We start from the raw sequence: 144,179 nt of genomic DNA on the forward strand, positions 1-144,179 counted from the left end.
TATCAGACCCTAAAAATATCTCCACCTCAGGTATACTTCCAGATAGTATCAGTGACCAGCATTTATGGTATGCAAGCCCACCAATATACCAAAATTACATCAATACAAGTATACCAGAGATCTATCCAATTTCTCCCCCACAGTTCTCAACGAGGTATTGCACAAAATCAATTGGAATCCCTTAAAATATCTCCCCTAACTGAAGCAGTAGAGTCCTTTAACTCCACATTTCTCAGTATCCTTAATACTCTAGCCCCGCAAAGACAAAAAAAGAGTAAAAGCTAACCATGGAAACTGGCTTACCTTGGCCACAAAAAAAAAAATCATGACCTCTAGAAACAAAGCCTGGAAATCCTGGCAAAAAAACAAAACAGATTCCAACCTGACTCTATACAAACAACTTTGCAATCAAGCCAAACGATCAGTTACTAAAAATAAAAAAGATTACTTCCAAAGAATCCAAAATCAACACTACCATAACCCCAAAAAATTTTGGGGAGCAGTCAATGCCCTTCTACACCCTGGAACACACCACAATCCATCCCCAAACCCTGACAAATCACCCTCCGAGCTAGCTTCACTCTTTAACTCATACTTCATAGAATCCATCAATAAACTCACTACCACCTTCCCTCCCATTGACACCAATCCACCAATGTATCTCATCCGCCTTCCACTTCCATTCCTACTTTTTCTCTCTCTCCCATACCCACCTTAACCACAATAAACTCCTTCTCAAACTAAAACCATGCACTATCGCCCCTGACAACCTTCCTGCTGAATTCTTACAACAATCAGCCTCTTCAATAGCTTATCCCATCAGCATCCTCATCAATAGATCTATCCAAGAATCATGCATACCCGATGCCTGGAAAAAAGCATGTGTTCTTCCAGTTCATAAAGGTGGCAACAACTCTGACATTTCTAACTTCAGACCCATTGCCATACTCTCCCCCATTTCAAAAATACTCAAAAAAATGTATCCAAACCCAGCTACTCAATCACCTAGTCACACAACAACTGCTTTCCCCCATCCAGCACGGCTTTAGACCAGGACATAGTACCAACACCGCCCTTATCTCATTCCCAGACACTGTTAACAGGGCCCGTGACTCTGGATCCATAGTATCTGCACTCTTTCTTGATCTCTCAAAAGCATTTGACACAGTCTCACACCCCCTCTTACTACTCAAACTATACAACCTTAACCTATCTCCCTCTACTCTCCAGTGGTTCTCTAACTATCTTACCAACAGGCAACAGTCTACCATCTGGCAAAACTGCTTCTCTCCATTTATAAATACCAAAACAGATGTACCCCAAGGCTCCATATTAGGACCCCTCCTCTTCAATGTATTTATCAATGACTACCATACTACTCTTTCAAACTCTACTCTAATACAATATGCAGATGACTCCACTATCATCTGCTCCTCCAAATCTTCCTCCCTACTACAACAGCTTACCCAAGAAGCTTTTTCCTCCACTGAATCATTGATGTCCCAGAACCGTCTAGCCCTAAACCCCAACAAAACAAAACTCCTTATCTTTACTCCAACCAAAAACTTCCCAGTAAATAAGTCAGAAGTCACTGTTCAGTCCCAAAACAAAATTATCATAGACGTAGTCCCCAACACTAAGCTTCTTGGTGTCACCATTGATGACAACCTAACCTTTGACCTTCATATCCATAATAACATCAAAAAACCCATCAGAAACTAGGATCTCTTTATAGACATAACCACTACCTTACTCCTCTAGCAAAACATGCTCTCACCTCAGCATACTTGCTTCCAATCCTCCTATATGGCTCACCCATCCTTACAAACATACAATCCTCTCTAAAAAACAAACTAAATTCATGCTACAACAAAATTGCCACCAATGCTAAACTCTCCACCCATCATTGTACTACACTACAAGAACTCAACTGGCTTGAACTCCCCCAACATCTAGCATATCTACAACTTACTATTGCCCACAAACTTATTTATTCCCCTGATGCCTGTCCATCCCTCACTAGTTTACTGACCATCTACCACCCAAACCGGCAACTTAGATCTGAAAATAAACTACTACTAAATGTTGATAAACCTAAGCTTTCCACTGGACATATGTTATACTCCTTTTCTGTCTCCAAGCTATGGAACAATCTCCCCCCTGGACTTAGAGCAATCAATAATCCCATTACTTTAAAAAAAAAATCACTTAAATCTCATCTCACTACACAATGGATTTGTTCCTGTAGCTATACCAATAACCTTAAAACCTGACCCTCCCAACTCACTATCTCTTTTTCCCCTATACCACTCTGCCATACACTTCTTCTCTCCCTAGCTCTCCTCTCTCTATCCTAACTATTACTATTTCAGATTGTCAGCCTTTCTCTCTCCCTGTCACCTCTGGAGATCTCTTACAAAATCAAATAGTTGCTATGTCTCTAAATATCTATTATTCCCTGTATTGTGTATAGTGTTGACTACATATGATTACTGTATTGTCTTAAAATTTGTCTTGAAAATTTTGCAAATTCTGCAAACAACTGTACAACTGTACAGCTAAGTCTGCAAATAACTGTACAGCTTTTCTTCAATTATAATTGTACTGTACCGTTTCAAAATTTTCTGTATATATAATCGTGGAGCTTTTCTCCCCGGGCCTCCACTGAAAATGGGTTTGTCAGACCCAGTGGACTTTCCTGGTAATCAAGTGCAATAAATAAATGTTTACATAGGTATTTTTATACCCTAAGTAGACTCCAAGAATCTTTCCTCAGGTGGATAGCAAAGGTGTGATGGGCAGGAAAGAGGTGTCTGAGAACATATTTTTTGGGAATATACTGAGCTGGCAGACTTTAGGGATTCAAAACTTGTAACAAAACCAGATCAGTTGGCAGAAAAGAATATCAGCTTTATTAGAACAACCAAACTGACTAAGCGCTTTCACCCACATTTGGGCTTCATCAGAGTCCATGTAAAACAACCCTACTAGCATTTATATATCAATTAGTACAAATTAATTAAATTAAACTAAATTGTTAAAAACATTTAACCCCCTAGCATCCAGTTCCCTTCAACACCTAGTGTACAAAAACTTGTCTATACTAAAGCTACAGCAATATTAAAAGTTAACAAGCTCACTATTTCTGTACAAGAAAAAGATAAAATAAACCTAGTTATAAATATAATGCTGAATAAAGATTTAAAATGTACACACATTATAAAACCTGAGATATTTTAATACACACTCTGTTAAAATATTATCATTAATGCCCGGTGCTTTAGATGCATCCAGGCATAGCTGCCATAAATATTGCTTAACTTCCAATAAAGTTTTGGCAGTCTATCAATGACAAAAAATAAAAATCTTTTAAAATTACTACAGTTCTTACAATGATTAAATAGGGCATTAGTAGATTTTTTGTTTTTAATGTCCCTGTTATGTTCAAGTATTCGTAATCTCAATTTTCTTGTGGTCATACCCACATAGAATGCAGTACAGGATGGACATGTAGCCACATACCATGCTTGTGTTACAGTTACAGTACCCAGGACATTTCAGTGTCTTGTAACTGCATATCTGTACATATGGTCCATCGTTAATAAATTTACAAGTACTACATGTACCGCATTTCCAGATCCTAGCAGGAAGTCTGTGACTATTTGTCCCAGAAGTTTTTTCAAAAAGATCTTTCAAATTCAAACCTCTACTGTTAATAAACCTTGGAACACACCCAATTATATCTTTTAATTCCTGAGTAAACACACTGTCCCATACACAGTGTATAATATTCTTAACATTTATTTCCATCAGGTTATACTCAATAGCCATACCAGAATGGTAGTTCTGACCAGTGTTGTTATCATTTAATGTGCCAAGATTTCTATTGGTGTCCAACAAAGTAGGCCTAAAGTCATCACTTCTTTTCTCAATTTCTTTACTAACATTAGTTAGTAGATCAGAAGGGTACCCTCTCTTTTTAAACATATATCTATCAACTTGTCAAGTTCTACTCTAAAATAAATATCTTGATTTACTATTCTGGAAAAATGTATCATCTGCCCCTTGACCACATTTTTCTTTTGATAGGGTGACAGCTGTCGTAATGTAGGAATGAATTACTATATGTCTTTTTATGAAAAATATTAGGATGTATTTGACCATTTTCTTTATATAACTGTATGTCCAGAAAATTAATTTTAACCTTGTCAAAGTGACTTGTAAAATTTAAGAATGTTGTTGTTTTGTTCAGATAGCCAATAAATACATCAAGTTCATACCTGGAGCCCTTCCATAAAATAAGTATATCATCCAAATATCTTAAGTACGTCAACATTTTGGACATATAATCAGACTTAAATAGAAATTGGTCCTCCCATTCAGCCAACACAAGGTTGGCATAAATGGGTGCACATCTGGCTCCCATCGTAACCCCGGTCATCTGTTTACAATATTCACCATCAAACAGTATGTAATTATTGAGTAATACCATCTCCATTAATTCCACTAAAAGGCTTCTCTTTACTTGATGCAGTTCACTATGTTTTGCCAAACTACTACTACTAAACCAATCTAACCCAATTTGGTGGAGGATCACAGAAAACAAATTAATGACATCCACTGCTACAAACCAACATTCTTCAGTATTTTCCATCTGGATCTTTCTAATACAGTCTAGACAATACCAAGAATATTTTAGAATATGTGGTAGATTGTCTAGTATATTTTTATTTGTAATATCTATAAATGATGCAAGGGGTTCAGTGTTTGAGCCCCTAGCTGCCCCAATGGGCCTAAAAGGTGGATTGTTGATGTTCTTATGAATTTTGGGACTTCCAGAAATGGAGGGGATAATGGGATGTTCCACTGAGATATTTAAACTAATCATGAGTAATAATCCCCTCACACAAGAATTCATAAAGCTGCCAGTCAATTTTAGTATAGGCCCTTTGTACCTCAAATTTAGATACCAAGTCATAGGTTTCTGTGTCTTATAATAATAATTGCATTTTGCATGTATATTCAGTGTTTGACATAATACCTACCCCCCACCCTTATCAGGTTTCATCACTCTATATTGGTTATTTTGTGTTAATTCTTTCAAACAGAACTGCTCAGGTATAGATACAATTTTATTGGGTAGTGTGCCATGATCTAAAAACCTATGTATCTGTGTTGCACAAAGATGCTCAAACACCATAACAGAAGGATTATATGGTGGTGTAAACACACTACTTCTTTTAAGGCTCAATCGCCATCTGTCAACATCCAAAGTAGAATTGTTCCCAAAAAATAACCTTAAATTCAAAAGTCTGGTGTATAGTCTCAGGTTAATAAGCAATCTCCCAATCTCATATCTGAAATTAGGAATAAAATGAAAACCCTCTTTTAAAAAGGCTAAAATGCTGTTCAGAAATCAAGAAATCAGAATAATTATAAATCTTAAAATCATTGTCACTGTGTTGTTGGAAATTCTTAGTAATACCCGTGATATCAGTATCAATAAATTCAACATCATCATTAGTAGAAAACATGTCAATTAAAGACTCATCACTGTGCATATCATCATTACATCTTGGACCTAAATCTAATGGTTGTAGTTCTCCTGCCAGTTGTGCCAGCTGTTGTACCTCTGTCGATGTGGACTCCCCCCATCTCCCCCTTTGTTGAAAATTTTGTCCTCTGGGGGGGTCTCATGTCTGCAAAGATCTGGTACTGCGCACGGTTCCTTAACTGATCCGAGCGCCTTAATGGTGGTTGATTGTCTAAAAAATTGTCTGTATTGTCACAAGTATCTGTCAGCACAACCTGTAGTTCCTCATTTAGAGCCCAATTTATCTCATTATTCACAGTGTCTCTACTCATATTGTCATCCCTTCGTGAAGAATGGTAAGCTCTTTTTTCTTTATATTCAAGAGTGTCTCTGACAATTTTCTTTTGTTTCCTTCCCAGCCCTGTTTTGACAAATTTAGCAATATTAACCAGAATTTTGTCAAAACATGCCTTGTTAATTTCAAGCAAGTCATTAAAAATGCTGTGCTTTAAGGTCAACAATTCATTTTTTAACTTGGATAATTTGACAGTATTATCAGGGATAATTATCCGCATTAAATCTATACCTTTTCGATCAAATAACACCAACAAGTCCTGGTATGCTTCTGTGTTCTCCTGTATGCCCATGGGTAACTTAAACACTCTTAAGTCCCCTCGGTACCTGATTCAATTCAATAGAATGCTCCAGGAAGGCATTGTCCATTTGCAGTGATTTAAACTTCCTGGTAAGCTTATTGAACAGTTGTAGCTGTGAATTAAAGTTGCCAAAGTTCGTGTTTTGCTCCAAGGAAGGGCCATTACATAAAACTGGGGATGCAAGAAGTGTTTCCCAATCTGGTAACACAGGTTCCTGACTAACACCTCTTTCAGACATAACTGGCCTTGTCTCTTCATTAATCCCTCTAGCATCAGCCCTTGTTACACCAAAGCCACTGGTACCTGGTGGTGTATGTAGTGCCAATAATTCGTCTTGGGAGCTGGTAATAGTAACATTACTAGTGTCACAAAAGTTACTGGAGCCATTGGCTTGCAGCAATGAAACAATTTGTCTGGATAGCTCTGTATATTGAGCTATTAACCGCTCCATAGTGTTCGCAAAATTTGTGCACCAAAAACAAGCAAAAAATAAGAGCTGTTCAGCTCAAAAGGATAAATCAAGAAAACGATCAGCTTTTCAGCTCGAACCAAATGCCAGAATAGCTATCCAGTACCAAAAACCCACAATGAACACTGGTGTAGCAGGAAGGTGCATATAAAAGGTGGTTACCATTTAACCAAGGTAAAAATAAAAACGAACAGCTTTTCAGCTCAAAGTAAAAACCAGTGTAGCTTAGCTTAGCAAAAATGTCATAAACAAAGCTATTACAGCTTAAACAAATTTACAATGAGAACGAGCAGCTTTTCAGCTCAAAATTAAAGCCGGTGCAGCTTACCAAGCGAACGAACCTGAAAAGAACTACTGACAAAAAGAAAAACTCAAAACTTGTAACAAAACCAGATCCTTTGGCAGGAAAGAATATCAGCTTTATTGGAACAACCAGACTAAGTGCTTAGTTTAGTAAAGAAATTGAGAAAAGGAGAAATGATGACTTTAGGCCTATTTTGTTGGACACCAATAGAAATTCTGTCACATTAAATAACAACAACACCGGTCAGAATAAGAAGTTATGTTCTTACCATAATGTTCCATGTTAGTTGTCTTCTTCTCGCCTTCTTTCTTGCTGGATGGGTTCGGAGCCGATCCTCGGCTCCGACTCGGCCTATACTATAGCTCAAGAGCTATTTTTACTGGCTCAAGGCAGCCCTATAACCCATAATACCATGCGCTAACTGCCCAGATCTCGTTTGGAAGCTAAGACATAGTAGAAATATAATATCATAATCCTCATTTGCAAGTACGGGCTCCCTGCTAGTAACACTAAGGATACGGGGAAACCGTAACATGTTGTATCTCCAGAAATGGAAGGACTCAGAGACCTGAAGTCTATCCAGGCTAGGGGGCAGGAGGGAGGGACGCAAGAAAGAAGGCGAGAAGAAGACAACTAACATGGAACGTTATGGTAAGAACATAACTTCTTAATGTTAAGTTGTCATTCTCGCCTTCATTCTTGCTGGATGGGACAGTGTCCCTAGCATCTTAGTCCTGGGTGGCTCAGTGGAACAGACTCCTGAGTACAGTGGAACCAAAGTCAGCTCTATTTCTGGAGGCTATATCAAGTTTGTAATGGGCAATAACGGTATGTTTGTAAGCCCATGTAGCTGCTGCACCTATGGCATCTAGTGGTAACCTTGCTTGAAATGCTGTTGATGTTGATAGTGCCCTGGTTGAATGAGCCTTAGGCCTAGACGGAAGTTGCCTGTGTCTCAACTCATAGACAAAGGTAATAATAGATGTCAACCATTTGGAAAGAGTAACCTTCGATACCGGAAGCCCTTTCTTTCCTGCAGCATGAGAGAGAAAGAGCTGGTCTGACTTTCTGAGTTGTTTTGTCCTGTCTAGATAATACCATAATTGGCGATGAACATCTAATGAATGTAATTTCTGTTCAGCCCTGTTGGCATAGTCTGGGAAGAAGACAGGCAAGTCAATGGAGTGGTTTAGATTTGCTTCCGAGGACACTTTCGGTAGGAAGGAAGGGTTTGTTCTGAGAGTTACCCTGTCTTTGTGAAAGACCAAATAAGGGGGACGGACAGACAAGGCTTGAAGTCCCGATACCCTTCTGGCAGATGTTATGGCTACTAAAAACAGAGTTTTCCAAGAAAGAAGCTTGAGGGGGCAAGAAGCTGCAGGTTCAAAAGGAGGCAGAATCAATGAGGTTAGAACTAAATTCAAATCCCATTGCGGAGGTGGATCTTTAACTGGAGGTCTAAGCAAAAAGATGCCCTTGAGGAGGGCTTTACAGAGTTTGTGGGACATAATATTTGCTTCTGAGAGCCCACCATGAAAATTAGCAATGGCCGCTAATTGTACCCTGATAGTGGCCGACGATGACCCTGAATGAAAAAGCTCCGCCAGAAAGTCTAGAACCTTATGAATGGGTGCATGGAAAGGATCTAAGGACCTAGTTTGTGCCCAGTGCGAAAAACGCTTCCATTTACTCGCATACGTCTTCCTAGTATTGGACTTATGGGAAGCCAGAATGATATCACGAACAGGAGGAGAAGTAAGGGGAAGCCTGGCTATGGCTGGAAGTGGAGCAACCAAGCTGTGAGGTTGATGGAATTTAGAGACTGATGCAGCTTGCCCGTGAGATGGGTCAACAGATCCGGAAGGGGTTCCAGATGCCAAGGCTGTTCCAGTAGGTAACTGTGCAGGAACGGAAACCATACTTGTCGAGGCCAAAATGGGGCAATGAGGATCATTTTGGATCTCAAAGCGGTTTCTTTCTGAATTAATTGCGGGATCAATGGTAAGGGAGGAAAGGCATATAGAAGACCCCGGAGCCAATCGTGAACAAGAGCGTCTCTGGGGGGATGGCCTGGTAGAGGAAAGAGTGTGAAGAAGTCAAGGCACTTGCTGTTTTGAGGAGTTGCGAAAAGATCGCAGGAAGGCTGGCCCCACTTCTGAAATATTCTGTCTGCTACCGCTTGATTTAGAGACCACTCATGAGGCATGAGGATAGTTCTGCTCAATCTGTCCGCTATGACATTGGACTTCCCGGGGATGTGCGTTGCTATCAGAAACCGTTGAGAGGAAGTCGCCCTTTGCCAAAGTCTGAGTGCTTCTCGACATAGGGGGTAGGACTTTGTTCCGCCCTGCTTGTTTATGTACCACACCACAGACATATTGTCCGTTTGAATTGCTATAGTCCCTGTGGAAAGAGAGCTCTGAAAGGCTTGCAACGTCAAAAGCACCGCCCTCATCTCCAGGACATTTATGTGCAGGTGGCGTTCTGATTGTTGCCATGTGCCCTGGACCGTCCTGCCCTGATAATGCCCCCCCACCCGATCAGGGAGGCATCCGTTGCCACCGTGGCAACTGGGGGGGGGCAAAGGGTCTGCCCTGAAAAAGCTGAGGGGAAACCATCCACCAGGAGAGATGATTCTTGCAAGATGGGGTTATCAAAATGTTGTGAGTCATTGGTAGCTGTTGAAAGGACCACTGAGAAAACAGCATCCACTGAAGGAGCCTCATGTGGAAGTGGGCTAATGGGAGTAGAAGAATCGCCGCTGCCATGAGGCCTAACGCTTTCAGTACTAGCTTGACTTGAACTCTGTTGGACTGAAACAGGGACTGAACATTCCGCCTTGTCTGTCACTCTCTGAGGTGGTAATGTTGCAGACATTTCTGTGGTGTTTAATACGGCGCCTATTAAGTTTATACACTGACAAGGCGACAAGGAGGACTTTGCAAAATTTATAGAAATACCTAGACTGTTGCAAAGTTGAATAGTGTAATCCCTGGCCATTATAAGATGCTGCTTGGTGGTAGCGGAAATGAGCCAGTCGTCTAGATATGGAAACACCTGGAATCCTTTTTGTCTCAAGTGAGCCATGACTACTGCCAAGCATTTGGTGAACACCCGGGGGGGGGGGGGCTGTGGTGAGACCAAAGGGCAGGGTTCTGAATTGATGACTGGCTCCCAGCCGGAAGCGGAGAAACCTCCTGGAGCGCCTGTGTATCTTTATATGATAGTACACATCCTGGAGGTCTAAGGAGCACATCCAGTTGTCTCTGCCCAAAAAGGGTAGAATGGACTGCAGTGTTACCATCCGAAATTTTGTGTTTTCTACAGAGTTGTTCAATCTGCTGAGGTCCGAAATGGGTCTCCAGTCTTTTTTGGTACCAAAAAGAATCTGGAGTAGATTCCGGATCCTAGCTGATCTGCTGGGACTGCCTGGATGACTCTTTTTTTCTAACAGCTTTTTTATTTCTAGCTGAGCCTGACCCCTTTGTGCGGGTGGTACATCTGGTAGGGGTCTTGGCGGTTGTACCGGAGGGGAAGTGAAGGGAATTTTGTAACCCTCGGATATGATCTTCTGTACCCATGTGTCTTGGGAGAGGGATTGCCAGGCTTCCGGGTACACAGATAATCTTCCCCTGACTGCCTCTGAAGGTGGACAGTCGGGCAGCTTCTCAGGGATGCTGAAAGGGTTGGTCAGGGAAAGATTCCCTGGAACCCTGGTTCTGTGGACCCCCTCTGCCCCTGGGGCAGCGTCTGTTATTATTCCCCCCTCTGCCTCTAGGGGGAAATTCACCACGTCTGGCAGGCGCAACTCCCTGTGGTTTGCGGAACCACATCTTTCCACCCTTCTGTCCCTTAGGATAAAGTCTAGAAGGTGTGGAAAAATGGACTCCTACGGCAGAGAGAGTCTTATCATCTTGCTCGCATCTGGTGAGGGTATTCTTCACCTGAGGTCCAAACAATTGTGAACCATCAAAGGGGGTGTTGGTGAAGGACGCCTTGAAGGGATCGGCAAAGTTACAGAGTCGCATCCAAGCGTGACGTCTCAACGCAACACCTGTGCCAGCGGCCCTACTCGCTCCATCGGCTGCGTAAGAGATAAGCCGCATGGAGGAGTTAACATTGGAGTTCAGGGTGGCCAGCTGGGAGTTTATCTTGTCCTGATACCCTGCAGCAGAAGGATCCTGTACCGTTTCACCCAGTTCTTTGAGCAAGTCTCTCTGAAGGCGGGTGAAATGACATAAATAGTTCAGCGATCGCATAGTAAAGGTTGCTGAAGCAAATGTCCGCTTGCCGTACCTGTCCATGGTCCTGGACTCTTTGTTAGGACAATGAACAGGTACAGAAGGATCAGCCAATTCCTTCTTAGTGGCTGCTGCTACCACCATAGCATCAACTGAAACGCCTTTGGTGAGAAAGGATTTGTCCTCTGGTGCAGAAATAAATTTAGAAGGCCTCCTAGGGGTAGGTTCCATTGAATCAGGAGCTGCACACGCCTTTCTAGCCACTACCTTCATTAGTGGGTCGAAAGGGGGAGACACCCAGGAGGTGGAAGGGCGAGATCCAAAAGCGTTAAGGTAAACCGACTCGTCCTCGGAAGGTTTGAGAGTGGACCAATTTCCCCTCTGTTTTAGGATCTCTAGGATGTCTGAAAAAGAGACATCCTCAGAAGGGGATCTGGGGGAACCCTCCGACTCATCCAAGTTGGTGTCCGATGTGACAGACTCGGGGGAGTCTATGTGCTTCCTCTTGCACTTTCTTTTCCTAGGGGGTTCCCCTGAAACTTCAGGGGAATCCTCGGAAGGGGAATCCTCGGAAGAGGAGGAGACACCCAAGGTGGGTACCCTACGCTTTGGATCTCTGCTGTCAGATGTAGGAGGATGGCCAGAGACCGTAACAGGCACTGTAGAGGGAGGAGCTGCAGAACTTAACCTTGGAGTGGACACTGGGTCCAGCACGCTCCTCATCACCTCGAAGGCTCCCCTATCAGATATCAAAGGTAGTCCCGGCTCCAAAGAAACCGGAACCGACCCCGGCACCGACAGAGAAGGCTCCGAGAATGATGTCGGGGCCGAACTAACCAGAGACAAAGCTCCGAGAGGGAGAGCGCGGTCGGACAAGGGTCCGATGCCACTCGCCCCCTCGGAGCCGACAGTAGAGTCCCAGCGCCCGGACCTCTCCACGAACGGAACCAATGAAGAGGTCAGAGCCAACGACACCGGAGCCGAAGGTGGGAGCATCGGCTCCGACGTGGGTAAGGTTACGGTTCCGACAAACTCCGGCTCCGAACTCGAGAGGTGAGTCGGAGGAGGAATCGATAGCGGTACCGAAGAAGCCACAGTCTGGTGAGATGGGCTCTGGAGCATTTGGGCTAGTGCCTGAGATTTTATGAGCCTACTGACCACCCTCTTGATGTCGTGGTCGGAGAGCCTGGATGACCTAGATGAGTGAGTCCTATGACTCCGCTCTGATAGGTGAGGGGATCTCGGAGCCTATCGGATGGAATCTAGCGAGGGGGATCTAGAGCGCTTGCACGCTGGGGTCAGCTCCAATGCTGGTTTTGGAGTGGATACCACTTTGCCTGCCTCGGATCCGGTTGGAACCGATGTCGGAGCTATCTCGATAATGCCAGTCTTCGACTCAGAAGCTGGGGCCGAGGATTTGGCGGTTTTTGAAGACTTCCCCGAGCCAAACTTGGACGGGGAGTCATCGGGCTTTAACAAGCCCCTTAGGATGAGCTTATTACGCCTCTCCTGCAGGACTCTTGAACTAAACCCGTGACAGACGGAACAAGAGTCCTGCAGGTGTAAAGGCCCCAAGCAATAGACACAAGAAGTGTGACCGTCTGTCAGAGACATTTTCTGACAGCACGAGTCACACTTCTTGAATCCTGAGAACTTAGTGTCTTTGGACATAGTCCTAACCACAGTAAACACAGTCAGTCCACACACACACTCAACTTAAAAGTAGAAAAGTTAAGGGAACTGACTAAACCCACAAACACAGACACTGTAAGGGGTGGGGAAACTAAGGTAAAGCCCGTAGGCCCAAAGATAAAAATTAACTAAAGAAGGGAAGAAGGGCTACAAAAAGGGTTGTATGAATAAGGCAATTAGTAGGGACCTAAACAAGGGTAACTAACTGGAAAAACTACCTGAAAATTTAGTTTAATAGAATAAATCTCTTTACTGACCTGAGCCGGTAAAAAAAACAACCTCGCAGCGAAGCGGCAAACGAGATCTGGGGAGTTAGCACATGGTATTGTGGGTTATAGGGCTGCCTCGAGCCGGTAAAAATAGCTCTCGAGCTATAGTATAGGCCGAGTTGGAGCTGAGGATCGGCTCCGAACCCATCCAGCAAGAATGAAGGCGAGAATGACAACTTAACATCTACCATTCTGGTATGGTTATTGAGTATAAAGGTTAAGAATATTATTATACACTCTGTATGGGATAGTGTGTTTACTCAGGAATTAAAATATATAATTGGGTGTGTTCCAAGGTTTATTAACAGTAGAGGTTTGAATTTGAAAGATCTTTTTTTTTTCAAAAATATTTTTATTAGTTTTAAAACTTTTACAAAAAAGAAATGAAAATAATTACAAGATAAGGAACTTGCAAGGTACGTCAAACCAAGAAAAAGAAAGTAAAGTACATTCTAAATTAATACAATTAACAAGTTTTGATTTATAGACAAGCAGTTATTGTAACAAGTACCTTACTCCTGAACAGGTAAAACATTCACTAGGGTGCCCCAGAAAAACATAATACAAATAGAAATCAGGCCTCCCAAGAGGAGGATAACTTTAATCAGATAACGTACTATTATATAAAGTATAAACTATTAACTATTTTGGGGGTACACCATCTAAAGTAAACTATACATGTCCTAAAAACCTATTTACACCATATTTACAATATATTTACATCATGGATGTCAGAGGACCTCTCCGAATAAAATGACATAAGACTATTAGTAAAGTGTAATGTTTACATTATCAAATAATTTTGGACCGTACCTAGTACAAAAAGGATCCAGCTTGGAATGCAAATGTATAAGAAAAATATTTTGCTGGATTTTACTTATTCAGGATTAGATCAAAGAGATTTTCCCAAATTTTTTAAAAATAATTCTTTTTCTTTTGCTATTCGTGCACATTTTGTGCACTGATATATATTTTATTGCCATATCCTTAACGTTTTCCCATGAAATTGCTGAGGTATTTATCCAATTTTTAGTAATGAAATATTTAAGGAGAGCACAAACTGAGACAAGAGCATGACGGCGAATACCTTTGATTTGAATAGGAACAAATGTCGTTTTCTCATACCCCATTTTTTCTAATTGAATTCTGAGGGAGCACCAGAGTTTATAGATGGTCTTACAACTCCAGAACATGTGTATTATGTCAACATGAAGGAGAGTGCAGAAAGGACATGTTAAGTTTTTATTACATCCAATTTTTTGTAAAACAACTGGGGTGTAGTAAGAGTTATTATTTGTCATTAGCTGTGTGCAAATTAAATTTTTGAAGGGGGTCAAGTTTAGTGTATTTCTGATTGCTTCATACTTAGATTCACTAGAGATTTCATCCTGTATTGAATCCCAGTATTTGGAAAATAAAAGTGAATGACTATTTATAATGGACGACTCAAGTTTATAAGTAGGTAAGATCATTTTGTTTTTTAGGGAGAGCGAATTGATGATTGATTGTGTTAATTAAATATCTTGTTCCATAACTCTGTATTTAAGGAATTTTTGTTTTATAAGTGAGCTGAGTTGTCTTAAAATAGGGTCATATTTATTAGAAGCCCCAAATAAAGTTTTAACCTCTGCTGCATTTTTTGTACTATGAAAATGCCAGACTGTAGCCTTCTTGATAATAGGAAAGTTAGGTCAATCATTTTATTACTGATTTTTAAATTTAGATTCAGATGTATGGGTTGAAGAATGGGGATTGTATTTTGCAAATTAAGGGATTTCATCAGATCATGAAAAACAAGAATTGAACAGGTGTGAGAAAGGGGATAGATTGAGGATTAATTTTGAATGAACATATATAGTTATACCAGATCTTGACCTATATTGGAGACCAAGATTCGTCATACAGATCATAATTGGCTATTTTTATTAACCGACTTGTGGTAATTATTTGATAATAAAGACTGAAATCTGGAAGACTTAATCCATCCTTAGCTTTTGGGATAGTTAATTTCCTATATGCTATTCTGGTTGATTTTGGGAACCATAAGAATTTAGAAATTGTGGTCTCCATTTTACGAAAGAAGTTTTTTGGAATATTAAGAAAAACAGAGTTTAAATGGAAAAGAATTCTAAGTAGAATATTCATCTTGATAATAGCAGATTTTGATAACAGTGAAAGGTTAATATTTTTCCATCTGGTTAGATCATTGTTTATTTGATCCCAAACATTATAAAGGTTAGTTTTCATAAGTTCTTGATGAGAGTGCGTGAAGTTTATACCCAGATACTTTATTGAATATTTAAGAGGTATGTCAGAAAGGGGGAAGTAGTATTCTAAATGCTTCTTAGGATTCAACGGAAAACAGGATGATTTGGTGGGGTTAAGCTTATAGTTAGTAACTTTAGAAAAGAGATCAATAGAGTTTCGAATTTTCTGGAGGTCTGTGTTAGGAAGCTCAAAGTAAATGTTAAGGTCATCTGCAAACACCAAGTACTTTATTTCAATGTTATAGATTTTTGGATATGATGATAGGTCATCTGTTTGATCCAGATAAGAAAAGGTTCAAGATACAAGTTAAAAAGATAGGGTGATAGCGGACACCCTTGTCTGGTACCATTTGTAATTTTAATAGGATTTGATAATGTTTTATTTATATAAAGGGAAGTAGGTATTAATGACCATATCCAGGAAATTAAAGTATTCCATTGTTACATATAAGAAGATGAGATCCACATTATCAAAGGCCTTAGTTACATCTAACGTTAAAGCGTATCTTGGATGATTATCCTTTTCAAGGAACATTAATAATGTATGCAAAGTGAGAGTATTATCACAATGTTGTCTTCGCTTTACAAAACCCAATTGCTCTGGAGAAATAATTGACGCCATCACTTTCTGAATTCTATTTGCAAAAATGGTAGATAAAATTTTCATATCTACATTTATAAGGGCAATGGGCCTATAGTTAAAAGAGGGTTTGATTTGTCAGAGTTCGGTTTCGGGATGAAAATAGTTTTGGAATTATTCATATACTTGTCCGTAATCCCTTCTGATATGATATGATATGATTATACATGCTAAGTAGGATTTTTGTAAGATTACTGCAGAAAATTTTGTAAAATTCACATGTAAATCCATCAGGGCCTGGCACCTTATTAGGTTTCAGTTTTTTTAATAGCTGCAGTTATTTCATTTAGTGTTATAGGGGCTTTTAACTGGGTAATTTGTGTGGAAGATAGCTTTGGGACATTAAACTTATTGAGGAAGTCTATGTATTGTTTTTTTTTGGAATTGAGTTTTGGGATTGTAGATTTCCATGTAAATATCTACAAATGAATTTACAATGTCACTATTTCTATACAGGATTTTCCCTTTGTACTTTATGTCCTTTATATAGTTTGGTCCTTCTTTGATATTTATTAGTATCGCTAGAGTCTTGGATGGAGTTTGAGCCCATTCTGAGTATTTATGGAGAAGCTTTAATTCAGTCAAAGAGTAGTTTTGTTGGTGGAAGAAATATATTTCCTTCTGAATTCCGTGAAGTTTAATTTCCAAATCAGGGGAAAAAATCTTTTTGCAGTTCTGAGTCAATTTTGTAAACTCTTTTGTGAGGTTATTAATGTACAGACTCTCTTTCTTTTTATAATAAGATGCTTTTTGGATAAGTATTCCTCTAATGTCAGCTTTAGCCGCTGCCCATTGTATATCTAAAGGGATATTGGAAAGCAATGATTCAGGTTCTAAGTGTTTTAGATGTTCATTAACCTCCTGCAAAACATCATTTTTTTCAGAATGTTACTATTTAGTGACCAAGTGAAAATCTTACTGTCATAATTCCATTTTTGGTTAGGGTTAATGCCAAGTGATATATTCGAATGATCAGATATAGATCTGGCCGCATGAGCAAAATTAGCAATTTTAGTCGAGAAAGCATCTTAGATTGGGTAATAATCAATGCTAGACCAAACCTTATGTGAGGCCGAATAGAAAATGAATTTATTAGACTCCCTGTCAATCTCAGATATTAAAAAAGGGTCAACTAAATTAAAACTATTCATCAAATCTTGAACAGAAGCAGTTATTTGGGTGGGCTGTTTTCTGTTCTTATTCAAGCTATCATTTGATGGATCAATAAGAGCATTTCAGTCACCACCAATAATGAAGACATGATCATGGTATGGAAGTAGCAGATTATGTATTTCCTGGATGAACAAATGTTGGTTTGGACATGGACTATACACATTCAAAAACAAAATCAGGGACTTAACTTATGGGTATGAGCAAGTGAATAAACACCATCTTCCATTCGAATCAAGTTTAGTATCAAGCACTTCTCCAGGGAAGGACGTTTTAATTAAAATAGCTGTACCTTTTGATGCAAGGCTGCTGAGTATTAAACACATACTTTCTGCTGCTCCTGTTTCAGCTAAGTTTATCCGCTCAAAATAACCTGCATCTGGCTTTAAAAGTAAAAAGAAAGGAGTATTTCTGCTAAAATATGTCAAAAGGATTGGATCTACAGTGGCATTTTGGATAAAAAAAGCTAATTTTGAACCTTACTTCTTCTAAGTATTTACCTGAACTCATTCTGGGGAAGGCCAAGGCTGCATGGTAATATCCTTCTCTGCATATAACAGTATTTCAAATAAGAGATGGTTACTAAGCAAGAAACCATGGATTCTACAACTACAAAAACTAAACTTTCCTGTATAATTACCCCTGAGAAGGATGTAATATCCAAGAGACAAAAAAATAAATAAATCAACGCAAGAGCTGAACAAAGGGCCTACTAAAACCAAAGCTGAATCTGCACTTTCACTTGAAGATATTAAGTCAGCATTACAACCAATGCAAGATGAGTTCAAGTTATTTTCAGATAAGCTAAATTCCTTCAGTTCAATCCTGGATCAAATCATAACAAGAATAAACACAATAGAAAATAAAAACTGAGGAGAACTCAAAGCAGATACAGGATTTACAAGCTAAGGTAAATGCAAATGGAAAAATAATCAATGACTTACAACAAAAAATAACTGACTTAGAAGCCTGAAGTAGGAGAAATAATATCTTAATAAGTGGCATTCCGGAAAAGTTTGATCAACCCCAACTACCTGTAATATTAACAGAGATCTTTGAACTAGTAACTGAAGATAAATCTCTTGCAAAAGAAATTACTGTGGAAAGAGTTCACAGAGCGCTACAGAAAACTCAAAATGAAGCTAACCCCAGACAGATCTATGCAAAACTACTTAATGCTGCACATGTTAATTTTTAAATTTAGAAAAATGTGCAACCCCCCCAAATGAATATTACAATGGAAAGACACATTTTACACAAGATATCAAACGTCTGGTGAAACTTTTGCAGCATTTATACCCAACTTAAGAAACAAGGCAACAATGTACAGATTTGATGATTTAAGAGATGAGTTGATAAAAGACAGGCTTCTGTGTGGTATTACGGATGATGCAGTGAGAAAGATTTTGCTTCAAGACAGTGATTTAACTTGGCCAATAGAGATTTGTCAGATGTATGAGCTCACAGAATAGCATATGGATATGCTTACAAATGAGAAAAGTATGCTTGCAGTGCCTTCCAGTGCTAATGTTGATAGTATGCAGCACAAGGTTAAAAGATATAGGCCTAAGGGCATGGTTACTTCAGCAAAACCCAGAGCAGCTACAGTAAAACTCAGGGCACACTCAGTAAAGCAGAGGGGTGACTCAGCAAAACCTTGTGACTAGTCCTATAGTCAACTGTCATAATTGTGGTGGTAATCATGAGTCCAAGTGAGAGAAGTGCTTAGCTTTTGGTCAGCAGTGCCACACGTAAAAAGTGGAATTGTTTCATAAAGTTCTGTAAAGCTAAAGGGGCACCTTCTTTTATTAAAAAAGAGCATTCAAAGAGGCAAGTGCATCAACAAGAAAGCTGCAACCCTGCTTTTTATGTTGATGGTGTGTCTGTACTTGGTATAACAGTCAATGCAGTAGATTTGTGGGCAAAGAATGAAGTATTTTGTATTGTTCTGATTAATGGGAGACGTATTGAGTTCAAGGTTGATAGTGGTTCAAAGTGCAATGTTATGTCAGCAGAAATGTTTGCTAAGGTAAATACTGGTGAGAAGCTTGATCTGGCAAAGTGTGTGAAACTTGTTGCGTATGGTGGTGAGGAAATTCAAACTGGAGACTCAGTAGTGCATTCATGTTATTCTGCTGGGAACAGCTATGACTTGCAATTTTGCTTAGTCAGGAGACACGTGCAGTCATTGTTAGGCCACAAAGACAGTTTGAAAATAGGACTGCTTTCATTTAACAAGGAAGTCCACCATGTAAGCATATGGAACAACAAAATTTTCTCACAAACTATTTTTTCTGATTATGCTGATCTTTTTGAAGACAAATTAACCAAACTCCCAATTGTGTACTTCATGAAGTTAGACAATGAGGTAAGCCCAGTCATCAGACCAGCACAGAAAGTTCCAGTAGCCATGCAGGGCAGAGTCAAAGCTGAGCTAGACAGAATGGTGCGTCTAGGAGTAATTTGACCAGTGAATGAACCAACTGAATGGCAGGGGCGCCGGAAGCTGTTAAAGACTGGGGGGGGGGGATGACAGGGGCACTTGGTGAACTAAAAAGGATAATTTTTTAATAACTATTTGCTACCACAACATAGGTTCACTTGGAGGGCATTTTAAGCTTAGCCAATTCCCTTTTGGTGCTTGAATTAACATTTTCTGATTGGTCTTAGCTATCCCCATGGCTGATAATTATATATTAGCAACAACACTATAACACACCAAACACTTTATTGCAAAGCTTTCGGGTCTACACCCTTCATCAGTACTGATGAAGGGTGTAGACCCGAAAGCTTTACAATAAAGTGTTTGGTGTGTTAGAGTTGTTGTTGGATACTATTGAACAGTGACACCACTGCTATTTTGCTTGGAAATTGTATATTAGCCCTAGTGAGAACAACTGTGATCATACCATAAATAATTTGAGGGGGCCATATAACAGATGCAGAATTTAGGAACTACCTCTGTCCATTAGTGGCATGAGAGGAAATCCTGGAGTACATTTTCTATTACCCATCCTTAGATCCAAGTTGCATTCGAATATGGACGGATGAACTTTGCTTTATTTTTATGGATAATCTGTTCCGGAACAGTGGTAGCCTCTGTGATATATCTCCATCTCTCTACAACATTCAGTTTAGATACCTGGACTGAGTATTTCTGATGCCATTTGACTTGCTTGATGTTCAGTAGGTCCATCTGTATTATGTTGGACGATGCTTTGTATGCCAGACATGTCACCTTTAAGCACTCTGTAGTATACTGAGTATAGTAATAAATCTTTGAGGTGGTCCATGCAAGACCTATTGTTTAGGACTTGTATCCTTTTAGTAAGGTATCTCTGAAGGTATTCCAATTGTTGCATGGGGCTGGACAGATACATGCCAAAGTGGGCATTATACAAAATGATTGACATAATGAGAGCTTTGTAAAGGGGGACAACATCTCTAGATCTAGTCACAATCAATTTGTTTATAAGCTGTGCAATATAGAAAGGCTTTCTTATGACTCTGGGCACATGTTGGTCAAAAGTTAAGTCACTGTACACACAAGTTCCCAAATGCCAAACAATTGGATCAGTTCTCAGAGGGCATTGTCATGATCTTGACACCAGTTATTATTTGAGACAAACCTTCCTGCATGATGGTTAAGTCATTTGGGGATTCAATAACTTCTCCTAGCTTGCAGTCATCTCAAACGTAGCTGCCCAAAGCTCTTTGGTATTTCCTTTTACTTTTGAGATGTATATGCCAAACAGAAAAAGTCTCCGCACCGAACCCTGGGGGACTCCATTGGTGACTGGTCTCTTCCCCTGTTTTGATCTCCTGCATCCTGTGAGCCAAGTTGGCAATGCAGCTTGTAATCGATGTAAGTGTTTGGTCCTACATTATTCATCTTTTGTACTACACCTGAGTAGATGATTGTGTCAAAAGACTTGGCCAGGTCAAGGTAATGTGGTGTGAACTGTTTTACCTTCATCCATTGCTTTGGTAACAAGAGCAAAGCTTAAAATTTTCCCATGATTTTGAGCCTTTCACACTTTCCACTGGGCTGTTTTCAAACACATTTTTAGGGCCATACATACATGTATGCATTCCTTGATTCACCTTCCTGATTGTATTAAATTATATTCCTTGTATAATACAGCACACTTGTTAGACTTAAGTTAGCACATTTTAAATTTGTTTAAACATTTTTCCAGTAGGCAATGAAACAACAATGCATTAACTAATAATGACAAAACTGCCCTATTCAGAATATTTCCATCATAAAGGTCTACTTCCACACACAACTGCATTTTAAATTTATTGTTTGAACATTTTTCCAGTGGGCAATGAAGCACAATGCATGCACCAATAATGACAAAACTGCCCTATTCAGAACATTTCCATGATAACAGTCTACTTCCACACACAATTGCATTTTAAATTTATTGTTTGAACATTTTTCCAGTAGGCAATGAAGAAAATGCATGCACCAATAATGACAAAACTGCCCTATTCAGAACATTTCCATGATAACAGTCTACTTCTACACACAATATATAAATACAGAATCACAGTAGAGTGTAAGCCATAGGCATGTTGCACAGCTTCTTGAACTTATTTTCAATTGGGGGGGGGGGGCAAAAGGCCAAAAACTAGGGACACATTTTAAACATTGCATGTATAATTTTGGAAAGTTGCTTGCATAAAATGTTATGTTACCACCATGCATTTCACTGCTAAGTCTTGAACCCAGAACCATGTGCACTACAGTCAGAGCAAGATACCACTAAGCTAAACCAACAGTTTCTTAAAAGAAAGGAAGACCAACTTAAATGGCTATCATATAATTTAGTGAATTCAGTTCTCACTTCTCACCATAGCTCTTAACCTCTTAGCACAAAAATATAGAACAAAGCCAATAATGGGGGAATACAGCCCCAAAGTAGGGACATATTTCAAATACTGATTTAATAACCTTAGAAAATTGCTGGAATAAAAGGTTTTGTTTTACCAGGGGAACAGAACAAATATGTGAGGCATAAATTCACAAGTGATGGTGGCTAGGGACTTTAGGCTCTTTTTACCTGTACCCAAGGTACAGGGTTTGAGCCTGAGTACCTCTAGCCACCAAATGTACCCTGCTGGGGGCATTTTCACACACGCACACTGATACCTCCAGCTTCTGTCCGTTCCACTCTGCAATTACATCTTAGTCCCGCTCCTGCTCCACAAATATAAATTCTAGCAGCAGCTTGGCTAATTATAATATGGTTCCAGCACCCATGCTGAATGGGTATCTTCCATGATGGTAGCTCATAAGAAAAGCTCAAATGATATTAGAATATGTATTGATCCAAGAGATTTGAACAAAGCACTAAAATGACTTCATCATCCAGTGCATACAGTTGAAGAAGTTGCTGCTGTTATGCCAGATGCCACTGTTGCTTCTGTCTTAGATGCAAAAAGTTTATTTTGGCAAATTTTGCTTGACTGAAAATCTTCATTGCTAACCACTTTCAGTACACCATTTCGAAGGTACAGATTTTTGAGAATGCCATTTGGGATAAATTCTGCCAGTGAAATCTTTCAACGTGATAGAACATTTTTTTTTCCTGGCTATCCATATGCCATATTCTTGTAGGAGGCAGTGGTGAAGTCAAACATGATAGAAACCTCAGGAAAGTTCTATAACATGCTTATGAAGTTAATCTTAAGCTAAGTCCTCAGAAAATCAAGTTCAGACTACAAGAAGTTACTAATATGGGTCATTGGTTTAGTAGTTCAGGCTTGACCAGATCATTCCAAGCAAGCTGCAATTCTTGAGATGCCAGCTCCAATGTCATGTCCCTACAATGTTTTCTTGGCATGGTCAACTATTTAGACAAGTTCATTCCAGTTCTGAGTGAACTTTCAGCACCACACAAAAATGTAACCTGGTCCTGGTTGGAGCAACACCAAAGACCATTTGATGTCCTGAAATAGAAAATTGCCAGTCCACCCACTTTAATATATTTTGATGTTCACCAACCTGTAACTTTCCTGTGATGCCTCAAAGTTTGGTCTTGGTGCAGTTATTCTTCAAAAGGGCAGAACAGTAGCTTATGCATCCAGAACTCTAAGCCAAACCAAGATGCAGTATGCTCAGATGGAGAAAAAGCTCTTGGCAATTGTGTTTGCATGTTTGAAGTTCCATGATTACATTTCTGGCTGACCTATTCAAATTGAAACTGTTCACCAACCTTTGGTCACTGTTTTAAAAACTCCTATGTACACAGCTCCTGTGAGATTGCAGTGCATGATGTTAAAGTTGCAAAAGTTCAATTTTCACTTGATTTACACAAAAGGCAATTGTCTTCATCTTGCTGATACTTTATCCAGATTACCCAGAAAAGCCACTGAACAGCATGAAAATGAGAAACCTGATTTTGAAGTCATGGAAGTGAGAAATTTTTCTTCCATACATCTTGATGAGCTTAGACTTCACACAGCTTCAGATCCACTCCAGGTGTCAAAGCAATCTTGTTTACCACTAGACGTGCAGCAGTATTTTCCTTACAAAGGTGAAATTTTGGTGAAAGATGGTATCATCATGAAAGGTTCAAAAGTGATTGTTCCAAAATCCTTGCAATGAGAGTATATTAAAATATTGCATTGTGGCCACCCAGGAACTGATTCTACCAAAAGAAGGGCAAGAGGACTAGTATTTTGGCCTTCTATGTCAAGAGATATTGTGAAAGAACTTTCAGCTTGTTCTGTTTGTAACAGTACTACCACATCAACAGAAAGAACCACTTCAGCTAAGCCAGATTCCTAAACTACCTTGGTCGACAGTAGCTACAGATATTTTTGAATGGAATGGTCAACATTACTTGGTGTTAATAGGCTCTTATTCCAAGTGGGTCGAGATTGACCTACTTTCTAATCTCATGTTCAGTACTGTCATTACGAAGTTGAAGAGACACTTTTCTGTCCATGGTAGTCCACACACAGTTATTTATGAAAATGGTGCACAGTTTACAGTCAGCAGTTCAAAACATTTGCAGAAGTGTGGGCCTTTGTTCATGTGACTAGTAGTCCTGAATACTCACAGTCTAATGGCTTGGTGGAACGTGCAGTTCAAAGTGTGAAACAGCTTTTGAAAAAATCTAAACGTGACAATACTGATGTTTTCCTAAATCTCAGAAATATTCCTCACAACAATCAACTTGGTTTGCCTGCCCAGAGGTTAATGTCGAGAAAACCAGAACCACACTACAGTAAGAGTTTGTTGACTCCAAGTGCTAAAAACAACAAAGCAGTAAAAGCCCAACTTCTAAATAAGTGTTTGTCCCAAAAGTCCTACTATGACAAAAACAGCAAGCCTCTGAATCCATTAAAAGAAGGAGACAGAGTGAGGATGCAGATAGCAAAAGGCTTTGACTGAATAGGACTTTTGAAATGTTCATTTGAGAAACCAAGATCATACCTCATTGAGTCAACAAGGGATGGAATTCAGGCAGAATCTGAAACATTAACTACAGGTGTCTGAGCCAGTGTTACAGTATCTTGCCTGTAATGGGGAGACTAATTCTTAGAGTGATGTGTCCAATGTTCCTGAAATTATCCCTGAAAATCCTGATGAAGAACATTCCCCAGTGACTGTCCCTGTTGCTAAACCCAGTTCTAATTATTACATTACGAGGTCAGGTCGTATCTCAAGACCTAATTCTAAGTACACAGCAACCTGGACATGATTGTTATTGTTTGTATATATCTGTATAATTTGCATGCTCATCCAACTGTCATTCTCATTTGCATGACAGATTAGCCGAAGATGGAGGATGTAGGTTGGAGTGTGTGTTGTACCTTTAAGAGCCACTCCAGTCTGTGGTCATGTGCATATAAGTATTGAGCACATGCAAGCTAGAGTTCCATTTTGAGTGAGCAGTCAGAGTAAAAGCATGTATGTGTGTAGTAGTCAGTTCATTTCAGCTTTATGTTTCTATCCTCCATCCTGATGTGCTTGTGTGTAATAAACAACTTAAACGAACACCCAAGCCTCATAGTCTTAAATGATTACACAAGAAGAGCGACAATCTGTACTCAGTTTCATCTCATGTGCCTTCAGTTTTACATTCCATTCCCCTATCTTTGCTGAAGTTCTTGCTCAGAGTCTGCCTACAGCAACTTTGTTGATCTGTCCCCTCTGACCTATTTGCTGATGTAGTCCATCACCAGTATGAACAGCAGTGGGCTCAGAGCTGAACCCTGCTGCATACTCACAACTCCTCTGTGAGGCTGAACCACTGTTTGTACTTGAGTTAGTGGGTTCTTGTCTATAGCTTGCATTAACTCTACCAATGTTTCTGGGAGTATGAACCACCACAGGACTACCCAAAACAACTTTCTTCGGACCTTAGCATATGCTTTCTGCAAGTTTAGGGATGCCCAGATGCACTCTCTCCTCATTTCTAGCTTCTTCTCAAGCATCTGTTTCACTGAAAACACCGGGTCAGTTGTGCTGCATCCTGATCTGAATCTAAACTGTTCATCTCCCATCTTACTTTCTACTACTCTGTGTATGCTAAGTTATTGGTGGTGCTAACTGTTAGTGTACTAGAGAGCAATACCTTATTCAAGACATAACTGACAACTTTAAACAAACAAAAAAAAAAACACATTCTACAGGTGGTAAGCCAGACAGTAAACTCAAAGTAAGATTAAGCGCTTTTGTTCTTTAAGTCAGTAACAAACAGAACTTTTTCAGAATCCGTTTTTTTTTTTTTTGTTTTCTTATATCTGGCAACTTTGCTTCCCTTTCAGGAGACAGGTGAAGATAAGCTGTTTTTGAAAGTTGAAGGTACAGCAAGGCTAAATTAAAAGGGCCACTGTTTAAATTAAAATACAAAATCTACCCTTTCTTTTTCATGTCATCCCCGCGGTTGAGTGGCGTTCGAAAGACATGCGTAGAATGTGCGTGCCTTCGCTGAATGTTGGATGTCGAGCTGGCACCTTGGCACACGTAAGAAATCTACTGCCACTCATTAGCGGATCGGAGTTCTGCGGTGGCGACCCCTAACCGGGAAAAGATGAAAGAACAACAACAAAAAGAAGTTATGTACCTACCATAACGTTCCATGTTAGTTGTCTTCATCTCGCCTTCCTTCTTGCTGTTTGGGTTCGTTGCCGATCCTCAGCTCTGACTCAGCCATCTTCTATAGCTCGAGAGCTGTTTACTGGCTCGAGGCTACCCCTTATCCCAGAATGCCCAGCGTCAGCTACCCAGATCTCATTTGTGATAGCACACACTAGACATAAGTAGAGTAACCAGTTACCTAAAAACTGGTTGTCCAATACACCTAAACAAGGAAAGAGTCATAAATTACCTGGCATGTGAAGTAATAAAAGATACTCGGCCAGTGAAAACAAAAGGAACTCCTCTCAATCCTCTAGGAAGGGGGAAGGAGGGAGGGACACAAGAAGGAAGGCGAGATGAAGACAACTAACATGGAACGTTATGGTAGTTACATAACTTCTTTATGTTAAGTTGTCCATCTCGCCTTCATTCTTGCTGTTTGGGACAGCATCCCTAGCACCTAAAATCCTGGGTGGCTCAATGGAACAGACTCTTCAGAACAGTAGAACCAAAGGAAGCTCTGCTCTGGGAGACCATATACATCTTGTAATGAGAGATAAAAGTATGAGCGTTTGCCCAAGTGGCAGCTTCACAGATTGAGTCTATGGGCAACCTAGACTGAAAGGCTACAAAGGTGGCTAATGCTCTAGTAGAATGACCTTTTGGTTTAGCTGGTAGCTCTTTATTTCGTAACTGATAAATAAAGGCAGTAGTATCAGATAACCATCTGGATAAGGTCACCTTAGAAACTGGAAGGCCTTGTTTGTTGAAATCATAAGAAAGAAATAACTGGTCTGACTTTCTTAGTTCCTTAGTTCTATGGAGGTAAAAACGCAATTGTCTGTGCACATCCAGGTGGTGGAGCTTGTATTCTGCCTTGTTGCTGTGATTGGGAAAGAAAACTGGGAAATCTATGGATTGATTTACATTGTTTCCTGAGCAGACTTTAGGAATAAAGGATGGATTAGTCCTCAGAGAAACTGTCCTTGTGAAACACCAGGTAAGGAGGACGAACACATTGTGCTTGAAGTTCTGAGACACGTCTAGCTGAAGTGATAGCAACCAGAAAAAGTGTCTTCCAAGAAAGAAATGTTAAGGAACATGATGCTGCCAGTTCAAAGGGAGGCAAAATTAAGGAAACTAAAACTAACTTGAGATCCCAAGGAGGAGGAGGAGGAGGATCTCTAACTGGGGGTCTAAGAAGAGATGATCCTCTCATAAAGGCCTTACAGATCTTATGAGACATTATGCTACAATTAAACATACCGATATGAAAAAATAGAAATGGCAGCTAGCTGTACTCTAATGGTAGTGGAAGCCGCACCAGACTCAAAACGTTGTGCTAGAAATTCAAAAATTTCATGGACTGGGGCTGAGAAAGGATCCAAATTTCTAGATTCTGCCCAGTAAGAAAACCATTTCCATTTACTAGCATACCTTTCTTCGTAGTAGACTTATGTGAGGAAACAATAATATCACGGACTGCTGGGGAGATACTGGAAAGCCTGGCTAAGGTTGGAAGTGGAGTAACCAAGCTGTGAGCTGGAGAGTTTGAAGGGATTGGTGCAACCCGCCTGATTGATGAATCAGAAGATCTGGAACCGGGTCCAGAATCCACTGTTGATCCAGAAGGTTGAGGTGCAGGAATGGGAACCATATCTGTCGAGGCCAATATGGGGCAATGAGGATCATTTTGCAATCCAACGATTTTGCTTTCTGTATGAGTCTTGGTATTAGGGGAAAAGGGGGAAAGCGTAAAGGAGTCCCTGAGGCCAATCGTGGACTAGAGCATCTCTGGGTATATGACCTGGAAGAGGAAGTAGGGAGAAGTAGCTGCTGCATTTGTTGTTGAGAGGATTGGCAAATAGATTGCAGCAAGGCTGTCCCCATTTGCAGAAGATAACATCCGCAACTTCCTGATTCAGAGACCACTCGTGAGGCATGAGGATAGCTCTGCTGAGCCTGTCCGCTATGACATTGGATTTCCCAGGGATGTGTGTTGCTATCAGAAAATGTTGGGAGGAAATCATCCATTGCCACAGTCTGAGTGCTTCTCAACACAAGGGGTAAGACCTGGTCCCGCCCTGTTTGTTGATGTACCACAGCACTGACATGTTGTCCGTTTGGATTGCAATGGTCCCGGAAGGAAGGGAGTCTTGAAGGGCTTGCAATGCTAGGAGCACCGCTCTCATTTCTAGGACATTGATATGCAGATGATACTTGCGATGTTGCCAAGTGCCTTAGACTGTCCTGCCTAGATAATGTCCCCACAACCCTATCAGGGAGGTGTCCATGGTCACTGTGGCTACCGGAGGGGGTTGTATGAAAGGTCTGCCCTTAATCACTAGTGGGAAGACCATCCACCAAGAAAGGTGCCTTTTGCATGTTTCTGTGATCAGGATCATGTGAGACATGGGTAGTTCCTGGAAAGACCACTGCGTGAAAAGAAGCCATTGAAGGATTCTCATGTGGAAATGCATTAATGGGACAAGAAGAATGGCAGCTGCCATGGAGCCTAGAGCTTGGAGGACATATCTGACTTGAATCCTTTTGCTTTGCATTAGAATTAACACTTGTTGACAAATAGTGGAAACTCTTTCCTGTGGTAATCTTGCAAACATTTCTTTTGTGTTTAATTCTGCTCCTATGTATGTGACAGACTGACAGGGCAACAAGGCAGATTTTTCAAAGTTTACTGTAATGCCTAGTTGAGTGCATGATGTGATTGTATAATCCCGTGCCTCTAAGAGTTGATGCCTGGTGGTAGCAGTCAGGAGCCAGTCGTCTAGATAGGGAAACACCTGGAATTCTTGACGCCTCAGGTGAGCCCTGACTACTGCCATACACTTGGTGAACACCCTGGGGGCTGAGGTGAGACCAAAGGGCAGAGCTCTGAACTGGTAATGACTGGCCCCTACTCGGAAGCGAAGAAATCTCTTTGAGCGTCTGTCCATCTTGATATGGTAGTACACGTCCTGAAGATCTATCGAGCACATCCAATTGTCCCGACCCAGAAAAGGGAAAATGGACTGCAGTGTCACCATCCGGAACTTTTCTTTTTGTATAGATTTGTTCAATCTGCTGAGATCCAGTATTGGTGTCCAGTCCCCTGTCTTTTTTGGTACTAAAAAGAATCTTGAGTAAGTGCCAGATCCTAGTTGGTCTGCTGGGACTTCTTGAATGGCTCTTTTTTCTAGCAGTCTTGAAACTTCTGTGACTGCTTGATCCCTTTGATTGGGTGGGACATCTGGGATGGACTTTTTTGATTCTATGGGGGATTGATGGACAGGAATTTTGTAACCTCCGGATATAATGGATAATACCCATCTGTCTCTTGTTATATTTTGCCAGGCTTTTGGGTACAGCAAAAGTCTTCCCCCAACTGCCTCCAGAGGTGAGCAGTCGGGCAACCCTTCAGGGATGCTGGAAGGGCTTGGCAGAGAAGGTTTCTCTGTCACCCTGGTTTTGCAGTCCCCCTCTGCCACGAGGGCAGCATCTGTTATTGTTGTTTCCCCCTCTGCCCCTGGGGGAAAAAATCACCACGTGTGTCAGGCAAGGGTCCCTGGGTTTTTCGGAACCACATCTTTCTGCTCTTTTGACCCTTGGGATAAGGTCTGGAAGGGGTGGAAAAACAGACTCCCACGGCAGAGAGAGTCTTGCCTTCCTGCTCACACCTGGTCAACGTGTCTTTCACCTGAGGCCCAAAGACAAAGGAGCCATCAAAGGGAGTATTGGTGAAGGACGCTCAAAAGGGTTCCACAAACTGACACAGCCACATCCAAACATGTCTCCTGAGAGCCACACCTGTCCCTGTGGCTCTGCTCGCTCCATCAGCTGCATAGGAAATCAGCCTCATGGAGGAGTTGACTATGGAATTAAGAGTTGCAAACTGAGAAGCTACTTTGGCTGGTACTCCCTCAGCTGTAGGATCTTGAAGGGTATCGCCAAGCTCTTTCTCAGGAGATACCTTTGAAGACGTGTAAAATGGCATAGGTAGTTCAGGGACCTCATTGAAAAGGTCGCTGAAGCAAACATTCGCTTTCCATATCTGTTCATCGTCCGAGACTCTTTGTTTGGAGGATGAACAGATGAAGAGGTTTCTGCTGACTCTTTCTTGGTGGCTGCTGCTACCACCATGGCATCAACGGGCACAACTTTGGAGAGGAATTGTTTGTCATGGGAAGCTGTAATAAATTTGTTTGGTCTCCTCGGAGTAGGTTACACAGAATCTGGAGCTGACCAAGCCTTTCGAGCCAGTACAGACATGAGTGGATCGAAAGGAGGAGATACCCAGGAGGTGGAAGGTTGGGAACCGAATGCGTCCAGGTATACAGACTCATCCTCGGTAGGGGCTAGGAAGTCCAGTCCCCCCTCTGTCTAAGCATTTCAAGGATGTCCGAAAAGGAAACATCTTCAGAGGGGGACCCTTTCGATTCATCCATGTCTCTATCTGAGGTGACAGACTCAGGGGAGTCTATGTGCTTCCTCTTGCACTTCTTCTTCTGGACAGGCTCTTCTGAATGATCAGGGGAGGCTTTGGAAGAAGGGGGTCACCTAATGGGGTGTCCTGGGGCATAGGTTCTCTATGCTTGGGGTCTGGAAGAGGAGTAGAGGTTGGAACAGACACCACAGGGGCGGAGCCAATGGAGCTGGCAGTAGAGCCACTCCGCATGACCTCGAAGGCATCCCGACCTCTAGGCAGAGAAAGCTCTGGCTCCAAAGAGACAGGAGTCCTTCTCCACGTCAAGGGTGACGGCTCTGAGGCCGATGTTGGAGCCGAGCTCACCTGCGCCGAAGCTCCGAGGGGGAGAACGGGGTTGGACAAGGGTCCAATGCCACTCCCCCTCTTGGAGCTGATGAGAGAGCCCTGGCGCCCAGATCCCTCAATAGAAGGTACAATCGAGGTAATCAGAGCCAACGTCGGTACCGAAGGAGAGATGATGATCGGTGCCGACGGTTCTACTACCTGCAGATCCATGGTCTTCAGCTCCGAGCTAAATGTAGTCAAATGAGGAATGGAAATAGAGGCGGTTGGAGCCAATACCTGCTGAGGTGGGCTGGACAGTAATTTTGCCAGGGCCTGTGACTTAAGCAACCTACTTACTACTCTCTCCACATCATGATCTGATAATCTAGAGGATCGAGAGGAGTGGGAAGAATGATGGCTATGTTCACTTTGTAACAAGGGTGACTGAGGTGCCAAGTGGATGGGCTCCAAGGACGGAGACCTCAGTCTCTTATGGCCCTGAGACGGCTCCAAAATAGCAGATGGAGCCCTCGGAGGAGTTGCCTTGTCGGTGCCAGCTGGCACCGACATACTTGGTTGGTCAAGTAAAGGAGTCGGCTTAGAAGGTGGAGCCGACGGCTTGACAGACTTAGGGGATTTCGCTGGCTGAGTACTTTTAGATGGAGAATCCTGAGGCTTCAATAATCCCTGAAGGATTAATTTGTTTTGCTCTCCTGCAGGACCCTTGGACTAAAAGCGTGACATATAGAACAGGAGTAATGCAGGTGAACAGTGCCCAAACAATATACACAACTAGTGTGCCCATCTGTCAGAGACATTTTCTGACAGCATGAGTCACACTTTTTGAAGCCAGATACCTTGGTATCTTTAGACATTTTTCTAACAACAACAAACTAAAGAACCACAATAACAATAAGAAAAAAAGTTATAATAATTATTACAACTTAAACAGCTAACCTAATAGAGGGGGAGGAGAACTCTCTAAGTTAAAATGAGTTCAAGGGAAAAGAGGCCTGCGGAAAGGAGCGACGGCCAACCAAGCACACACACACACAATGTAAGGCGATAAAGGGTATAAGTATTAAGAGACTAAGGTTAATAACACTTTTACAATTAAAATTTTATAATAACAACAAAAATATGTAATACAAAACAATACTAAGCCTGAGCCAGTAACGAAGCAACCTTGCAGCTAAAGCGGCAAACAAGATCTGGGTCGCAGACGTTGGGCATTCTGGGATAAGGGATAGCCTCGAGCCAGTAAACAGCTCTCGAGCTATAGAAGATGGCCGAGTCGGAGCCGAGGATCAGCTCCGAACCCAAACAGCAAGAATGAAGGCGAGATGGACAACTTAACATCAACCCTTTCTTTTTCATAGTTATCAAATAAAGTTGTGAGCTGGTGCCTCTGTGTCTTTAAGTAGTCCTCAAAAGTAGTAAATATGGGTAGAACACTGCACCTACACTGTTAAAATGTAAGCATTTCAGAATAATGTAAACTTTTTAATTGGCAACAGCTCAGAATTAGGCCAGGTAAACAGCTGTCCCATATTACCCAATTTTACTAAAATTGATACTGGGTATGTTACTAGAAGAAGCATTTTCATGGTCACTATATACTGAGAGGGAATGTACTTGTGCTAAATAAAAATACTCCTCACTTTGTTTCTTGTTTGTTGAATGTCAAAGCTGAGTAAGCACAAATGTGGACACTAATATAAGTTCCTACTGCTGTTCCTACGCTGCCAATAGAATTTTCATAACTAATAATTTGTAGTCAAATGAAGGTACAGAATAAAGTGGCACAGATGTGCTGGTAGACTTTTGCTTGTATAGTTTCAGTAAATTCATCGACAGTAGTACACTCTGGATTCTGTGGTTCATGTCCAATGTTAAATTTGGTGTTTGAAGTAGGTACCAATAAATCTGCCTGTATTTATTATAGACTTTGGAGGCACGTGCCTCAATGGACGCTCTTTTTTATACCTGGCTTCAGTTCCCTTCAGTTTCCTTAGATGCTGTGCCTGACTCAGTAGAAGTTGTAGATGATTGCTGATCACCAGAGTGTAAAGGCCTAGATTCCTTCTTTATATGATCATTTTCTTCTCTCGTTGAAATCATTTAATTCATTTTCTCTAATTGAGCTGGCACGATTGGTTTGAAAAAGTGTATTTTATTCAGTTTCTCCTTCAAAATTTTAAGCTATTTCTCAGTTAAATATGATTTCAGTTCTTGATGTCTAAACTTAGTTGACTACTTAACATTATAACAGTCTTCAATACTGAAGTTAGGGCCCATACAGTGCAAACATTGTATATGATAGACTTTTGCTGGTATTTACCTAACCACAAGCATACCTGTAAACTGTATGATTTCTTAAAGACGCCTCTGGTTGTATCAAATAAGTAACATGAATTACATCAGAAATTTTACTAAAAACTGTAGCCTAAGCCCGTAAGCAGCTGAAATTTCTCTGATATGAGTGAGGAAGAAACAGCACTTGTAAAATGTAAGAAGGCCTAAAGACAATGCAGGATATATAAGGCAGTCTCGTGACATGACATCTCAACTGGCATTAGTTTCCTGCAGAAAAGCAGACTCTACTTAAAAAAATCCACCCTGAAAACCATGTGTAGAACAAGAATAAACCCAAATGATATGATCCATTGCTGTATTGGGTAACCTTACCCAGTGTCCATCACTGGCTCTAAAAATAGATCTCTATACTAACTGCAGTCAGTGAGTGAGCCAGAGAAGAGGGCTGTATGCAAGTTTTGCAAGCCATCTCATCTTTGTTTTCTAACAGTTGTGTAACTGCTTGTTCTCGTCAGACTTTCTGAATGTTAAACTGCTTGTTTACAAATGTAAGGTCAAGGAGGGTGTGTTGTCAAAGGGGATGGACTAGTGATTTTCCAAGATCCAGTGTTATGATAATTACATAACTTCTGTATCTTAGGTTATCCTGCCCATCCACTTCAATTTATGAAACACAGTCCTCAACTGTTAAATGTCCTAGGTGACATCATGTAAGGTTACCTTTCAGAACTCTAGCTCCAAAAACAGGATCTTGATCTAATGATCACATCCATCTTGTAATTTCTATCAAAGATGTGCATGGTAGACCACAGTCGAATGCACCCTATGCTTAGACAATATATTATGTTGTTAGCATGATACATGAAAAGTTTGCAGAAAAGAACTATCTGGACAAGGTGTCTTTAGACAATTTCTGAACCATTTTTGCAGAGGACTATGAAATGAAACATTAGCTGTCTTTTCTGAAATTGTTTTGAGCAATATAAGTAGAAATGCAACCTATGGACTCAAGGACTCTGTTTTCTTGGTATGGTTTGGAAAGAAAATTGAAAAATGAATATGTTACATTACAGCAAATTCTGAAGAAATCTTTGGTATAAAGGAGAGACTGGCTCAGAAGGAAACCCTGTCCTTGTGGAAGACTAAGTAAAAAGGTTTTGATGAGTGTGCAGCCCTGATACTCATCTGGCTGAAGTGATGGCCATTAAGAACAAGATCTTACAAGACAGAAACTTCAAGTCAGATGAAGAGGCTGGCTTGTGAAAACCTCCAAACTAAATTTGAGATCCCAGGGAATGTGGGGTCTTTAACTGGTGGTCTGAAAAGAAAGGAACCTTTCAGAAAGGTCTTAGCCACCAGAAAGTCTGTAAAATTGGTGAATTGAAACCTTGACGAAAATATGAAATAGTTACTAACTAGACCTTAATGGTGATATAGCTAGAGCCATTGTCTAAGAGAGTGGCCAAAAACTGTTATACTGAGAGAACCAGGTCAGTGGAAGGGTCCAGTCCCTGTTGAATGGTCCAAATGGAAAAAAATGTTCCACTCATTCTTATAAAGCTTGTAAGATGTTTTCTGAGAAGCACAAAGAAAGTATAGTCATTTAGTTTACTTTCTATAACTATAGCTGTTGCTATAGCCATTATAATAAGTCCGGTCAACCTACAAAGATTCAGGCTCCTTCTCCTCAAGCTATATGGCACCCTTAGCACAACAGGACATGTTAGTATAAGAGGGATACACAGACATGACAAAACTCTGATCTTCCTAGCAAAGATAGGGTGACCATGTCATGTCAGAAGAGTGCAAGAGAGATGGATACCTCACCATGGCCAGGGAAGATAATAAAAAGTGGTGTGTAGGGAGAGTACTGTGGTAGTGGTCTATTTAAACATTTACTGTTACTGTAAGTAAACTAAAAATCACTGTTGCAGTAACCATTTTCAATATGAGATTATTGCCAAAGTTCTGGAAGAAGGTGGGGCTGGAGAAGAACCAAATCAAGGATTCCCTAGTAACAACCCTAGTGAAGCCTGCTGTGGCTCTAGAAACTGAATTTCATTTGTAATGTTAGTAAATCTGCAAACTGAAGACCACCTTGTTGCTTCTAAATAGAGTTCAGCCCCTTCCAAAAGCTCTAAATGTGGCAACAGCTCTGGTAGAATGATCCTTGACATTCTGAGGCAGTTTTTTATCATGGGAATAGCAGAATTGAATGGAATTGTGAAAATCATCCAGAAGCAATTTGTTTAGATACTGGGTTTTCCTTTTTCTGCCCTTAATAAGGCACAAAAATTGATTAAAGTTCCTTAAATCTTTAGTTCTGTCCAGATGAAATCTAAATGATCTGTAAACATATAGGCAATGAAGTATCATTTCACCTTTGTTTTAATGATCATGATAGAAAGTAGGAAGCTGTACAGATTGATTAAATTCAGAGAGAACTTTAGTCATACAGAAAGAGTTGGTTCTGTCACTCATACTGTGCGTGTAAAAAAAACAAGAAAGGCTGAATAGTCATATGGTACAAGGTAATACTAAAGAAACAAAACAAAAAAACTATACCACCAGCAACGAATAGGCCAACCTTTTATTACTTAGCGCCTCGGCTATACAGCCTTCAAAGAGTAAAACAACATAAAAAAACAGCAAAATTATATACACATAAAATTTACAAGTCACACCAACTGCAATTAATTATTTAAATTACATACTTCCAGTCACATTCCTTATTTAACCCTAAAGGTTCCAAAGTGTTAAATTTAAAATATATGATGTTTCCTCAGACACCAGTAAATATTTCCATACCGGATCGGCCGAGGCTTGGGTTAACAATGACTGCCACCAGTACTGTTAGCCAACAGGGTGCTGGCAGAAATTGGGCTACTGTTGGCTGAAGGAGGAGAAGAGGCGGAAGGCATGGCCGAAGGCAGGAAGAGAGGAGAAAGGCTAGGACTGTGGTAGTGAGGGTCGAAACTTTGAATGTTGGCAGTATGACTGGTATAGGGAGAGAGCTAGCTGATATGATGGACAGAAGGAAGGTTGGTATATTGTGTGTGCAAGAGATCAGATGGAAGGGGAGTAAGGCTAGGATTTATTGGAGGTGGGTTCAAATTGTTTTATCATGGTGTGGATGGCAGGAGAAATGGCGTAGGAATTATTCTGAAGGAACAGTATGCTAAGAGTGTTTTGGAGGTGAAAAGAGTGTCGGATAGAGTGATGTTTATGAAGCTGGAAATTGATGGTGTAATGATGAATGTTGTTAGTGCATATGCTCCACAAGTTGGGTGTGCAATGGATGAGAAAGAAAAATTTTGGAGTGAATTGGATGAAGTGGTGATGACTGTATCCAAGGGTGAGAGAGTGGCGATTGGAGCAGATTTCAATGGGCATGTTGGTGAAGGGAACAGAGGGGATGAGGAAGTGATGGGTAGGTATGATGTTAAACAAAGGAATGCAGAAGGTCAGATGGTAGTGGATTTTGTGAAAAGGATGGGCATGGCTGTGGTGAATACGTATTTTAACAAGAGGGAGGAGCATAGGGTGACATACAAGAGTGGAGGAAGATGCACACAGGTGGAATATATCTTATGTAGGAGAGCCAGTTTGAAGGAGATTGGAGACTGTAAAGTGGTGACCGGAGAAAGTGTAGTTAGGCAGCATAGGATGGTGGTTTGTAGGATGACGTTGGTGATCAAGAAGAAGAGGAGGAGTGTGAGGGCAGCACCAAGGATCAAATGGTGGAAATTGAAAAAGAATAATTGTGAGGTGGAGTTCAGGGATGAGTTAAGACAGGCACTGGGTGGCAGTGAAGAGTTACCAAATAGCTGGGTAACTACAGCAGAGCTAGTAAGGGAGATGGCTAGAAAGGTGCTTGGTATCACATCTGGACAGAGGAAGGACGACAAGGAGACATGGTGGTGGAATGAGGAAGTACAGGAGAGTATACAGACAAAGAGGTTGGCAAAGAAGAAGTGGGATTGTCAAAGAGATGTAGAAAGTAGACAGGAGTATAAGGAGATGAGGTGCATGGCAAAGAGAGAGGTGGTAAAGGCTAAAGATAAGGCATATGAAGAGTTGTATGGACAACTAAGGAGGGAGAAAAGGACCTGTACCAATTGGCTAGACAGAGGGACTGAGCTAGGAAAGATGTGCAGCAGGTAAGGGTGATAAAGGATATTGAGGGAAACATACTCACAAGCGAGGAGAGTGTGCTGAGGAGATGGAAAGAGTACTTTGAGGGGTTGATGAATGAAGAGAATGAGAGGGAGAGAAGGTTGGATGATGTAGGGATAGTGAATCATGAAGTACAATGGATTAGCAAGGAGGAAGTAAGGATAGCTATGAAGAGAATGAAGAACGAAAAGGCTGTTGGCCCAGATGACATACCTGTGGAAGCATGGAGGTGTTTAGATGAAATGGCAGTGGAGTTTTTAACCAGATTGTTTAATGAAATCTTGGAAAGTGGGAGGATGCCTGAGGAATGGAGAAAAAGTTTTTGGTACCGATTTTTAAGAATAAGGGTGATGTGCAAAGCTGTAGTAACTGCAGAGGGATTAAAATGATCAGTCACACCATGAAGTTATGGGAAAGAGTAGTGGAAGCTAGGTTAAGAAGGGATGTGATGATTAGTGATCAGCAGTATGGTTTCATGCCGGGAAAGTAGACTTAGAGAAAGCATATGACAGGGTGCCTAGAGAGGAGTTGTGGTATTGTATGAGGAAGTCTGGAGTGTCAGAGAAGTATGTAAGAGTGGTACAGGGTATGTACGAGGGTAATGTGACAGTGGTGAGGTCTGCGGTGGGAGTGGCAGATGCGTTTAATGTGGAGGTTGGGTTACATCAAGGATCAGCTTTGACCCCTTTCTTATTTGCAATGGTGATGGACAGGTTGACAGATGAGATCAGACAGGAGTCCCCGTGGACTATGATGTTTGCAGATGACATTGTGATCTGTAGTGAGAGTAGGGAACAGTTGGGGGAGACCCTGGAGAGATGGAGATATGCTCTAGAGAGAAGAGAAATGAAGGTCAGCAGGACTAAGACAGAATATATGTGTGTGAATGAGAGGGAGGATAGAGGAATGGTGAGGATGCAAGGAGTAGAGGTGGCGAAGGTAGATGAGTTTAAATACTTGGGGTCAGTAGTTCAGAGTAACGGTGCATGTGGAAGAGAGGTGAAGAAGAGAGTACAGGCAGGATGGAGTGGGTGGAGAAGAGAGTCAGGATTTGTGACAGACGAGTACCTGTAAGAGTGAAAGGGAAGGTCTACAAGACGGTAGTGAGACCAGCTATATTATATGGGTTGGAGACAGTGGCATTGACAAAAAGGCAGGAGTTTGAGCTGGATGTGGCAGAGTTAAAGATGTTAAGATTTGCACTGGGTGTGACAAGGGTTGACAGGATTAGGAATAATTATATTAGAGGGTCAGCCCAGGTTGGAAGGTTTGGAGACAAAGCCAGAGAGGCAAGATTACATTGGTTTGGACATGTGCTGAGGAGGGATGCTGAGTATATTGGGAAAAAGGATGAAGCTACCAGGTAACAGGAAAAGAGGAAGGCCTAAGATAAGGTTTATGGATGTGGTGAGAGAGGACATGCAGGTGGTTGGTGTGACAGAGCAAGATGCAGAGGACAGGAAGAAATGGAAACAGGTGATCTGCTGTGGTGACCCCTAATGGGAACAGCTGAAAGATGATGATGATGATGTTTCCTTTTTACATAACTTAGTGTCCAAATTTACTAATTACCCCAAAGATACCTCAATTTTTTTCCAAGACACAACCAACAATGTGATTAGGATTACAACTGTGAAATTCAGAAAAATGACTACCCAAAGGGCTATCTATTCTAGTATTTTTTATGTCTCTCAAGTGTTTTTGAAAATGCACTTTAAAGCTTCTACAAGTCTCACCAATATAATATTTATTGCAACTACACCTATGAACATATATAACCCCACATGTATTACAACTAAAATTACCCCTAACCAAAAATCGATGTCCATTAATATATTTAAAACTATTAATCACATTTTTACGTATGGAACATTTATTACATGGTATAGTGCCTCTAAATGTAGATATTTCAGCACTAACATTCATTATGAGTAATTCAAATTGATTATGTACAACCATGTCTTTAAGGTTTCTAGCCCTTTTATAAGAAATGTTTAACTTTTCTGGCAACAACTTATTTAATTCCTTATCTCTAAACAACATGGGTCAAAATTGAAGAGCTGTATTGACTATTTTATCACTAATAATATTATAAGTAGCTACAAAGAAAACATTGCTTAAATTCCCTTCCTTGTTAACTACATATTCAGTAAAAATATTATTGATGTTATCATCAAACCAAGAACTAATTCTGTCCCTAATACTTCGGGCCTCCATGTTATTTTGGGCGTTAAACCACCTTAGGTCCATAACCTTAGCTTTAGCTTCCAAGACTATCTCCGTCTTATAACCCCTATTTAGAAACATATTTTCTGATTCCAAAATTTCTTGCATAAAAATTTCATCCATATTACATAGTCTATGTATCCTTAAAAACTCATTATAAGGTAAAATCTTTATCAGGTGGTCTCGATGGTAACTATTAGCAAATAGGAACTGATTCCTATATGCAAACTTATTATATAGCCCAGTGTTTAATTGTTTAAGCTTAATATCTAAACAAATTGACCTCCATACCAAGCTGAATGCCATCAAATTGTAGACCCATATTATTAATTTGTAAATCTTCCACAAAATGAGAGGCTGCCTCCATAGGACACTCACATAAAAATTGAGGTAATCAATAAATCTTAAATATAGCAAAACATGGGTTTTATAAAAGTTATGATGGTATATATTATCAAACTGAAATTTACCCATCACCAGGTTTGCATACATGGGGGCAAAAGTTGCCCCATTGCAGTACCCTGAAGCTGGTGGAAAACCTCCCCATTAAATGTGAAAAAATTATGCTTTAAACAGAAAACCACCAAATCAATCACAAAATGGGACATATGAGAATGGCCTAAAAAATGGAACAAAACTTCATGCCTGAATAGTCATATGGGCCTGCGGCTCAGAAACCCAACAAGCAGGGGCTAAGACTACCAGGGCAGTCTTCCAGTTTAAAAATGTTAGAGAAGAGCTGGTTGCAAGTTAAAAAAGTGGTGGTAGAATTACTTTTTCTAAAACAAAATTTGAATCTCAAGGAGCCACTTTTTTCTTGGAGGTCTGATATACAAACCCCCTTAAAATTGTTTGACTTAAGACAAAGAGGAAAAGCAGGGTCCAGAGGCAAAATCAATATCAGCATTAATTTCTGAATACCAGCACTGCACTACTTACCAGTTGGCATTTGCTGAGCTCCCCCACTAATACATTGTACACTATCACCACACTGCTTGGAGGTGTTGTATAATTTCCTTTGCAGCTGCACTTTTTTTGGTGGGGTGGTACATCTGGGATAGAAGGAGTGAGATGATATCTGAAGTTCTTAAGAAGGGAATTTCATAACCCATGAATATGCTGTTCACCAAACTGTCTTGCAAAATCACATAAATGCAGATAATTGCATCACAGACAATTATCTCCAGATAATACCACCATATGACCACAAGCTTGAGGCTCACAATACTGAAGTTAAAGATCTGTCCCCCTGCAGGACACATAGTAGTGCTTGTTTCTGGATCCACATCAAATGGTGTCCACAATATGTTGACAGTAAACGCATATGGGGAAACTGAATTTAGTCAAATCCACATAAGGTCAACGTCTGTTTAGCTGGCAAAAGTTATCAGTTGCAGAAATGGTCAACAGGTGTGTGAGACTGCAATGTTCTCAGGGTTGTGGAAAATATCCTTTCCATAATATTATGCAGTCTTGGAGTTAGTGTATATAATTAGCAGAGACTATGGGATGGGGTGGGTGGGGTGGTGGTGGTGGTGGATTATCCCCTATCAAAAAAGAAGTTTCTATGTTGTTCATTTTCATTCTTCCTGAACAACTGGGTTTGGATTCGACCCTTGGATCTGACTTGGCCATTATTTGAGCTTGTGGCCATGAAAAAACTCTTCATCTCCTCCTTTACCCACAATGCACCACCCCCTAACATACCTTAGATCTTGTTTGCTGGTTGATATAAAGTAGGAAGTACTAATATAAATTCCTGACAGAAGCCATATCTGGAGCTCAACTTGAAGGACAGTGGTGTCCTTACAAACTCTTGTTCTTCCAGAAACCAGTTGTAAATAGTTTGGGGGTTGGTGGGTGAGGAGTTGAGGAATAATGAAAATGGACCACACAGATGGAATGTTATGGTGAGTATGTAACTTCTTTATCTGATGTTGTCAATTTTCATTCATTCATTCCTCAGCAGTTGGGACAGAGTCCCCAGCTACCTAAAATCCTGGGTGGACTTAAAGGAAGAATATTCTTGAACACAGTTGAGCCAAAATCTGCTCTTCCCTTCAAGACCAGCTCTAGTTTGTAATACATAATAAAGGTATGAGGACTGGTCCAAGTTGCAGCTGCACATATGTCGTCCATGAAAGCCCTGGATAGTAGCCATGGACCTAGTTGAATGGGCTCTTAAAGGTTTTGGTAAAGACAGACTCAATTTATTGTAGACAAGTGATATACAACCTGTCAGCCATCTGGCTAAAGTTACATTTGCAACTGATTTACCCAATTTAGAATCTGCAAAGTTGAGAAATAATCAATCCAGCTTTCTAATTTCTATTAAAGTAGCTGCCTGTGAACATCCAAAAATGTAACATATATCCACCTTTGTTTACAAATTTAGGAAAGAAAACTGGTATATTAATGGACTGGTCGATGTTAGACTCTGACACTACCTTAGGAAGGAAAGAGGGATTGGTTCGTAATGTTACACTATCCCTGTGAAAAATCAAGTAGGGAGGTTTAGAAGACAATGCTTAAAGTATTGAAATCCTTCTAGCACAGGTGATGGCTACCAAAGAGATAGTCTTCCAGGTCAGAAACTTTAGGGCACATTTTGCTGCTGGTTCAAACGGGGAACAAATTAGAGCCTGCAATACCAAATTTAAGTCCCATGGAAGACTTGAATCTTTATAAGGATGTCTCAAAAGAAGGATATTTCTCAAGAAGGCCTTACAAAGTTTAGATGAAGCCAGGGTAGAATTCTCAAATCCAATGTGAAAATTAGAAAGGGCTTCTAATCGAACTCTAATGGTAAAAGAGCTAGCTCATTTGTTGAAAATCATTGCCAAAAATTCAAGGACACTTTGCACAAGAGCTAAAAAAGGGTCAGTATGTTTCTGATGAGATCAAAAAACAAACCACTTCCATTTACTTCTGTAAAGTCTTGCAGAAGCTTTATGGGAAGATAAAAGTATATGACAAGAGCATAGGTTAGCTATCTATTAACAGAAGTGAAGAAACCACACTGTCAGCTTTAGGTTTGAGATATCCAGGTGAAACATGCCTGTTGGATGAGACAGGAGGTCTGGAATTGGATCCAGAATCCAAGGTGGGTCAATTAGATAAGCCCAAAAAAAGGGGAACCAAATCTGTCAAGGCCAAAAAGGTGAAATGAGGATGACTTTGCTCTTCAACCGGAAAGCTTTCTTCAGAAATTTGGAGATCAATGGAGTTGGAGGATACACATAGAGGAGATCAGGGGGCCAACTGTGTAGTAAAGCACCTCTTGTTGATTCCCCTGGTGGGGGTTTAGGGCAAAGAAGCTGCTGCAGTTGTTGTTTAGGAGAGATGAAAAGAGATCTCTCAGCAAGGCCAGCATCATTAGCGAAAAATCATGTCTGCCACCTTCATGTTGAGAGACCTGTCATGAGGTAGTAGAATGGACCTGGTCAATTTGTCTGCAATCTCGTTGGACTTCCCCAGAATGCGCATTGCTATCAGAAATGGTTGGATGAGATCACCTATTTCCCCACTCTGAAGGCTTCTTGACACAAGAGGTAATACCTGGCTCTTCCTTGTTTGTTGATGTACCAAACCACTGAGATACTGTCTGTCTGAATCGCAATGGTCCCGAAAGGGAGAGAGTCTTGGAATGCCAGCAATGGTAAGAGCACTGTTCTCATTTCCAGGATACTGATATGCATATTGGCCTCTTGTGGGGCCAAGTACCTTGGGCTGTTTTCACCAGGAAGTGCCTCCCCCATTCAATCTGGGAAGTGTCCATGGTTGCTATGGCCTTAGGCTGATGGAGAATGAAAGGACAGCCTTGTAGAACTTGATTTGATCGAATCCACCAACAAAGCTATCTCTTGCATGCATGAGTGATTCGTATTTGAGCCAACATGTGCAGGTAAAGAATAGAACACTGTGTTGCTAACATCCACTGGAGAATTCTTATGTAAAATCCTGCTAGAGGAACTAGAACTATAACCATCAGTATTGATCCCAAGACTTGTAGAATCAATCGGACTGAGACTGTGGTACTGTGAATTATTTTTCTGACCTGAAATCTGATTGTTTGTACTCTTGAGAGAGGAAGAGAAGCTGTCAGTGAAACCGTGTTGAAATTTGCTCCTGTGAATTCCAATGTTTCATATGGTTCTAACTGAGATTTGTTGTAATTTATGGTTATCCCCAGATGTGAGCAAGTTTGCCTATTAGTAGATGCCTGGTCGGGGACCCTGCAGTCTGAAGTGAGTTGCTACTACTGCCATGCATTTGGTGGAACACCCTGGAGGCTGTGGTGAGGCCAAAGGGCAGTGCTCTGAACTATTAATGACTGGCTCCCAGCTGGAAGTGTAGATACCTCCCAGATTGTCTGTTCATTTTTATGTGACACTGCACATCTTGAAGGTCTATTGAGCACATCCAGTTATCCTTGCATAACAAGGGCAGAATGGACTGAATCATGACCATCTGGAATTTTGTGTGTCGAACTGATTTGTTCAAGTTGCCGAGATCCAAAATTGGTCTAGGCCTGTTTTCTTTGGCGCTAAAAAGAATTCTGAGCAAGGTTCAAATTCAGTCTGGTCTGGTGGGACCTCTTGGGTAACTTTTTTTCTAGCAGTTTTTGTATTTCTAGTATTGCTGATTTCCTGTGATTAAGTGGAATATCAGGAAATTTGCATAAAGATGGAGGTGAAATGGAAAAGGGAATTATATAACCTCTGGAAATGGATCCTCTGCACCTATGTCTGTTTTGTGATTTCTATCCAGGATCTCTGGTGCAGGGATAATCAACCTCCAGTTGCCTCCAGAGGGGGCCAATCAGGCCTCCTTTCAGGAGCACTGGTACGATCTGTCAGAATCTCTAGACCCTGGTTCTGCCGGCCTCCTGTGCCATGTGGGCATCATCTTCCATTCAAGTTCCCTCATCTGCCCCTGGGGGATCCATCTCCAAGTGGCTCTCGGAAAGCACCCTGGGAGTTTCTGAGCCACATCTTTCAACCACCTACATGATTCCGCGATAAAGTTCTTTGAGGGATCAAAAAATGTATGCCCACTGCTAAGAGGGTCTTTCCATCTTTTTTACACCCGGAGAGTATGTCTTTCACTTTTGGGCCAAACAATGAACTGCTATCTCACAAAGCATGCCAGGTAGTTCAGTGACCTGAGTGCAAAAGTCACTGAAGTATACACATACTACCTAAATCTGTCCAATGCCCTACACTCCCTGTTAGGGGGAATGGACAGAGGAACTCTGCTCACCAAGTTCCTTCTTGGTGGCCGCCACCAGGACCATATCATCTATGGGCACTCCCTTGCTCCAAAATTCCTTTCCTACAGGTGGTGTGAGAATCTGATCTGGTCTTTTTGGGATTGGTTCAGCTGTGTCAGGCTCCTACTATACCCACCTAGAGATCAAGTCAATGAGCTCAATGGTGGGTGGAGTTACTCAGGAGATGGATGGGCCAGCTCCAAAGGCCTCCAGGAATACTGATTTCTCTGGACAAGGGTTATCAAAGAACCAACCACCCCTCTGCTTAAGGATTTCAAGAATGTCTCCAAAAGAGAAGTCTTTGGGTGATGATCTCGGGGGGACCGTTCCCCTTCATCAAAATCAGTATCTTCTGTGACTGACTCCTGAGGGAAGTCTAAGTGCCTCCTCTTGCACTTCCTCTTCCTAGGGACTTCCTTGGTGGAGTGCTCCAGAGAAATGTTCGAAGACATAGAAATACTTTTCTGAGTAAACGGGAGGCTGTGGGCTGTCTGTCTCTGTGGCATAGAATGATAGGGCTCAAGGTGCAGAGACACACAGAATCCAGAGAGAAGATTGGAGGGGGTAGGATTTGTCTGTCCTGTTGAAGCAGAAAACACTCTCTTCGCCACCTCAAAAGCAGAATGCTCCAGGGAGAAGGAAGCCAACAGATGCGCGAAGACATGCTTCCGCTCCATTGGCTCCCGCTGATCCAAAGGCAGTTCACCTAAGGCGGAGGTTGGAAGCGATATGTCCAATGCCGACGCTCTGAGGGGAAGAGATGGCTCTGAAAACTTTGGAGTTGACTAACACCTTGGATCCATCAGGGACGCTTTGGCTCCAAGAGTCATCCGGTTCAGAAAACAGAGCTGGTGTACTCAGAGATACCTTCAGAGCCAAAGATAAAAACATCTTCAGATCTGATCCGAACAGATCTGGAAGTCTTGGATCCAGAGGCTCCAAAATGAGAGGTCTAATTGGAGAAGGAGCTGATACTTTTGTAGTAGTAGAAACATGGACTTCCTGATCCAAAGGGATAGGAGCTGGAAGAACTCCCATCTGTATCTGCTCTGAGAGAAATTTCATCATTCTGTACACATCAGCTTTAGTCAGGCTTCTGGAAGAATGAAAGGAAGCCACCGATGGAGACCTAGAATGCCGGTGTGATTCTAGGTAAGGTGAATGTACTCTAAAGGGTATCAGGTCTAAAGATGGAGAATACCTTGTCTTAGGCAAAGGTCTTGGATCCAAAGAAAATGAAGTTATGTCTTACCATAACGTTCCATCTGTGTTGTTGATCTTCTTCCATTCATCACTGCGGGGTCGGTTCCAAGCCCCTCGGAACCGCGTCAGCCTAATACTAAGCTTGCGTACACCAAAAAAACTCTCGAGCTAAGCTGCTACCCACGCCTTTCTCCCTGTTACCTCAGATTGAGTTTGCATAAGACATATAGAAATAAAGCAGAGGCCATTTCGCGCAGAAACCCTGACACACCACAAGGATCCATGAGATCCACTAGGAGCCTTTGGTAGGGGATGGAGGGTGGGGTGTGATGAATGAAGGAAGATCAACAACACAGATGGAACATTATGGTAAGACAACTTCTTTATCTGATGTTAATCTTCTTTCCATTCATCACTGATGGGACAGACTCCCAAGCTACCTGAGAAACCTGGGTGGCCCTTATGGAAGAACATTCCTGAGCACCATTGAGCCGAAGGCAGCTCTTCCCCTGGAGACCATATCCAACTTGTAATGTTTGATGAAAGTGTGTGGTTTAGCCCAAATGGCTGCTGCGCAAATGTCATCCATACAGGCTCTGGAGTGAAAGGCTACAGAGGTTGCTATAGTTCTAGTTGAATGTGCTTTGATATTGTGAGGTCTAGGCTTATTTGCACATGAATATGAAAAAGAAATACAATCTCTGAGCCACTTTGATAAAGTGACTTTTGAAACAGCATATCCCATTCTTGGACCAGAGAAGGAAAGGAAAAGTTGGTCTGTTTTGCGGATAGATTTAGTCTTGTCTAGGTAGAAATGGAGCTACCTATGCACATCCCAGGACTGTAGGCAGTATTCTCCTTTATTCGAATAGTTCGGGAAAAACACTGGGAGCTGGATGGATTGGTTCACAGAAAAATCAGAAAACACTTTGGCGAGAAAAGATGGATTAGTATATAGAGATACTCTGTCTTTATAAAATATTAGGTATGGTCTCTTGATGCATAAGGCCTGTAATTCTGAGATCCATCTAGTTGAAGTGACAGCTACCAAAAAGAGAGATTTCCATGAGAGAAATTTGAGATCACATTTTGTAGCAGGCTAAAAGGGGGGTTGAGACAGTGACTGCAGTACTAGGGACAGATTCCACATCTCTACGGGACGCCTAATTGGAGGTCTGGTGTGAAACACTCCTTTGAGAAACATTTTGCATAAGCAAATGGACATAAGTGGAGTGCCCTCTAATCCGTTATGGAAATTGGAAATTGCTGCTAGACGGATTCGTATTGTAGAGGCTGATGCTCTGTTTTCAAAGAACTCAGATAGGTATTAAAGGATGACAGAGACCGGAGCTGAGAAGGGATCTAGCATCTGTTCTTTAGACCATACAGAAAACCTTTTCTATTTATCTCTATAAAGTTTTCTTGTGGATGGTTTATGGGAGGCCAGAATAATATCACAAACAGGTGAGGAAAGGACTTCCTGCCTGGTGGCTAATGGAAGTGGAGAAACCAAGCTGTCAACTTGAGATTGGACAGATTTGAGTGAGTCAACCCTTGGAGGTGAGAAATCAAGTCTTGACAATTTTGTCTACTGATGCTTAGATATTTTATCACATGTATAATTTTTCATATACATATATATATACATTCAAGTTATGTACTATGCATTTGTGAGCATGATATATCAAACTAGTTACAGACCCATAGTATACATATTTTGAAGGCGGAAATATATGGGTCAAGAAATAGGATATGTTATTCAGGTTTCTATGAAACTTAAGGGTTATTTCCCTTATTTTCTTCACTGATTATGTATCCAAAGATTAAATTGTTTTAGTGGGGCTTCTCAATGTAAATAGTTTTATAAATATATATAAGAATTGTTGTGTTTTTCAATTTATCACAGTTTAGTTCATTATGTGTGTTAAAACACTCCAACCACTAGGTTGGGCTATACTACTGTTTCCAATGATTAGGAAACAGTATAAATACTTGTGATTATTTATGTTTTACAAAACTTTTTTTCTATCAATTGAGGAAGGCTTGATAGCCGAAACCGGTCTGGATATAGGAATATACTAGATGGTGTAATAAAAATTTCATCTTGAAATTGAGGCTGGTGTTGTGTATCGCATTCTGCTGGTCGTTGGAGTCTGGGAGAGATACCAGACAGAATCAAGTATGGAAAACTGCTCCTATAAATTGCGGCTGTTGGGTAGGTTCTAAGTTGGATTTCTCCCAGTGTACAGCGATTCCCAGGGACTCTTGCTAGTGAAAGATTATATCGGAGGGCCATAGTCAGAAGACGCTTGGTGAGGATGGACAGAAGCCAATTGTCTAAATATGGAAACACCTGGAATCCTTGAAGTCTCAGATGAGCTGTCACCACTGCTAGACATTTCGTAAACACTCTGGGGCCTTCAAGAGACCGAATAGCAGGGCTCGGAAGTGGTAATGATTGTCTCCTAGCCTGAAGCAAAAGAGACTCCTGGAGCATTTGTCCATTTTGTTGTGGTAATACGCATCCCGGAGGTCGATCAAGCACATCCAAACATCCTCCCTTAAAAAAGGGAGAATGGATTGAATAGTGACCATGCAGAACTTGGTTTGCACAACTGATTTAAGTGGGTGAGCTCCAGGATGGGTTTCCAGTCCCCAGTCTTTTTTTGGCACTAAAAAGAATCTTGAGTAAAACCTGGATCCACATTGGCCTGGAGAGACTGATTGAATGACTTTTGTTTGACACAGCTTTGTTATCTCTGAAGCCGCTTCTTCCCTTTAATTGGGTGGAACATCAGTAAGGTTTTTTGTAGATTGTGGACAGGAGGTTAGAGGGATGTAGAAGCCTCTGGAGATTATTCCCTGCACCCATTGATTGTTTATAATAGAGCGCCAGGCAGTTTGGTGCAGAGAAGAATGAGCCCCAACTGCTTCCATAGGAAAGCAATTGGGCAATGCTTCAGGAGCGTTGATAAGACCGCCCAGAGAAGGAATCTCTGGAGTCTTGGTTTCGGGGACCCCCTCTGCCCCTAAAGGGGCATCTTCCACCATTGTAACCCCCTCTGCCTCTGGGGAAATCCTCGCCACATGCATTATGGAAAAGACCCTGAGATTCCTTGTGCCAGATTTTCCCACAGAGGAATGTGGAGGCTTGGAATAACGTAGGCCAATGGCAGACAGAGTCTTTCCATCTTGCTAACAACTGGTTAGCGTGTCCTTCACTTTAGAACCAAATAAGGAAGATGTTTCAATAGGGGCATTCAAAAAGGAGGTCTTGAAGGAGTCCGCGAGGTCGCAGATGGGCATCCAGGCATGACACCTTATGACTATGCCTGCACCCGCAGCTCTGGCCACCCCTTCGGTTGTGTGGGAGAGCAGCCTCATGGATGAATTGGAAATAGATTCAAGGGTGGCAAGCTGAGAGGTAACCTTGTCCCGTGCCTCATCAGAAACTTGACCCGTAAGGGATCCAGAATGTTCGGTAATCAGATCTCTTTGGAGCCTCGTGAAGTGTGCAAAGTAGTTCTGGGACCTGACAGCAAAGGTCACTGAGGCAAAGACTCACTTCCCCAACCTGTCCACAGCCCGAGACTCCCTGTTGGGCAGTGGACAGTAGGACTTTCTTCCACTAGATCCTTTTTAGTGTCTGCCGCTACCACCATAGCGTCAACTGGCAAACCTTTGGACCAGTGTGGATGCTCTTCTGGGGGAGAAAGAATCTTATCAGGTCTCCGTGGAATGGCCTCAATAGAGTCAGGGTTCTGCCAGGCATGCTGCACGACGAGCTGGTTTAACTCTTCGGCAGGTGGAGTCACCCAAGAGGTAAAAGGCAGGGAGCAAAAAGCCTGCAGGAACACGGATTTCTCCGAGGCGGGGTTGGAGGGCTTCCAGCCACCCCACTGTTTTAATACTTCTAGGATGTCTCCAAAGGAAACATCATCTGGGGTGACCGTGGGGACCCCCTCCCCATCATCGTAGTCCATATCTTCTGTCAAAAACACTCCAAGAGAGTCCATTTGCTTCCTCTTGCATGCCTTCTTCCGAGGAGGTTCTTCAGTGGGAATATCTGAGGAAGACACAGAAAGGTGGGGTTTCCTGAGGCTTCTCCTCTCAGTGTCCCGGGGAAGTGGCTCATGGTAGCTGTAGCTCAGAGGAAGCAAGATAAAAGTGCCAAAGTCGGAGTGCTTCCCGAAGCAAGCATCCTCTCCATCACTCGGAAAGCAGGCCTGCCCAAAGAGGAGTGGGAGCCCGGAACAGAGAAGGACAACCTTGGAACCAGGGTCACACCCCGCTCCGCCGAACCCACTCCCAGAGATGGAGCCTCAAGCAGGATCGGGGCAGGAGTTATCCCCAGATTTGAGGGCAGAACCGATAAAACACTCGGAACCATGCCCTGAAGCAAGGACTCCGCCCCCTAACCATGAGTCTGAGGAAGGGATGGTTCCGTTAGAACCGAGAACCAAAGGGATGACCTCAAAGCCTCAGTGACAGTCACTGTCGGTGCCAAGGAACGGGGTTCCACAAAAGACGTTGGAGCAATGGGTTTCAGAGCTGATGGGTCCAAAGGAGGAGAATACGTCAGAGTCCTAGGAGACCTAGACCGAAGTTCCAGAAGGGTTTGAGTCTTTGGAACATTTGGTATCCCTCTGGCCATTAACAGCTGATCTAACAGGCGCACCACATCAAGTTCGGATAGACTCCTGGTGGACCTTGTGGATACTCCTGAAGGGGAGTCGGGTCGATCCAAAAAAGGGCTATACATTTGGCCCAGGAATGGATCCAAAGAGGGGGAGTATTGGGTCCGTGGTGTCTGAGTTTATGGCACTATAGTCTCTAATTTGGAGACAGGAAGCAATGGAATCAATGGTGCAGTAAAAGGGCTCGTTGCCAATGGGGCATTTGGAGTCAATGTAATCAGTTCCAAAGTAGTGGCAGAGGTCGGCACCGCTTTCGATGTAGTTGAAGGCAAGGTCGGTGCCATAGCTGGGGGAGTCGGTGCCGACACTGAAAATCTGGTAGTATCCAAGATGGCTTGAGTTGTAATAGTATTCGGAGCAGAGATCGGAACAGCAGTAGTCAGAGCCGAAGTCTCTAGTCTATGCTCCGAGGAAGTTTTGTGGACCTTATGTTTAGGCATCTTAGCTCTATCACCAGCGGGTGAAGAGGGATCAGAGTGGGGACGTTTCTTGTCCTTCATTGGAGGGGTTGAGACCTCCAACACAGAAAGGGACTCTGAGAAAGGAGAAGCAAGAAGGCCTTCCAAAATCAAATTGTTCTTGCGTTTATTCAGTGTCCGCTGACTGAAGCTTTGACAAATTTGACAGGGGGGTTGAACAGAGAGATGAGGAACCCCCAGGCAATAAATGCAGTCATCATGACAGTCGCTATTAGGAAGTTTACCATTGCAAGAGGTGCAATGCTTAAACCCCGAAGATCCTTTTTGCTCAGACATACCCACAAACACACTAACAACAAGTTTACTAAACTAGAGTCAGGAAAGATAGAGGAAAGAAGATACCAACAATGGTATCAAGAGATACCACAAGGATAAGGAGAGAGCGTACCAGTGATGGTAAGAAGAATTACCCAATGGGTAGAGCTAGGTATGAGAAAGCTACAAATACCTCTAAATGAGTAAAGTAGAAAGGAGATAGTTTTAGAAAGTGACTAGGTAAGAGATATGTATCAAAAATATTAAAAAAAAAAAAAAATACCACTTAGCTTGAGAGCTTGGTGAAACGCAGCTATATGGCTACCCGCCAAATGAGATCTGAGGTAACAGGGATAGAGGCATTGTGGGTAGCAGCTTAGCTCGAGAGTTTTTTTGGTGTACGCGAGCTTGGTATTAGGCTGACATGGTTCCGAGGGGCTTGGAACCGACCCATCAGTGATGAATGGAAAGAAGATTAACAACATCAGATCTGGAATTTGAGGAAGCCTTTGTCAACTCTGACACTAGCTGGACAGAAGCAATTTTCAGATCAGACCTATGCTTTTTTTTGGTGGTTCCATGGTAGGATCAGACGATGGGGTCGAGGACCCCAAGGGCCTCAAAGACTTGGATGAAGGCTCCATTGTTTTGGGTTTGGGGGATTGAGCCCCAGAAATAGCTTCTGAAAAGGATGAGGGTAGTAATCCTTTCAGTATTAATTTATTCTTCCTTATCCACCACTGCTTGTGGATTAAAAGCTTTGCAGATGGAGCAGTCTATCTGAAGATGGTCTGGGCCCAATCAGGAGATGCATAAAAAATGCGTATCTGATAAAGGGAACTTGTGCCCACATTTCTGGCACTTCTGAAAGCCAGAAGGGACTTTTTTAAACATTTTAAAGACACAGAAGAGAATAAAAGTAGAATATATATTTTTTAAAAAGAAATATACAAAACTAGAGAAGTAGACATGATTACCAACAATGGTGTAAGAGAGAGAAAAAAAGAATACCAAGTATGGTAATTAGACTACACAAAAAGTGTGTAAGAAGGGAGGATTTGTAAATAGAAAAACTATTAAAAGTTAAAGAGAGCAATAAAAGGGAAATAAACTTCTCAAATCTTCAACACTTGATAGCTTAAGGCGGTCGCATCCAAACACAAAAGCAGCAAATAAGATCTGAGATTTGCTAGGGGGTGATGCATTATGGGTAAGGGAGGAGTTTGAGAGTTTTTTGGTGGCCAGGAGCTAAAATAATGGCTGAGTTGGATATGAGGGTAGGATCTGGAGCCAACTGTTGAGGAATGAATGAAAACTTTTTGCAGGGGGGCAAGGCCCCCTGCACCCCCACACCCCATGTTACTTAAATATACCAACTCCAAGATTGCACTACAGTAAAGAGAATGTAAAGTTCCCGTTCCCCACTGTACAGCAATCTCCAGTGACAGGTTTCAAGATTCTACAACTTTGGTTTTCTGGGCTTCAGTATTTAGAGATTCGAAGTTGTGGAATTTCGAAATATAAAAGTGGACGCATATATGTATTTATGTATGTATGGGTTCCATTAGTTTGGTCAACAGGGAGTTTGGGTGACATCTATTTAGTCGACTGCATTTGGTCAGCTTTACAGATAATCGGTAGGTATGTGAGACTGACAATTCTCAGGTAGGGAAATATTCTCTTTCCCCAGGGTTGTGCAATGTCATAGTTAGTATATATAATTAGCATGGGGTGAGGGGGGATACGGTGTATGTTTTTTTTTTTAAAGCAATATTTACATGATCCAAGAATCAATCTCAGCACATGACTGATATGAAGTCGATATTTCTATTTTCGATGTAGAATGGTTTACCTTCAGGATGTCAGCATTCATGTTAGTTGACCAACTGAAGGTAAATCATACAAAAATTTACATATATCTATATCCCATGTCTCCAACACCTCCCAATATCTGGCAACATACTATTCTAGTAATCTTTTGGCTAGGGTTCCCTTGTGCATCAGAGGTTGCTGTCATAAAACTGCAATCCCCCATATAAAAAGTGGACCCCATAAAACAAAAGACTGACCCTCATGTTTCTAAATTGCTGGTGCATAAGTCTATACAGAGGGGAAAAAGGTGCACCTAACCCCTAAGTCCTGGAGCTCTATGAAACTCACCTACTGGGGTTACACCTGTATGTGAAAGAATTTTGAGATTAACATTAACACTCCTTGCATCTAGATGCTTATTCCATGTTACTTTCACCATATATAAAGTATAAGGGAAAGGCACTACTTGTATGTCTGCTCGGGACAAATCCAAAGCAAAACTGGAAATTCAAGCCACATGCCCTGCCAGGATATAGACTGTCATATATTTGTCCTGAAAAAAGTTGTCCAGCAGAGTCTTTAACTGAAGACTGGTCAATGCCAATGCTGATAATTTCTTCATAACAATATAGAAATCAAACATGCATCTGCTTACACTTTCCCCTGCATAAACAAAGCACAATATAATGTCAAATGACTGAAAAAATAAAACTGAATTGATAACGGTGTACATTCTGTAACAATTTATAGACGATACTTTTGTCCCACTCTGTCCAATGAGACATATGGGTTATTCAGCCTTTGCTAGAATGTAATCTATCCAAATCGGTACACTAGCCTTGAGCCCTTCCAAAATCTTCCCTTCCCATAATGCCCTGCTGCCCCTAGACTAGCTCAGATCGAGTTTAGCACCTGAACCTAAAGCACACTTGCACTGCCTTTGATCCAGGAAGAAAGATCCTTCAAGTCCTACAGACCTGCAGAGGAATAGAGAGTGTGCTGTCATATTGGATGGACTGGGTTGAAAGGATCTATCATTATGATAAGCATATAACTTTCACATCCTGTTCATTTACTCTGTCTAATCTCACATTATGGATAATTCTTAGCTGGCCTCAAGACAGGATTCAGGATAGAAGCTCCAAAGGAAGCTCTGGCTCTGGAAATACAGTCCAACCTATAATACTCAATAAAGGTATGTGAGGAGGACCATGTAGGTGTTTGAGATAAATGTCATCCAAGGAAGGAGATTTGAAGAATGCTGTTAAATCAACTACAGCTCCATTGGAGTGAGCCCTAAACTTGGAGGGTAAAGATCTGTTATGGAGGTGAAGGGTATCATTAAAGGAAGCACAGTCAGACAACCATCAAGACAAGGAAATCTTAGAAACTTTCATCCCCAGCTTGTTCTGGCAAAGGACACAAACATTTGCTCATTTTTCCTGAAAGGTGCCATTCTGTGGTGATAGAAATGTATGTAAAGTGTATTCCCCTTTATTTTGGTAGTTAGGGAAGAACAATGGAAGATGAATGGGCTGTGAAAGATTGGTCTTGGAAGCCCCTTTTGGAACAAAGGAGGGATTGGTTCTAAAGATAACCCTGTCTTTATAAAAGATAATGTAAGGAAAAAATAGAAGTTATGTTCTTACCATAACGTTCCATGTTAGTTGTCTTCTTCTCGCCTTCTTCTTGCTGGATGGGTTCGGAGCCGACCTCGGCTCCGACTCGGCCACTCTAAAAGCTCGAGAGTTGGTTCCACCGGCTCGAGGCTCCCCTTATATCCCACAATGCTAGGCGAGAGTTACCTCAGATCTCGTTTGTAAGCTAACCCAGCTTATATCAATAACAGTATAACTGTAAATAGAATCCACCTCTAACAGCAGGAAGAAAAGGGTGACCTACATCCTGAAATAAGAAATATGCACAATAGCATATGACTAAGAAAGAGGTGGTAGAAAGAGAGGTCACGATCACAACTCCTCTAGGTCTGTCCAGGCCAGGGGAAGGAGGGTGGGAAGAAGAAGGCGAGAAGAAGACAACTAACATGGAACGTTATGGTAAGAACATAACTTCTATATGTTAAGTTGTCTATCTCGCCTTCATTCTTGCTGGATGGGACCGTCCCTAGCACCTTGTCCCGGTGGCCTAACGGAACAGACTCCTGAGAACAGTGGAACCAAAATTAGCTCTATGCCTAGAAGCTAAATCCAACTTATAATGGGAAATAAAAGTGTGAGGAGTAGCCCAAGTAGCCGCTGCACAAATGGTGTCAATAGGCAGTCTGTCTTGGAAGGCTAAAGAAGTAGCCAAAGCTCTGGTGGAATGGGCTTTAGGTTTATTAGGCAGTTTTTGGTGTCTAATCTCATAAACAAGGGTAATCAGAGACGTTAGCCATCTGGATAATGATACCTTTGAAACTGGAAGTCCTTTTCTGCTTTCCGCATAGGAGACAAACAGCTGATCAGATTTTCTGAATTGTTTCGTCCTGTCCAAGTAGTATCTTAATTGACGATGAACATCCAGGCAGTGTAATTTTTGTTCAAACCTATTTGAATACTCTGGGAAAAAGACAGGGAGGTCAATGCTTTGGTTTAGATTTGATGTTGAAACCACCTTAGGCAAAAAGGACGGGTTAGTTCGTAAGGAAACTCTGTCCTTATGGAACAAAAGATAAGGAGAACGACAACTGAGTGCTTGAAGTTCTGAAATTCTTCTAGCTGAAGTGATAGCCACCAGAAAGAGAGTTTTCCATGATAATAATTTCAAGGAACATGAAGCTGCAGGTTCGAAAGGGGAAAGAATCAAAGAAGCAAGAACTAAATTTAGGTCCCAAGGAGAAGGAGGATTTCTTATAGGAGGTCTGAGAAGAAAAACTCCTTTCAAAAAGGCTTTGCAAAGTTTGTGGGACATTAGGGCAGATTCAGAAATGCCCACATGAAAATTAGAAATAGCTGCCAATTGAACCTTAAGAGTAGATGGAGATGAACCTGCATGGAAGAGTTCAGCTAGAAAATCAAGGACTAGTTGGATGGAAGCGGTGAAAGGATCTATGTCCTTTCCTTGTGCCCAATATGAGAAGAGATTCCACTTACTCAAATAAATCTTTCGAGTGGAAGATTTATGGGAAGCTATCAATATATCTCTAACCGAGTGAGATAATTGAGGAAGCCTGGCTACGGTTGGAACTGGAGGAACCAAGCAGTGAGGTTCAGAGAGGGGAGGGAGCGATGAAACTGACCAGACTGGTGGATCAAAAGATCTGGAACTAGGTCCAGATGCCACGGTCGCTCCAAGAGAAAACGATGTAGAAAGGGGAACCACACTTGTCGAGGCCAGTAAGGAGCAATGAGGATCAATGAGGCCTTCTGAGCGATAGCTTTCTGTATTACTTGAGAGATCAGAGGAAAGGAGGAAATGCATACAGAAGTCCCCGGGCCAAACTTGGACTAGAGCGTCTCTGCTGGGTTGGCCTGGTAAAGGGAATAGAGTGAAGTATTCTCTGCACTTGCTGTTTTGGGGAGTAGCAAAAAGATCGCAGCAAGGCTGACCCCACTTGAGAAATATCTCTCTCACTACAGAGTCTTTCAGAGACCACTCGTGAGGCATGAGTATAGCTCTGCTCAACTTGTCCGCTATGTGATTGGACTTCCGGGATGTGCGTTGCTATCAGAAAACGCTGAGAAGAAATCGCCCATTGCCACAGTCTGAGTGCTTCTCGACACAGGGGTATGATCTGGTTCCGCCTTGTTTGTTGATGTACCACACTACAGACATATTGTCTGTCTGGATTGCAATCGCTCCCAAGGGAAGAGAGTCTTGAAGGGCTTGCAACGCTAAAAGCACTGCTCTCATCTCCAGAACATTTATGTGCAAGTGGCATTCGCTTGGTTGCCATGTGCCCTGGACTGTCCTGCCCTGATAATGCCCCCACCCGATCAGGGAGGCATCCGTTGTCAGAGTAGCAACTGGAGGAGGTGGAACAAATGGTCTTCCCGACAGGAGCTGGGGAAGACATCCACCACATGAGATGCTTTTGCACGCTTGCGTGATCATAATGGTGTGAGACATTGGAAGTTCCTGGTATGACCATTGAGAAAAAGCATCCACTGAAGGATCCGCATGTGGTATCTGGCCAATGGGAGGAGAGGTATGGCCGCTGCCATGATTCCCAACACCTTTAGAACTAACCTGGCTTTGGCTCTGTTGTTGTTGAGAAGAAGTGACACCAATTTGTGAATGTCTGATATCCTTTGGTTCGTTAGCGTTGCAGACATGTTTATAGTATCTAAATTTGCCTATGTAGGTAATAGTACGACAAGGCGACAAAACAGACTTTTCGCAATTTATTGAAATACCCAGTTTTTGACAAACGCGAAAAGTATAATCTCTGGCCATCAGAAGGAGATGCTTGGTGGGAGCTGTGAGAAGCCAGTCGTCCAAATATGGAAACACCTGGAATCCTTGTCGTCTCAGGTGAGAAGCTACCACTGCCATGCATTTGGTAAACACCGGGGGGGCAGTGGTGAGACCAAAGGGCAGGGCCCTGAATTGAAAATGACTGGTTCCCAGCCTGAAGCGGAGGAATCTTCTGGAGCGCCTGTTCATTTTATGTGATAGTACGCATCCTGAAGGTCTATAGAGCACATCCAGTTTCCTTTTCCCAATAGGGAAGAATGGATTGCAGCGTGACCATCCGAAATCTTGTTTTCTTGACTGATCTGTTCAAGATACTGAGATCCAAAATTGGTCTCCAGTCCCCTGTTTTCTTTGGAACTAAAAAGAACCTTGAGTAGATTCCGGATCCTTGTTGGTCTGCTGACACTGGCTGAATTGCTCTTTTGCAAGCAGTTTTGAAATTTCCAAAGCTGCTATATCCCTTTGAGCGGTGGAACATCTGGAAGGGATTTTTGACTGATTTGGAAAACGAAGAAAGGGGATAGAATAGCCTTCGGAAATGATGGACTGTACCCATTTGTCTTGAGTCAGGGATAGCCAGGCTTCTGGGTACAGTGACAATCTTCCCCCGACTGCCTCCGAAGATGGGCAGTCGGGCAACACCTCAGGGATGCTGAAAGGGCTTGTCAGGAAAGGCTTCCCGATTGCCCTGGTTCTGCGGACCCCCCCTGCCCCTAGGGCGGCGTCTACCATTGTTATTTCCACCTCTGCCTCTGGTAGGAAAACGACCCTGTGCGCCAGGCGAAGTCCCTTGAGATTGTTTACGGAACCACATCTTTCCACCCTTCTGGCCTTTGGGGTAAGGCCTAGAAGGAGTCGAAAAATGGACTCCGACGGCAGAAAGGGTCTTGCCATCAGTCTCGCACCTAGTCAGGGTTTCTTTCACTTGAGGACCAAAAAGAGATGATCCATCAAAAGGGGAGTTCGTGAAAGACGTCTTGAAAGGTTCCAAAGTTGCATAGCCGCATCCAGGCGTGCCTACGTAAGGCTACCCCTGTTCCTGCGGCTCTGCTCGCTCCATCGGCCGCATAAGAGAGGAGGCGCATGGAGGAGTTGGAAATGGAATTAAGGGTAGCCAGCTGCGTGTTCATTTTCTCTTGGAAACCCGCAGCTGTAGGGTCCTTCAACATTTCACTCGCTTCCTTGATCAAGTCCCTTTGAAGACGAGTGAAATGGCACAGGTAATTCAGCGAACGCATGATAAATGTCGCTGAGGAGAACATCCGCTTCCGCACCTATCCATGGACCTAGATTCCTTGTTAGGTGGATGGACAGGCACTGAAGGATCAGCCAGTTCCTTCTTTGTGGCGGCAGCTACCACCATAGCATCCACAGAAACTCCTTTTGATAAAAATTGCTTGTCTGATGGAGCTGTGATGAATTTGGAGGGTCTCCTGGGAGTGGGGTCCACTGAATCAGGAGCCGTCCATGCCTTCTTAGCAACCACCTGCATGAGGGGGTCGAAGGGGAAGCACACCCAGGAGGTGGAAGGACGAGAGCCAAACGCCTCAAGATACACAGATTCGTCCTCCGAAGGGTTGAGGGCTGGCCAATTTCCCTCTGTTTAAGGATCTCCAGAATGTCTGCAAATGAGACATCTTCAGAAGGGGAACGGGGAACCCTCAGAATCATCCAGATCTGTGTCCGACGTGATAGACTCAGGTGAGTCAATGTGCTTCCTCTTGCACTTCCTCTTCCGAGGGGCTCTTCTGCCAAATCAGGAGAGGCCTCGAAGAGGATGAAATCCCCAAAGGGGGCTCCTGAGGAGCTGGCTCTCTGCGGTCCGGGATGAGGGAGTGAGTCGACTTACCCTGAGGCAGCATAGAGGGAGGGGCTGACGGAGCCGACTGTGGAGTAGAGCCAGGCTCTAACACACTCCGCATGACCTCGAATGCACCCCTGTCAGGCAGAGCCAGAGGTCCCCGCTCCGAGGAGCTAAGGACCCCCCTCGGCACCGACAGTGATGGCTCCGAGGCCGATGTCGGAGCCGAACTCACCAGTGCCGAAGCACCGAGAGGGAGAGGGGGGTCGGACAAGGGTCCGATGCCACTCACCCCCTCGGAGCCGACGAGGGAGGTCCGGCGCCGAGATTCCTCCACGGAAGAAAACGGAGCCGACGACGGAGCCGAAGACAATTGTCTCGGCCCCGAAGTGACCACAGTCTCGGTTCCGACACGACCCGGCTCCGAACTCAAAAGAGTCGAAGGAGGAAAGAGTTGATGGACCGGGGCAGGCACCGACTGATGAGTCGGGCTCTGAAGCATCTGGGCTAGTGCCTCGGACTTAAGTAGTCGACTCACCACCCTCTGAAGGTCATGATCGGAAAGCCTCGATGACCTAGAGGAATGAGACCTTTGGCTCCGTTCAGACAGCAGGGGAGATCCTGGAGCCGAATGAACGGAGCCAAGAGAAGGTGACCTAGACCTCTTTCTGGTTGTCGGCTCTGAAGATCTTGTCGGAGCCGACACGGGTACCTCGATAACCTCGGCTCCGCCGAGCCGAGGAAGCCACAGAAACTGTGGACTGAGCCTTATCGGCTCCAGCCGATAAAGGCAAAGGTTGAACAACCTGAGGTCTCGGCTCAGAAGCCGGAGCCGAAGACCTCGATGCCTTAGAGGGCTTCCCTGTTGAAACTGACAGGGAATCCTCTGGTTTTAACAAGCCTCTCAGAATCAACTTGTTTTTCTCTCCTGCAGGACCCTGGGGCTGAAGCCATGGCACACAGCACAGGAGTCCTGCAGGTGCAAAGGCCCCAGACAATAGACACAAGAAGTGTGAGCGTCTGTCAGAGACATTTTCTGACAGCACGCATCACACTTCTTGAATCCAGAGACCTTTGCTTCCTTTGACATTTTCCTAACTGACAGGTGTACACTAACACACACCCAAACACACAGTTATACCCTGTCAGAAAAAATTAATACTAAAAATAATAACAATTTTAGTAAAATACTAATAATTAAGCACAAAAAGTTAAAGTAACTACACAAACACACCCTAGGGAAGGGAAGGCCAAAGGCCCAAGGGAAGAACCAACGGTTCTTTAATAAGAAAACGGGGAAAAAAAAGGGTCGGGGATAAAGATCTATATCCTACACTAATTTAGGAAGAATTAAAGTTAAAAGGGGAAAAAAAGAGTAACTTTTGTATAAAAAGCTAACACTCACCAGGAACCGGTAGAAGCAACCAACCTCGAAGCTGTAGCGGCAAACGAGATCTGGGGTAACTCTCGCCTAGCATTGTGGGATATAAGGGGAGCCTCGAGCCGGTGGAACCAACTCTCGAGCTTTTAGAGTGGCCGAGTCGGAGCCGAGGTCGGCTCCGAACCCATCCAGCAAGAATGAAGGCGAGATAGACAACTTAACATCAGAGGATACGGTCTGAAATCCTTCTTGCTGAAGTGACAGTCACTAGGAGATGGTTTTCCATGACAGTAATTTTATCTCTGTCAATGCTGCTGATTCTAATGGAGGTTTGGGTAGTACTTTCAAAATGAAATTCAAGTCTAGTGGAAGAGTAGGGTCACTAACAGATGGACACAATAGGATGGTGCTTTTAAGAAAATCCTTACATAGTTTATGAGAAGCCAATCAACAATCCTGAAAGTCATTGTGAAAGGAAGAAATACCTGCCAGCTGTACCATAACAGTGGAAAAAAATAGAACTAAACAAGGAAGACAAAAAACAGAGAAAGGTTGGAACTGGAAAGGGGTCTCTGTTCTGAGACTCAGCACATATGGGAAATATTTTCCATTTACTATGACAGATTCTACTTCAAGGAAGCTGTAAGGATGTTTGCCACTTTAAAAGGGAGAGATGCATCCTTTGCCATGACTGGAGAAACTAAGTGGTTGGGAATGTCCAGATGAGGCACCCTGGAGGGGTGAGTGATGAGATTCAACAGTGAGCCAAGGAACCAAGGGGGGCTCTTTCAGGTAAGGTTTGAGGAGGGAGAACCATATCTGTCTGGGTCAAAAAGGGATTATAAGGATGAATGTAATCTTGTGTGAATTTGGTCATGGCTGGAACTTGAGGACAGGTATGAAGTAACCCTGGAGGCCAACTATGATAAAGAATCCTGGGGGGGGGGGGGGGGGGGTTCCTTGGTGAGGGAGAATGGCAAAATAACTGCTGCACTTGGTGTTCTGTGGAGTCATAAATAGGTCACAGCAGGGAATGCCCAGTGATTGAAAATCTCTTTGGCAATTACTGGATTTAGAGAACACTTACAAAGCAACAAGAGGTTTCTGCTGAGACTGTCTCCTAGATCATGACACCTCTCAGGGATGTGTGTTGCAGTTAGAAACCAGTGTGCGGCCATCGACTATTGCCACACTCCGATGGCCTTGTGACAAAGTGGATAAGATCGGGTTCCCCCTACTACTGTCATATTGTCTATCTATGTTTATTACCTCCAAAGGAAGACAGTTCAGTTGGACCTACAACACAGAAAGAACTGCCATCATATCCAGGAAATGTTTGTATAGGTAAGCCTCAGATTCTGACCAAAAACCTTGGTCCATTCTCCCCATATCAATTCATCCCCATCTGGAGGAGGATGCATCTGTTGTCACAGTTGCTACTGAAGAGGGAACCTGGACGAGCCTATGTGCTGATACCATTAGAAATGATACCACTGCCCCAGATGAGTCCTGTGTGATTGAGGTAACATAATGGGGTGTGAAAGGGAATAATGCTTCTTAGACCATTGTGGTTGAAGTAGCCATTACAGAATGCTCATGAGGAAATGAATGAATGAACTGCACCATTAATATTGATGATGCCATGAGACACAGTACCCTCAAGACCAACCTCATCAGAGGGCAACTGAGCTCCAGATTTGGTACTGCAGTCCTTGATGATCAAAGTTTGTCCTGTGGAAGAGAGATCAGGGTTATATCTGCATCCAATTGGCACCTCATGAAGACTAAATACTGAGAATCAGATTGGCTTTCACTAGAATGATAGATATGCCTAGGAAAGTTAATAGTTGAAGCAGGTAACCCCTGGCTTATAGACTCCTTGAAAGAGGTAGCCAGGAACCAGTTATCCAGGTAAGGGAAAATCTTGAATCCCAGAAAATGTAGGTGAGCTAATTCTACCACCATGCTTTTGTCACACACTCTAAGGGCTGAGGTGAGACTGAAAGGCAGGGCTCTGAATTGTTTGTGACTGGCTTCTAAGTGGAAGAGCAAAAATGTTCTTAACTCCTTCACTATTAAAAGATTGTATGGAATTAAAACATTCATTGTGTAAAACTAACTGAAGTGATGCATTCAGTGGAAACACTGCATGAGAAATGTGGAAAGTTTTGAAAGAAAAATTGTTTGAACGCAAACTAAAAAAAATGTTTGATATCAGCATCTAGGCACAGAACTTCAAAATATATATTTTCATGACAAGATACTTGATTAAGGTGAGAGACAAACTTGAAAAGAGGCATAACTACAAGTTTGAAAACTGAAATATGCAAACTGGACAAGCAAATTAAACAGTGTGAGACAAGATCAAGAAAATTTTGAAGAAAATTTATATAAATATATTGAGCATAATAGGAAATCGTTTTACAGATACATAATATGTGGTAGGAGCAATGACTTACAAATTCATAAACTGAGTAGATTCTAAAACTTATTCCTAGGCATAACATATTATAGCTATAGTTACAAAATCTTATCCAAAGCACTGTGGCTCCACAAAAGGGATGATAAAGTGTCCAAGTGACATCCAGGCAACCTCAGATACTGAAATAAAATTAGATTATATTGAAAAAGAACAGCACAAACTAAATCCAAACAAAGCACAGGGAGGAGAAAGAATTAGTAATAATGACCTGAGAACACTTCAGCATAAACTTGCAGTACCATTATAGTTGTTATTTACTAGATCATATAAATATGGGGAGATTCCTCAAGACTGGAGACATGCATTTGTTAAACCTGTCTTTAAGGGAAAGGGGATTAGGACAAATCAATAAGTTTCTTTTCATGTTGTGGAAAAATAATGGAGAAGGTTATTTTGGATAAATTACAGTTAGAACTGGAAAGGTTGGTACATGAAATCATATATCAGCATGCATATGTTAAACAAAATGTACTCACCATAGCATTCCATCTGTATTGTCCATTTTCATTTTTCCTTAACTGTTCAGATCTTATCCGAATTGGCCACTTCTTCCAGATCATAGAACACTGAACTCTCAAGCTCTTCTCTTTACCCATAATGCCCTAGTCACCTAACATACCTCAGATCTAGTTTGCTGCCCATAGACCTACTGCACAGTGGAGAATAAGGAAAATACAGAAACTGGGGGTCACACAAGGAACAGAGGTTCCTGCAATACCCTTTGATCTTTCCAGGAATAAAGCAAGGAGTGGGTTGGTGGATGGAGAAATTGAGGGAAAAGAAAAACGGACAACACAGATGGAATGTTATGGTGAGTACAGAACTTTTTTATCTGATGATGTCATTTTTATTCATTCTCAACTGTTGGGACAGAGTCCCAGTTACCTAAATCCTGGGAGGACTCGAAGGAAGGATATTCCTGAGCACACCTGAGCCAAAGGCTGCTCTGCTCCTAGAAACCAGATCCAATTTGTGATGAGCAATAAAGGTATGATGATTAGCCCAGGTTGCAGCTGTACAAATTTCATGTAAGGAAGCTCTTAACAAAAAAGCTGAGGAAGTTGCCAAAGATCTCTTGGAATGGGCTTTTGGTGGTTTTGGTAAATACAAACCTGTTTTTTTTTTCATAAGCAAAGGTAATACAATGAGTCAACCATATAGCCAAAGTCAGTTTAGAAACTGTTTTGCCTAATTTTGAATCAGAAAATGAAACAAATAATCATTTGGATTTCTTCAAATCTTTGTTTCTGTGAAGGCAGAAATGTAACTGTCTGTGAAAATCTAAAAGGTGTAAAAAGAAGTTATGTACTCACCATAACATTCAATCGGAGTAGTTGTACTTCATTTGTCTTCAACCTGTTGGTATTCAGATCCGGATCAGATCCAAGACGGCTGCATCACCAGCATCTGATCCAAGCTCCAAGCTCCTCCCCTATCCATAATGCTCCTCCATCTCCTTCCTTCCGTCAGATTGAGTTTGCTGAATCAGAAACATAAAGCCCGACCCAAAGAAACCTTACCACTAATGGTTCAGACAATCTAGACCAAGCATAAGCAGGAGAACCACAAGTGTGCACCTCTCCCAAATATTAAAATAGGACAATCGTGGCAAGGTCAGGGGGAAGGGATGGCTGAAGACAAATGAAGTACAACTACTCTGATAGAATGTTATGGTGAGCACAAAACTTCTTTATCTGAAGTAGTTTACTTCATTTGATCTTCAACCTGTGGGACAGTCCCCACCTACCTTTATCTGGGTGGCCCTCATGGAAGGATATTACGGAGCACAAGGATGCTCTACCCCTGGATACCATGTCCAATTTATAATGTGAAATAAAGGTATGAGATGAGGACCAAGTAGCTGCAGAACAAATGTCATCCAGTGACACTCTAGACCAGAAATTTGCCAAAGTTGCCATGGATCTAGTGGAATGGGCTTTAATCAGGCCTGGCGGGGAGATACCTTTGTCAGAATATGCTCAGATAATGCATTGGGAAATCCATCTAGCAATGGTAACTTTGGAAACCAGTTTGCCTAAAAACAGTCTCAAATATGATACAAACAGTTGGTCTGATTTCCGGAAGGGTTTTGTTCTGTGTAAGTAAAACCTCACTTGCCTATGTAGATCCAACAAATGTAACTTGTATTCACCTCTGTTTTGGAAATTTGGAAAGAAAAGAGGAAGATTGATGGTTTGATTAATATTGTTCTCAGAAGCCACTTTAGGAAGGAAGGAAGGAAGGATTTGTGCGCAGGGAAACCCTGTCCTCATGAAAAAACATATAGGGAACTTTAATGGATAAAGATTGGAGTTCCGATACCCTCATGGCCGAAGAAATGGCCACCCAAAAGGCAGTTTTCCAAGAAAGGAATTGTAAGTCTACTGACGCCGCTGGTTCAGAGGGAGGGAAAACTAGGGCTTGTAGGACAAAGGTGAGGTCCCAAAGCAGCGTTGGATCTTTCACTGGTGGTCGTAACATAAAAGTTCCTTTAAGAAAGGTCTTACAGAGCCTAGACAAAGTTAAGAAAGCCATGTTTTCACCCACATGGAAGTTAGAAATGGCAGCCAGTTGAATTCTTAACAGTAGAAGAACTCGCACCCTGCTGAAAAATACCAGATAAAAATTCCTGAATAGCCAGAACTGGAGCTGAAAAGGGGTCTAGATTATATTGAGAGGCTCAAATAGAGAAACATTTCCATTTACTATGGTATATCTTTTTGGTACAAGATTTATGGGCTGCCACCAGAATGGCTTTAACCGGAGAGGATAAACTGGGAGTCCTAATCATTACTGGAACTGGACCAGCCAAGCTGTGAGTTTCAGACTGTTCAGGTCTGGGCGGGGAACCCCTGAGGGGTGAGAAATAAGATCTGGAACCAGATCCAAGATCCATGGAGGAACTACTAGATGAGACCACACAGAGGGGAACCAGACTTGACAAGGCCAGAATGGGGTGATGAGGATTATTCTGCTCCCCAACCTGCGAGCTTTCTTAAGAAATTTCAGAATGAGAGGTAACGGAGGGTAAGCATAAAGGAGACCGGGAGGCCAGACATGGACCAGTGCATCTCAGGGGGGTTCACAGCAAAGAACCCGCTGCACTTCGCATTGGAAGGAGATGCAAAGAGATCACAGCAAGGCCAGCCCCACTTGAGGAAGATCTGTTCTGCTACTGAAGGATTCAGAGACCACTTATAAGGCATCAGACTAGTCCTGCTGAGCCTGTCCACTAGGATGTTGGAGTCCCGGAATGTGCATTCCCACCAGAAAGCGGCTGGTGGAAACTGCCCATTCCCACACTCTCATGGCTTCTCGACAAAGGGGGTAAGATCTGGTTCCTCCCTTCTTGTTGATATACCAGATCACTGACATGTTGTTTGAGTCTCTAGAAGAAGATGGGCATGAAGGGCCTGCAACACTAAAAGGACCACCCACATCTCCAGGACATTGATATGCAAATTGGTCTCGGAAGAGGACCACATGCCTTGGACTGTCCTTCCCGAGCAATGACCCCCCCCCTCCTTAGCTGGGAGGCATCTGTGGTCCTGTGGTTGTGGGAAAAGATGGAAGAAAGGGATGTCCCTGGACAAGTTCTGGGGAAAGAGTCCACCACAGAAGTAACTTCCTGCAAGCCCGAGATATGCGTATCAGATGGGATAAGGATAGCTCCAGAAGAGACCACTGAACTGCTAAAGTCCACTGGAGGACCCTCATGTGATGACGTGTGAAGGGGAGAAGATTGATAGTGGCTGCCATGGAACCCAGGGCCCGCAGAACTGTTTTCGCTGATGGGCGATGAGAATGAAGAATAAGAAGTTATGTTCTTACCATAACGTTCCATGTTAGTTGTCTTCTTCTCGCCTTCTTTCTTGCTGGGATGGGTTCGGAGCCGATCCTCGGCTCCGACTCGGCCTATACTATAGCTTGAGAGCTATTTTTACCGGCTCGAGGCAGCCCTATAACCCACAATACCATGAGCTAACTCCCCAGATCTCGTTTGGAAGCTAAGACATAGTATAAATATAATATCATAATCCTCATTTGCAAGTACGGGCTCCCTGCTAGTAACATTAAGGATACTGGGAAACCATAACATGTTATATCTCCAGAAATGGAAGGACTCAGAGACCTCAAGTCTATCCAGGCTAGGGGGCAGGAGGGAGGGACGCAAGAAAGAAGGCGAGAAGAAGACAACTAACATGGAACGTTATGGTAAGAACATAACTTCTTAATATTAAGTTGTCATTCTCGCCTTCATTCTTGCTGGATGGGACAGCGTCCCTAGCATCTTAGTCCTGGGTGGCTCAATGGAACAGACTCCTGAGTACGGTGGAACCAAAGTCAGCTCTATTTCTGGAGGCTATATCAAGTTTGTAATGGGCAATAAAGGTATGTTTGGAAGCTCATGTAGCTGCTGCACATATGGCATCTAGTGGTAACCTTGCTTGAAATGCCGTTGATGTTGATAGTGCCCTGGCTGAATGAGCCTTAGGCCTAGACGGAAGTTGCCTGTGTCTCAATTCATAGACAAAGGTAATAATAGATGTCAACCATCTGGAAAGAGTAACCTTCGATACCGGAAGCCCTTTCTTTCCTGCAGCATAAGATAGAAAGAGCTGGTCTGACTTTCTGAGTTGTTTTGTCCTGTCTAGATAATACAGTAATTGGCGATGAACATGTAATGAATGTAATTTCTGTTCAGCCCTGTTGGCATACTCTGGGAAGAAGACAGGCAAGTCAATGGAGTGGTTTAGATTTGTTTCCGAGGACACTTTCGGTAGGAAGGAAGGGTTTGTTCTGAGAGTTACCCTGTCTTTGTGAAAGACCAAATAAGGGGGACGGACAGACAAAGCTTGAAGTTCCGATACCCTTCTGGCAGGTGTTATGGCTACTAAAAACAGAGTTTTCCAAGAAAGAAGCTTGAGGGAGCAAGAAGCTGCAGGTTCAAAGGGAGGCAGAATCAATGAGGTTAGAACTAAATTCAAATCCCATTGTGGAGGTGGATCTTTAACTGGAGGTCTAAGCAAAAAGATGCCCTTGAGGAAGGCTTTACAAAGTTTGTGGGACATAATATTTGCTTCTGAGAGCCCAACATGAAAATTAGCAATGGCTGCTAATTGTACCCTGATAGTGGCCGACGATGACCCTGAATGAAAAGCTCCAGAAAATCTAGAACCTTATGAATGGGTGCATGGAAAGGATCTAGGGACTTAGTTTGTGCCCAATGCGAAAAACGCTTCCATTTACTCGCATACGTCTTCCTAGTATTGGACTTATGGGAAGCTAGAATTATATCACGAACAGGAGGAGAAATAAGGGGAAGCCTGGCTAAGGCTGGAAGTGGAGCAACCAAGCTGTGAGGTTGAGGGAATGAAGAGACTGATGCAGCTTGCCCGTGAGATAGGTCAACAGATCCGGAAGGGGTTCCAGATGCCAAGGCTGTTCCAGTAGGTAACTGTGCAGAAACGGGAACCATACTTTCGAGGCCAAAACAGGGCAATGAGGATCATTTTGGATCTCAATGCGGTTGCTTTCTGAATTAATTGCGGGATCAATGGCAAGGGAGGAAAGGCATATAGAAGACCCCGGGGCCAATCGTGAACAAGAGCGTCTCTGGGGGGATGGCCTGGTAGAGGAAAGAGTGTGAAGAAGTCGAGGCACTTGCTGTTTTGAGGAGTTGCGAAAAGATCGCAGCAAGGCTGGCCCCACTTCTGAAATATTCTGTCTGCTACCGCTTGATTTAGAGACCACTCGTGAGGCATGAGGATAGTTCTGCTCAATCTGTCTGCTATGACGTTGGACTTCCCGGGGATGTGCGTTGCTATCAGAAACCGTTGAGAGGAAATCACCCATTGCCAAAGTCTGAGTGCTTCTCGACATAAGGTGTAGGAATTTGTTCCGCCCTGCTTATTTATGTACCACACTACAGACATATTGTCCGTTTGAATTGCTATAGTCCCTGTGGGAAGAGAGCTCTGAAGGGCTTGCAACGTCAAAAGCACCGCCCTCATCTCCAGGACATTTATGTGCAAGTGGCGTTCTGATTGTTGCCGTGTGCCCTGGACTGTCCTGCCCTGATAATGCCCCCCACCCGATCAGGGAGGCATCCGTTGTCACCGTGGCAACTGGGGGGGGGCAAAGGGTCTGCCCTGAAAAAGCTGAGGGGAAACCAACCACCAGGAGAGATGATTCTTGCAAGAAGGGGTTATCAAAATATTGTGAGTCATTGGTAGCTGTTGAAAGGACCACTGGGAAAACAGCATCCACTGAAAGAGCCTCATGTGGAAGCGGGCTAATGGGAGAAGAAGAATCGCTGCTGCCATGAGGCCTAACGCTTTCAATACTAGCTTGACTTGAACTCTGTTGGGCTGAAACAGGGACTGAACATTCCGCCTTATGTCTGTCATTCTCTGTGGTGGTAATGTTGCAGACATTTCTGTGGTGTTTAATACGGCACCTATAAAGTTTATACATTGACAAGGCGACAAGGAGGACTTTGCAAAATTTATAGAAATACCTAGACTGTTGCAAAGATGAATAGTGTAATCCCTTGCCATTATAAGATGCTGCTTGGTGGTAGTGGAAATGAGCCAGTCGTCTAGATATGGAAACACCTGGAATCCTTTTTGTCTCACGTGAGCCATGACCACTGCCAAGCATTTGGTGAACACCCGGGGGGCTGTGGTGAGAACAAAGGGGAGGGTTCTGAATTGATAATGACTGGCTCCCAGCCGGAAGCGGCGAAACCTCCTGGAGCGCCTGTGTATCTTTATATGATAGTACGCATCCTGGAGGACTAAGGAGCACATCCAGTTGTCTCTGCCCAAAAAGGGTAGAATGGACTGCAGTGTTACCATCCGAAATTTTGTCTTTTGTACAGAGTTGTTCAATCTGCTGAGGTCCAAAATGGGTCTCCAGTCTTTTTTGGTACCAAATAGAATCTGGAGTAGATTCCGGATCCTAGCTGATCTGCTGGGACTGCCTGGATGACTCTTTTTGTTAACAGCTTTTTTATTTCTAGCTGAGCCTGACCCCTTTGTGCAGGTGGAACGTCTGGTAGGGGTCTTGGCGGTTGTACCGGAGGGGAAGTGAAGGGAATTTTGTAACCCTCGGATATGATCTTCTGTACCCATGTGTCTTGGGAGAGGGATTGCCAGGCTTCCGGGTACAGAGATAATCTTCCCCCGACTGCCTCCGAAGGCAGACAGTCGGGCAGCTTCTCAGGGATGCTGAAAGGGCTGGTCAGGGAAAGGTTCCCTGGAACCCTGGTTCTGTGGACCCCCTCTGCCCCTAGGGCGGCGTCTGTTATTATTCCCCCCTCTGCCTCTAGGAGGAAATTCACCACGTGCGGCAGGCGCGACTCCCTGTGGTTTGCGGAACCACATCTTTCCACCTCACTGTCCCATAGGTTCATAGGTTCATAGGTTTATACTAGGCTATCTGCCCTAAGGCATTTATAAGCCTAGCCCAAATTATTGTGGCTTACGCCACCCCTTATATGAAAAAATACTGTGCCCATTAGTTTGTTGTGCCTCTGTCCAGCAGTGACCCAGAGATGATTCCTGGGGTAAACCTACGATCTCCCATCCACAGGTCTAGATTTCTCTTGAACAGAGTCAGCGAGGTGCTCTGCCTCACATGGACCGGGATTTTATTCCACAGCATAGGGAGTCTCTGAGTGATAAATCTATCCCTCCAGCACGTCCTATTTATATCCGTGCTAAGGTTTAAGTCGCTTGCTCTAGTGGTTTTGGTGGATTTGGATTTTTGAGGTGGAGCATGTCCATTAATTCGGGTTGGACATGGCCTTGTATGTCAGGCACATGTCACCTCTGAGCAGACGGTATGCGACTGAATAGAGCTGGAGTTTCTTCAATCTGGCAGCATATGACAGATTTTGGAGTCCCTTTATCCTTTTGGTGAGGAACTTTTGGGGTCTCTCCAATTGCTGCAGATGTCGGGTGAGATACATCCCGAATGGGGCATTGTACTCGATCATTGGTCTGATAAGTGAAGAGTACAGGGGAACAATGACCTCACTAGATCTGGATGTGAATCCCTTCATGATCAGGTGGGCAATGTAGAAGGTCTTTCTAACCACTTTAGCAATGTGAGTGTCAAAAGAAAGGCCACTGTCAACCTGGGTCCCCAGGTCCCTGATAACCTCTTCTGTGCTTAGTGGATTGCCACCTATATGGTAGCTTGGGGTTACCTTGTTTTTCCCGAAGGGTATGACTATACATTTTTTGGCGTTTAACTTCAGGCCATGGCTCTGGCACCAGCTATCTGTTTCCGTGAGTCCCTTCTGAAGGATATCAGTGTCCGATGCACTTTCCACTATTGGGCCCAGTTTGCAGTCATCTGCAAACTTTGTCAGCCAAAGTCCTCCCATGTTGGCCTGTACTTCTGAGAAGTAGATGCCAAACAATAGGGGCCAAGGACCGAGCCCTGTGGGACACCACTTGTGACCGGCTTGGAGTCTGACACAGCGCCAGCAACTCTAACCCTGTGGGTTCTGTCCTTAAGCCAGTTTGCAACCCATCTTGTGACATATGGGTTTACATTTAAGCTGGTAAGTTTTTCTACAATACCCGAGTGGGGTATTGTGTCGAAGACCTTTGCAAGGTCAAGGTAGGCTGTATGGACTGCCTTTCCCTCATCAATGGCCTTGGTGACTATTTCAAGAAGTCGACCAAGTTCAAAAGGCATGATCTTCCCTTGACAAAGCCAAACTGGGTTGGGTCCAATGTCTGCAAGTCCCCTATATCTTTGTTTATGAGCTCCATTATGATCCTCTCCATAGCTTTGCAGACTAGACTTATTAAGCTTATGGGGCGGTAATTACCAGGGTCCGTGAGGCCACCTTTGTGGAGTGGGACCACAGTTGCCGTACGCCACTCCTTGGGCACGTATCCTGTGGTAAGGCTGAGATTAAACAGCTGCCTTATGTGCGGGTTTAATTCCTCATTTAGCTCGTGTAGCACACAGCCGGGGACACCATCCGGTCCCATTGATGCTGTGTTTTTAGCTTTAGAGAGAGCACCTTCCCCCTGCGCATTGGAGATGCCGGGGAGGCTCCACGCGGCGGGGATAGTTATCTCTCCTTTAGGGGGGGAGAGGGGGGTGAAGTTTGCACTGAACCTGTCTGCCAGTATGTTGGCAATTGTCTGTGGGTTCAGTGATTTTTGTATCATTTTGGACTAATTCTGAGCATATCTGTGAGTTTCCACCCAGGTTCCTAACATAGCTGAAAAAGGCCTTATGATTGTCCTTTGAATCCATGGCAATTTTCTCTCAAAATTGGCCTTAGTTGATTTTATGAGTGCTCGTATTTTTTTACTAATAATGATCAGGGGTGACTTCCCTTTTATGGATTTTGTTCTATCATGTAATAGCTTTCTCCTCTTATTGTAAAGTTTGTTAATGGCTGGGGTCCACCAGACTGGACGTTTGCCCTTTGTGGAAAGAGTCTTGGTTTTATTTGGGATTGCCTGATCCATGCAGTCCTGGAGGTGTTCATAGAAGGCATTTGTAAGGACTTCCATAGCTTGGGTTGTGGTTTCCTCTGACTCAGGGGCCTTGAAGGATACCACACCAGTCTTGAGTAGTGTGAAGTTTGCTTTAGAGAAGTTCTTCACTATGGTCTTTTTGTTTGGGGTGGGGGCGGGATGTGGATTTCCAGTGAGATTAGTTTATGATCAGATCTCACCAATGAGGGATATACTTCGGTGTGGAGCATTTTGTCCCCATGTTTGTGACAATGAGATCTAGTATATTTTCTCCTCTCGTGGGAACAGTGACTAGCTGTTCCATGGCATTTGAATTTATGAACTCCAGGAACCGTTGGGCTAGAAAGTTAGGGCTTGAGTAATGTTCCCAGTCTATATTCGGGTAGTTGAAGTCCCCAATATGATGGTGTTTGGAGATACATTTATACCCTCCAGTGTCTTCAGGAAGGCTGTGTGGGGTTCCTGAGTTTGAGAGGGTGGCCTGTAGCATGCTACAATTTGTAGAGCAGTTTTGCCTATTGTTAGTTGCACCTGGATGGTTTCCGAAGCTTCATGCGTTGCCACCAACCTGGAGGTGTGAGTATCCTTTATGAATATGGATACACCCCCTCCTTTTGTGGAGTGGTCCGGGTTTTGGGGCGGGAACGCATGATATGAGGTAAAACCTAATAGTGCCGGGTGCTCTCAGGAGCCTTGAACCAGGTTTCAGTTACAGCACAGACATCGATGTTCTCCATACTGAGAAGGGCCTCGAGTGCGTGCATTTTGAGATTTAGACTTCTGGCATTGAGCAGCATTACCCTCAATTTCTTCCCATTTTGTTTTCTAGGGTGGTAGGTTTAGAATTTGAGCCTTGCCTAAAAAGGCACTATGGGGTGGCAAGAGCCTTAACCAATCTCAGGAATCCCAGGGGAGACAGAATCAAGCCGACCCTTGCGAGCAGCGTGGCTTGTCAAGCATGTCATCCCAGGCAGACAGACACTGGATCCCCTTTGAATGACACCAGACATTAAGCCAATTGTTAAAGCTGATCATCTTGTCTCTATATTGTGGCATCATTCTTGGTGAAGGAAGGATACTGCTCAGGGTTAGGGTCATACCTGCCTGGGCTACATAATCAGAGAGCTCCTCTATGTCTCTTTTCATGCAGTCCAGGGAGGTGCGTCTCAGGTCGTTCACACCAGCATGGACAATGACTGTGTCATATTTGTACTTGCTGTGGAGTGACCCGAAGTGCTTGTGTTATGTGGCGGATTCTAGCCCGATAGGCAGCTTACTGTGACCCTCTCCTTGTTCAGCCTGGTGAGTGGGACGTCAGTGTGTCTGACTATGGAGTCACCTATGACAAGTATGTTTGGTGTTGTATTTGGCCTTAAGGGCTGTGACTGCTTTGCACACTGCTTTTGTGGTTTATGTGTTGCTTGTGGGGTGTCTTGAGGTAGCAGTTGTTTGGGTGTCTGCTTTGGAGGCCTCTGCTGTTTAGGTAAATTTTACTCAGAGCCTCCGAGTATGTCTTTGTGTGTTTATGTGTTTGATTCAGTGGAGTGGTAGCATTATGTGAGGCTGGTTTTGTGGTGTGTGTAGTTGCCTTCTCCTCCTGTCTGGTCTTGCCAGTCCTGAGTTGAGAGAGCTCAGCCTCCAGTTTGGCTAAATAGCTGCATCTCTCGCAAGTATTTGTGTTATGTGGGAGGAGGAGAGGGTTGTCTGTGTACATGAGGCAGTTATAACATTGCCTCAAGATTCCCAGATTCACCAGCTGGACCGAGAGGAGATTGACAACTGACCTTTGGACATGCTAGAATAATATTGGGAAATCCTTAATTGAAAACAAGGGCCAGTGGGGAGTGAGGGTGTAGTGCTTTTAATTTTTAGTGCTGACTTATATAATTGCTTTAGTGAGCAAGTGCCAGGTAACTTGAGTGCAATGTGATACAAGTAACTAAATGCAAAACGACAAACAGTAACTTTCTTTCAAGTGAAACAAGGAAATAAGTACAGTAAGCGATGCAGATATCACTAGTGATCCACAGAAGCTGAGAAGTTGCGTATTAGGTGAATTAGCTTCCAGGAAATAACAAGCAAACAAACAACAAGTATATAAACAAAGCTAGATTCAGTAGGCCTGGATCTAGTCTATGCTAGAGCAAACAAGGTGAACCAATTTCAGTAAGATACAGTTCAAATATTCAGGCACTATAAACCTTTAACCAGAAAATTCCCAGCTCAGAAGGGCAGAGTCCAGCCTCTTCTCCCACAAGAGTGCAGTCCACGAACCTTCTTAATGTAAAATAACTGGCCTGAAGCCCAAGTGCCTAAACCAGAACTAATACACTTGGACACTGGGCTCTCAATCAGCAGTTCCCAACTTAGAAGGATGAAAGCTACCTGTCCTGCCACCACAGTGCTTGCCACAAACCTTCCTAATGTAAAACAACTGGTCTGAAGCCCAAGTGCTTAATCCAAAAGACTTGAATGATAGCTACACTTTAATCAAGTTACAACCAAGCAGTAATAAATACCATTGAATACTTTAGAGAATGTCTGGATTAGTGCTCAAGTTACACAAACAAAGCTAGATCCAGCAGGCCCGAATCCAGTCTATGCCACAGCAAACAAGGCGCACCAACTTCAGTAAGAAACAGTTCAGATATGCATGCACTATAAGCCTTTAACCAGAAATTCCCAGCTCAGAAGGGCAGAGTCCAGCCTCTCCTCCCACAAGAGTGCAGACCACGAACCCTCTTAATGTAAAATAACTGGCTTGAAAGCCCAAGTGCTTAAACCAGAATTAATACACTTTTAGAATAACAGACACTGAGCCCTCAATCAGCAGTTCTCAACCTAGAAGGATGTAAGCTACCTGTTCTGCCACAACAGTGCAGACCACAAACCTCTCAGTGCAAAACAACTAACTGGTCCGAAGCCCAAGTGTTTAAACCAAAAGGCTTAGAATGAGTTACACCAAGCAGTAATAAATACAATTGAGTATTTTAAGATGATGCAAAAGTAAAAAGAAGTAGGTAAAAACACAAGTACAGTAAAAGCAGATGAAATTTTTTTTTTTTTTTTTTTTATCTGAACAAGTGCTGAGATCAAAGAAACAGATTTGAGTGCTGAAACTAGAAAACTGGCTAGTTACAAGAAAAAAAAAACAAGCTAGAAGGCTTCCCTCAAACACAGAAGGGCTTGGGGCTCAGAAGCCTACAAATAGTCTGTACCACTTAACAAGAAAGGCAGGAAATAAGCTTAATTTTTTTTTTTCTATTTCCCAGATGCTCTCTTTGTACACAGTAGGAGTGCCTGAAATCAGAATATGATCTCACTGCACTCAGTTGAGTGAGCAAATGAGATGGGCCCAGAGGCAGGCTGAGGGGCGGGCAGTTTCAATGCCACTAAGATTAACACAAAAACAGGGCGGGTGGGTGGGAATAACTGAAGAGCAGAATAACCAGTTAAAAATTCCTTCAACACTCCTTCATACACAGTTTAAATCAATTTAAATACTGTATTTTTTAAAAGAAAAAGTGCATTAAAAGGTACTTAAATTCTCTTATACGTCCAGTTGAATATAACCAAGTTCTTAGCTTGCCAAGCTGAAGTTTTAAAGCAGGAATTATTTCACATGCACCAGTTTAAATATGCAAGGACAGGAAATCACTGAATGTGGCTACCCCCACACCTGTAATTACTAGCAAATAACAAAATTCAGCCAACACTAGCTTTTAGTTCAAGTTACTGAAGAGCAGAATAACCAGTTAAAAATTCCTTCAACACTCCTTCATACACAGTTTAAATCAATTTAAATACTGTATTTTTAAAAGAAAAGTGCATAAAAAGGTACTTAAATTCTCTTATACGTCCAGTTGAATATAACCAAGTTCTTAGCTTGCCAAGCTGAAGTTTTAAAGCAGGAATTATTTCACATGCACCAGTTTAAATATGCAAGGACAGGAAATCACTGAATGTGGCTACCCCCACACCTGTAATTACTAGCAAATAACAAAATTCAGCCAACACTAGCTTTTAGTTCAAGTTACTGAAGAGCAGAATAACCAGTTAAAAATTCCTTCAACACTCCTTCATACACAGTTTAAATCAATTTAAATACTGTATTTTTAAAAGAAAAGTGCATAAAAGGTACTTAAATTCTCTTATACGTCCAGTTGAATATAACCAAGTTCTTAGCTTGCCAAGCTGAAGTTTTAAAGCAGGAATTATTTCACATGCACCAGTTTAAATATGCAAGGACAGGAAATCACTGAATGTGGCTACCCCCACACCTGTAATTACTAGCAAATAACAAAATTCAGCCAACACTAGCTTTTAGTTCAAGTTACTGAAGAGCAGAATAACCAGTTAAAAATTCCTTCAACACTCCTTCATACACAGTTTAAATCAATTTAAATACTGTATTTCTAAAAGAAAAAGTGCATAAAAAGGTACTTAAATTCTCTTATACGTCCAGTTGAATATAACCAAGTTCTTAGCTTGCCAAGCTGAAGTTTTAAAGCAGGAATTATTTCACATGCACCAGTTTAAATATGCAAGGACAGGAAATCACTGAATGTGGCTACCCCCACACCTGTAATTACTAGCAAATAACAAAATTCAGCCAACACTAGCTTTTAGTTCAAGTTACTGAAGAGCAGAATAACCAGTTAAAAATTCCTTCAACACTCCTTCATACACAGTTTAAATCAATTTAAATACTGTATTTTTAAAAGAAAAGTGCATAAAAGGTACTTAAATTCTCTTATACGTCCAGTTGAATATAACCAAGTTCTTAGCTTGCCAAGCTGAAGTTTTAAAGCAGGAATTATTTCACATGCACCAGTTTAAATATGCAAGGACAGGAAATCACTGAATGTGGCTACCCCCACACCTGTAATTACTAGCAAATAACAAAATTCAGCCAACACTAGCTTTTAGTTCAAGTTACTGAAGAGCAGAATAACCAGTTAAAAATTCCTTCAACACTCCTTCATACACAGTTTAAATCAATTTAAATACTGTATTTTTAAAAGAAAAAGTGCATAAAAGGTACTTAAATTCTCTTATACGTCCAGTTGAATATAACCAAGTTCTTAGCTTGCCAAGCTGAAGTTTTAAAGCAGGAATTATTTCACATGCACCAGTTTAAATATGCAAGGACAGGAAATCACTGAATGTGGCTACCCCCACACCTGTAATTACTAGCAAATAACAAAATTCAGCCAACACTAGCTTTTAGTTCAAGTTACTGAAGAGCAGAATAACCAGTTAAAAATTCCTTCAACACTCCTTCATACACAGTTTAAATCAATTTAAATACTGTATTTTTAAAAGAAAAGTGCATAAAAGGTACTTAAATTCTCTTATACGTCCAGTTGAATATAACCAAGTTCTTAGCTTGCCAAGCTGAAGTTTTAAAGCAGGAATTATTTCACATGCACCAGTTTAAATATGCAAGGACAGGAAATCACTGAATGTGGCTACCCCCACACCTGTAATTACTAGCAAATAACAAAATTCAGCCAACACTAGCTTTTAGTTCAAGTTACTGAAGAGCAGAATAACCAGTTAAAAATTCCTTCAACACTCCTTCATACACAGTTTAAATCAATTTAAATACTGTATTTTTTAAAAGAAAAAGTGCATAAAAGGTACTTAAATTCTCTTATACGTCCAGTTGAATATAACCAAGTTCTTAGCTTGCCAAGCTGAAGTTTTAAAGCAGGAATTATTTCACATGCACCAGTTTAAATATGCAAGGACAGGAAATCACTGAATGTGGCTACCCCCACACCTGTAATTACTAGCAAAAATTCCTTCAACACTCCTTCATACACAGTTTAAATCAATTTAAATACTGTATTTTTTAAAAGAAAAAGTGCATAAAAAGGTACTTAAATTCTCTTATACGTCCAGTTGAATATAACCAAGTTCTTAGCTTGCCAAGCTGAAGTTTTAAAGCCTTAGGATAAGGTCTAGAAGGTGTGGAAAAATGGACTCCCACGGCAGAGAGAGTCTTACCATCTTGCTCGCATCTGGTGAGGGTATTCTTCACCTGAGGTCCAAACAATTCTGAACCATCAAAAGGGGTGTTGGTGAAGGACGCCTTGAAGGGATCGGCAAAGTTACAGAGTCGCATCCAAGCGTGACGTCTCAACGCAACACCTGTGCCAGCGGCCCTACTCGCTCCATCGGCTGTGTAAGAGATAAGCCGCATGGAGGAGTTAACAATGGAGTTCAGGGTGGCCAGCTGGGAGTTTATCTTGTCCTGATACCCCACAGCAGAAGGATCCTGTACCGTTTCACCCAGCTCTTTGAGCAGATCTCTCTGAAGGCGGGTGAAATGACATAAATAGTTCAGCGATTGCATAGTAAAGGTCGCTGAAGCAAATGTCCGCTTGCCGTAACTGTCCATGGTCCTGGACTCTTTGTTAGGAGGATGAACAGGTACAGAAGGCTCAGCCAATTCCTTCTTAGTGGCTGCTGCTACCACCATAGCATCAACTGAAACGCCTTTAGTGAGAAAGGACTTGTCCTCTGGTGCAGAAATAAATTTAGAAGGCCTCCTAGGGGTAGGTTCCATTGAATCAGGAGCTGCCCACGCCTTTCTAGCCACTACATCTATTAGTGGGTCGAAAGGGGGAGACACCCAGGAGGTGGAAGGGCGAGATACAAAAGCGTCAAGATAAACCGACTCGTCCTCGGAAGGTTTGAGAGTGGACCAATTTCCCCTCTGTTTTAGGATCTCTAGGATGTCTGAAAAAGAGACATCCTCAGAGGGGGGATCTGGGGGAACCCTCCGACTCATCCAAGTCGGTGTCTGACATGACAGACTCGGGGGAGGCTATGTGCTTCCTCTTGCACTTTCTTTTCTTAGGCGGTTCCCCTGAAACTTCAGTGGAGCCCTCGGAAGAGGAGGAGACACCCAAGGTGGGTACCCTACTCTTCGGATCTCTGCTGTCAGATATAGGAGGGTGGCCAGAGACCGTAACAGGCACTGTAGAGGGAGGAGCTGCAGAACTTAACCTTGGAGTGGACACTGGGTCCAGCACGCTCCTCATCACCTCGAAGGCTCCCCTATCAGATAACAAAGGTAGTCCCGGCTCCGAAGAGACCTGAACTGCCCCCGGCACCAACAGAGAAGGCTCCGAGAATGATGTTGGGGCCAAACTAACCAGAGCCGAAGCTCCGAGAGGGAGAGCGGGGTCAGACAAGGGTCCGATGCCACTCGCCCCCTCGGAGCCGACAATGGAGTCCCGGCGCCCGGACCTCTCCACGGACAGAACCAATGAAGAGGTCGGAGCCAACGACACCGGAGGCAAAGGTGGGAGTATCGGCTCCGACGTGGGTAAGGTTACGGTTCCGACAAACTCCGGCTCCGAACTCGAGAGGTGAGTTGGAAGAGGAATCTATGGCGGTACCGAAGGAGCCACTTTCTGGTGAGATGGGCTCTGGAGCATTTGGGCTCATGCCTGAGATTTTATGAGCCTACTGACCACCCTCTCGATGTTGTGATCGGAGAGCCTGGATGACCTAGATGAGTGAGTCCTATGACTCCGCTCCAATAGGAGAGGGGATCTCGGAGTCGATCGGACGGAGTCTATCAAGGGGGATCTAGAGCGCTTGCGTGCTGGGGTCGGCTCCGATGCTGGTTTCGTAGCGGATACCACTTTACCCACCTCGGATCCCGATGGAACCGATGTCGGAGCCATCTCGATAATACCAGCCCTCGACTCAGAAGCTGGAGCCAAGGGTTTGGCAGTTTTTGAAGACTTCCCCGAGCCAGACTTGGATGGGGAGTCATCAGGCTTTAACAAGCCCCTTAGGATGAGCTTATTACGCCTCTCCTGCAGGACTCTTGAACTAAACCCGTGACAGACGGAACAAGAGTACTGCAGGTGTAAAGGCCCCAAGCAATAGACACAAGAAGTGTGACCATCTGTCAGAGACATTTTCTGACAGCACGAGTCACACTTCTTGAATCCCAAGACCTTAGTGTCTTTGGACATAGTCCTAACCACAGTAAACACAGTCCACACACACACACTCAACTTAAAATTAGGAAAGTTAAGGGAACTGACTAAAACCCACACACACAGACACTATAAGGGGTGGGGAAACTGAGGTAAAGCCCATAGGCCCAAAGATAAAAATAAACTAGAGAAGGGAAAAAGGGCTACAAATAGGGTGTACAGTTAGTAGGGACCTAAAAAAGGGCAACTAACTGGAGAAACTACCCGAAATTTTAGTTAAATAGAATAAATCTCTTTCTGACCTGAGCCGGTAAAAAAAGACAACCTCGCAGCGAAGCGGCAAACGAGATCTGGGGTGTTAGCGCATGGTATTGTGGGTTATAGGGCTGCCTCGAGCCGGTAAAAATAGCTCTCGAGCTATAGTATAGGCCGAGTCGGAGCCGAGGATCGGCTCCAAACCCATCCAGCAAGAATGAAGGCGAGAATGACAACTTAACATTTTAAGATACATGAAGTTTCAAATTGTATACCCTTTCTGGGGTGAGATAGACTTTCATTTGTATGCTGTCTAGCCGAGAGCCAATGAAGTCTAAGCTCTGAATTGGAGCCAGCGACAATTTGGTGATGTTGATTGTAATGCCCAGTCTGCTTGCTAGAAGGAAGTAATCCCTGGCCTGGCATAGTAGATGCTTGGTAGAGGCAGCAAGGAGCCAATTGTCCAAGTAGGGGAAAACCTGGATTTCCTAAAGCCTCAGGTGGGCCGCTACCACCGCCATGAGTTTGGTGAACACCCTGGGGGCTGTGGTGAGACCAAAGGGTAGGACCTTGAATTGATAATGACTGGCCCCCAGCTGGAAACGAAGAAACCTGCGAGAGCACCTGTTCATTTTGATGTGATAGTACACATCCTGGAGGTTGATCGAGCACATCCAATCTTCTGCTTGAAGATAGGGCATAATGGACTGAAGTGTGACCATCCAGAACTTCTCCTTGGCTACTGCCAGGTTCAAATTGAACAGATCCAGAATGGGTCTTTGGTCCCCCATTTTCTTTGGAGCTAAAAAGAACCTGGAATAGACATCCGATCCAAACTGATCTAGGGGGATAGGTTGGATGACTCACTTTATTAGCAACTTTTTTATTTCTTGTGCTACTTCCTCCCTTTGTGCGGGTGGAACATCCGGGAGGAGTTTCAGTTGATGAGGTGGGGCTACAAATGGGATGGAATAACCTCTGGATATGATTTGTAGTACCCAACGGTCTGTAGTAACAGACTCCCACTCCACTGGGTGTAAAGAGAAATGGCCCTGGACTGCCTACAGAGGTGAGCAGTCAGGCAACCCCTCAGGGTTGTTGTGCGGGTCTATTTGAGAAGGGTTCTCAAGACGCAAAATTCCTCATCCCCCCCTGCCTCTGGGCTGGTGTCTGTCATAACCCCCTCTGCCTCTGGGGGAAGAAGAGTCCTGAGTGTCCGAGGAGAACTGAGATTTTTGGAACCACATCTTCTTTGCCCCTTGCTGATTCCTTGAGAAGGATTTTAAGGGGCAGAGAAGTGGATCCTGATGGCAGACAGTATTTTTCCATCCTACTCACACTGGACTTGATTCTCAAGCACGGACTTCCCAAACAGGGAAGAGTCATCATAGGGAGCATTCGAAAAGGACCCCTTATTCTGAGAATTGACATAGCCGAAGCCAGGCATGGCGCCTCATGGCAACACTGGACCCGCCCCCCCCTAGTGGCTCCTTCCGTGGCATGGGAAAGGAGACGCATGGACATATTCACGATCACTTTAAGAGTGGCCATGCTCGCAGTGAACATTTTCATGTTTTCTGCCGATGTGGGCTCTGGGAGTGACTCAGCGACCTCCTTGACCAAGTCTCGCTGAAGTCGAAGAACATGCACCATATAGTTCAGTGCCCTTATGGAAAAGGGGCTGAAGCATAAACTTGCTTCCCCAGATGATCCATCGACTGTAGAGCTCTCCTAACCGAGCTCTTTCTTGGTGGCAACTGCCACCACCATAGTGTCTACTAAAGACCCCTTACTCCAGCTGACTCTATCCTTAGGGGCCTAAGGACTTTATCCGGTCTTTTCAGAATTGCCTTCATGGTGTCTGGTTCCTTCTATGCCCTAGATGTAATAGGGTCCACCAGTGGATCAGCATGGGGGGACTCACAGGAGGCAGATGGGCCTGTGTCGAATGCCTCCAGGAACACAGACTCATCCAGGGTCGTTTTTTGAGCGGCCTACCCCCCTCTTTGGCATGGTATTTCCATGATGTCACCAAAGGAGACATCCTCGGAGGGGTGACCTGGGGGAACCTTCCCCTTCTTCCAAGTCTGTGTCGTCTGTGAGGGACTCGGGAGAGGAGTCCAAGTGCCTCCTTTTACACATGCGTTTGCGAGGGACCTCCTCACTGGGACTCTCTGTGGGGGACTCGCAAACATGGGGTTGCGCCCTAATGGGTGCTCCCTGGAGCACATCAAGCACAGCCTGTCCCTGAGATGACAGGATGGTCAGAGCCATACCCAGAACTGAGGGAGTTGGGGCAGATTCCGAAGAGGTGATGGTCAGAGGCCTCAACCCACTCAAGAGGACCCTTGCCATCACATCGAAAATCAAGGGAGAGTGGACATCCTGGGAAACAAACAGTGGAGATGCTCTCTTCTGATCTGATGGGAGAGTTGGAGCCGAGCCCACAGACGCCGAGATGCTGAGGGGAAGGCTGCACTCTGACAAACTCAGAGCTAACAGCACCCCCCGGATGTGACACTGAGGCTACGGCTCCGAGAGGTCGGATCTGACCCACTCAAGGCTATGGCCAGTGTCGAGGAACTAGGTACTATCAGCACTGGCCCTCCAACCCTGGGAGCTCTCAGATCCAAGGACTCCAAAACCAAGGGCTGGATTGGAGGAGTGTTGGGGGAAGAAGGGTTGAGAATGCCCTGCTCTGGAGGGAGAGAGGGCTGGTAAGAACCCCATCTGGATCTGGGTGAGGATAAACTTTTGCATCATCCTGTCCATCTCTGATTCACTTAGACCGTGGGCGGAACAGGGTGATGAAGCCACCAACATCAACTGGGAGTGCCGGTGAGGGGAGGCTCTTGAAGGAGTCCAAGACACAGTCAGCTCCAGTGAAAACCTCGGAGAATGGAGCTGAGGCGTGCTGGGCAGGGGAGGAGTTTTTGACTTAGGTGGTGGCCTCGACTGCATCGAGTGGTCAGGGGACTGCTTCCTGGGCCTATCTTTGTGCATCCTGTCTGAATTCAAAGGCCTAGAGACAGGGGTTTGAGCCCTGGAGGCCTGGGAGGGAGAAGACATGGTTGCGGCCGCTACCATGGAAGACGAAGCTGGGACAGCTGTTCCTGATGCTGATAAGAGGCCTTTCATCATTAGCTTAGCCCTCTGATCTTTAAGGGCTCTGGGATTAAATCCTGTGCAAATCATGCAGACTGTGTCTAGATGGGCCACACCTAAATAAATATTGCACAGAGTGTGGCCATCAGCCGGGTAAAGCTTGTGGCCACACACTGTGCATTTCCTACAGGCAGGCTTCGGTACATCTGCCATGTCTAAAGAGGGTGCCACACACACACACACACACACACACACACACACACACACACACACACACACACAAGCGCTAACTGAGTGGAGAGGAAAGGGGAACATAGGGAAACACAAACACTAACTTTTTTTTTTTTTTTTAATCAACAGTCGACGCGGGTGTAGGGGAGGTAAAGGTAAAAATTTTAGAGGAAACTAGCTATCCAAAAAGCCAAACACTTACAAAAAAAACCACTATATGCCTGGAGCTCGAGACTATGCTACTGGGCTGGAAAGCAGCAAACCTGATCTGAGGGAAGGAAGGAGATGGAGCAGCATTATGGGTAGGGGAGGAGCTTGGAGCTCAGATCAGATGCTGGTAATGCGGCTGTCTTGGATCCGATCCGGATCCGAATACCCACAGGTTGAAGAGCAAATGAAGTAAACTACTTAAGATCATATATTCACCTTTGGTTGAGAAATTTGGAAAGAAGACTGGAGGGTTGATAACCTGTTTAATACTGGATTCTGACATCACCTTAGGTAGAAAGGAAGGATTGGTCTGTAAAGAAACCATATCCTTATGAAAAATGAAATAAAGAAGGCTTAGAAAACAGTGTCTGAAGTTCAGATACTCTTCTGTCAGAAGTAACAGCAACTAGGAAAACAGTCTTCCAGATAAAAAAATTTAGTTCAAATTTAGCTGATGGTTCAAACAGGGATTGGTTCAAGGCTTGAAGAACACCATTTAAATCCCAAGCAGGAGTAGGATCCTTTAAAAGGGGGTCTATGTAAATAGGTGCCTGTGAGAATGGCTTTACAAATCAAGGTACAGTTATTTACTCCTGTATTAAGGTTGGAAATGGCTGCTAATTGTACTCTGACAGTTGAGGAACTAGCTCTCATTGAAAATTGTAGCTAAAAATTCAAGAACTTTAGAAATCAGTGCTGAGAATGATTTAAATTATTTTTGTGTGGCCAAAAAACAAATATTTTCCATTTAATTTTGTAAGTGGAAGCTTATGGGATGATAACAGAATGTGACAGATGGAGAGGAGAGCCTGGGCTGTCTAGCAATCAATGAAACTGGAGAAACCATGCAGTCAACTTGAGGCCTGAAATGTCCGGATGAATCATGTCTGTCGGGTGAGCCAGCAGGTCTGGAGTTGGATCCAGAATCTAGGGCAGATGTGAAGATGAGGCCAAAGGAAGGGAAAACAGATCTGATGAGGCCAGTATGGGGCAATGAGGATAACTGTGCTCTTAATTCATGATGCTTTCTGGAGTAATTTGGGGATAAGAAGTAATGGGGTATAGGCATAAAGGAGAGCAGAGGATCAACCACGAAGTAGAGCATCCCTTGGTGACTCCCCAGTGGGGGGATCAGGGCAAAGAATCTGCTGTACTTGTTCCTGAGGGAAGATGCAAAAAGGCTGCAGCATGGTTGGCCCCATAAATTAAAAATCCTCTCTGCCACATTCATGCTGAGAGACTACTCATAAGGCATCAGAATAAACCTGATTAACTTGTCTACAATCATGTTCAACTTCCCTGAGATGTACATTGCTATCAGAAAGTGATTGGATGAGATCACCCATTGCCATACTCTCATGGCTTCTCGACAAAGATGGTAAGATCTGGTTCCCCCTTGTTTGTTGCTATACCAGACCACCAACATATTGTCCATCTGAATTGCAATAGTGTCGGCTGGAAGAGTGTCTTGGAAACCCTGCAATGCTTGGAGGACAGCTCTTATCTCCAGGACATTGATATGTGTGTAGGCCCTTTGGGGGACCATGTGCCTTGGACTGTCCTTCCCAAGAAGTGCCCCCCCAACCAATCTGAGAAGCATCCATGGTGACTGTGGCCTTGGGTTGAGGGGGAACAAAGGGATGGCCTTCTTGTATTTAATTGGAGTGGATCCACCAGAGAAAGTAATTTTTGCAACCTTGCGTTATTTTGACTTGACTGGATAATGGTTGTTGGAGAATAATCCATTGAGTTGTTAGTGTTCACTGAAGGATTCTCATATGGAATCTTGGCAGTGGTACAAAGGTGACTGCCACTGACATGAATCCCAATACTTGGAGTATCAGACGGGCTGGGAGAGATGAGCTCCGATCGTTTAGATCTGGAACTGAATTGTTTGAATCCAAGACAAAGGGAGAGAAGCTATTTGAGTGGCCATATTGAATAAAGCACCTATGAATTCCAGAGTCTGGGATGGATTGAGTTGAGATTTGTTGTAATTGATAGAAATCCCCAGATGAAACCACAGCTGCAGTAAGTAGTCCACTGCTTGAATTAGTTAAAGCTTGGTCAGAGCAGTCAGGAGCCAGTCATCCTGAGATAGAAACACTCAGAATCACTGCAGTTTCAAGTGAGCTGAACTACTGTCATGCACTTGGTAAAACACCTTGGGGAGTATGGTGAGACCTAAGGGCAGTGCTCTGAATTGGTAATGACTAGCTCCCAGCTGGAAGTGTAGATATTTTCTGGGTCATCTTATTATTTTGATGTGATAGTATACATCCTGAAGATTATTGAGCACATACAGTCATCTTTGTGTGGAAACAGCAGAATGGATTGAACTGTGACATCTGAAACTTTGTATGTTGAACTGATTGATTTAGTTTGCTAAGATCTAAGGTTGGTCTCCAGTCCCCTGTCGTTTTTGGCACTAAAAAAATTCTTGAATTGGCTCTGGATTCTGCCTGGTCGGGGTGACCTCCTGGATGGCTGTTTTTTCTAGCAGCTTGTTAATTTGTAGTGCTGCTGCTTCCCTCTGACTGGGTAGAACATCAGAAAATGTGTTCAATACTAGTGGAGATGGATGGTAAAATGGTATTGTATAACCTCTGGATATTATCCTTCGCACTCATGAATCTTTTGTAATTTCTAGCCAGGCTCTCTGGTGCAGGGATAGATGATCCCTGACTGCCTCCAGAGATGGGCAGTTGGGCCTTCTTTCAGGAGCATTGATAGGTTCTGTCAGAGAAATTATCCCTGGATCCCTGATTATGCGGACCACCTCTGCTGCGGAATGGAATCTTCCATTTGAGTACCCTCCTCTGCCCCTGGGGGAACTGTCTCAACATAGTTCTTGGAAGGAAACCTGGGACTTTTTGAACCACATTTTCTGCCTGCCTCCTTGGTTCCTAGGAAAGCTCCGTTAAGGAGTCGAAAAATGTATGCCCACAGCAGACAGGAGTTTCCTGTCCTGCTCACACCTTGGGGCTGAACAAGGAGGTTCTGTCAAAGAGGGCAGTGATGAAAGAAGGTCTGAAGTCTTCTGCAAAATTACCTAAGCTCCTCCAGGCATGTCTCCTAATGGAAATGCATGAACCCACCACCAGTGAGTTACCTTCGGCCACATGGGAGATAAGCATCATGGACAAGTTTGAAATAGACTGAACGGTAGCCAACTGTGAGGAAAAGGTATTCTCTACCCTGGAGGATATGGTCCCAGAGAGGTATTTGGAAAGTTATTTGATCAAATTCCGCTGAAGTCTTGTGAAATGTGCCAAATAATTCAGTGACCTAAGGGCAAATGTCAGTGAAGCATAGACATGCGTCCCAAACCTGTCCAGTGTCCTAGACTACCTGTTAGGGGGGTGAACAAAAGAACTTTGCTTAGACAGTTCCTTTTTAGTGGCTTCTGCTATGACCACAGCATCAATGGGTACTCCTTTACTCCAGTGTGATCTATCCTTAGGTGGTCCCAGGATCCTGTCTGGTCTCTTAGGGATTGGCTCAGTTGTATCTGGTTCCTTCCATGCCCATCGAGAGACCAAATCTATGAGATTATCAGTGGGTGGAGTCACCCAGGGGTAGACAAGCCAGCTCCAAAGGCCTCCAGGAACACTGACTCCTCTTGGGAAGGGTTATCAAGGGAACAACCACCCCTTTTTATTAGGAGTTCTAAGATGTCTCCAAAAGAGACATCATCAGTGGTGATCTGGGGATCCTTCCCCTTCATCAAAGTCAATGTCCTCAGTGACAAACTCTTGTGGAGAGTCTATGTACCTCCTCTTGCACTTCCTCTTCCTGGAAACCACCTCAGTGGGGTGCTATATGGATATATAAGAAGAGATAACAATACCCTGCTGGGTAGCCTGGAGACCAGTTCAGGCTGGCTGTCTCACTGGAATGGATGACTGAGGCTCTGGACGCAAAACTGAATGGGATTGGGAAGTCAGAGCCAAGGAGAGTAGAGAAGGCTGAACTCTACAAACAGAGAAGGCTCTTTCCACTACCTCGAAGGCTGAGTGTTTGGGAGAAACAAAAAACAAGAGATCTGACAAAGCAGGCTTATGGGCCATTGGCCCCCACTGTCCCATAGGCAAACCACCAGAGGAAGGAGTCGGAGCTGAGCTATCTAGCGCCAATGATCCTACGGGAAGAGACAGCACTGACAACTTCATTTTAGTCCAATGCCCTGGAGCCAGCACTAAAGCTTTGGCTCTGAAAGGTGTCTGGCTCCTAAGTTCTCATGGCCAGACAGTTCAGGGACACTATTAGAGTTGAGCATCTTCAGATGTGAGGCAGATGACTCCAAGGCTTTTGGAATCGACAGCTCCAAAACTGAAGCACAGATTGGAGAAGTTAAGATTGGAGGGGTAGTACTAATGAGGGTCTCCAGACCCAAAAGGACTCCCATTTGTATTTATTCAAGAGAATCAAAGCCAAATAAGGGTCCAGAAATGGTCCAAGAATTAATTTATTAAAACAGCCTGAAAAAATAAAACAAATGCTTTCATCTCATACAGGAGACTTCATCAGAATAAAAGTCACCCTAATGATGTCCCTTAACTAGACTCTTTTTCTGCCAAATAGGGTGGCAACTTGTAAAATGTAGTAGGAATTACAAAAACATTTGCTTCCTGTAAATATTTGATTTAAAACGTGTGTGTGTGTGTGTGTCTGTGTGTGTGTGTGTGTGTGTGTGTGTGTGTGTGTGTGTGTGTGTGTGTGTGTGTGTGTGTGTGTGTGTGTGTATGTGTGTGTGTGTAATGAGCATGTCTAAGTACTGTATTTTTTCTTTACTCCATGAGTAAGTGACTTGCAAAAAAATCAGTGGTGCTATTCAAGTAATCTATAAAAGCATGAATTAAATGATCAAATGTTTTGATGCACTTTGTTGTGCTCCCTTTCTGTTTGGCAAAGATCATATGTATCACTGTTCATTATTGTGCATTTGTTGTCTAGTCCTTTAAAGAATACTACAGTTCTAATTAATTATCTTATTACCAATGAATATTTTTATATACTATTTAATGGCTTTGTGCTAGGGCTATTTTATTCTGATGAAGTATCTTGTATGAGATGAAAACACTCATTTTATTTTTTCAGTTTTATTTGTTTTAATACGTTAATTCTTGGACCATTTCTGGACCCTCACTTGGCATTGATTCTCTTTGGTTTCAAGTTTATCTGGTTGATACTGCACCATTTTGTGTCATGTCTGAACTTTCTTATCATCCTCTCCATATCTGTCTCAGATAGGCTCCTGGAAGACCAAAGGAATGAAGCAGTGGATGAGGGTCTTGCGTGGTAATGGGTAGACTGCTCCCAAAATGGTGATGGGAGCCGAGAGGTAATCATCCCTGACAGTAGTTAAGAACAGGTCCAAAGTGATTTGTTGGCTCTTGACCTTGGATCTGAAGTACTGGGATTCAACTTTTTTGTTTGTTTCACAGGCAGCTCCAAGGATGGAGCCGAAGTTGAAGCTGATGTGCTTTCTGGAGATCTCTTATGAGAGTCCTTACAAAGAGAATCTCCCTTTTTCTCCACTGTCTTTGGTGGGTTGAGCCCCTGAAGTTGTAGATGAATGTTTTGAAGGCAGCAAACCCCAAAGGATTAGTTTGTTTTTACAGTCAATTAAGACACGGGAGTAAAATCCCTTGCAAATGTCACAGTCCAAATCTAAATGACCTGGTCCTAGGCAGTAGACACATTTGGAATGTGCATCTGAATTTGATATTTTGTGACCACATGCCACACATTTTTTAAAACCTGAATGCTTATCAGAGATTATTTTAGAAAAGGTGATAAAAATTTAAAAGATTAAAGATTTTTTTTGTGTATGTGTGTATATTAATAAATATTGGAAAAAGGAAAAATAGAGACATTACCAATAGTGATAAAGTACAACAAAGTGATGGAATAATAACTGTGGTAAATGAATATACTCTCAGAGGACAGAAGCAGGGTAAAGTTTATAATCAGAGACAAAAAAGAGTTAAAGAGAGGTAAAGATAATAGTTATCAGAGTAATAATGATAGCAAAGGATAATAATAGCTAAACTCACAATTTTTGAAAACCACACTCAAGAGTTCTTGATCTAAGTCCAAATGCTATGGCAGCAAACAAGATCTGAGGCATCTTAGGTGACTAGGGCATTATAGGTAAAGGGAGGAGCTCAAGAGTTCAATGTTCTACGATCTGGAAGAAGTGGTGGAATCAGATCAGAACCCAACAGTTGAGGAACACATGAAAATGCCAACATCAGGTTAGATGTATTACCACCTGTAACATGATGTTCTGTAGCTATAAATGAAAAAATTGTGCTGTGATTTAACTGATATAGACTAAACCTCAGCATTCAATAGGGTCATTCATAAAACACTGATCAATAAATTAGAACAACTAGCTCTTGATGTGCTCTTGATAAAATGGATTGCTGCATGGCTTACAAATAAGACATGCCAAGTGTCATACAGCAACTGGGCAGGTGAAATTCGAGGTTATAGTCAGGGTATGCCACAGGGCTATATCCTAGGGCCATACTTGCATAGATTGACAATCCTTTTCATCTGAGGTGTTCTACTATCTGAATGGAGATGACATGAAAATGGGTATATGTATTACAGATAGGGAGTGCCTGCAGAAGAACAATTGACCATTTGGCCACAGGAGAACAATATGCTGATAAAAACATAAAAAAAACGAAGCATATGAGATTTGGGGGACATAAAATGAAAAGATGTCTTATCTAATCCAGCACACAAACATTGAAACTATAGATGTATTTAAGGATCTGGGTATATGAGTAAATCCAACTTTTGAGTTTAGTAATCATGTCAAACAATTGTTTAATAATAGTTATAGAACTATAGGTTGTATAAAAAGATTTATAAAGTCTACAAAATCAGAAATGATTAAGTCATTGTTTGTTAGTTTCATTAAACACAAACTTGAGTATCAATATGGAAACTTTATAAGAAAACAGTGAAAACATATGAAAGGTCACCCGTGGATGTGAACATTTTAAGTTATTATGAAATACTGAAATATCTGAAGTTGTACAGCCTCTCATACAGATATTTAAGAGGAGACCTTATTCAGATATATAGGGCATTTAAAGACAGCTACATCTGGTACTATTTGTGGCTATCAAAAAGTAGTAGAGAACCATCAGACCATTTATGTAGAAGATTCCATAGGAATGAGAAGTGCATTAACTGATTCTCTGAGTGGGTAGCTGATGCATGGAATAGACTACCAAATTAAATTAAAGCAAACACTAGTTTAGATATTTTTAAGAACAGCCTAGACACTTATTATGGCAACAACTGTTTTGGTATACTGGCAGGATAGAAGGGCATTATTGCCCATGCTTGAAATATTTCTGTGCATGTATGTATTTTACGTGAAGGTATGCACCCTAGACATCTATGGAGCACATCCTGTCATTCTTCTGAAAACAAGGAAGAACTGCATAAAGACCATTTGAAAGTGGGTCTTTTCAATGTAGTTGTTTAGGAAACTTAGGAACAACAATGGCCAGAGATCCTTTGATTTCTTTGGAACCAAAAAGAAACTCAAATAAAATCATGACCTGAGCTGGTCTGGTCGGACCTCCTGAATGGCTCTTTTTTTGTAGAACAGAATGAACCATTTGCATAGCAGCCTTTACCTGACTAAGGGGACATCTGGCAATGTCTCATTTGATAGAGAACCACAAGTGTAAAAAGAAGGGTATGTGTTTCCCCAACTGCCTCAAGAGTGGTGCAGTCAGGCAGACCTTCATGGATTCTGGAGACATCTGTCAGAAAAGAGCCAGTGGAACCCCTGGTTTTGCAGACCACCATAGCCTCTGGGCCTACATCTGTTGAAGTGGCTGCCTCTGCCTGACGTGGATTCATATTGACACCTGGACTTTCAAAACCAGAGGGACTGCGGCTCTTTTTAGTTTCTGTTGAATGGCTGTTGAGGGGTCTCTAATTTCACGACCTCCACAGAGTCTTACCATCCTGCTCATTCTTCTGTATCCTTTCTTTCACTGTATTGCCAAATAAGATGGTACCTTCAAAGGAGGCATTTGTGAAGGATGCTTTGAATTTGTCTGCAAAATCAAAATAATATTGCAGCCATGCATGGCTTCACATAGCAGTGCCCACCATGGCTGCTGTCACTGCTCCATAATGTGACTTGGAAGTTATAGGATTCTTCAGAGTAGATCTGGAATCTTGTCATATGAGTGGCATATTTCATTGCCTAAATGGCAAAGGAGTCAGCAGCATATGCCAACTTCCCAGTCTATCCATTCATTGAGCTTCCTTATTAGGCAGATGGCTAGAGAAAAATATACAGACAACTCTTTTTAGTGGCTACAACAGTAATTATGGAGTCTACTGGTGGGGTTTGGCCCAAACAGGTTGTCTTTGGGAGGGTGGAGAATTGTATCTGGCTTCCTTGGAACTGAATTCCAGGTAAGAGGTTACTGCCAAGACTTCCTCATTATCAACTCTACGAATCTCTCAGTGGAAGGGACTACCCAGAACATAGAAAGGGTCATTCTGTATGCCTCAAATAATACTGCCTCATCCTGAAAGGGAGGTTTGGTGGGCCAGAATTCCCTCTGTTGCATGAGCCCCAGAATCTCTGCAAAGGAAGCTTCTTCAGGAGGGGACTTTGAGGGAGCCCTCTCCATCTTCATAGTCTGTATCTGAAGTGATTGGCTCAGACAGTGAGTCCAGATGTTTCCTCTTGCATGCCATATTTTAGGTGATTCAGGGTATGAAGCTCCTGAGTCCTCCAAGGACTGTCCCCATGCCAGGCTAGAATATTTAGGGTCAATGGAATGAGTCTAACTGGTGGATGCCTTTGCAGAAGTTGGCAAGACAGAGTGAGGGTCAAGGGGTGGGAACAGTTTTGGTGTTGCCTATGAATGTGATGATTATCCCAAATATTCTGAAAACCATACCAACCTTCACACAATCTGAGGACACCACTCCCATAGCCAAAGGTTGGTCCAGTGAGAGATCCTGGATATGAGTAAAATGCATGGAACCAACTGGATTTGGAGCCGGTTGAGTTGCAATGATTCCCATCAATCTAAGTCTTCAGGAACTTTTGCAAAAGGTGATCCCAAATCAACATCTGATGTACTTCTATAGGACCTGAAGGACTTTGTAGAGAAAGAGATGAAAATGGTCTCAAAACTGGTCATTCCTGTTTCTTTGGTGAGTCACGAATTATAATAGAAACCCCTACCTCTGGATACAGGGGAGGAGTGTAGGCAGTAGTCTGTGCAGCATGCTCCTCTATCTTCAGAATCGAAGACTCACTAGAATGTTTCTTTCAATACGAATCCTTGGCTTTGGAGGGCCTATCACCAGATGACTTAGGTTTAGAAGTTTCTGGATCCAGAGGAAGAAACCCCTTGACAATAAACTTGCTCCTCTGGTCTGCAAGTATCCTGAGACCAAGGGTAGAAAAATGTTGCAGGAAGCACTGAGGTTAGATGTCATCAGACAAGACAGAGCTCATGAAGATCTTGAGAGGAATTGTATACCCACACTTTGAGTACTTCTTAAAATTAGTGGATTTATCCATTACAAATTATACAGTTACAACAGTCAACAGCTACTAGACCCACACACTGAACTACTCCAGTAATAAAACTGCAAAAATAGTACTGAGTATGCAGTCATAACAGTCTATAAGTTAACTGCTTGGAAAAAAGAAAGCTACCAGATATAAGCTAATCAGGAAGACAAAAGCACTAACACCCTACTAACAGCCAATACTGTAAGAACAGGTGGGAAGGAAGATTGCAAGAAGGCGAAAGAAGGAAGGATTATACAAAAGGATTTAAATCACAATCTAAAGTGAATTCTCTAGAAAATATGAGAGACAAAGTTAAATTCTATCACCAACTTGACCAAAGGGCTACCAAAGAGCAACATAAATCATTAAACTAAAGAAGTAAGAGAGAGAACACTTATCTGCTGAGATCTTGCTGCCACTTTCAAAGGTAGCAAACAAGATCTGAGCTAGTCCTGGGAGCAGGGCATTATGGAAAGGGAATATTTTGGAAAGGCTCATGGCTGTAGTTCTGAATTGGCTGGATCAGATCTGAGCAGATGCTCGAGGATGCATATGTTAGATCAGATGGACAGGATACTGGTAGTAATTACATGCATTAATAGAACAGCTTAGAAGGAGTGAAATAATATCCAGCAAATTGGTATTCCAAAATAAAAAACAAGATGCAGACAGCGCTTTGTTTTAACAGTTCTTTTGAAAACAATACCCTGGCATGCCTTGACTATAGGGAGTTGCACATTTAAGAAAACAGCAGGGTCAGAAAAAAACTAGTGTGTTTTAACTGCAGCTGATTTACTTACTTGTACCATAAACCCTCATACACTCTTCTGAAGTCAATGAAATAGTTACCCTCTTTCATGATTCCACACAGCTCCACCTCTTCATATTAAAATTCAGGAGAATTACATTAATTGCTGCCAACCCATCATCTTAACACGTGTGCAGTAACAAAGTTCTACTAACAGCAAAGTTTTGAAGAATTATAAATTGTCACCTACAGAAAAGCTTGTAGGCTATATTCCTCTTATTGAAATCAATACATCATAAATGTAAGAAAGAGAAGTAAGGCAGAAAGTACAATTGTGGAACTTGCAATTAATCGTAACAGTAGATGTTCAAATTCCTTTACTGCTGAGGTAGACTTTAGGCCATATGGGTTGTTTCCGGTCTAGGAATCAAAAAACAGCTAGCTTCAAAGAGCTCCAGCCCCACCAAACTCCTTCATTCTGACTGCTGATTGTTTAATCACAACTAGGGAAGTCAGCAGTCAAAGTTAAACTTTCTTCAGGACTTTCCTGCGCATACAAGGAGAGAGGAGCATAACAATCCTGAATTGAACACCCAGTTGTAACAATAATACATATGAAGTAATACAACCCTTCTTTAACCCAACTACAGCTATATAAAAGAGAGGAGGAATGGAGGGTGGGTGTGGTTACTGCAGCAAGGAGGAATTCAAACATCCACTTTTATGGGTAAATACAACTTACACAACTGTGCTATGTTCGTCATTTCCACTGCTGCTGTCACCTTTAAGCTATATGAGTTGATTACCAAAGCCTATACAGCCTGGAAGTAGGGATGATATGAATCCAGGAGTCCCTGGAGAATGGTCCTAGCAAAGTTTGACCTGGATCTTGAAAATGATTCCAGTTTGTAATTCTTTGTAAAAGTATGTACATGCATTATGCAACTGCTTATCCTCATAGACAGGTAGAAATGGCCAACATGGTTGTCACCTTTGACTTCCAAGACATCTTCGCATTGACCAAAAACTTATCTTCAGCTCTTAAAGTGTGAAAACAGAAACTGAGAAAAAGGAGTGCTGTTGAAACTATTATTTGGGTAAAATCAGTTAATGGCTGGTAAGTACACTGCCTGAATGCCAGCAAAGAAGAAATTTGGAGAGAATGAAAAACATCAACCTACAGATGTTCAGCAAAAAGCAATTCAAGCCTCAGCTTTGATTCAAGAGATGGCTTTCAGTTATTTAGAGGAAAAAAATCAAATGTATTAAGAGGTGATTAAAACAAATGAATAATTGAAGAAATAACATCAACTTAAAAAAAGGCTGGGAAAATAGAAGAAGCATTAACTAATTATCTACAACAAACAGAGGCTGAAGTAAAGGCTGGTTGTGTATGAGACTTCTCAAGAAGAGCTGTTTCAGAAAATAGTAGAATTAGAAGACTAAGATTTTTGTTGTACTGTGGAAACTGGAAGGAACAGACTATTAATTTTATGAAAACACAAATAAACATCTGGGCTGGTGTTCCACAGTAGGATTTGATAACTGAAAGGGCATACTGAGTATATGTGCCAAACCTGTCCATGAGAAAGCGGACAAGACCTATATTAATAAAGATTCAATAATACCCGTTGAAAGAGATGACCCTGACAAAACTGTGGCAGAAGGGAAAAGTATTAAAAACTAGAGACTGTGAATGTTTTTTGGAAAAAGATTATTCACTATACACCAGGCAGAAGAGAAGCAGATTTATCTCAGCAAGCAGGGAAAGTGAAGTAGTAGGTATGAGATTCAAGCTGTTGTAACCAGTTGTCTTCAGCGTATTTTGTCTGGAGGGTCAAAGATACTTTTTGATGCAGAACAGGCTAAGTAGGAACTAGAAAAAGCTTAGCCAACAAAAAATGAGCCAGTAAGCAGAAGAGGACTTTGCTTCTCATTCTTCTGACAATAAAGCTCATACAGAGACTTTGCTAGTAAAACATTTTCCAATGTTCCAAAGGAAATGGTTGAGAAACAGAAAAAGGCATAGGGATTGACTAGTAGAATCAGGCATACTGTGGACTTGAACCAAAGTCTAGTGTTGGGAGATGGTCAGGAAGACCACCAACAAAGAAATTAGTGAATGAATGGGAGATTATAAAGCATCAATCACATTTGTGAACTATGGCTTTGCCTAATCTAAAATTAAGGTTACCCATGCTAATCAACATGTTACAGCCTGTGTTCCCACTTACACTACTGTCTGTTCTTTTCCACATCTTACCAAATGAATGCACACAGCTACCGCTAAAATTAGTCTATTTCCAAAACAGTACCATGAAAAAAAAGAAAGAAAGAAACTGACTATCATGGCCAAGTACATAAAATACGAAAAATTTTATAAAAAAAACTTTCATTGTAACTTGAAAAATGGCCAGAAAGATAAGCACTTTCACTTTATTAAATAACTGTTCATCAAATCTGTAAAAAGTAATCATGTGCAATCATTTAAATAGGAAGAAGCAACCAATCACATACCAAGACATACATGCCCCCCTAGTTGCTATTCACAAGTTGTTTCTAGTGAAAAAACAATGGGAACTAATACCATATCCCATTCACCAATGAATACAGCCATTAAACTAATTAGATTCAACAATCCTATGATTAATAGTCATATCCTTAAGTCCCTACATGCTAGGACTCAACCAAAAGAATCTGACAAAGTAAGGAACCAGTAAAAACACTATTCAAAGTGGTGCGGCCAATCATAATTAGGACACATACATGCCCAGAGCCCAGTCAAATAGTGCTGACCACACAACTAATCAAAAATTTTGTAAAAGGGCTCAACCTATAGAATTAGATTGATGTATTCCATGAAGAAACTCAATGCCAATGAATGCCAATAAAACAAAAAACAACAAATGTACAGACAGATCATCCAAATTCACCAATATAAACACTTACAAAGCACCACATGATTATTTGATGAACAAATCCTTGGTAACATCGTTAGAATCAACTCTTTACCTATTGAAATTATTAAATAAAATTATTAAGTAAACAAAATGATCCTCTTTCCCTAAAAGCGATGCAGTTAAAGTCAATGATCCAAAAGCTGGTTCGCTATTAAAAATAAGGACACTTTTTCATAGGTTGGTAGTAGGCTATTGGCCCTAGGGCCTATACAAGCCTAGCCATAACAATTGCCTAGCTATTTCTTCCCACAGTATTTACTTTCCTGGACCCCTGTCTAGCAAGGCGACTGACATGATCCCCTGGGTGAATTTTCTATCTCCCATCCAATCATCAAGGTTCCTTTTGAAGAGGACCAAAGAGGCGCTCTGCTTGACATGTATGGGCAGTCTATTCCAGAGTCTGGGGAGTCTCTGGTTCAGGAACCTATCCCTCCAGCATGTTTTGTTCATTGTGATGACAAGGTTTAGATCCCTGGAGTGTGTGTCTCTGAGGGATTGGGATTTCTTTACGTGTAGCATGTCCAACAGCTCTGGGTTTGACATGGTCTTGTATGTTAAGCAAAGATCGCCAAGGAGTAGACGATATGCGACAGAGTATAGGTGGAGTGTTTTTAGACGGTCAGCATAGGGCATCTGCTTTAGGCCTGTAATTCTTTTAGTGAGGTATTTCTGTGACCCTTCCAGTTGTTGCAGATGTCTTGAGAGGTACATACCAAATAGGCCATTGTATTCTATAATGGGTCTAATGAGGGATGAGTACAGTGGGACAATGACCTTTTTTCTGGATGAAAAGCCCTTAGTGATGAGGTGTGCCACATAGAAGGATTTCCTGACTGTTGTGGCAGTGTGGTTATCGATTTGCAGTTGGCTACTTTTACAGTGTAGGTTCTATCAGTAAGCCAGTTGGCAACCCATCGAGTGACGTAGGGATTAATGTCTCTTATCACACTTTCGGTGTTTAGTGTACTGCCACCTATGTGGTAATTCACGGGTACATGTTTTTTCCCAAAGGGGATAACTATACATTTCTTGGCATTGAGCTTGAGTCCATGGCTCTGGCACCAAACATCTGTTTCTGTAAGGCCCTTTTGTAGAATATCCACATCATTTGGGGATTCAATAATGGCTCCCAGTTTGCAGTCATCTGTGGACTTTGTTAGCCAGAATCCCTTAGTGTTGGCCTGTACTTCAGAGAAGTAGATGCCAAACAAGAGCTGTCCCAGGACTGAACCCAGAGGTACTCCACTTGTCACTTGTCTGGAGCTGGATTTGCAGTTGGCTACTTTTACAGTGTAGGTTCTATCAGTAAGCCAGTTGGCAACCCATCGAGTGACGTAGGGATTAATGCCCAGCTTAGTAAGTTTATCTATGATTCCAGAGTGGGGGATGGTGTCGAAGGCCTTGGCAAGGTTCAGATAGGCTGTGTGGACCACCTTACCCTTGTACACAGCTCTGCAGCCTAATTTGAAGAAGTCAATCAGGTTGAGGAGACAGGATCAGCCCTTCATGAACCCAAATTGCGTGGGGTCCAGTGTTTGAAGGCTGCCAATGTCTTTGTTTGTAAGTTAATACGTTCCATGGCCTTGCAGATAAGACTCGTCAGCCTGATTGGGCGGTAGTTCCTGGGATCCAAGGTGGATCCTCCTTGTGGAGTGGGATAACTGTAGCTGTGCACCACTCAGTGGGCACGAAATCTGAGGTGATGCTATGACTAAACATGACACTTAGGTAAGGTGCCAGTTCATTTTGTAGTTCATGTAGTACTGGGATGTCTTCAGGTCCCTTGGATGCTGTATTCTTAGCTTTGGAGAGTGAGTTTTTTTACCTGTGTGGCCGTTATTACTGGAATTTGGCAATCTTTTGGTATTGAGATGGGCCCTTTAGGGGGTGAGAGGGGGGTAAAGTTTGCACTGAATTGATCTGCCAGGATATTGGCAATATCCTTGGGATCAGTATATTTAATGCCATTCTGTTGTAGTAGCTCAGAGCAGATCTGAGCATTGCTAATTATATTCTTGACATAGCTATAGAATGCCTTGTGGTTGTCAGCAAAGTAAAGTGTCAAAAGATCTTAAATAGTTCAGCATTTAACTCAAACCTACAATAAATCAAATATCTTCAATAATTCATTAAACTCGAGCCTTCAGTAAGTCAAATAAAATCATTCAAATAATATAGTCTGTCAGCATACTCCATTGGAGAAGGTCATCCAATCGAAACTATTAGGAGACGCTCCAATGGAATAGCTGTTCACAGTACTTAGCACCAATAAGGTTTGGCACTCTAAGGAACCAATAAATGTACCCGGTTAAAAACAGCTAACCAAAATGCATCTTCTAAAATTGCATGTGTAAAAGTAACATTCAACTAAATGTATTGAGATACAATAAAAACTCAAATATGTAACTTTAGCTTAATCATGAAAATAAACCTCTCATGAGAGGAGTCTGTAACAAATCAAGCATGATCAATCAGGCAATATAGCTGATCAACATATTCCATTAACAAATACCTAAATGAAACTGCGTAACCAAAAATCCAAAAACTGAATCGCTATAAAGACTCATTCCATGATGTAAAATGTCAAAGGATCATAAATTATTCACTATTAAACTTCGGCCTACAGTAAATCAAATATAATAATTCAAATAATGCAACCAATCAGCATACTTCATTGGAAAAAGTTGTCCAATAGAACTATTAGATGATGCTCCAATGGAGTAGCTGCTCACGGCATTTAACACTAATAAAGTCTAACACAACAGGGAACCAATGTATGTACAGAGTTAAAAATCTGCACCAATCAGCTAGAGTCGCATGTATAAAGATAACAGTTAACTAAATAAATATACAATAAAATAAAACGAACCCATAAAAGCTCGAGTGTATAACCTTAACTTAATCATATAAATAAACATCTTATGAGTGAAGCTACCTAAGAATCTAAATGATTCTATCAATGATCCTGTCAATACTGGCACATCAAATGACCAGCAAATACACACTGATAGGATTTTAAATGGAGATTAATTTGATAAATATTACTGCCTAAGTAGTTTCAGTTACTTATTTTTAATGGAATTTGCTGATTGATTGTACTGCCTGATCGATCATGTTTGATGTGTTACAGATTTGAGCTTAGTGGTGTATCATGGTGGTTTAATGGCTATATTCATTGGTGAATGGGATATGTTGTTAATTTCCATTGGTTTTTCCACTAGAAACAACTTGTGAATAGCAACTAGGGGGGCCAATATGTCTTGGTATATGACTGGCTGCTTCTTCCTATTTAAATGATTGCCTATAATTACTTTTTATGGATCTGATGAAGTATTAGTTAATGCAAAAGCACTTAGCTTACTGGCCAATTTTTATGAAAGTTTTTTATTACATTTTTCATATTTTATGTACTTGGCCGTGATAGCTGGTTTCTTTCTTTTTTCTTTTCCATATCTGAGAGGGGAATAACGATAAGAAAACAGCTTTCAGAAAACATTAACATTCATTCCTAAGAAAAAGTGCACTGGCAACCTTTAAATAAAACTAAATTATGCACTGTTCCTGTAAATGCATTGAAGTATTAAGGCTGGGCTTGGAAACTACTACCTCTTATTCACTTGCCATAAATTCAAATTTTCACAGACCTGCTTGTCATTGTACCTTTAAATTTTACGTTTTCCTCAGCTAAGAATGCTCAGAACTCTCAAAATTAATTGCTTCCAAATCAATCAGAGGAGGTTAAAAAAGACTGGGAAGAGAGACAAGAAAAAAATGTACAAGGGAACAATGAGAGATCATATGTTTGGCTCCCAGGTATAGAACAAAGTCCAGAAGGTTTAGAATTTTTGTTTGGAAGTGTTTGCCTAGGTATTTTTACACCCCAAGCAGACTCAAAGAAATTTTCCTCAGATAACAGCAAATGTAATGTTAGACTGAAAGATCGCTATAATAATAATAAATATATATATATATATATATATATATATATATATATATATATATATATATATATATATAATGTGTAATGTATATAAATGAAAAAATGTTAATCTGTTTTTTTTTCTATTAATGTATGTGTGCATATGTCTTAAGTAATATTTTAGTAAAGGGGTTAAAAAATGTGGTGGCCGCCTAAGACTTGACCTGTTCGAGTGCCAGAAGTGGCATGCTTACTCAGAGAGTCAAGCACCTGCCCAGCTAGGTCACTTTGCAATCTGGTCATATTACAAAGATGCGGTCCATCATGCTGGATTCCTTTTTAGTACCATGAACCACTGTTGTATCTTCAGAGAGTTTCTTCTTAGTGGCTTCTGCCACAACAATGTAGTCCACCAAGGACTAAAATTAATTGGTAAGAATTTTGTTTCTAATGACAGGTTTAACTGTGAGTCTTATGGGGTAGTGTATCGTAGGATGTGTTTGTACTAACCCCAAGTGGTATATGGGTCAGACTAAAAGGAAAGTTAAAATTCATATACTGGAGCACTTGGGTGATATTAGGAATATACATTTTAAAAACCCTATAGCTGAACACTTTTACAAAGTTTACTTTTACTAAGGTTTGGACATTTCTTTTCATTAATATAGTAGCACAGCCATTTCTTCCTGGGGGGGGGGGGGGCAGTTTTGCTCAGAAATTGAACACATTGGAAAATAAAATTTTAAATTTTGAAACATTGTACCCAAGGAGACTTAATTTGGAAATGAATGTTTGGTAAAGGAAATGTTTTTTTTCCACTTATGTAGGAGGAAGGCAACAAATGTAATAGGGAGTAGGAGGGAAGGACAGAATACTGCAAAAACAGGGACATCTACTGTTACAGTAAGATCTTACACAACTCTATTATGTCCTTCCTTATCACTATTGGAAGTTATTTAAATTAGTTTAAATTATATAATTGATTGTTATATGGGCATTCATCCTGTATTTAAATCTCCCTGCTTAACTGCTGAATTATTCTGAGAAGGCGAATGGTCGTGGTACCAGATCAGCATTAAACTGGTGGTGTTTGAACAGCTTGGCTTTCACTGTTTCTTTTTCATTAGGACATTATCTGCCATATTGGGCTTCTGCTATGTCACTAGCTCCATCTTATGATCAGCCTGAGTGATCACCCAGGAAGCAGAGTAGACATATTTGAAGGCCAAGGAAGAGGGAGTTAGTAGGCCAAATACCATTCTGTTGTATTAATTCTAAGATTTTATCAAACTTGGTGTCTTCTGGAGGGGACTGCGGAGACCATTCCCGTTAATCAATGTCAGTATCTGGTGTGAGAGACTCTGTGTCGTCTGAGTGCCTCCTTTTCCATGTGTGTTTTCATGGAGGCCCTGGAGGGGACTTATCTGAAGCTCCTGAAGACTCATGATGCTCCTGATGGTAGGATGGTTTGAGACCCTCAGAAATGCTCTAAACCTGGAAGGATGATGTGGACTACAGACTGAATGGTACCAAGGAATAACATCAAAGCCAATGGAGCATCTCCTGCCTATGTTGTAGGATGAGCTATTAGCTTCTTAAAGTCATCAAAAGCAAATGCAGAATCCATCAGTGTAGAAGACTTCCATATCCAGTACTGTGTCATCACAAACACAAGTGGCTATCGAGCTACTGTCCAGACAGCTCCACCATTGAGACTGGATGCCAAAAAGTACCGATGACCCCAACATCAAAAATGTGCACCAGCTTAGTGTACACTGAAGACACTGTAGATGACTAGGCAATGAGAGATATGCCCTGAGATTGAGTAAATTCTGAAGAGATTGGAGTAGAATGAGTCAAATCCAGCAGGGTCTGCACCAAGGGATCCAATCCTACCGGTGCTGACAGAGACTGTGCTTGAAAGGATAATGGTTGTGATACCTCTTTTACCAAAAAATGGACCCAGGAAGGAGCTTCTGTCTGAAGAGACTAAAGGCTAACTTAATGTCCCCGAGAAATAGATGAGATGACACACATTTCTATTTGTGCTTTAACGAATTACCTCATCATCCTGTCCCAATTAAAAGTCAGAAAGCTCCACCCAGATCTACAAGATTTTAGGGGAGAAGTAGGGGCACAGGTGGGGAGGAACTTGAAAAGTTTTCATTCAGAACAATAGTTGCTAGTCATCTTTTGGGGGGAGCAATCTGGGAAAATGAGAGGCACAGTACAGAAGATTCCCAATACTGGAAACATATATGGTCTTTTCTTTTTACTTCTCCTTGCCTTTATCTTTATCCTTGTCTTGAGACAAAGAGGGATAAGACCCTTAAAATTAATTTATTCTTTCTTTGCTTTAGGGAGCAAGGGCCAAAGCCCTTACAAAAATCACAGAAGGCTGACAGATTCATCCCTGACATACCAGACACAGTTCATGGATATCCTAGGGTAAGATTTTTTGCCCCCATTGGGCACAGTTCCTGAAGCCCTTATCCATATCTGAGATAGAATCCACTACTGAACTCCAAGAATTCAACAAGAAAGGGTGATAACTGTAGCATCAATGCAAAACAGAATGACATAACAAAAAAGACATAAAACTACAGTTGTGTAAGACCTTACCATAATGATAGTTGTCCTACTTTTCACTGTTGCAGTATTCTTCACTTTTGGGATATCCTGTTGAAAATAACTGAATGTCTGGCCAGCATATCAAAGCCTTTACACCTTCCAGGCATTGTATCCTATATGTATGTCCTACATGCAAGGCATAATGTATATATGTGATGTATGAGCACCTAATGCTCAGAGCTGAAGAGCCCCAGAAGAACCAGGGCACCCAGGGAAAGAAGTAGTAGAAGAAGAAGAAGGAGAAGAAGAAGATCCACTTATGTAGGAGGAAGGCAACAAATGTAATAGGGAGTAGGAGGGAAGGACAGAATACTGCAAAAACAGGGACATCTACTGTTACAGTAAGATCTTACACAACTCTATTATGTCCTTCCTTATCACTATTGGAAAATATGTGAGGAGGAAGCTACAAAATAGCCCTCCCAAAAAGCATAAAGGATGATCCTGGCAAAAACCACCCTGGCCCTAGAAATAATGTCCAACTTGTAATGTTTGGTGAAAGTGTGAGTAGACAACCAAGCAGCAGCTTCCAAAATGGATCTAGTATCCAGACCCTTGACAAAAGTACCAGAAGAGGCCGCTGCCCTTGTAGAATGAGCATGCACAGAAGAAAACTGCTTTCCATGAAAAGAGCAACAAAATGAAATGGCTTTAGAAATCCAGGAGATGGTTTACCTAGACATCGCCAAACCCAATTTCCTGGTATGAAAGGAAACAAAAAGCTGCACAGATTTTCTAATATTGTTTGTCTTGCCTAGGTAATATATTAGCTGTCTATGTAAATCCAAGGTGTGAAGAATGCTCTCACTAGGATTATGTGGAGAAGGGAAAAAAGAAAAAAGATGAATTGAACTGATTAAAGGACAAATCATTAACCTCCTTGGGCATAAAAGAATGACTGGTACAAAGATATAACCTGTCCTTGTGAAAACCAAAAAGGGTGGAACAGATTTCAAAGAGCAATGTTGTATGGAAGAGGAAACTGCAGGTTCAAAAGGGGACAGAGTCAATTTCACAAGAACAAAATAAAGGTCCTAAGAAGGAGGAATGGGCTTTCTTGGCAGCCAGATATGAAGGACACCTTTCAGAAATTGTTTGACTTCAAAACTAGAAGCTAGAGATGGATTCAAAGGCAGACTAGTAGAAATGGCTGACAAATTAACTTTAACAGATGAATATGCCAAGCCAGAATTGACCAACTCACACAAATAAGAAAGGACTGTAGGTATACCCACAGAAAAAAAGGTCCAGGTCATGCTTGAGACTGTCAGTAGAAAATCTCTTCCTTTTAGTTACATATGATTTTCTGGTAGTGGGTTTTCTGGCTCCCTGTGAAACCTGAAACACATCCTCAGAAAACTGGGAGTCTAAATGGAACCAAAACCCTATCACCCCACGTTTCAAGTGATGGAGGGATGAGAAATTCTTTGTCCTGTGTGAGAAGATCTACCCTGTGAGGTAACTTTTGATAACTGCCCCTAGTCAGAGAAAGAGAAGGGAGAATCACTAGCTATGTTTTTGGGCCTGTTCCACATGATCTTGTGGAGGACCTTTGGTAGTAGAGGAAGGGGACAGATATAAAGAAACACCCCCTTCCAAGAAAAAGACATGGCATCCACTTTCCAAGCCAGAGGTCTTGTCACTTTTGAATAGAACTGGGGAACTTGTCTGTTCAGAGGTGAACAGAAAGATCTTTTTGAGGAGTAGCCTACCAATGTACAATTTCCAGAAACACCTCCCTGTGAAGAATCCATTCTTGAGGATTTGTCCTGGACCTGCTTAAAGCCACAAAACTGTGTTCTGAAGGAATGTAAACTGCCTGAAGAACCAAGTGATGGCAGACTGCAAAGAAGGCAAGATTTAGTGATCCCTTGTTTGTTGAAATATTTCACAACTGGGGTATCATCTGGAAAAACCTTTAGCGGGCACAGAACTTAAAGGGAATGAAAGGCCTGAAGAGCTAGAATTTCTTGCCGTCATCTCTTTGATATTGATATGGTCTGCCAGTTGTTGATGGGGCCGAAACCCTGGACTTTGAGGTTGTTGGAATAGGGTCCCCAACCTTGATCAGTGGCATCCATGTACAACTTCTGTGTAGGGAGAGGAACCTGAAAAGGCAGACCTGGATTCAGTGAAATCTGGTACTTCCACAAAGGAACTTGAGCTTGAGATGAGGCAAGAGAGAGACCAGTTACTCCAGGGGATGCAGTGCTGGAGCCAAACAGTCTTGAGATGCCACTGAAATTTCATGTGTAGCTTGGCAAAGAAAACCATGGGAATGGTGGAAAGCATGTACCCCAGAGCTCTGAAAAATTCCCTTTTGGGAAGGACTGGAAGAGGTGAAAGGGACTGGAAATAAACAGACAAAGAAAAGACCTTGGCAGGTGGGAGGTAAGCCATGATTGGAATGGTCTGACTCCTGCAATACAGGAACATGTGGTCCTGAGAGGGAGTCAACACAGACTTTGAGACTGAGGGTGAACTCCACTCTGTATAGAAGCAGCATAGTGAAGTGCAGATTCTGAAGAATGAACTGCTGAGAGGAGGCTTGAATCAAAAGGTCATCCAAGTAAAGAAATGCTTTAATTCCCTGAAGTCTGTAGAAGGCTACCACAGTGGCCAGACATTTAATAATGACCCTTGGAGCTGTAGAAAGACTAAAAGGCAAGGCAGAGAACTGATAAGTGAAAGAAACAGAGAAAAGTAAAAACTTCCTTTAGAGAGGATGAATTGGAATGTGGAAGTTAACTTTCAAATCCAGGGATACCAGAAAAGCTTGTGAAAGCAACAGAGGAAAGAGTGTCTGAAGAGACAACATCCTGAAAGAAAGAACCTTGAGAAAGGTGTTGAGAAATGACAGGTCCAGAATGGGCTTCTATGACTCTCCTTCTTGGGAACCAGAAACATCCTGGAAAAAAATAAGAAGTTATGTACCTAGCATAACGTTCCATGTTAGTTCTTCTTTCTTTCTGGATGGGTTCGGAGCCGACCCTCAGCTCCGACTCGGCCAATACTAAAGCTCGAGAGCTAATTCCACCGGCTCGAGGCTCCCCTATATCCCACAATGCTAGGCGGTAACTCCTCAGATCTCGTTTGATAGCTATACCAAGCAACCCTAGTCTCCATAGAATGGAGTAGGGAAACCCACCTCAAAACAACCTGCGTGAAAAGTATCGCAGACCTAAGAAAGGAGAAAAGGAGGTGGAAGAACGTGTGGGAATGACGACTTCCAGAGGAAGAACACAAACTGAATTCCTGTCGGTCTGTCCAGGCTTGGGGGAAGGAGGGGGCAAGAAAGAAGCGAGAAGAAGACAACTAACATGGAGCGTTATGGTAGGTACATAACTTCTTAATGTTAAGTTGTCCATCTCGCTTCATTCTTGCTGGATGGGACCGTCCCTAGCACCTTATCCCGGGTGGCCTATCGGAACAGACTCTTGAGAACAGTGGAACCAAAATTGGCACGGCTTCTGGAAACCATGTCCAATTTGTAATGTGAAATGAATGTATGAGGAGAAGCCCAGGTGGCTGCTGCACAAATGGAATCTATTGGCAGCCTATCCTGAAAAGCTACGGATGTAGCTAATGCCCTAGTTGAATGAGCTCTAGGTCTTGAAGGTAGTTTTTGATGTCTTATCTCATAGATGAAGGTAATTGTAGAGGTAAGCCATCTAGAGAGGGATACTTTAGTAACAGGAAGTCCCAATTTTCCTTCCGCATATGACAGAAACAATTGATTAGATTTCCTGAATTGTTTAGTCCTATCTAAGTAATATCTAAGTTGGCGATGAACATCCAAAAAATGTAGCTTTTGTTCCGACCTGTTTGAATAGTTAGGGAAAAAGACGGGGAGATCAATAATTTGGTTTAGGTTTACTTGAGAGGAAACTTTGGGCAAAAAGGATGGATTAGTACGGAGGGATACCCTATCTTTGTGAAACACTAAGTAAGGAGGACGACTGCACAGAGCATGGAGTTCAGATACCCTTCTCACTGAAGTTATAGCTACTAGAAAAAGTGTTTCCAAGAAAGCAACTTCAGAGAACATGAAGCTGCCGGTTCGAAGGGGGGAAGGATTAAGGATGCCAGAATCAAGTTCAAATCCCATTGAGGCGGGGGATCTTTGATTGGAGGTTTGAGAAGAAATACGCCCCTTAAAAAGGCTTTACAGAGTTTGTGAGCCATGATGCTAGACTCCGAGACACCAACATGAAAATTAGATATGGCAGCCAATTGAACTCTAATGGTGCATGCAGATGATCCTAAAGGAAAGAGTTCTGCTAGAAAATCTAGAATAGACTGGATAGGTGCTGTAAAGGGATCTATGTTTTTTGACGTTGCCCAAAAGGAGAAGCGTTTCCATTTGCTGCTATAAGTCTTCTGGGTAGAAGATTTATGAGAGGCTATCAAGATATCTCGGACCGAGCGAGATATTGAGGGAAGCCTGGCTAAGGTTGGAATTGGAGAAACCATGCTGTGAGGTTTAGAGAAAGCAGAGATTGGTGCAGCTGACCCGAATGGTGGGTTATCAGATCTGGTACTGGGTCCAGATGCCAAGGCTGCTCCAAAAGGTAACGATGAAGAAGCGGAAACCATATCTGTCGAGGCCAGTAAGGGGCAATGAGGATCATTGTCACTCTCAAGGCGATGGCTTTCTGAATTAGTTGAGATATCAGTGGAAAGGGGGGAAAGGCATACAGAAGTCCCCGGGGCCAATCGTGAACTAGAGCGTCTCTGGTGGGATGGCCTGGTAACAGGAAGAGAGTGAAGAGGTCGTGACACTTGCTGTTTTGGGGAGTAGCAAAAAGATCGCAGCAAGGCTGGCCCCATCTTAGGAATACTTCTTCCAGAACTGATTTCTTTAGAGACCACTCGTGAGGCATGAGAATTGCCCTGCTCAATTTGTCTGCAATAACGTTGGATTTCCCGGGAATGTGCGTTGCTATCAGAAAACGCTGAGAAGAGATCGCCCATTGCCAAAGTCTGAGTGCCTCTCGACATAAAGGGTATGATCTGGTTCCGCCTTGTTTGTTGATGTACCACACTACGGACATGTTGTCCATTTGAATTGCAATAGTCCCAGTGGGAAGAGAGTCGTGAAGGGCTTGCAATGCTAAAAGCACTGCTCTCATCTCTAAGACATTCATGTGCAAGTGGTACTCGAAAGGTTGCCAAGTGCCTTGGACTGTCCTGCCCTGATAATGCCCCCCCCCCCGATCAGGGAGGCGTCTGTTGTCAACGTGGCGACTGGGGGGGGGAGAGTGAAGGGTCTTCCTCGGAGAAGTTGAGGTGATGTGATCCACCAAGATAGTTGATTCTTGCATGATTGAGTTATCAAAATGGTATGGGACATCGGGAGCTGTTGAAAGGACCATTGAGTAAACAGCATCCATTGGAGGATCCTCATGTGAAAGCGAGCCAAGGGGAGAAGGGGAATAGCTGCTGCCATGAGTCCTAACACCTTCAAAACTAATCTGGCTTTGACTTTGTTGCATTGTAAGAGAAGGGAAACTTGTTTTTGAATATCTGACACTCTCTGCTCTGTGAGTCTGGCTGAAAGATTGAGTGTGTTTAAGGTGGCGCCTATAAAGGTAATAGATTGGCAAGGCGAAAAGGCAGATTTTTCGAAATTTATCGAAATGCCTAGAGCTTGGCAAGATTGGATGGTGAAGTCCCTGGATAGAAGAAGCTGATGTCTGGTGGTGGCGGTAAGGAGCCAGTCATCTAAATATGGAAACACCTGGAATCCTTGACGTCTCAAGTGAGCCGCGACCACTGCCATGCATTTGGTAAACACACGGGGGGCTGTAGTGAGACCAAAGGGCAGGGCCCTGAACTGGCAGTGACTGGCTCCCAGCCTGAAGCGGAGATATCTCCTGGAGCATCTGTTCATCTTGATGTGGTAGTACGCGTCCTGAAGATCTATCGAGCACATCCTATTGTCCTGACCCAAGAAGGGTAGAATGGACTGAAGCGTGACCATCCGGAATTTTGTTTTCCTGATATACTTGTTTAAGTAGCTGAGATCCAATATGGGTCTCCAGTCCCCTGTTTTTTTTGGTACCAAAAAGAATTTGTAGATTCTGGATCCTTGCTGGTCTGCTGGGACTGATTGGATAGCTCTTTTTGATAGCAGCTTTGAAATTTTTAATGCTGCTTGTTCCCTTAGACCGGGTGGAACGTCTGGAAGGGATCTTTTGGGTTGGGATGGGATGTGAATAAAGGGAATTTTGTAACCCTCGGATATGATCGACTGTACCCATTTGTCTTGAGTAAGGGAAAGCCAGGCTTTTGGGTACAGGGATAACCTTCCCCCGACTGCCTCCGAAGGTGGACAGCCGGGCAGCCCCTCAGGGATGCTGAAAGGGTTTATCAGAGAACATTTCTCTGCTACCCTGGTTTTGCGGACCTCCTCTGCCTCTAAGGCGGCGTCTATTATTATTCCCCCCTCTGCCTCTAGAGGGGAATCGACGTTGTGTGTCAGATGAGACTCCCTGGGATTGTTTGCAGAACCACATCTTTCCTCCCCTCTGACCTTTGGGATAGGGTCTAGAAGGGGTAGAAAAACAGACTCCTACGGCAGAGAGAGTCTTACCTTCTACCTCGCACCTGGTCAATGTATCCTTCACCTATGGACCAAACAAGGATGATCCATCAAAGGAAGAATTGGTGAAGGACGCCTTGAAAGGGTCCGCAAAGTTGCATAGCCGCATCCAGGCGTGACGTCGTAAGGCAACACCTGTGCCTGCGGCTCTACTCGCCCCATCTGCAGCATATGAGACCAGCCGCATGGAGGAGTTAACGATGGAATTCAGGGTTGCCAACTGGGAGTTCATTGTGTCTTTGAACCCCTCAGCTGTAGGATCCTTTATCAGTTCACCCATATCCTTGAGTAAATCTCTCTGGAGACGAGTGAAGTGGCATAAGTAATTCAGCGAACGCATTGAAAAGGTCGCTGATGAGAACATCTGCTTGCCGTACCTGTCCATGGTCCTAGATTCCTTATTAGGAAGATGGACAGGAACCGAAGGATCGGCTAACTCCTTCTTAGTGGCCGCAGCCACCACCATGGCATCAACAGGGACACCTCTGGATAAAAAATCTTTATCTCTAGGGGCAGTAATAAATTTAGATGGTCTCCTCGGGGTGGGTTCCACTGAATCAGGAGCCGTTCAAGCCTTCCTTGCCACCACATCCATAAGGGGGTCAAAGGGAGGGGACACCCAGGAGGTAGAAGGGTGAGAGCCAAACGCCTCAAGATACACTGACTCATCCTCCGAAGGGTTAAGGGCTGGCCAGTTCCCCCTCTGTTTGAGGATCTCAAGGATGTCAGCAAAGGAGACATCCTCAGAGGGGGATCGAGGGGAACCTTCAGATTCCTCCAAGTCAGTGTCAGAGGTGATAGACTCAGGGGAGTCAATGTGCTTCCTCTTGCACTGCCTCTTCCTAGGGGGATCTCCTACCGGGTCAGGAGAGGCCTCGGAGGAGGAGGAAATTCCCAATGGGGAAACTTGAGGAGTTGGCTCTCTGCGGTCTAAGGCAAGGGGGTGAGTAGAAATCACCGCAGGCACTGTAGATGGGGGGGCTGAAGGAGCCGACTGTGGGGCAAACCCTGGTTCTAGCACGCTCCGCATGACTTCGAAGGCACCCCTGTCAGGCAAGGCCAGAGGCCCCCGCTCCGAATAGACAAGGACCTCCCCCGGCACCGACAGGGACGGCTCCGAAGCCGATGTCGGAGCCAAACTCACCAGCGCCGAAGCCCTGAGAGGGAGAGCGGGGTCGAACAAGGGTCCGATGCCACTTGCCCCCTCGGAGCAGACGAGGGAAGCTCGGCGCTGAGATCCCTCCAAGGAGGAGATCGGAGCAGACGACGGAGCCGAAAGGGAAGGTATCGGATCCGACGCACCGACAGTCATGGCTCCGACAAGCCCTGGCTCCGAACTGAAAGGAGTCAGAGGAGGGAATGTATTGGGGAACGGGAATAGCCACTGACTGCTGAGTCGGGCTATGCAGCATTTGGGCCAGTGCCTCGGACTTGAGAAGTCTACTCACTACCCTTTGCAAATCATGGTCAGATAACCCGGAAGACCGTGAGGAATGAGTTCTATGGCTCCGTTCAGAAAGAAGAGGTGATCCTGGCGCCGAATGCACGGAGCCGATAGAGGGGGATCTGGATCTCTTCCTAGACTGTGGCTCCGATAAGAGTATCCAAGCCAACGGAGTTTTATCAGCCTCGGCTCCAGCCGGAGCCGAGGTAACAGTATGAAGCTTGGAAACATCGGCTCCGGCTGGAGCCGATGTCGAAGCCGACTTAATTTTTCCAGCAGTCGACTCAGAAACCGTAGCCGACTGTTTGGAAGTTTTAGAAGGCTTCCCCGACACAGACTGAGTCGGGGGGCCTTCAGGCTTTAATAAGCCCCGCAAGATTAATTTGTTCTTGCGTTCCTGACAAGCAGCACAAGAGTCCTGCAGGTGCAAAGGTCCCAGGCAATACACACAAGAAGTGTGACTCTCTGTCAGAGACATTTTCTGACAGCACGAGTCACACTTCTTGAAGCCTGAGACCTTAGCGTCTTTTAACATGGTGAAAGGAGTGCCTGACAACAACACAAACACACTACAGACACACCCTTTACCAAAGAAAAATATTAAATTATTAAGGCTAACACAAAGTCACAAACACACATACAAGCCCTTAACAAAAAAATACTAATTTAGTCACAGTAAAGGACTGGGGGAAAGGAAGGGGCCGAAGGCCTACAAGTTAAGGGAAGAAAAGGAAGGGAATATAGACCCGAAAAAACAGGGGTCGATTTATCTAAATATTAATTAAACTAAAAAGGTTATAGTATGAAACAATAGGGGGTTAAGAAATACCTATTACGGTAAAAACTCTCACTGACCTGCCTGAGCCGGTAAAAAAGCACCTCGTCAGCTATAGCGGCAAACAAGATCTGGGGAGTTACCGCTTAGCATTGTGGGATATAGGGGAGTCTCGAGCCGGTGGAATTAGCTCTCGAGCATTAGTATTGGCCGAGTTGGAGCCGAGGATCGGCTCTGAACCCATCCAGCAAGAATGAAGGCGAGATGGACAACTTAACATTGTTCCCTGCTGAGAAGAGGGAAAGTACAGTTGTGTACACCTACCATAAATATAGATGTTCGAGTGTCTTCACTGTTGCAGTCATGACTGTAGGGTTCTCCCCTGCCGGCAGGCAGCCCTCGGTCGGCCAGAATCCCAAAGTCTGGGTCCGGCGTCGGCTGTTCAACCATGCTCCATGACAGAGCGCCAAGAGTACAAAGCTGACAGCCGACGCCATCTTCTCCAGTTTTTCTTGCCCCAGATGTCAGGAGTCTCAAAATGAGAAAGGTCCCATAGCCTTTGCAAATACACCTCAGAAGAATGGTGAAAAAAGGAACTACACAAAAGTAAAAATAAGAGGGGACAGGAGGGAGGGAAACCCAGACTGCAACAGTGAAGACACTCGAACATCTACATTTATGGTAGGTGTACACAACTGTACTATGTTCATCGTGTTTCACTGTTGCAGTCATGACTGTAGGGTAGAATCCCAAAGCTGAAAGAAAGGGAGGTGGTCATAAAGAAGAAGGGGCGGCTAAAAAGCCCTGCAAGACTGCAGAGGCAAAGCCTGCCCTAGACTTAGAGTAGAGAGGAAGATTGTAGTGCTTAGAAAAAGTATGCACTGAACTCCAAGTTGCAGCTTCCAAAATGTCTTTGGTAGGAACTCCCCTGAGGAAGGCCGCAGAAGTGGCAGCAGCTCTGGTGGAATGAGTCCGTATACTCCCTGGGATTCGCTTTCCATAGTGTGAATAACAAAATCGGATTCCATGAGAAATCCATTTAGAAATGGTCTGTTTTGAAATGGCTTTACCTTGGGAACTTGAAGCATAAGAAACAAGCAATTGTTCTGATTTTCTGATGTCCTTGGTTCTGTCCAGGTAAAAACGTAGTTGTCTGTGTACATCCAAGGAATGTAAGATCCTTTCCCCTTTATTTTGAGGAGAGGGGAAAAAAGTTGGCAAGTGGATAGTTTGATTTAAAGCCACTTTGGAAACCACCTTAGGCATGAAGGTAGGATTAGTCCTCAAAGACACCCTGTCTTGATGAAAAATAATATAAGGTTCCACAGCCATAAGAGCTAGTAACTCTGAAACTCTCTTGGCAGAGGTTATGGCTAACAGGATAGCTGTCTTCCAAGATAAAAACTTGATGTCAGAAGAGGCAGCAGGCTCAAAGGGAGGCAAGGTTAGTTTTTCCAAAACATAGTTGAGATTCCAAGCAGGAATGGGAGGAGATCTAGGAGGTCTTAAGTTCTTAGCTCCTCTGAGAAACTGTCTCATGAGCTGGTGGAAAAGATTGGAGGGTCTGTATTATAATGAGCAGAAATAGCAGAGGCATGTATCTTAATGGAAGAGAAAGAGAGACCCTTATGTAAGACATCTGTCAAGTAAAGTAAAATTAAAGGAATGTTCGGAAGAAGAGGATCAGAATCCTGAGCCTGCATCCAGGAACAAAATCTTTTCCATTTTCCTGCATAAGATTTTCTAGTGCTAGGACGTCTGGCTTCTAAAAAGACATCCATAACCTGCTTGGGTAGGAAAGAAGAAATCAAAGGCCCTGGATTAACCAGGCCGCCAGGCTGAGAGCTCTGACATGAGAGTGTAGAACCTGACCCTGATGTTGGGACAGAAGGTTCGGAGACTGAGGTAAAACCCAAGGGGGGCTCCAGACATAGGTTTTTTAAAGTTGGGTACCAAAACTGTCGAGGCCAATTTGGGACCAGCAAGATTATCATCTTGGGCTTGTCCTGTTTTATCTTTAATAATACCCATGGAAGAAGAGGAAGAGGCGGAAAGGCATATCCCAAGAGGTTCCTCCAACTGAATGATAGGGCATCCACTTTCCAAGCTTCTTTGTGGAAAGTCCTGGTGCAAAAATTCTGTAGTTGATGATTGAGATGGGATGCAAAGAGGTCTATTTGAGGACATCCACTTGCCAACCTGCTGTTATCATCCTGAATATTTTGGTGTCCAGCATCCACTCGTGTGGATCCGAAAGGTTTCTGCTCAGACTGTTTGCCAGGAAGTTTTGCTTCCCTGGTAGAAACTGAGCTTGAAGGTCCAGATTGCAAGCTAGAGCTGTGTTCCATAGATCCATGGCTAGTCTGCAAAGGGGGTAGGAATGAGAACCCCCTTGCTTCTTTATGTACCACATAACTGTGGTGTTGTCTGTCCGTATTAGTAGTTGTCCTGGTTGTAGAAGATTCCTGAAGGCCATTAGAGCTTTCTGAACGGCTAACATTTCCTTTAAATTGATATGCAGGTGCTTCTGATCCTTTGTCCAAAGGCCCTGCAGACAGTTGCCCTGAAAATGGGCTCCCCAAGCATAATCCGTGGCGTCTGTGGTTAGAATCTGAGTGGCAGGAGGCAGACAGAAGGGTTTCCCTTTGTTTAGAGCACATGCCCTGGACCACCAAAGAAATTCCTTTTGAAGGCAAGGCAGGATGGAGATCAGTATGTCTAAACTGTGGCAATGCTGAGACCATACACTTTTTAGGTACCACTGTATTTTCCTCATGTGTAGTCTTGCATATGGTACGAGAAGGATGCAGGAGGCCATGTAACCCAAAGCCTGCAGGAATCTCCTTGCAGATAGCTGAGTTAAAGTTGCCAAGGTTTTGAAAGTTGAAGCCAGCTGTAATTGTTTTTTGGATGTCAGAAATGCCATCTGGGTTGTGGTGTTTAGAAGAGCACCCAGAAAAGTTATCTGTTGTGATGGTGTCAAAATTGACTTTTTTATGTTTACAGAGAATCCCAGGAACTTGAGGAGGTTCTGTACAAATTCTAGATGCTGGAGTAAGACATCCTTGCTGTCTGCCTGAATTAGACAATCGTCCAGATAAGGGTAAATTTGAATTCCCTTGAGTCTGCAGTAAGCTACTACTGGAGCCAGGCATTTGGTGAAGACCCTGGGCAGTAGACAATCCAAAGGGCAGCAGAGAATTGAAAGTGCCTCGATCCGGCCTTGAACCTGAGGTATTTTCTGCGTTCCTGCCTGATGGGAATGTGTAAATATGCCTCCTTTAAATCCAAAGTTACCATCCATGCATCTTTGGACAGCATTGGAAGTAGCTGCTGTAGAGTAAGCATCTTGAATTTTGGAATCTCTAGAAAGGTGTTCAAGACTGACAGATCTAGAATGGGTCTCCATGAGTTTTGCTTCCTGGGGACTAGAAAGAGTCTTGAGTAAAAACCTTGTCCCATCTCTGAAAGTGGAACCAGATCTATGGCTTTCATAGCCAAAAGAGCTTCCACCTGGTTTAAGGCTTCTGTCCATTGATGTTGTGGAAGGTCTGGCCATCCGCTTGGCCTTGGCAGGGTATGAAAATGGAATTTGTAACCTCTTAAAACCACATCCAGAACTCACTTGTCTTGGGTTATATGAGTCCAATTTTGATAAAAAAGAGAGAGTTTTCCTCCGAGAGGGGCTTCCAGGCAAGAAGTTCCTGCAGCCCAACAGAGGGAGTCATTGAGTTTGTTTCCTATGAGTTTGTGACCTGTCCTCTCCTCCCCTAGGGGTGGAAGCAGTCCACTGTCTTGGTCTATAAGCAGCTTGTGTTTGAGGCCTTCCTCTGGAGCATCTATATCTACCCCTGAGGCCTGTCTGAAGTGGGAAAGGACCAATTTTTAGAAGGCCAATTCCTGCTAAATCTTGGTGGCTGTACTTGTAAGAAATCTTTAACTGTTTGCATGGATTTCGCCTTATCCTCCATCTTTTTAATCACCTCTTCAGCTTTTGATCCAAACAAAACATTATGCTGAACAGGAGCATCCAATAATTTAGCTTTTACTTGTTCTGGCAAATTTTGTTCCTTTAGCCATGCATGCCTTCTAATGCCTGTGCCGGAGGCAGCAGCCCTACAAGAAGCCTCCAAGGCATCAAATCCACAGTGTAAACCATGCTTCCTAACTTGTTCAATGGCATGCAATAAGTCATGTAATTCCTTATCATCTGCACAGGCAGAAATGGAAGTAAGCTTTTGTTTTAAAACAGACAAGAGAAATTGCTGGTATTTCAGCATATGAAACTGACAGTTTAAAGCCCTAATGGACAAAGTAGCAGAAGTGTACACTTTTTTGCCCCATCTTTCTAAGGATCTAGAATCCTTTTCAGTGGGAATGGGATTTTTGGCAGAAGCGGCCTTAACTCCCTTAGGACCCTGAGAAATGGTTTCAGGGTCAGCAGAAGGGTTCTTGTATAAAAACTGGTGGGAATCAGGAACCCTGTAATATCTATCAGGCTTAACAGGAGCAGGAGGAAAAGAGTCAGGGGTTAAGTTAGCCTCCGAAAGGCATCATCCACAATATCCAAAACAGGAGGAATAGCCAGGGGTCTATGTTGGGGAAGAAGAAGAAAATCCCTTAGTCTTTTCTTAGATTCCGAATACTCCTGTCCTTCCCAGTGGAAATGTTCCCTCATTTCATGCAAAGTTTCCTCAAAAGAGAAATCCTCAGGGGGAGAAGCTGAAGGAATGGATTCCTCAGCATCAGAATCCTCATAAGGAGGGAAAGAATATTCCTGGTCAGAAGAAGAAACTGAAGAAACAGAAGCCTGATCAGAGGAATCATAATAAACATCCTGCCTTGGCCTTTTATCTGGAGGGGGATGTGAACCCCTAATCATAGTAAGTAAATCCTCCGCCATCTTGAGTAACTGTTTCTGTGACTTGGGAGCCGGTTCAGAAGAGGCCTGTGTTGCAGTCTTTGATTTAGAAGGTGTCTTTGCCTTTGTTTTTGGCTTTGCCTTTATTAGAAGTTGAGTAGGCCTGAAAACCCCTTCGGAAGCCGGTACCTGCACAGCGGCTCCAGACCCATCCGAAGGAGCATTGTCCGAAGGTCCTGCAATAGAAATATTTAAAGGCCTGGTTGGCTCCTCATGAGAGTCCGTTTCGGCCATCGGTACTGAAATGTCTGACGACAGGGGCTGCAAAAGCGCCTCATTGACGACGGCCGAACCTGAAGCTGACTCCGCTTGTGCGCTATCATCAGATTTGGACCTCGGAGGCCTGTCTTTATCCTTGTGACGTTTGTGAACTCCGGTAGCCGGAACCGTATCCGACGATATTTTGTAGTTAAAGCGCCTACCGAAGTAATGAAAAGCAAAATCGTACCTTCGTTTAATTGTACGTTGATTGAATCTAGCACAAAACCGACAACTAGCTACGTTGTGGTCAGGGCCTAAGCAAGGAATAAAGTAAGAATGAAAATCCTTATGAGGTATTTGCTTCCTACATGAAATACAATTATTAACTTTTTCTGACATCGGACTGGAGCAAGAAAAAGTTTCCCCAACGGGGTACTTAGCTTTGAGTGGAGAAGAAAGTCTTCGGACTGAAGTTTATCTGAAAAATTCGTCAGGAGTCAGCCGACCGGCACTTGCGAACTGCTATCACCGCACGGCAAGAAAGACTGGAGAAGATGGCGTCGGCTGTCAGCTTTGTACTTCTGGCGCTCTGACGTCAGGGAGCATGGTTGAACAGCCGACGCCGGACCCAGACTTTGGGATTCTGGCCGACCGAGGGCTGCCTGCCGGCAGGAGAGAACCCTACAGTCATGACTGCAACAGTGAAACACGATGAACATCAGGATGGATGGTTTCTTGTACCATCAGATCTTGAAAAAAAAAACAAAGGAAAATGGTGAAGACAATGAGTAGGCTGAGGAAGGGACTTCCAGACTATAACCATTTTGGATAATGGAAAGCACCCAATTGTCAGTAGTTATGTGTTGCCATGCAGGAAAAGAAAGTGTCAACCTGAAAGACAAAGGAATCTGGCTAAGGGGTAGGAGTTGCTGGTCCTTAGAACCTAGAGAAGGCTCATCCAGGAAAATTCTCCTAGAAACCATCTTGCCCCTAGAACGCTATCTAGGCTGCCTACTGGCAAAAGGAAGCTTAGATGGATAATTGCTTTGAAACATAGAAAAGGAGAGACCAAGATCTGTTTTAGGTCAGCAGTGCCTAAGAGATTCTGGTTGACTAAGGGGAAGTCTAATAATTTGTCTGTGATGTCTTCAGGCAGAGCCTGGAAGTGGAACCAAGAATTTCTTCTCATTACAAATCCAAATGCAGCTACCCACGAGGAGGCATCAGCAGCAGCATACCTGCATTTAATGGAATGACAAGCCACCTGAGAAGCAGAGCTCAAAAGGGAAATGGCAGAAAGCTTACATGAGAATCTGGCATATCAGCCAGAATACGCCAATTTGAAAGGAGAACCAGGCCATACCTAGTCATGTGGGTCTGGTAATTAATGCCCTGAAAGCTAAGGTAGCAGAAGTATATACATTTTTACCATATCTGTCCATGGCATGGCTGTCCTTATCAGAAGGTAAAAGCTTGGGAGGACACATACTTAGATGGTTTATCAGTGGCCACAGAAATAACAGTCAGAGATCAGAGGAAGGGCTTTTATCCAAAAATTTTGAGTTTCAGTTACTTTATATAACCTTTCTAGCTTTTTGGGAACAGTAGGTTGAGAATCAGAAGATCTGAGAAACTGGAGTGAAAGCATCCAAAAGGGTATTCTGCACTGGGAGGACTGCAGAAGGCCAAGGAGAACCTATTTGAAAGAGTTCATTATACCTTTTCTGAATGTCAGAAACGTGGGGACAGGCCCCCACTGTATCCCTAAAGGACAGTTGTTTCATAGGAAAGTCAGGAGAAAGTGCATCCTGTTCTTCAGATCCTAAGGCAATAGAAAAGTGGCTCTGTGAAGAGTAAGCCAGTGACTCCTCACCAGAGTCTAAATCTTCATCAGATTTTATTTTACATTTGTTGACCAGGTTAGTCCAACTGTGCATTTGGCTCATTTTCAGTGGAGATCCAGGGAGAAAACTCCACAGTGAGTTTATACATTTTACATACAACAGTTAAGAATTCATACTTGCAACTAAACAAACAGTTATAAGATAACATTTACAATAATTCATACAGAGAAACACACAGGTCCAATGTCATCAAAGAATAATGTGTTCATAATTCCTGTTGGGTTATATACAGTATTAGTACAAAAGAAATAGCAAGGGAATGAGGTGCTTATACAGTGGGACAGAGGGGTAGAAGTTAATTATGATAGACAGGGGAGGAGAGGAAAAGGAGGGAGAAGGAGTAGAAGGGAAGCATATAGAGGGAGAAACGGTCACTATAAGAAAGAGACGGCTGATAGAAAGGGAGGTATTAGAAATAGGGGGTAGGGTATTTTCAGGGAGGATAACTACAGTGGGTAGTTTCAGAGAGGATAACTACAATGACAGGACCATTTATTTGTTAGGTATCTTTGAGTGACTAGCTTGAAATGCTTGGTATGGTCAAGGGACCTAATTTCTTGGGGGAGTTGGTTCCAAGTTGTGGCAGTGTTATAGTTATAGAGTAAACATCCTGTTTTGCTTTTGGGTTTATAAATTTGAAGCATGTCTTGGTCAGACCTACATAGTGCCCTGGTTGGAGAATATTTAGATATAATAGATAGAAAGCTAGGACAGAAAGATGGTAGATAGAGGATAGAGTGGATAATTTGTAGTTGATGAAGTAGGAGCAAATGAGGGGAATTCAAGCAAGTCCAATTGTTTAAGGGATAAGCAATGGTGAGATTTACAGGTTTGGTTTGCAGCGAATCTGGCCACCTTATCATAGGTTGTTTCAAGTTTTGTAATGAGTGTGGTGTTAAGGTTTGTGAATACTTGACAGCTATAAAGAAAGGTATGAAGAAGAAATACATGGGAGAGAGTTATTCTGGCTGTGTTGGTTAAGTGTCTGGTTTCGATAAAGGAGTCCAAGTTTCTGGTGAGTCTTTTTGATTGCATTAGTGACTTGGAGATCAAATTTAAGCTGGTCATCTATTATGACTCCCAGCAGTTTAGTACTGGGTTCAGCAATAATGATAGTGTTATTGCTTGATAGGATGTAAAAAGTAGTTTTGAGATTGAGATGGTTTTTGGAGAGGAAGAGTAGAAGCTTAGTTTTCTTAGGGTTGAGAATTAGTTTGTTGTCACAAAGCCATGTCTCTATGGTATTGAATGATCCTTGGGTAGTTGAGTGGAGGTCAGTTGGATTGTCTGCAATGGTGATGACAGTAGAATCGTCTGCATATTGTACAAGTGTATAGTGGGGACAAGAGGTGTAAAGTAGGTTACTGAACATATTAAAGAGCAGTGGCCCAAGTATGGATCCTTGGGGGACTCCCATTGGGACCATAAGGGGGGTTAGTGCAGAGTGCCATTTAATAGCTTGCTGGCAGTTTGAGAGATAGCTAGAAACCCAAGATATGGTGGGAGGAGAGAATTTTAAATGGGAGAGTTTGTCCAAGAGGAGGGGATGGGACACAGTGTCAAAGGCTTTGGAAAGGTCGAGGAACAGACATGAGACTAATTTGTTATTGTCACGGGCCAGTGATACAGTATTGATGAAGGATATTAGTGCAGTTGTAGTACTGTGCGTGGGACAGAAACCATGTTGTGTCTGTGTTAGAAGGCTCTCTTGTAGAAGGTATTGCATTATCTGCTTGTGAATGGCATTTCTCTAGAATCTTAGAGAGGGGAGACAGTATAACAATTGGCTTGAAGTTTGATATATCAGACGAATTACCACCTTTGTGTATAGGTAATGCGAAGAATGTTTTCCATATTACTGGGACATATGATTCTGAGATGGATCGGTTTATCAGGATGGAAACAGGATAGGCTAGGGGTTCAGCTGCAATCTTTGGGAAATAGGAAGGTAGATTATCAGCTGAGGGGGAGCAAGGTTTCAGTTTAGAGAGTAAGGATTTAATATAGTTAGTTGAAACAGATTCAGGGAAAAGGAGTTAGAAGGATGGGGGAGGTAGGGATTGTGGCGTTATTATTGTTTTTCCTAGTGGGAAGAGCATTTATAATGCTAGTTATTGAGTCAAAAAAGTGATTGTTAAATATAGTGGCAGTTTCTTCTGCAGTTTTATTTGGGCATGGTTTAGGAGGTGAAGGGTTTCCTGGATGTAGTATATGGTTGATAGTGTTCCAGAAAGTATCTCCTCCTCCTGACAATGAATCAGAGTCCTTAGAACATTTGGAAGGAGTGGAAGACCAGAGAACAGAAGCATGAGCAGATAATCCTTGAGGGGACTTTAGAGCCATAAGAACATTTAAAAGCCCCGGCGTAAAATCCTGCCATTCTTTGTAATGATCCTTAGTCACAGGGGCCACACGCCTAGTCTTCTGCTTCTTTTTAAAGAAAACATTAGCTTTAACAAATCGAGGAGGTACAGATCCCTGCCGACATTCAATGAAGGTACCAGGCACCTCTTCCCTAACAAGTATTTGGGAATCCCCTTTCTCCTCTGATATAATCAGCCATGGTTCTTCCTCCACATCTACACCAGACATAGGCACAGCCTCAGAAGACGTGCAGGTAGACAGCTCCGTGTTGGCGTTCAAGTGAGTAATGGTAGAAGGAGCTGGCATTGGCAACAGACAGTCCTCAGGTTTTTCATCCAACCAAATGGAGACATCTAGTGGAGGTTGTACAGCAGCAGGGTCAATACATGCCTTTTTGGCTTTCTTCTTAAGTGGAGGTAGAATGTGGAGGCATGTGGATTCAACCAAGGTACCCTCAGCCATAAGCTAAAACCACTGGTTCTCCAAATACATGGAAAGAGACTGCAGACTGTCTTACAGAAAAATGCCTGACAAATCTCAGACTGTGTATAGCTGTGTATAGCACCCAAACAAAAAAGGCATTCACATGTCTATCTTTATGGGGAATCTGCATCCCACACTCACATTTTTCACTTCCTGGATGATGTGTAAACTAAAATAAAAGAAAGAAAAAAGGAAGTAAGAGAAAGCTCGGTATTTGAACCAAATCAGTGAACAGCTTGCAGACCGAATTCAGAGGTAGTGTTCAGACTGGTGGCAAAGACGTTCTGAGTATTAGGTGCTTGTACTGAACATATGTACCTTGAAATATAAATACAAAAGTAATGCAAGCAACCAGAGTTTGGTCTATAACAATGGAAGATAATCAAGTAAAAAGTCCGACCACCATGGCTAATAACATATAATTTAATAAGAAACAATAAAACATCAAACATGACCTTAAAAACAGATGAGCGCTTTCAGACTTAACGTGCCTCGTCAGATTGTAACAAACAGGAAAAAGATAAGAATATTTAAAACAGCTTACAACCAATCAGAAAATAAAGTATTCAATGACTCAAAGGCCAAGCTTTCAAGGCCAGTTTTAAAGGGATATTCCAATTAAGTCCAGGAGGTTTATCTGCATGTAGACTAGCTATCCACTTCATCTCTGCTGCTTCAGTTTTATTAATAATGCCACCACCTCTTATATTATCTTTAATGATTTCTAATACCATAAAAGTAAAAGAGTGGCCTTCATTATTGCAGACATGTTTACACAGTGCATTCAACAGGTTCTTCCTTATAATGTCACCAGTATGTTACAGTACACAATCTTTCAAAAATGTGTTAGTTCTACCAACATAAAACACCTTGCATAATTTACTGATAGCCAGGTAAACCAAGTTAATTGATTTACAATCTGTATATAAATTTATAATAAATGTCCTTTGGGTTAAGGGGTGTATGAAAACATTACTACATGACATTGAGCTGCAAGCTTTGCAGGCTCTACAGGGAAATCTGCCCTTTCTATCAGACCTACAGACACTTTTCTTACAAGGCCCATAGCATAGTTGTCTCGAGTGAAATGTTACTACTAAAGACAAACTTGGGTTTATCACTTACCACTTATTTTATTTTGTCATCTGAAAGAAGACTGTGCCAATTCCTCCCAATAATGGCACAAACAATTTTAATGTTACTACTATAAGTCAAAGACACCCTACACCCATAGGGGAAGACCCTTTGCCATGATGGACTTCCTAAATTTGGTGTTGGCTAACTGGAAGGCTGAAGTGGTATTCCCCGATCATGGCTTTAAATGTCATTTAGTTTATTATAATCGCTTTGTGGATGATGATTTTATTTTATGAGATGGATCTCCTGAACGTTTGCAAGACTTTGTTATGAATTTACTGTACAGCATTCCAATAAAACTATAGATTTTTAGATGTGACCTTGGCCATTGAAGTGAATGGAATTATTGAGGCATCTCTATACAGGAAAGACTGTTGGAAGAACAATCTCTTACATAGGACTTCTTAGTATGGATCCTACACATGTATACAACAAAGTTGTGAAAGGTCAGTTTCTTATAATGTCCAGGTTGCACACGAATGATCATGAGTATTCCCTGGTCACTGAGCAGCTATCTCATGAGATTGCTTACAGAGGAAGTTTATTATAAATTTCTATAGAGATTGTAAATCTTGTAACTTGGTTTACCTGGCTAGCTGTAGATTATGTAAAGCATTTTATGTTGGTAAAACCAACAGATTTTTGAAAGATCATGTACTACAACATCTTGGTAACATTAGATGGAAGAACTTGTTGAATGCACTGTATAAACATGCCTACAATAATGAAGGCCATTCTTACTTTTACGGTATTAGAAATCATTAAAGATAATATAAGAGGTGGTGACATCATTAACTCGTTACATCAAAGTGCAGTCCAGGTGCATCTGCAGTTAACTCCTACTGATGCCTCTAGATGTCAAATATTGCTTGTTCATATTTGCATCAATAATTCCAAAACCATGCTATGTACAAGGTTTTAAAATATTTCGTCTTAAAGCTTACACAGTGGTAAACTCAACTGCATTGATATTTAACCTCTGTCTCCTGCAGGTAAATAGATAGTAACTGTTGTTTTTATATTAATTTATATAGCTATAAGTTTCACATTTTTCTAAATATGTCAGCAACCAAGTAACACAGACAGAACTCCTTAGCCTCATAAGAAAGATCTCAGCTAGATGAATACAATGCTGCTGACAGCATGTGTATAACTTGAATGACTGCTGAGATATTGTAAGTTCTTTACAAAATATTACAAATGTAACAGTTACTGTGATTACTGTGACTTATAAAATTCAATTTAAGACCTAGAACCTAAAAAATACTACCACTATAATATAGTTTGTGCTGAAGAGTTTGCCATTTTCACTTCTTTCATAATCCCTATGGTTCCACAGATATGAACGTTTGTTTGAAATTTGAGGACATAATTTGGTTCTGTGAAAAGGCTTAGGCTCCACCCATTGGAAGTTACACAGCAAACTTCCTGAGCTTCACTGGAGTGAATGAGTTAATAAAACGGAAACAGCACAGATGAAGTGGACAGCCAGTTTACAGGCAGATAACCCTCCTGGACTTAATTGGAATATCCCTTTAAAACCAGATTTGAAAGCTCAGCCACTGCGTTATTGAAAACTTTATATAGTCTAGTATCTGACTGGTTGTAAGCTATTTTAAATATTCTTATCTTTTTTTCTGTTTGTTAAGATCTGAAGAAGTACGTTAAGTGTGAAAGTGCACATCTGTTTTTACCTTGTTTGACGTTTTATTATTTCTCTTATTAAATTATATATTAGCCGTTGTGGTCGGACTGTTTTTTTAACATAAGTAACTTACTCCTTGCATGTGGACATACATCTGACGTACAACGCCTGGAAGGTATAAAGGCTTTGTTATGATGGGCAGATGTTCAGCTATTGTACCTCTCAACCTCTTAGAGCAAGAAATCTGGACAAAGCCATAAATAATGGGGAGACAAAGGCCCAAAAATAGGAACACTTTTTAAATATTGCTCTTACAAACTTAGAAGGTTGATAGAATAACATGTTTTGCATTAGCATGAATTTTTTGAAGGGTATGAATTCTAAAACTCAAATGTCTGTCATTATTTTCTGACTTCAATCCTCAATAATTTTGCCAGAAAACCAAAATTTTATGAGAAACAGGCCAAAAATATCAGACAAAAATCTGGACATTCTGTGAAAATATGTACTGTTGAGAGGTGTGTCAGCTATCCCCAGCAAAATATCCCAAGAGTGAAGAATAGTGCAACAGTGATATGGACGGACATCAAGTATTAATTCAACGTATTAATAAGAGCCAAACAGAAATGACTAGAGCTAAACATGTCTAGCCATGAGTGACGAGTGAGATAGAGTAAAGTTCTACTTTGATGAGCCTAAATAAAAGAAGGGAAAAATAAAAAGCTGATAGAATTTATACAAGAATTGTAATAAATCTTGATATATTATCAACCTGTCTGTAGATTGCCGAATAATCATTTCGTTGCTGAAGGGGCAAATGAGATTTGGGGGCTCAGAGGGGACAGGTGCAAAATGAGAGTGGGGAAAGAACTCAAGCATATGTAGTGAAGTCTGTTTACAGCTTCAGATCTGCCTTATGGTACTAATCTCATTTGTTGAAATGGTAGCTGTTAAAACAGACCTATGTTTTGTTTCTGATAGTAACTGGAGGCAAACTTCATCTTGGTCGAGCTTCCTACTGCAGTAAGCTTTGTACATAAATACTTTAAACAGTTTGGAAAATACTGTCTCTTTTTATAAAATTATTGAGTTTATGAGAATACTAATTACATGATGGCATTCAGCATGTATAGTTTTCTGAGCCTACATTTTAATACACTGACATAATCTGTGATCACATTAAGTGAGTCATGAGTTGTTAAGATCAGAAAACAGTGGAGATCTATCTTTGGAACCAATAGTAGTGGTCAGGAAACTCACCATGTTATGTTGTCCCATCTTGCCTTCGTTCTTGCTGGTTTGGTTCGGAGCCAATCCTCAGCTCCGACTCAGGCGATTTACTATAGCTCGAGAGCTTTTACTGGCTTGAGGCTAACCCCTATCCCAACATGCTTAGTGGTAGCTACCCAAATCTCATTTGCTGCTTGCAGCGTCAAGATTGCGACTACAGGCTCAGGCTAAGTACTTTGTGCTTTTTTCACTATATTGTTATCCTTCTCAAGGTTTTGTTGTTTAATTAACTCATTAGAGTGTATACTATCCCGTTAGTCTAACGACCCCGTCCTCCTCTTGTTGTGGGTGTTTTTGGCAGTCGTTTTCTCCTCAGGCCTTGCTTCCCATTTTGAGCCTGTTTAAATTAGAAGGTTTTTCTTTTTCCCCAACCTTTCTGAGATAGCCATTTAAGTTAGAGGCTCTCCTATTGGGGGAGTCACCATTTAAGTTAGAGGCTCTCCCCATTTTTTCTTTTTCCCTTAAAAAAAAAAAAAAAAAAAAAAAAAAAAGTTTTTCCTTTATTGTTGTTTGGACTAGCCATTACAGCCTTTTAGTAGTTAGTTGTTGTGTGCTGTTAGCTTATACCTTTGTTTTCTAGTGCTATGTCCAAAGAGTCTAAACCCTCTGGGTTAAAAAATGCGACTCGTGTTGCCAAAAAAATGTCCCTTACGGACGGGTACATGAGTTGTGTATATTGTTTAGGGGCTGTTCACCTGCAGGACTCATGCTCAATCTGTCATGCTTTCAGTTCAAGAGTCCTGCAGGAGAGAAAAAAATAAGTTAATTTTGCGTGGCCTTCTGAAGAACCCTCAAGATTCTTTGTCTTAGGGTCCTCAGCCAGTTAAAGTGTCCAAAAAATGCACTAAGCCATCGGTTTAGAGTTCGAACAGACAAAATCCACTGAAAAATCTTTGGCTCTGTCGGTACCCAGCATTGGCTCCAACAAAGCTAAGTCTCCGGCGGCTCCATCTGTGTCCTCAGAGCCAGTCCAGACCTTAAAAGAACAAGGTCTCCTACTTTGGAGCCAGTACGCTCTGCTCCACAATCTCCTTTGCTGCAACTTGGAGCGGGCAGTCACCGGTCCTCTTCACACTCCTCTTGGTGCTCCAGGCTTTCGGATCATGACGTGGAGAGAGTGGTCAATAGGTTCCTCAAGTTTGCTAAATTACTATCGAGCCCAGCCCATAAGGAAATGGCTCCTTCGGCCCATCCAGCTTCTCCATCGGTTCTTCCTCTGACTCCCTTAAGCTCAGAGCCGGAGGGTATGGAAGTCATGGTGGTGGAACCTTCGGCTCCGGTTACTTCTCCTTTATCGGTTCCGACACCTGCTCCAATCTCTTCGATGTCTCAGTCCATCGAGGGATCTGGGCACCAAAACTCTCCCACCGGCTCTGAGGGGAGAAGTGACATTGGACCCTTATCTGACCCCACTCTCCCTCTTGGAGCTTTGGCACAGGTGAGCTTGGCTCCCACATCAGCCTCGGAGCCATCGCTCTCAGTTCGCAGGAGATCTCTGGGCTCTTCAGAGCCAGAGGCTCCTTCAACTTGGGACTGTGGCACTTTGGAGGTGATGAGGAGCGTGCTGTCTCCTGAGACTGCTCCACCCTTGGCTCCACTGGCTCCTTTTCCCTCGGTGCCTGCCTTTGACCCACCTCCTGCCTCCAAGCATAGGGAACCTGTCCCCCAGGACGCCCCATTGGGCGACCCCACCTCTTCCGAAACCTCCCCCGTACATTCGGAGGAGGTACCTAGGAAGAAAAGATGTAAGAGGAAGCATCTAGATTCACCCTGGGTCTATTACTTCAGACACAGACTTGGATGAATTGGAAGGGTCCCCACGGTCCCTCTCTGAGGATGTCTCCTTTTCACACATTTTGGAAACCTTAAACAGAGGGGTGACTGGAAGTCCCTAGCCCCTTCTGAGATGAGTCTGTCTACCTGGATGCATTTGATTCCCGATCCTCCACCTCTTGGGTGTCTCCGCCTTTTGACCCACTTTTGTCTGTAGTGAGTCAAAAGGCGTGGAGCGCTCCAGAGACCATGGAACCAGTTCCAAGGAGACCGAATAAATTTATTACTGATCCGGAGGATAAGTCCTTCCTTTCCAAAGGGGTCCCTGTTGATGCCATGGTGGTGGTAGCAACCACTAAGAAGGAACTTGCAGAAACTTCTTCATCTGTTCATCCGCCAAACAAGGAGTCTCGTACGATGGACAGGTATGGGAAACATATGTCTTATTCAGTGACCTTTACTCTCAGGTTGCTAAATTACTTGTTACACTTTACATGACTTCAGAGGGATCTCCTGAAGGAGCTAGGAGATACCAAGTAAGATCCTACAGCTGAGGGAGTTGCAAACAGGGTGGCTTCCCAGCTTGCGACCTGGACCTCAGTGGTTAACTCCTCCATGAGGCTCATTTCTTATGCAACAGATGGAGCGAGTGGGGCAGCAGGTACTGGAGTAGCTTTGCGGAGACACTCCTGGATGCACCTTTGTCAGTTTGTGGAACCTTTCAAGTCTTCATTTACCAATACCCCCTTTGATGGCTCATCCTTGTTTGGGCCTCAAGTAAAAGAGACTCTCACCAGGTGTGAACAGGATGGCAAGACTCTCTCTGCCATAGGAGTCCGTTTTTCCACTTCATCTAGACCCTATCCTAAGTGTCAGAATAATGGAAAGATTTGGTTCCGAAAATCCCAGGGAGATTCGCCTGACACATGTGGAGATTTTTCCCCCAGGGGCAGAGGGGGAAACAACAACGGAAGACGCAGCCCTTGTGGCAGAGGGGGTCCGCAACAGCAAGGTGACAGAGATACGTTCTCTGCTAGGCCCTTCCAGCCCTCCTAAAGGGAGGCCCGACTGTCTACCTCTGGAGGCAGTTGGGGGCAGACTATCACTGTACCTAGCAGCCTGGCAAACTATCACAAGAGAAACATGTGTACTGTCGATAATATCCAGGGGCTACAAAGTTCCTTTTTCTCAGTTACCCCCCTCAAAAGAAAAACGTTCTATCCCAGATGTTCCACCCAGCCTTCGGTATCATGCAATCCTAGAGGTACAAAGATTGCTAGAAAAAAGTGCCATCTAAGAAGTCCCCACAGACCAAATTGGATCTGGAACTTACTCAAGGTTCTTTTTAGTTCCAAAAAAGACAGGGGACTGGAGACCCATTTTGGATCTCAGCAAGCTAAACAAATTGGTAAAAAAGACGAAGATCCAGATCGTAACACTGCAGTCCATTCTTCCCTTCTTGGGTCAGGATAATTTGATGTGTTCCATAGATCTCCAGGAAGAGTACAACCACATAAAAATGGACAGGAAGTCCAAGAGATTCCTACACTTCCAGCTGAGAGCCAGTCATTATCAGTTCAGAGCCCTGCCCTTTGCTCTCACCACAGCCCCCAGGGTGTTCACCAAGTGTATGGTAGTGGTCATGGCTCACCTGAGGGGTCTAAGATTCCAGGTGTTTCCATATCTAGATGACTGGCTCCTCACTGCTACCACCAAGCATCAACATATCAAAGCACGGGGCTACACAATCCAAACTTGTTCCCAGCTAGGCATCACCATAAACTACGAAAAGTCTACCTTGTTAGTCTATTAACTTTATAGGGACAGACTTAGATACAAGATGCATGATAACAAAACTGCCTCAAGACAGGGTATCAACCATTCATCAGCAGGTTTCGTCTCTCATAAAGAAGATGACAGTTCAAGCAAGAGAGGTTTTAGAAGTCTTGGGCTCAATGGCTGCTGCAATTACACTAGTTCCTTTGGCATGCTTCCACATGTGGATTCTGCAGTGGCTTCTTTTCGCTCAGTGGTCTTTCCAGGATTTACCAATGTCACAAATGATTTTGATCACGGAAACTTGCAAAAAGGACTTAGTATGGTGGCTGGTTTCCCCCCAGATGACTTTGGGCAGACCCTTTCTAGACCCCCATCTTGTAGCCACAGTGACCACGGATGCCTCCCAGATTGGGGGGGGGGCATTATCTGGGACAGACTGTCCAAGGAATGTGGCAACCTCATTTGCACATCAATGTTCTGGAGATGAGAGCAGTGCTTCTGGCGTTGCAAGCACTTAAAGACTCTACCTACTGGGACCATTGCAATTCAGACAGACAATATGTTAGTGGTATAGCACATCAACAACCAGGCCAAACCAGATCTCACCCCTTGTGTCAGGAGGCGCTTTGAGTATGGCAATGGGCGATGTCTTCCCAACGGTTCCTGATTGCGAAGCACATTCCCGGAAAATCCGTGATAGCGGACAGGCTCAGCAGGGCTATCCTCATGCCTCACAAGTGGTCCCTGAAGCAAGAAGTTGCAGACTTGATTTTTCGCAAATGGGGCCAGCCATGCTGCAATCTTTTTGCCACTCCCCTCAACAAATTCAGCAGCTACTTTGCCCTAGTCCCCCCTTTGGGACAGTCACCCAGGGATGCACTTGTTCATGATTGGCCTCCGGGACTACTCTATGCCTTTCCACCTTTCCCTCTATTTCCAAAGGTACTTCAGAAAGCAGTCACTGGGTTGCAAACTTATCCTCATTGCTCCTTACTGGCCTCATCAGATATGGTTCCCATTCCTTCGCCATCATCTTCAACTGGAGCCTTGGATACTGGACCCAGTTCCGAACCTCCTAATGCATCAGTCAGGCAGGCTTCATCCTTCCCTACGAATTCTCAAGCTGACTGCTTGGTTCCTCCACTTCCAGTCTTAGCCAGGCTCCCAAACATTTCCCTGGCTGTACAACACATCCTAGTGTCCTCTCACAAGGCCACTACCAGGAGAATTTACACTAGCAAATTGAAGAGATTCTCTTATTGGGTGAAGACTAATGACATTGATCCCTTCACTGCTCCTGTTCACAAGATTCTTGATTTTCTGGCCAAAACCTTCGAAAGAGGGGCAGCTGCAGCTACTATTAGGGTCCAGCTAGCTGCCATCTCCAATTTTTCATGTAGGAGACTTGAGTTCTAATATGAGTTCTAACATCATGTCCCATAAATTTTGCAGAGCATTCTTACAAGGTACAACCCTTTTATGGGCCCCCGGACCTAAGCTTGGTTTTAGCTTCTATGGCTCTTCCACCTTTTGAACCAGCAGCATCTTGTCCCCTGAAATTTCTATCTTGGAAAACCCTCTTCTTGGTTGCTATAACCTCAGCTAGAAGGGTTTCTAAATTACATGCTTTGTCTAGTCGCCTGCCATATCTCATTTTTCACAAAGATAGAGTTCCTCTTAGGACCAATCCTTCCTTCTTGTCAAAGGTATGTTCAGAGTATAACTTAAATCAATCCATTGAACTTCCTGTATTCTTCCTCAATTATGGCAATAAGGCAGAGTATAGACTCCACCAATTGGATGTTCATAGACAATTACGTTTTTTTATTTACACAGGAACAAAGACCTTAGAAAATCAGACCAATTGTTTGTATCCTTTGCTGACAATAAACAAGGTTCTCCAGTTTCAGAAGTGACCTTATCAAAATGGCTGTCAGACACAATCAGTTATTCATATGATTTGTGTAAAAAGACACTTCCAGGGAGGGCCAGAGGACATTCAACCAGGGACTTAACCACCTCTGTTGCTTCCAAGCTAAACTGCCTTTAGATTCAATCTATGCAGCAACATGGGCAAATCCTCATACCTTTTCACTCATTACAAAGTGGATGTGGTCTCCCGGAATAGGGCATCTTTGGTTCCACGGTCCTGAAGAGTTTGTTCCAGTGAGCCACCCAAGAACCAGGTGATGGGGACGCAGTCCTAACCAGCAAGAACAAAGGTGAGATGGGACAACACAACATAAAGAAGTTATGTCCCTACCATAATATTCCATGTTTGTTGTCCTTCATCTTGCCTTCCTTCTTGCATCCCCCCTCCCCCTTCCTGGAGGTTCGAGAGGAGTTCCTTTATTGGTTACACTGGCTGAGTTTCCTGCTGACATACCAGGTTAGTTAACAATGCATTGGTTTTCCTCTTTCCTTCCTATCTTAAATGTTTAAGAGCTTAGTAAAATTTATTTTTTTACTATGTATGTCTAGCGTGGGCTATTACAAACGAGATCTGGGTAGCTACCGCTAGGCATGTTGGGATAGGGGTTAGCATCGAGCCAGTAAAAGCTCTCGAGTTATAGTAAATTGTCAGAGTCGGAGCTGAGGATCGGATCCGAACACAACCAGCAAGAAGGAAGGTGAGATGAAGGACAACAAACATGGAACGTTATGGTAGGTAGATAACTTCTTTTTTTCTTTGCTGTATGTAAAACAACATTAGTCCACTGTCTTTATTGCTTAAAGTGAGTCGTGGGAGATATAGATCACTGTTCGTCAAACTCTTACTTGTTTGTCACTGCTAAATATTTCCCACCTATATGCAGACTAGTCTATATGCATTTATTGATTTCAACTTGGTTATTTAGTTGTCAGTGCTGTGTGATAAACATTTATACCATTGGGACCGTGGTTGTCATGAGTGCAAATAAGGCACATGGAGTACATGTCTGATACAGACATTGCTACATGCTTAGTTATTTGGGATCATGCTGCACAGTGCTCCTGGGTATATAATTGTATATGTACTACATAAACCCCTTATTGTAACTCTGCTACAGTTACACCTGATATTTTGTCTTTACAATACTAATAAAAAAGTTATGTACTCACCATAACGTTGCATCTGTTTTGTCCATTTTCATTCTTCCTCAAATGATGGATCTGATACTCAGATCAGATTTGGCTGCTTCTTCCAGATTGTTGGATCCTAGAACTCTCAAGCTCCTTCCCTTACCCACAATGTCTAATGAAACTAACATACCTCAGGTCAAGTTTACTGCCTCTAGATATAACAGACCCATGACAGATCATAAAAGAAAGGAAGCTGGATCTCAAACAAGGAAGAGAGATTTCCAAAATAATCTTCAATCACTCAGGAAGGAATTAAAAGAAGGGGGTAAATGGGTTGGGAGGTGAGGAAGAATGAAAATGGACTACACAGATGGGCCCTTATGGTGAGTACATAACTTTATAATCTAATGTTGTCATTTTCTATTTTTTTCCCAAACGCCTTTATTGAATTATCACTTGAGACAGGCAAATTTACATTCATATGAAAGTAATGAAACTATACTAACATAACAAACATTATACTTCACATATACTGCTATATATCATCTAACTTAAGCAATATTACATAAATTATTTAATTCCTGCCTTTTTTGTTAAACAAGAAACACCTTTATTAAACCATCACTACATATCCATTCATACATTGTTATAAATGAAAACAAACCACACCAACACAATCCTAGCTGCAAGCATTTTACATCACAAACATAGAAGTTATGTCCTTACCATAACGTTCCATGTGGAGTGTTCATCTCGCCTTTGTTCTTACACATGGGTTCGGAGCCGATCCTCGGCTCTATGTCGGCCGCTTGCAAGCTCTGCATCGAGAAGAAGCTCGAGACAACCTAATACCCACAATCCCCCTCTGCCTTTACCTCAGATCTAGTTTGCAAGCAAACCAGTAGTCAGAGAGAGAACACTCATGCCAATATCACATATGCACAGAAACTAAGAGTCTATATATATATATATATACACATATATACACATATATATACATGTCAACTATATACACAACAACTGCAATGCAGAAGCAGAATGCCCCAGACCAGGTACCAAACCGAACGTTCTTCCTAAGGGCGGGAGGGTGGGAATGTAAGAACAAAGGCGAGATGAACACTCCACATGGAACGTTATGGTAAGGACATAACTTCTATATGTGATAGTGTTCAATCTCGCCGTTTGTTCTTACACATGGGTAGCGTCCCTAGCTCCTTGTTCCTGAGGAACTCACGGAAGGACGTTCTTGAGCACAGTGGAACCAAAGGTTGCCCTGTCCCTAGAAACCTTGTCTACCTTATAATGAGAAATGAATGTATGTGGTTTAGACCAAGTAGCAGCCGCACAAATAGCGTCTAATGGTAGGCGAGCTGAATGAGCCAGGGATGTAGACACTGACCTTGTGGAATGTCCTTTGGGTTTGTGCAAAAGAGTTTGATCTGAAGAATCATAGACATAGATGATACAATCAGTTAACCACTTAGAAAGAGTTCTTTTGGTAACCACTACTCCTTTTCTGTTATCAGCAAAGGCTACAAAAAGTTGATCAGATTTCCTGTGATCTTTTGTTCTATCCAAGTAAAACCTTAGCTGTCTGTGGACATCTAATTTGTGCAACATATACTCCATTTTATTGGAGTGATTCTTGAAGAAAGTGGGTAATTCAATGGACTGATTAATATTGTTAATAGAACAAACTTTAGGAAGGAAGGATGAATTAGTGCGAAGAGAAACTCTGTCAGAGTGAAAGATCAAATAAGGGTGTTTAATGGAGAGAGCTTGAAGTTCAGATACTCGCCTAGCGGATGTAATGGCTACCAACAAGAGAGTCTTCCATGACAAAAATTTCAATGGGCAAGAGGAGGCTGGTTCAAAGGGAGGCAGCATCAACTTAGATAATAATAAGTTTAGACTCCAAGGTGACGTAGGAGATCTAATTGGTGGTCTAATATGAAAAACCCCTTTTAAAAAGGCTTTACAAAGTCTGTGGGCCATAACAGGAGCCCCACATTCTTCCACATGGAAATTAGAAATGGCAGCCAATTGAACTCTTAATGTGGCAGGAGAAGCACCTTGATGGAACAATTCTGTTAAAAACTCTAATATTTTATTCAAGGGAGCTATAACAGGGTCCACTTGCTGTGTATTCGCCCAGAATACAAAGCGCTTCCATTTACTAGTATATGTTTTAGTAGTGGAAGCTTTATGAGAAGCCACTAATATATTCTGAACTGCAGGCGAAAGAAGATCAGACCTGGCTAAGTTGGGAATTGGAGCATCCAAGCTGCTAGATGGAGGGACAAAAGCGAGGGGTGGGGAGCCCCTGACGAGTGAGTCAATAGATCTGGCTCTGGGTCCAGAATCCATGGTCCCCGAATGCAGTGTGTTATGAGGAAGGGGAACCAAATTTGACGAGACCAGAATGGGGCAATGAGGATAATTGTCCTGTGTAGGTTGTTGGCTTTCTGGAGAAACTTTGAGATCAGGGGGAAGGGAGGAAATGCGTACAGGAGACCCGGGGGCCAATCGTGAATCAGTGCGTCCCTGGGGACTTCCCTGGAGGGGGTAATAGGGCAAAGTAGCTCCTGCATTTGGCGTTCATTGGAGACGCAAACAGATCGCAAGAAGGCTGGCCCCACGTGCGAAAAATCTTTTTCGCAACTGACTGTTTTAGGGACCACTCGTGCGGTAACAGTATTGCTCTGCTCAGCCTGTCGACTATGACGTTGGATGACCCCGGGATGTGCGTTGCTATCAGAAAGTGACCCGTGGACTCCGCCCATTGCCAGATTCTCATGGCCTCTCTGCATAGCTGATAGGACTTGGTTCCCCCTTGCTTGTTTATGTACCAGACTACCGACATGTTGTCCGTCTGAACTGCAATAGTTCCCAGAGGAAGAAGGGGAGCAAAGTGTTGCAACGCTAGAAACACTGCCCTCAACTCTAGAACATTGATGTGCAGATTGTACTCTAAATTGGTCCATTCGCCTTGGACTGTCTGTCCCTGAAAGATGCCCCCCCACCCTATCAGGGAAGCGTCCATGGTCACCATAGCTGTAGGCGTGGGTAGCACAAATGGTCTCCCCTTGGAAAGGTTGCAAGTTTGAAGCCACCAGTTCAGGTGTGTTTTGCATGTGTTCGTTATAAGAATCTCGTGTGTTAGAGGTAGTTGCTGGAACGACCATTGTGCAAACAGTAGCCATTGTAGGACTCTCATGTGCAGTCTTCCCAAGGGTATTGCAATAAGAGAAGCTGACATGAGTCCCAAAACCTTCAGTACTAGTTTTGCTGGGGATTTTCTGGACAAAAGAAGAAGACGTATGTGAGTCTGAAGTGACAGTATCCTTTCTGGAGGAAGTCTTAGAATTAACTGATGTGTATCTAATTCCGCTCCTATGAATAAGATACGCTGTGATGGCTGTAGTAAGGATTTTCCAAAGTTTACGGAAATTCCTAGGTGAATACACAGTTGAAGAGTGTAGTCTCTGGCCTGTACTAGTTGACGCTGGGTGGTGGCAGAAAGGAGCCAGTCGTCCAGATACGGAAACACCTGGAATCCTAGGCGTCTCAAGTGAGGCGCTACCACTGCCATGCATTTGGTGAAGACCCTGGGGGCTGAGGTCAGGCCAAAGGGCAGGGCTCGAAACTGAAAGTGACTGGCACCCAGCCGGAAGCGCAAATGATCTCTGGATGCCCTGGCCATTTTGATGTGGTAGTACGCATCCTTCAGATCTATTGAGCACATCCAGTCGTCCTTCTGTAAGAATGGAAGGATCGATTGAAGCGTGACCATTCGGAACTTTTCTTTCTTGACGAAGGTATTGAGGTCGCTTAGGTCCACAATGGGCCTCCAGTCCCCTGTTTTCTTTGGAACTAAAAAGAACCTTGAGTAAGTTCCGAATCCTCTTTGGTCTGCTGGGACTGGTTGGATGACTCTTTTTTCTAGCAGCTTTGAAATTTCTAAAGCTGCTGGCTCTCGCAGATGGGGCGGTACATCTGGGAGTCTTTTCTTTGGAATGGGATAAGATAGAAATGGTATATTGTAACCTCTGGTAACCACGCTTTTTACCCACTTGTCCGTAGTTATGTTTTGCCAGGCCTGAGGGTATAAAGCTAAGCGACCCCCGACTGCCTTCAGAGCAGGACAGTCGGGCCTCCTCTCAGGAGTGCTGGAAAGGTTTACCAGGGAGTGTATCCCTGTCACCTTGATTCTGCGGACCCCCTCTGCCGCCAGGGCGGCATCTTCCACATCTGCCCCCTCCTCTGCCTCTAGAAGGGGCATCACCCTGTGTGCCTGGGAAAGATCCTTGGGGTTTTCGAAACCACATTTTTCCACCACGTTGCCCTTTGGGGTACGGTCTGGTTGGGGTGGAAAAACGGACTCCGACAGCAGACAGAGTCTTTCCCTCCTGTTCACACCGGGTAAGGGTCTCCTTTACTTTGGGGCCAAAAAGAGTGGCACCGTCAAATGGGGTGTTAGTAAAGGAAGACTTGAAGGCTTCCGCAAATGAACATAAGCGCATCCAGGATTGTCTGCGAAGAGCAATCGCTGAAGCCGCTGCCCTACTCGAACCCTCGGCTGCGTAAGAGATCAGCCTCATGGATGAGTTCACAATGGATGTAAGGGTATTAAGTTGCGCTGTCACTTTCTCTGAGACAGCAGCATCTGTAGTACCCTGGAGGGTATCTCCCAACTCTTTGACTAGATCCCTCTGTAGTCGTGTAAAGTGGGTCAAATAGTTCAGGGATCGCATGGAAAAAGCCGCTGAACTAAAAATGCGCTTCCCCTATCTGTCCATAGTCCTAGAATCTTTATTAGGGGGATGGACAGATGAGGAAGATTCCGACATCTCCTTTTTCGTGGCCGCTGCCACCACCATAGCGTCCACTGGAACTCCTTTTGTCAAGTAAGTTTTGTCCTGGGGTGCAGTGATATACTTATTGGGCTTCCTAGGGACTGGTTCCACTGTGTCAGGAGCCTCCACGCCCTTCGAGCAATAAGTTCCATTAATTCATCGAAGGCGGAGTGACCCAGGAGGAGGAAGGGCGAGCACCGAATGCCTTCAGCAATACTGACTCATCCTCAGAAGGGGAAGGACTGCCAGTCATCTCTCTGTTTCAGGATCTCCAAGATGTCAGCAAAGAGACATCTTCTGAAGGTGACTTAGGGGACCCTTCTGACTCATCAAGTCAGTATCGGATGTCAAAGATTCTTGTGGAGAATCTAAGTGTCTCCTCTTACACAGTCGTTTCCTAGGGACTTCTTCGTGGGAGCATCCGAAGAAGCCTCCGAGGAAGAGGGGCAACCTCCAGGGGTGGCTGAGACACGGTGCTCGGCGCTTGGATGTAGCCGTGGGTGCAGAGGAGAATAACGCCCTTTATGGGAGGAGAGGTTGCTTCTACTGGCGTGGTTGTCTGAGTAGACAACACCTTCCTCATGAGATCGAAGGCCCCGGGTCCCGAGTCGAAGAATCTCCGGTTCGAAGAAATGGGAAGAATCCCGAAACAGGCACGAAGGCATCGACCCGAGGCGGAGCCGAATCGATCCGCCGAGGCCCGAGGGAAGAGTCGGAACGAAGCGTCGGTTCGACTCGTCCGGAACCAAGGACAGATCGTCGGCTCCGAGACTCCGGTACCGGATCCGGAGTCGAGGTGAGAGGAACAGACCGAAAGGGCGGTTCTGGACCCGAGGGCACCACAATCAGCAGATCAACCTCTTCCGGCTCCAAAGACTGGACAGGTCTCGGAGGAGGAATGGATGGAGACAATGGGAGGCCTTCAAGTTTCGACACCAACTGGGTGGAAACCGAAATAAGTTTGGATAGGGCCGAATGCTCCAATAACTTCTGCACCACGATCCACATCGACATCGGAGAGCTTAGAAGAAGAACGGGTCGAAGGAACCGAAGGCGGAGCCGACCTCAATAGAGTCGAGGAGGGAGCTCCATCACCGGTTCCAAGACTCGAGGCTCAGGAACTGACACCAGTTGAACACTCGGCCCCGAAGTCTGTGGAACCGGTGATCTAACTTTACTCGAAGAGCTCGGAGCCGATGACTTGGGCTCCGGCGTCTTCGATTCCTTCGAGGATTTGGATGCCTGGTCTGAAGCATCCAGAGCCTCCTGAAAGGAAGGTTTAATAACCCCCTGTCCATGAGTTTCCTCGCCTATTTGTCATGACCCTCCCACTAAAGAGTGACAAATTGAACAGTCCTCTTGTAAGTGGAGAGGGCCAAGGCAGTAGACACAGGAACTATGGTTGTCAGTAACTGACATTTTTGGCCACACTGGCAGCGTTTAAAGCCTGATTTCATTTTCTCAGACATCTTACAGGTAAGAGAAAAAGTCAAGTCCAGTAAAGAGACAAATCCAGTAGAAAAAGTCAAATCCGATATATATGTCAGTCCGGTTGTCAAATTTAAGTAAGGGTGGAAGGCCCCGAAAAACTCTAACCAGTCTAATTAAACTTAACGGTACCGAGAATTTCTACCTACCACACACACATACACTATGTCTACCAAAAAGTACTTTTAGAACAATTTTTTTGTCAAATAAAACAAAAATAAAGTTTTATCTTATCTGAAGTTGCTCGAGCTAGATCCCAGTGATGCGAACGCAGCAGCGGCAAACTAGATCTGAGGTAAAGGCAGAGGGGGATTGTGGGTATTAGGTTGTCTCAAGCTTCTTCTCGATGCAGAGCTTGCAAGCGGCCGACACGGAGCCGAGGATCGGCTCCGAACCCATGTGTAAGAACAAACGGCGAGATGAACACTATCACATCATACTGATATACTCCCAGTTCCAAACATTATACACCATGTAAAACCTATCCAGTCTTTTTCTTAAACATTACATAGCCCATTAAAGTACTGCCACCTTTTAGACCTCATTCCTCCCTTGTATGTACGGCTCCCACAATTCCCACTTTTTTCCTATGTAGTTTGCTCCTATCTAAAGATCTCAAGTCCAGTTGTTTTATTTCTGTTACTATATTCACTGCTTCCATTATAGTTGGCTTAGATTTTAATTTCCATTTTCTAGTAACTGATTTTTTGGCAGCCACCATTATTACACACAGCAAGGCCTTATCATGCCTAGGCAATTCTAATTCTGTATCATAGCTTAGAAAAATCATCTCCCTCATCAGACCAATCTGCCCACCCAGCATCTCTGACATTGCATCCCGCAGGAAATCCTTAAAGTCTGCCAATTCACTGCACTCCCAGAAAACATGCTTCCAATTACCTCTTTCTTACCCCTCATGTCTCCAACATTTACTGTCTGCCTGAGGAAAAATTCTCTGGAGTCTACTTCGGGTATAAAAATATCTGTGTAAACATTTCCAGGCAAAAATCCTAAATCTTCTAGATTTGGTTGCAAATTTGGGAGACATACATTTATCCTCCCATTGTTTCTTTGTGAATTGCTTATCCAGTCTCTCTTCACAATCCTTTCTAACCTCCTCTGAATGATTCTTATAGTTATTATGTAATATTTTATATGCTGTACTAATTATTCCCTTTTTTAATGGCAGCTTCTGTTCTAGATTCTGTTTAAAAACTCTACTAGTGTTGGTCTTTTGTTTAGGACCCCCTATTTCTTTCTCTTTGCCTATACTTCAATATCAATCTCTGATAAGGAAGGCAATCTCTAACCTACAGTCCAAATAAATTCTTGCATCTTCTCATTTTATCACCTTTCCCTCTCTAGTTATTTGCTCCCAATATCTTGGTTCCTTTGCCAGTTTTCTCCAACAAATTTTGGCCCCCTCTTGCCTATTGTATGAATCCCTAATTGCAGTCATCCCTATCAGCAGAATCTCCTTTCTCCAATCCGTGTTGGCTTAGTTCTTGGAATACTTTCTGCTACTTTATGGATATACTATTCTGCATGAATATTGTTATTCTCCTTAAAGATCTGCATCCAAAATCCCAGTCTCTCCTTGTTTCTTGAGCTTGCCCCCATGTTTCATCATCATCCCTTTCCACTGTGAATTATAGTTTTCTGCTTGTGCTGTGTATAGGAGTCTTAACTGTGTAGCTCTGAAATACCCCTTCAAATTGGGTAATCCCAATCTTTCCTGTTCTACTGGAAGAATCAGCTTATCCCACTTGACTCTTGCCATCTTCTCCTCCCAGTTGAAGTCCTTCAGCTCTTTATTAATTGCTACCCACAACTGATAACCTGTGTATAAGACAAAAGGATCTAAAAACATTGTAACTTCTTGTATCTTACTATCCATATCCATATAACAAAAGCTTCCATTTTTCTCAGTTTTTGTATTATATTTTGTTTAGTCCCTTCCCACATATCCTTAGCTGCCTCACTAGAATAATTTTTAATCCATACTCCTATGTATTTCATTTTATCATATCCCGTAAATATGGGTACTCCTGAACCAGTTCATGTGTGGGTACATAATTTACCGCTATTGCCTTTGTTTTAGTTTCATTAATTTTGTATCCTGAAAAGATCTGAAACTGTCTCAAAATGTTCCACAGCACTGTAATATCTCTCTCTAGTTTTCAGGTACAAAACAATATCATCTGCAAATAAAGCCAGCTTTTCTTGACTATCATACCAATTATATCCTTGAACTTCTGGGTTCTTTATTTTCTTTGCCAGTGTTTCTAAATATAATGCAAATAATAAAGGGGAAAGAGGATCCCCCTTTGCCTGGTTCCTCTGCTCAAGCAGAAATTATCAGAGAGGACCCCATTCACTTTAGTTTTCACCTCCGATTCCTCATATATTATCCTAATCAACCTTATATTTTTTCATGAAATGCAAATGCTTCCATTGGCCTGCTCATAAAGTCCCAGCTTACTCTGTCAAATGCATTCTCTGCATCAAGACCAACCAACAACAATGGTATGTTCTTCCATTCTGCTTCCCTCAGGATTGTCAATGCTCTGTTAATGTTGTCAAATGTTTGCCTCCCCTCCACAAAACCACATTGATCCATATCTATCAGTTTTGGCATTATGTTTGCCATTCTTTTAGCCATTATAGACATGAATGCTTTATAATAAGAAGTTATGTACCTACCATAACGTTCCATGTTAGTTGTCTTCTCTCGCCTTCTTTCTTGCTTGATGGGTTCGGAGCCGATCCTCGGCTCCGACTCGGCACTTGCTTTAGCTCGAGAACTCCTTTTACCAGCTCGAGGCAGCCCCATATCCCATGATGCAAGGCGGTAAGTACCCAGATCTCGTTTGTTGACAAAGGGCAATAACACCAAGCATAAAATACTTCCCAAAGGAAGAAGAAACTTACAGATGGAAAAAGGACCAGGTCTGAATGGTCTTTAGCATAATAGTTTCTTATACAAGGTCTGTCCAGGCCAGGGGAAGGAGGGAGGGTCAAGAAAGAAGGCGAGAAGACAACTAACATAGAACGTTATGGTAGGTACATAACTTCTTAATGCTAAGTTGTCAATCTCGCCTTCATTCTTGCTTGATGGGACCGTCCTAGCACCTCTATCCTGGGTGGCTCAATGGAACAAACCCTTGAGGACTGTAGAGCCAAAACTGGCTCTGTCCCTGGAGGCCAAGTCCAATTTGTAATGGGAAACAAAAGTGTGAGGAGTGGCCCAAGTGGCAGCTGCACAAATAGTGTCCAAAGGAAGTCTAGCTTGAAAAGCTGTAGAAGTGGCTAAACTCCTAGTTGAATGTGCTTTAGGTTTTGAGCACAGCTGTTTACCCCTGAGTATGAATTTCAGTGATGACCAAGAAAGCCATCTGGACAAAGTCACTTTAGAAACAGGAAGGCCTTTTTATTATCCATAGGAAACAAAAAGTTGATCAGATTTTCTAAATTTTTTGTTCTGTCCAAATAATATCTAAGTTGACGGTGGACGTCAAGATAATGTAGCTTTTGTTCAGCTCTATCTGAATAGTTTGGAAAAATACAGGAGATCAATGGATTGATTCAGATTGTTCTTTGAAGCGACCTTAGGTAAAAAGGACGGATTAGTTCTCAAAGATACTCTGTCTTTGTGAAAAATCAAATAGGGGGGTCGAACCGAAAGAGCATGAAGTTCAGACACCCTTCTGGCAGATGTAATAGCCACTAG

Source organism: Protopterus annectens, chromosome 13.part0 (assembly GCF_019279795.1).
Source record: "Protopterus annectens isolate FY-2018-M chromosome 13.part0, PAN1.0, whole genome shotgun sequence".
Lineage (NCBI taxonomy): Eukaryota > Metazoa > Chordata > Ceratodontiformes > Protopteridae > Protopterus > Protopterus annectens.